At 38.6% G+C, this 144,179-nt stretch overlaps 3 protein-coding genes across 3 annotated transcripts; 2 read left to right on the top strand and 1 right to left on the bottom strand.

The window, feature by feature from the left end:
• Positions 1-26,944: 26,944 nt before the first annotated feature.
• LOC131687175 (uncharacterized protein K02A2.6-like) lies at positions 26,945-28,105 on the top strand. The gene has a single exon (XM_058971228.1). It carries the CDS (start codon positions 26,945-26,947, stop codon positions 28,103-28,105), a length of 1,161 nt encoding a protein of 386 aa, XP_058827211.1.
• A 53,258-nt stretch (positions 28,106-81,363) lies between these two features.
• Positions 81,364-82,555, top strand: LOC131693867 (uncharacterized). Its single transcript, XM_058982091.1, has 2 exons — positions 81,364-82,366; positions 82,426-82,555. Exon 1 carries the CDS (start codon positions 81,670-81,672, stop codon positions 82,342-82,344), a length of 675 nt encoding a protein of 224 aa, XP_058838074.1. The 5' UTR covers positions 81,364-81,669; the 3' UTR covers positions 82,345-82,366; positions 82,426-82,555.
• On the bottom strand, positions 82,398-121,546 carry LOC131693866 (raf homolog serine/threonine-protein kinase Raf-like). The gene is made up of 4 exons (XM_058982088.1): positions 120,817-121,546; positions 119,944-120,588; positions 119,734-119,883; positions 82,398-101,577 (listed from the first exon to the last, which is right to left on the bottom strand). Exons 1-4 carry the CDS (start codon positions 121,336-121,338, stop codon positions 100,621-100,623), a joined length of 2,274 nt encoding a protein of 757 aa, XP_058838071.1. The 5' UTR covers positions 121,339-121,546; the 3' UTR covers positions 82,398-100,620.
• Positions 121,547-144,179: the final 22,633 nt, after the last annotated feature.

Genomic DNA, 144,179 nt, shown 5'->3' with positions numbered 1-144,179 from the left:
AAACAAATTCATTTTGGATGTGCAATGAATGTGTCAAGCTGATGAAATTTGCTTGCTTTCGCGTCACAGTTTCTTCGCTGGGGTGTATTATAGCTGCCATCGCTGGGAAAACGGATGGCGTCTATACTGAAGTAAAGGCCGAGTTATCCAAAAACAACCAGCTGGAAAGGCTTCAACAGCTACCCCAGTCCGGTCAAATACCGGTACCTCTCGACCACCTTATAAACGTGGTTACGAGGGTTGTCCTGATCCGAGCAATATTCTTGAAGGCGGTCGAAAGCTAGTCGATAATAGCAACATTGTCACGGTTACACCTCCCGCGCCGTTGCTCTGGTTGTATCAGGAAAGCGAAGACAGGGCGAAAAACAATGAGCGAGAAAAGAAGAAATCAAACTTAAAGTTTTTGACAAACGGAAGATCCTTTTCATAACATCATAAACCTCTTTGGATCCGCGGGGAACTCTTTTGGGGGCCTGATTTCCCGGGCGCTGTTAGTATATCAACCAAAAGAGAAGAAATAACTAAATTTGGATATTTATCGTGTTTAAAAATATGTATATTGGAAACATATAGGGGAGATCGAGCGTAGCCAGCAAGGTTGTTAATCGATAATTCATCGTCATCGTCGATAACGTTAACCACCCGTCAACATCATGGGAAACTCCGTTAACGATAATATATCGTTGAATTCATCATCATCCTCGATAATTCGTCGGCGGTTATCGCGATACATTTTACGTTACTTTCCCGTTTATTAGAATTGAAGTTGAGCGGTTAACTTTCAATTGTTTAGAAATAACTACCTATAGAAGGACATATTGTTGGCAGTTGACAATCAATAGTTTTAGACATTTCAAATCCACGGGGGGGGGGGGTCCGAAGATGCGTCAATATGCAATTGTTTTCAACTTTTTGGGAAAGTGTTTTATATTGAAAGTGAAATTTGTTGGCGGTAGAAAATCAACAGTTTTGAACAGTTTTAATCCCCAGGAGCTCCGATAATGCGTTAAAATGGATTTTTTCAACTCTTTGGGAAAGTGTTTTATATTGAAGGGAAAGTTGTGGACAGTTGTAAATCAACAGTTGTCAACATGCAATTTTTTTAACTTTTCGGGAAAGCGTTTTATATTGAAGGAAAAGTTGTTCGTAGTTGAAAATCAATAGTTTTGGTCATTTTCAATGCACAGGGAGGGTCCGAGATGATGCGTCAAAATGGATTTTTTTCAACTTTTATAGAAAGTGTTGGCATTTGAAAATGAACATATGCACACTCTTAAGTGCGTATAAAGTTCTTAGCGAACTTCCAGCTTTAAAGCAAGAAACTTATGCGCTTCCCTTATACGAACCTTTGTTTACTTCGATATAGCTCAAAAAAAAAATTCTGGTCAACACTATTTTAATGACCTTTTAGCCACTTTGGAAACACTGTGGATTGCAAATGTCAAAAACTATTGATTGTCAACTGTCAACAATTTTCCCTTCAATATAAAACGCTTTCCCGAAAAATTGAGAAAATCCATTTTGACGTATCGTCGGACCCCCCTGTTCATAGAAAATGTCCAAAACTATTGATTTTCAACTGCCAATAACATGTCCATCAATAAGTATTTATTTCTAAACAATTAAAAGTTAACCGCATCAACTTCAACTCCAATAAACGGGAAAGTAACGCGAAATGTATCGCTATAATCGATGAATTATCGACGATGACGATGAATATGACGATACAATTATCGACGATGACGATGAATGTGACGATACATTATCGTTAACGGAATTTCCGATGACGATATATTGTCGTTAACGAGTAACGCCAATAAATTATTTTGAAAAATCTATCGTATTAACAAACCTGGTAGCCAGCACATCTCCGACTGAAACGATGCTGAAGACACTCATTTAGCAGAGATTAGGTACCGTAAACCGGGGTGACATTGATCACTTTTTGAAGTAATCATTACATATTTTTAGACGCAACACATTTTTTTCAAGTTTAATATTATTAAACTGATGTATGGAGAGCAAGATTGGATGGTTTTTCCTAAAATTCTCCGCTTCCAGCTATTTTTCCAAAAATTATTTCAAATTGAAATCCGTTTTCGTATTCCGGTGTGACTTTGATAACCTGCATGTTCACCCATATTAAGTTATTGGTGTCAATGTTTTTCATTCAAATGTTTGTTTAAACTAATTCTGGAAAGATACTCATTATTAAATAGATGTTAATTGGTAATATACAAAGTGTTTCAATATACTGTAAAATTCGAGTAAGCAAAATTCGTATAATTTGTGTCCAACTAGAATAAAAGATTCTGAAAACCTTTAAAACTGCTAAAATTGTTTAATTCAGTGCCTTTATCATTGTACAAAAAGTTTCATCCATTTTAACACGTTAGACTATTGAACAATAAAAAATATTGCGAATTTTAGCTTGAAACAATTTGAAATAATTGCCAACTAGTTGCAAAAAAATTGTATTTAAATTAAGCAAACTCTTAAAAATAAATTTGGCACATCCCCCTCTAAAGGAAAATAAAAACTCACTTGTAATTTATTACTCTTGCTCAAATCTAGGATTTATTTGTTTTATAAAAAATAGACACTTTACGAAGCTTCATAAAAATAACGTAAAGTCAAATTTCGATTTTTTGTAGTTTTTTTACCCAAAAACCGCACAATATACTCAAGAAGTATAACAAATCAGTATTTTTTAAGTTTAGAGTAAAAATCATTTCAAATTCAAATGATTCTGTAGACTATTCTGGTTTAATAAGCGATCCACGAAAAAAATTTCAAGTGATCAAAGTCACCCCGGTTTACGGTACCAAAATACTAGGCGCACGACCAGACACCATGTTTAATGCCACGGCCCCAATACGTCGGAGATGTGCGTCTAACGTGTAATGATTGGACATGACCCGAGATATCATCCGAATGAAGTCACGACCCTTATTCATCCCCTTGAACGAATGTTCGTTAATGCATTTGGGATTCCTTAATATTCATTATTCCACGAAATTTTCCAATTTTCGAACGTCTTCTGACAAAAAAACTCATTGCAGCTATACAATCGTTCAAAAATACCAATTTCCAATGACATTCTAAACTAAAAAACAGTATTCAATTTTAGGTGCCCGCATCAGTAATAATGAGCTCTGAAATAGGCTTTTTAGACGAAAAGTGTCCATAACTTTTGAAAGAAAAAAGGTAGACCTTCGGTGTCCAAGAGAAAAATACTCGGCTTGAAGTTTTCTATAAGCTGTTTAAAGATTGTACTAACAAAAAGTAAAAGATACGAAAGTTACACTAAAAAAAACATTTTTCAGGAACACCCTAATCCGTTATTTTAAATTTCTTATACAACAAAAACAAAGAAAGATAGAGCTTTGATATATTCAACGAATTTATTCACAATAAACTTCTTTTCAACTTTATGGAAGACCGTGGAGCTCTATCTTTTATCAGTACAAAGTTAATTTTTGTATTTTAGATAAATTAGAACCACTCTAATAACTATCTTAACAAAAAGAAGCATCTTCAGATGTACACAAATTCATCCTAAGATATGATATGGCTAAATTATACAGGTTTGTCAGAATGTTACAATTCCTCTTAAATTAGCGATCTGGACCACTGTGCAATGCATCGAAGGTTATGATCGCTTAAGGAGGGTCATTTAATAAAAAAAAACTGCTTCACTACAATTTTATTTTTATTTATTTCCTTATCTACGGTATACACCGTACAGACGCATTTTAAAACTATATATTTCTCATTAATATCTTATATCTATGATTGGAAACGTTAAAATCATACACTGAAGAAGCTTCGTTAAATCTGCGGCAACATCTTTCCAGTGGATTATTTTGTCCATATGAAGTACGGTGTCTAGGGATCCACAACAGAGTGGGGTTACTGAGAACACGAGGAGGCGCATACAAATTAACGCCCGAGAGAAGATCGGGACTGTCGATATTACCTGACAGCAAGTCGAAAACAAAAACTCTTTGCAGGAAGATACGGCGAGTCGCCAGAGTCTGCAGACCGAGTAGCATACATCTATCGGCATAAGGAGGCAATACAACTGGATCATTCCATGGAAGTTTCCTTAGGGCGAATCGCACAAAACATCTTTGTATACGCTCTAGTCGGTCAATTTGAACGGCATGGTATGGTTCCCACACTTGCACAGCATACTCCAGAACACTTCTGATCAGGGCACAGTAGAGTGCTTTTAGTGCGTAGAAATCATCGAAGTCCGCCGTGTTCCGCTTTAAGAAGCCCAGCATTCCGAAAGCCTTAGCAGTTGTCGCGGTGATATGGTCGGAAAAGCTCAACTTCCTATCGAAGAGCACTCCCAAGTCACGGATCGAGTCGACGCTTTCAATTGTTCTTCCTTTTAGGCTGTATTCATAACGTCCTGGAGTAAGCAAGCGTCCGAAACTGATTACTTTGCATTTATTAACGTTGACTTCCATTCCGTTAAGCGTGCACCATTCTTGAATAGTACAGATATCTTCTTGAAGCACTACGGCGTCAAGTGCAGAAGCGATAGTTCGGAAGATTTTGAGATCGTCCGCGTACAGCAATTTCCCAGACTTGATCCGACTACAGATATCGTTAATAAACAGAATAAAAATAAGCGGGCCCAGATGACTGCCTTGCGGGACACCTGTGGGTGTTCTGAATGTGCTTGAACGCGTGTTTTTTTATACTCACGAATGCCGAGCGATCGGAAAGATTAGTTAGTCAGCCAGGTTGGAAATCCCAAACGCTTTAATTTCAAAATTGCGATGTTGTGCGGTACTTTGTCGAAAGCTTTTGAGAAATCGACGTAAATTGCGTCCACCTGATGACGCTTCTCGACGGCGGGAAACAACTTGTAAGTGTAAGCTATCAGGTTAGAAGTTGTTGATCGTTTTGTGACAAACCCGTGTTGATACTCCGAGATAATGTGGGATGCAGCTGCATACGTAACGTTATAGACCAGCTTTTCGAGAACTTTGGAGAGACAGTTTAATAATGAGATACCTCTGTAATTTTCGACGTTGTGAATATTTCCTGCTTTGTGAATGGGAACGATAGCAGCTTCTCTCCAGGAGATAGGAAAAATGCCTTCAGCGAGAGAGCGATTGAAAATGATACACACCGGAAGAGACAGCACGTGGGCGCAGCTTTTTATAAATTGGGGCGAGAGATGATCGGGGCCAGGCCCTTTCGACGAATCAACAGCAGTCAGAGCCTTCAAGACGTCAGCTCGGCTTACAGTGGGACGGGGGAGATTTATGTTGCACGATGGTAATGTTTCCAAATACTCTTCCGAAGGGACGGTATAGTCACTTCTAAACACTCCGCGAAAGAAATCAGCAAACAAATTTACGGTATCAGCTGGAGATTGCGCGCTTGCGTTTCCAAGGAAAACGTCAATGGGAGTACTACCAGATCGTTTCAAATGCGTGCTGTCCAAAAGTGTCCACAATATTAGATATTTTCATCTGTGCAATACTAAATTAAATGTTTGGCACTTTAGGTTTTTTAAGTCCCATGTAGAAATTCCCGCTACTTTCTTAGATTTCCGAGACCAAGAGTCACTTACTTCGGTTTTGTAACAGTATTTTTTCCAATATTTGGAGACCACCAAGGAACACCCTCAAGCCTTTATGAGGAAGCTTAGGAGAGAAAATGAGCTTAGAAATTAGTCGTGGATGGTGGCGAAGCCCTCTTTAGCATTTCATCTCGGGGCCTTTCTTTGTACTCAGAATATGTCAAGAGATCAAGAGAAGTCTCCACACAGTATGAAGAATTTTCAGTATCTCTATTGCAAGAATCATTTTCATGTTTTTCTTTGCATATTCCATGCCTTGTCTTGTTTTTCCAATTGGTAGCTGCATGGCCCAATTGTGATGGCAGTTCATGCATCGCAGCACAAAAAGGCGAACTGGTGGATGAACCCACCAGTTTGGAAGAGTAGAACGGGCGAAAGGCCCGAAATAAGGCAAATGGAAAATAAGTTGTTTTCCTATATTCCTCGATTTTTGCCAAACGCAATTGCTAGTAATTTAGAATTTTCACTGACTGAAGCAAGGGGTTCTTGAAGGAGCCATTCCCATATTTCAGCAGATCTTCGCAATGAAAACTTATGTCAGAGGCTACACCACCAATCTCTACTTCTCGGACGGGTACGTGGACAAAATACTTCTTCGTAAAAAAAACTCGCAGTGAGCAATCACGTTTACCTGTTCAAGGCCGGTCACAGATAACAGATAATGTTCATCTGGTCGAACCATGGCGATATCGGTCACGACCGAGTATTGTTTAGTTAGATCACGTGATAGTTCGATCATGTTAAATGGCTTATCTTTGGTCCGGAAGTAGACCATCCAGAGGCTTGAAGTAATAGATGGGTATAATAGTACGAACCCCAGCAACACAAAAATTGGGTCTTCTCCGTAGAAATCTAACACGGTTATGACGATTTCATCCGAACAAACAAATTTCTAATAATACATAGACCCACCCTATACTTTTCTTATTACCCACTCACGCTTAAAGTGTTACACCGTCCTTGCTTAGGCTGACACCACCCCTGGCTCTTTCTTCAACGGACATATAGATACTATATCTTCCGAATGTTTAGAACCACCTGAATTGACCTATCTTGTTTTTTTTTTATTATAATGGTCAAACAAAAGTTATCTGTTAATCTTGAAAGCCAAGACATTCGACATACAACTTCGAATAGCTATAACTTGCAATTCCCCGGGGCATTATTTTAAAAGTAACGCAGAAAATTTGTCTTGTTCGGGTTGGATAATATTGCTAACAGAAAATTGATTACTGTTTTCACATTAATACTATGCATCAGAAAAAAGCAAAGATACGCAATCGTTCCCATTTTGAACCATTTAGCGATTTTGTTAATGACACCACTCATCATTATTTTATACTTAAATGTTATACGGAAGAACGTTACGCTATAGATATACGGAAAAAAATCCGAACTTCTCACATAAATGTCATTTATAATCAGCAGTTTTACATTGAACAGTGTCCGTTACTTCATCTTTCAACCATAATTCACCGTGAAATTGATCCCTTCCAAAGTACAACAAGCTTCAACATCCCATCGATCGAAGGATTTATTAATATGCAAAATCCCATTTCATGTAAAGCAACATTGACGAAGCAATTTCTCATCGAGTATCTACGAACAATAATAAACCGACCATTCGCCGGTTGGATTGATGACGGAAACTAGGGTCAGGTTGACCTTTCACCTTAATCTGATTTCATTCCGTTCCGTTCAGTGTCCGTTTTCATGAAGGAAAGCCTACAGTAGCTTTACCGCTTTGCTGATCAAAAGGTGGTAGATCCACTCGCAAGTTAGCCAGTATCGAACCCATCAATCGAAATCAATCAACTGAATAAATATGGAAACGAGAGAGAGAAAACGGAGGGTTTATGCGTACAACTGATCGGAAAAGCTGGTCAGAGTTAATTGACTTTCTGTTTTATCAGATGAGACGAACCGTAATTTAATTTCACCGTTTCTCAGGCTGACTTCCTTCCGCATCTCTTCCTCAAGTGCTTTCTTTAGAAAACCAGTGCCACATGACAAGTAATTATTATCTGACATATAACAGTCACGTTTGGTATTGTACAATGTAAAGGAATTGCATCGATTGAAAATCGATATGTTGGGAAGTAAACCTTTCCATAGAAATTGTTTCTAACAAGTCACGATTCTCGAGAGCGTTCCGTTCTATTCCTATGGAAGGCAAAGCACGAACATGCTTCTGTTCGGTGGTCAAATTTGGACGAAACCTCTTCAGAATCATCATCCCGATACCACACCCTTCTGCAGTTGGGAGTCAAGAGAATGCCAGCATTGCCAGCAGCTGCCGATTGATGTCATCCATCGTCATCCTAGTCGGCGGTCGAACGGTCCCGTTGTTGCTGATCTCATGTGTGTGGCAGTCGTAGATGTCCTTTCATCTCCTACATAATGTCCCGCAAGGATCCGTCCTTTTTGAGGCCTTGTATTTTCGGCACGCCACACATGCAATGCGTCGAAGGCAGTCGAAGTGCATCAATCTATGATCGACTGCAGATGGATGGATACATGAAAGGATGGGCGACGAGGGAGAGCTGAAAGGACACTTCTAAAGAGCGTAGTGCCGGACCTGATGACATAATTCTTTTCCGCATTCAGTGATATCTAAATTTATGGACTTTTTCATTGCTGGTTCGGTTTCATTTGTTGTTGTTTCCCATTTCACTAGCTGCCTACCGGGCAAAAGTTGCATAATCATTGCGATGTCTGGTTGGATTATTGTTTTGAAATGACTTTCGGATTTGTGATCATCAATGTTATTGATTCATTTTTTTTTGTCGAATAAAAAATTCTCATTGTTTGCTATAAGGAAAACTAGACTTAATGGTGCACGTCTATCGCTTTGAAATGCAGAATGTTTTCTATTCAACGCCGCAGTTCACCCATTGTCCTAAAATCTTTTTGATTAACTCCACGTACTGCACTCTCTTCATCAAACAAAACTTAATCCTTTCACTTTGCTGCAAATCATGCTTGCATAATTTTTACCACTCTTGTGCACGTTGCCCATTGTTTTGCGCTTGATTCGTGACAGCATACAAAGCTGTCACCCATGTTAACCCTTTCCTTTCCGGACATGCAACTGACGCAACGCGAAAAAGGAGGACGTCACCCTCTCCTATCCGACGAGTATAGTGACAACAGCAGTTGCTCGCACCAGTTACCCAAACATGTAGGGACCTCTGCGCACGAGTACAAAATTTGCTTATCACTGCATTTGGCAAAGGGTTGCATTGTGCCACCTAAAATCGGTTGGACCAAAACAAAAAAGTCATGTTTACATTTCAATAATTACTGTTTGCTCGAAACGGTACCGGACAGATTGGTATGTGTCATATGCATTTCGGGAGCTACGTATGCACAACCTGGGTGGACAATGAACTCACGCGGAGTGCACGTGGCGCAGTTGTCCAGGGCCAGTATGATACTACATTATCATCTACAGTAAACGTGAGTTTCTTCAGGGCATTTTTAGGTATAAGCAAATAAACAGTATTCTAATAAAGGACAAACATAACAACTGTCCGTCGCGCAGCAGGATGTTTTGATTACACGATTGTTTGTTGATGTAAATGACGAACCCTCTCGCGAAGCAGCGTGAAATAATAACAATCAAAACTGTCCCAATGGTGATAGTCTTTTTTTGGACAGTTGTCGTCGCCAGAGCTCCGATTAATACACTACAGCCGTTTTAATCATATCTGCCCCATGTTCCAAATCATCCAGTCGAGAAAAACGCGAAAGTTTTAAACATGTTCTTTTGTATCGAGCAAAAGTATAAGGGGACCCGGGGCTATTAAGACAATGGGGGTAATTCGGAACCCCTCGATTTATCAGAAAATAGCAAGACTTTCTGACTATCGTATTTATTCGTGTAACCGCTATTCTGAAACATTAATTTGAATCTTTGTTCTTTGTAGAAAGGAGATAAAACGTGTTTCATGTTTTGCCATCATCAAAACAAAAATCATTATAATGCTAAAACCGTGATTAAAGCAATAAACAAAAGTGAAAAAAATTAAAAGTGTTTTGGAAAGTTTGAGGCTTCTATTTAATGGAAGAATTTTTGTTTGGTTGAAAACACAGATATTTTCGCGACGCTCACCACTTTTGTGCGAAATGAGCGTACGGGGCTATTCGGACCCTCTATTCCGTCAACCACCGTTCAGCGGCTTGCGGCTGCGCACACCATTGCACACGCCACAGCAAAGAAAATACATGGGCCGCCAATCGACAGCTGTGACTTACCAGATTAAGTTTTTTTGCTTCTTAAGGAGAGTTGTACATATTTCATGGGTAAACATAATTACATTGCAAAAAATTAAAGAAAAATGACAGTCTGAATTGCCCCGTAGGGAGGTCCGAATTACTCCTACATTGCAAAAGGATGGAAAAACGTAGAGGTTTGCAAATCGTCGCCTAGCGATGCCATTGAGTGGTGCAAATGAACCTTTAATGGCACCAAAATGTAACCGAGGTTTCAAAATAATAACCTTTGACCGGTATTTTTTTCACATCTATCCACCTAAAAGGTCGATTTGCTTAAGTAGGTCCGAATAGCCCCGGGTTCCCCTACTATCAGCATCCCGTTTGTCATTGCACTTTCATTAATAGGACTTAGTTGATAAGACACATTAGCGTTAGTTTATAGGAGCCAATTTTTGTTTCACATTTTGAATTTCTTAAAATTAGCGGATTACACTTTGATGTTTTTATACTGAAACTAAGGAAATTTTCCTGCTCGTTCTGTTGTGCTATCTATTTACAAGCGCCCTATTGCACATTTCTAGAAAAAAAAAAACTATTTTTAAAGTTTGTGATTGAATATCTTGAAACTTATAAATGATGCTTTCTTCTATTATGTATTAATCTCTCAATTATTACGAAGATCAGTTGACTATATTGAGAGTTTTACCCAAAAATGTAAAAAAGTCGCACTCACACGTGTCATAAGTGTATACTGGAGAGACAGAAAAAAATGACCCCCGTCGGCCCACCCCTGAGTCGATTCCTAGTTCCACCAGGAGTGTGTTCCAAATTTGAGTCAAATCGAGCGAGTCTAGCTACCGGACCAGCGTGCTTGAAGTTTGTATGAGATTTTTCGACAATTTTCATGGGGAAAACCCACTTTCTTACATTTTCGCCGCTAGATGGCACTCTATACACTAGATTATCACCAAAAGTGAAACTTAAGAAGATAATTTTATTATCTACAACTTTGTCGAAGATCACAAAGCGATCCGACTCAAACAGGAAAAGTTATTAAATGTTTAACATTGTGATGTCTGAGTTAGTTTTACACGGGGCCTAACAGCGTTTGATAAACATGGTGGTGGCAGTGGCGGCGCTGAGGGGGGGGCGAAGGGGGCAACCGCCCCGAGCGGCAAAATCAGGGGGCGGCATTTCCTACTCAACAAATTTCTATTTCATTTTTAGTAATTGTTCAAGTTTTCAAGTTTCATTAATCACGATAAAAATCAAGTGCGGAGGAAAAGCTTGAATTTATATTATTTTCGCATCTGTTGACAATTAAAAAGGTAGGAAATCGGGACGACGGATGCGATCGAACAAAACTATGTACTTATAGATCAGTCTCAAAAGATTCAACGGAGATGAGTTTCCGAATGTCGTTGTAGTAGTGTGAGTATTAGACCCGCAACAATTTTAACTTTTTTCGAAACACTGTTAAATCAAACGGTAATTGGCTTTACATACAATGTGTCAAATATGAGCTTTTTTCGAAAACTCTAGTTCACTCACAAGAATTTTCAAGTTTGTATGTGAAAATATATTCAAAATGGGCAATCAAAACAATAAGTTTAGTACAAAATGCCAACTTGTGCATCCTAAAATCTGCACATATATAGCTTAAGGTGTAAGGATCAACATTACCGAAGACTGCAAATTGATACGATTTTTCAGTAAAAAGATATTCTCATGTAAAGTTATGTGTTGCCTCTCTTTCTCGCACACGCTTAGAATAGGAAATTTCGAAAAAAAATTGGTTGGTCTTCAAAGTTAAAAAACTTTTTAGGCGAACCTCCAATCAATATGCGATCTTTAACAAAGCTGTTCGTTATAAGATAAGCTACGCGACTGCAAGTTTTGAGGTATGCAGAGTTACTGTGAATTTTTTTATTGGAATTTAAGTTGTTATTTCCGAATTTCCATATATATATATATATATATATATATATATATATATATATATATATATATATATATATATATATATATATATATATATATATATATATATATATATATATATATATATATATATATATATATATATATATATATATATATATATATATATATATATATATATATATATATATATATATATATATATATATATATATATATATATATATATATATATATATATATATATATATATATATATATTACTATAGAAACTTGAAACCTCTTGTGGGTGAACTAGAGCTATCATAAAAAGCTTATATTTTGCATATGATTACCATTATCAATTACCGTTCGAGTTAGCAGTGTTCCGAAAAAATTCAAAATTGTTGCCGGTCTAGTGAGTATGCAGACTAATTTACTGGAATTAAACCAGGCAGCCCTACCATACACAGGGTGTATCAAATTAACTGTTACAAAGTTATTGAACTTTTTTTTGTAATCAATTTGTTTGTTTTTAAATGTCTCTACCGCAAAAAGGATAAGAGAACCGGTCTAATAAGTGTTCTATCGAAGGTTAGTTTCGTGCGGTAGCAAATAACGATTTGACCGAATGTTTTTTTAGGAATGAGTGGATCCGAGAGTTTAAAAACGATAAGGCCGTTGAGAAGGACGGAATCCCGGGTGAACTTCTAAAAGTCTAAAAAGTGACCGGCTGTGAGAAGCAATCCACTCCGTGATCGGGATGATCTGCGTTTTAGAAAGAATGCCTTCGAATTGGTTGAATGGCCTCATATGTCCTATCTTCAAGAAGGACTACAAACTCGAACATAATGTCTTCCGAGACATAACGATCATCAATGCCGCCTACAAGATAGTTTCTCGTGTTCTTTTGAGGAGGCTGCGTCTGTTGGCTGAATCCTTTGTTGATGAATATCAAAGCGGGTTTCGAGAAGCACAATCGACGACGGACCAAATGCGACAAATTCTGGATATATTCAGGGAATACAACTTGCGGACAAGACAAAGTACATGGTAGCTGGCAGAGAACGTAGCAGTCATGTTGGGTTTGAGGTGGAAAACGTTAAACCAATTTATATATCTTAGAACACTAGTAACATATGATAACGATGTTAGCCGCGAAGGAAAAATGCATGTTGCTGCTGCGAATATGGTTTACGTAGTCAGCTAGAGTCCTACAGCCCGAGGATGCGCGCAAAACTTGCTCTATTCAAATCGCTGATACTCCTTGGTGCTCTGTACGGCCATGGATGTTGAACGAAGCAGGGTATCGAGTGCTCAGCTTGTTTGGGGAAGAATTCTGCGTTCAATACTCGGCAGCACAGTAGAAAATGGAGAATGGCGCAGACAGTATCAAGTATACAACCATGCTGACATTGAAAGCCTGATAAAACCCGACAGACTACAGTGAGCTGGGCTTGTAGTGTCGTCAATTTCGAGGCAAACCCCACTCTCGCTGGCTGTGCACAATTGAGGAAGATGCGCATGCGGTGGACGTCTATGGACGGTCCAAGATCGAGTAACCTGGAAATCTAAAATACATTCAGATATGATTTGAATTATCCGGTCACTAGGTTACTAAGACAATGATGACGATTGATAGTTTGTTAAGGCAAATTTGATATTATGATAGATGCACTTGGCCGCCTTTTCACCTAGGGACGTTTGACAAGCAATTACATAAAAAGCTGAGGCACGAGCTGGAAGCTGGCGAACACTGGGAAGTATTCACCATTCGGCGACCTTGTTATTAGTATAATAAATAATTACAAAGTGCCGCAAAATAAAAAAGAATTTACTTTTCAAGTGATCCAGAAAAGGTTGCAGGTGTGGTCAAATACAATACAAACCCACATTCCATTAAATGAATAGACCCTTAAGATACTCATTTGGAGCATAGAACTATTTCTCGGGTCTAAAAAAGCGGTAGCGCGGTCATTTGTTATGTTCTTTTGTTAAAAGTGTTATGCGCTATTTTTCATAACAATCGGTTAATAAATGGCAGTATTATTAATTTTCTCTCTAAAATAGAAACATGCTCGCATGAACTTTTAAGGGAACGGTTTCATATAAAATTTTCAAAAAATCGAATAGATGGTAAAAAATTGAACTCTTTTGAAAATCTATTTATCTATCTATCTATCTATCTATCTATATATATATATATATATATATATATATATATATATATATATATATATATATATATATATATATATATATATATATATATATATATATATATATATATATATATATATATATATATATATATATATATATATATATATATATATATATATATATATAAGTCAATGTTTGTATGTATATGATTTATGGACTACCAAACGGCTTAACCGATTGCCGTAAAAATTTGTACATGGTAACCATTTGTTAAGGAGCGTGTTTCTGTGCTATTGCTTGGGGATTATCTGCCCGCCAGATGGCGCTTCGGAACAAAGTGTGTTTTCCTCCTATTTCGTTGAAAGTCGCAGCAACGCGCGATGGGTATTAGCTAGTTCATTATAAAAGGGGCGGCAAATTTAATGTTTGTCCCCTAACGGCAAATCATCTCGCGCCGCCACTGGGTGGTGGTTCGTATTATGCACAAAAATTAATTCCAAAATTTTAAAAACACACTTATTGTCGTTTGAGCATCTCAATGTTGATTAATAAAATGCTGTCATGCCACCATTGCGATTATTTTCGATGATCTACACGACAACACTGATAGTAGTTTGCGTAGTGCTTCCGATTTTCGATCACAGAGGTACCAGATAACCCACACGGTCGGATTTGCCCCACCTTACCCTAAATTTAACTAAACCTTAAGTCGCCATCTTTGATTTCAAAATGGATTCAAACATTGATTTCCGTCATGTACTCGTCAACCTCATTCCAAAAATATCCATATCACTGAGAATATAGTAAATTTATCTAAACCGGAAGTCACCATCTTGTATTTCCAAATGGTTTCAAACATCGATTTCCGTCATGTACTTGTCAGCCCCATTCCGAAAATACCCATGCCACTAGGGTTATAGTGAGTTTATATAAATCGGAAGTCACCATCTTGGCTTTCAAAATGGCTTCAAACATCGATTTCCGTCATGTAGGGGAACATGGGGAGACTTGACCAAGCGCAAAATTCGGCTATGGCGTCTTCTATTCGATTCTTAATTTTTTTTTTCAAAAATGTTTTTATACTTGTTCCAATCCCTTAAGGTAGTTTTAAAAGTTTGGAGTGAAAAATCCTTTCCTTGCAGAAAATATTACGTGATTCACATTAAATGATGTAATTTTTTATCAAACTTTGTATGGACATATCTACTCGACTACTAATTACTATTAATGTACTAATATACCATCTTAATCCTTGTGAAGCAGTGAATTTACATAAACTGGAACATTGGAATAGTTATTACTAGAATTTGCATGACATTGAACGCAATAACTAATGTTGGGGAGACTTGACCAAGATTTTATGGGGAGACTTGACCAATTGGCGATCAGCTGAAGAAAGATACAAAATTCCTAATATTTATTATGCTTTGGTATCTACTGTTAATGTCAATCACGCCATAAAAAAATCCCACCCCAAACATAAGTCTTTATATTTTAATATTTGTAAACAAAATTAGCAATAGTAGGACTGATTTCGTGACGTGTGAACATACAATGCAAGCAGTACAGTTAATCCTAAAAAAGAAATGCATTAAAAAATCAAAATTTATCAAACGCAACTCTTTTATATTTTTTACTACTACCTAAAGATCTCGACAATAGGGAAAAAAAATAATTACAGTATGTTTTATGTCATTATTTTTTGCTATGATTTTTCAAAATTCTCTTGGTCAAGTCTCCCCACGCCTTGGTCAAGTCTCCCCGCAATGGGGAGACTTGACCAGAAAAAACAATCACAGAAAAACTTTTGTAACTTTTCAAAAATCAAATTAAAAATTCTGCAAAAAATCATGAAGACGCGCAATAACTTTGCGCATTATATCTGAATGACTTTTGAGGGATTGAAGGCTTTTTTAGAGATTTATTCAGTTTTAGCTGAAAACCTGGTCAAGTCTCCCCATGTTCCCCTACTCTTCAACCCCATTCCGGAAATACCAAATTGTTGAGGTTATAGTAAATTTATTTAAACCGGAAGTCGCCATGTTGGATTTCAAAATTGCTTCAAACTTCGATTTCCGTCATGTACTCGTTAACCCTATACTGGAAATACTCAACCTCTATTAACAATAATTGGCTAAGAATATGTTAAATTACTATGTTGTACGCACTGTACGTACTCAAACTTTTATTACGAATTTAGTTCGTAAAAAAGGAGTTCGTTATTTCGAATTTTGTTCGTAAATCGAATATTACGTAAAAAAGAGTTCGTAAATGGAGGTTTCAGTGTATTGGTGACAAAATATGTATGACGTGTCGTAATCGTGCATGGAAAATTTTCTGCGCAAATGAATCAACAATTATTAACTTCAATTCATATTTTTGGCTCAATTTGGTCTAGAAACAAACGATGAAATGGATGAATTATGAAGATTCTGAAGGAAATTAGTCAGGAAATCTAGAAAAATAGAAAGTTTTGGTTGTTGTATTGCCAAATATACTATATTTCCAGTTTAAATGTTCAACTGCATTTTTCTCACGATTCGTGTATTCTAATTTTGAAAATGTTTATGCCATTTTATTTCTCAGATATTTTTGCATAGAATGGAATTATGTTTACCTATGAAAGCGAAATCGTACAAAGAATCAACGAATGGAACCTGGGAGTAGCTATCCATCCTCAATGTGCACGTTGGAAAGCTCGTTACTTTGAAATGCCAATAACGGCGCCGGCCACGTCCTTACAGCCATCAAGGAAGGGAAGGAATGTTTGTGTAACAAACTTTGTAATGGAGACTGTACTTACCTACCTGTTATTTTTTGTTACATTACATTAATCACGTTTTTGCTATTTTAATTTTTTTTTTGAGGTTGGCAAAAAAATGAAACACGTTGTATCTCCTTTCTAAAAAAACTTCAGAATAAGATAATCTGTCAAAATTAATGTTTCAAAATGGCGCTTCCACAAATATGTAGTCAGAAAGTCCTTATTCCTCCTTTCCCGTGCCTTTTGAACCATCATGATCTGTTTTCTGATTATGGATGGGATTTCCTTATTATAAATATTCGCATACAGGCTTACTAATTTTAAAATGTTTTGAAATCGTGTCGGATTCGTAAAACATGACTACCTTAAAAGAAAACCCCAAAACAGCGACACGTGCTATTCAAAACGTCAAGTCGTATTTTTCTCCACATCAATTGCTGCTCGGATGCAACCGAAAAAGGGATCGCCGTTGAATTGCATGTACACTAGACTAGCTACTGTTTTAAAATTGTATCATTTATTATATTTACCTATTGTCCCCGCGCTTGCACTCTATGGATACTCTATGGATAGGATACGCATACGCTCCGACACCGCGCAAAAGGACAAAAGCGTGGCAAAAGCCAACGCCGAACCCTTCACGATACCAACGACGCGGTTCAGTTCGGACGTTCAGTCAGTACGTACAATGCGGAAAGGACGAATGCACACCCAGAAGTAATTAATTTAATAACAGCTAATATGAACTCTCGAAAACGCGTGCACTCTGCAATTATTATCCCATTTTTTACTGTTGCCGATCTGCGTGTGGTGCTCTTCGAAATATGATATTAACCATAATGCTTGGTTTAAAAGGGCATCATTAAAAACTACTTTCGTTTTCAATTTCACTTAATTTCAATCTAACCTCAAAAAATGTGACATATGACACATTTTGCCCACTGACTTGTGACTAATATTACAATGTGTGCATGTTCCGTTTTTTTGCCGGAAGATCACCCCCTCACTCATTATTAGCTACTCATCCGACAGCAATCGAAACCGTAGGCAGAAGCGTTTGAATTAATCGTGTGTATGTAAACAAATTTGCTGTTCCTGCACCCATCTGGTGTTTGGTTTTAATACAGTTTGAAAAAAGCTACCCTCAGTCATAAGTCATACTACCAATTAAACCAATTTTCAACAACCGCCACCCACTGGATATGAATTTTATTGCTTCTTAAGGGTTACAACCCTCAACTTGGTAGCTTTCTTGGGACGAAACCCAAGCGTGATGACATGTCTCGCTAATTTGACGAAAAGTGGCGTGTAAAGAAGGACTTCCTCCTTTTACCGTATGCTGAGCCTGAGGCTTGTCCGTCAATACATTGAACATTAATGACGTATCTGTAAATGAGTACTTGTCACTTGCACTTGGTCCTAGTCGGACGAAATAGCGTTCAATATTAGCACACGACAATAACGTCTACGTTCTGAAGGTCGAACATACAGCTGCACTCAACTTGCGGTTTCTTCCGAATTAAATGCATTACTTTAAACGGTCTACGAAAACAAGGTGCAAGATGAAAATGTCCGAAACACCTGGGCCCATCGAAAGTAAGGTGATACGTGAAAACATAACTATTCAAAGGTACTCTTGTGGTCGTATGATGCTACATTTTTTCGCATTGTAGCTTGTAATTTTGAATTTAATTTAATCTCAGGGTCACACCGAACAATTGTCGGTTTGCCGCTCATCCTGCGAATGGGTTCTGATGGTTGGCTGGAAGCTGATGTAACAATATTTTAACTCGCTTCACTGCACATGGATTAATTGTATAATTCATTTCTGCGCGTCCCTTTTCTGGGCTTGTTAGCCAGCAGAGGGAATGGCAATACAACAGTTAGCACGATGCGCTCGCCTGACGATTCTTTGGTGGACGATTCAGAGGAATAAAATTTTAAATTGCTTCTAAACCCGGTAACCTAATCCGATTTAATATTTCCAACGCATACGAAAACGTAACAATCAGAAAACTTTGAGTTTATTTGAGGGTAAAAACTTAGTTCTAAATACTGGATGGCTTTCCTATTATAGTATTTGACAAGTTTGTATATCCGTTTCTTGCTGGACAATCGGCCCCGTCACTAGCAGTCATCAAGAAGGTTATTGGTTAAACAATATTCTAACCAACATTTTTTTTCGCGTTTATTTTTTTCGATCCCTTATTAGACATGTTTAGTGGAGTTATACGCCCGCCTTCAATAAAAATGGCTATATTTCAACATTGGACACTAAGATATTCGCATAAACTATTCTATTTTTCACTATTAGAAATTAATTTGAATTGAACTTCTTCTGAAAACATTCTAATAAAAGTATTATTATACTTTTTCAGAGATGCTCAAATTTGGGGGCTGTTTTTCTTTTTTGAGTGAATATTTGCTCCTGTCAGATCCGTAGATATTGGTTTTAGAGCCATTTGTGGTCTGGCATAATATAGTTATGTGCTGTTTACGATTATGGTAGGTGGATCTTTCTTAGCTGCTTCTGCATAATATTTTCCGTGGGGCAGTGTCTTTTTACAGAGTTTGCACATAGGAATCTGTTCTGGGTGCATAACCAGTGTTGTCTGAGCAGTGGTGGTGCTAAGGGGGGGGGGGGGGGGGGGGGGTGAAGGGGGCAGCCGCCTCGAGCTGCAAAATTTGGGAGCGGCATATGCTGCTCAAGATAATTTAATTATTTATTAGTGATTATCATTGGTCATTAATCGCGATAAACGTTAGGCGCGTGTGAAACGTTTGAATTCATATTACTTTGGCGCCTGTAGAAGAAAGAGTGTTAACGATCAGAAGTACGACGCATCTGACGGAACAAAACAATATATATCTGAATCTGAACCTCAAACGTAACGATCATAGCAAAAATTTTTTTAGAAAAAATCCTTTATTAATAACTTAACTAATTTTGAGAAAAAACTCTGTAGTGGCACTAAGTTAACAAAAGGAAGAATAAAGGTAAAAGTGCAGTTTATGTCTCACTAATAAGGAACCAAAAAAATAGGCTCTTACTATTGTAATTGAAGGTAAATTTAATCTTAATTTTTTTCTTATGTTTACATTAACACTGTCTAATTGTGGCAAATATATCCCACACATTGTACGGCGTTTTTTTTTATTTCAATAACCTTTTCAAACTTTTGGGAATTTCCAACACACAATTGCAATTGGTTTTTGGCAAATCTCGGCACCAACCCCTCTAAATTACTTGTTACGTACCGTACCAATCTGTCTAATGCCACCATGCCCTTTGCTGTATCAATATGTCGTCTCTTGCTCACTCCTTTCATTGCCGTTTGTAGCCAGCTTCGCAGAGCACGAAGACTCCTCAGGTTCCCTTTATTGTGGTCGACCCACCTTGCTCGTTGTTTGTGCCAGTCGGATTAGTTTTGGGAACCATTTTACCGGGTTGTCGTCCGCCACTATAACGACGTGTCCAATCCATATTTTGCTGCTGCAATTCGTGGTTCATACGTCATCTCTACATGCTGTCTTCCAACTGCATCGGACCAAGGACTGTTCGCAACACCTTACGTTCGAAAACACCAAGGGTACGTTGAGTTCTTCTGGCGCCCTTGGCGGAGTCTCAGGTTTGCGCCCTGAAAACCATTTTGGCTTTCCTTTTCTGTTCGAATTTCGAACAATAATTGAGTGTGTAATTGAAAATGGTAAATTAAGATATCGAAGTATGCAGACTTTTAAAAAAAGAATGATAAAGAAAATCCTACGAAAGTTACGCGGAAAATCGAAACCATCAATATACAATACCAACAGATCGCTAAAGCTTGACGACATTTTGAAAATAATTTCACTTTAGATTTGTTTTTCGAGGTTAGGTGTTTGATGTCGCGTGCAGGAGCATTTTTTCAGAAGACTTTATAATGGACTGACAGCATCTAAATGTCGGTTTACATAGTTGAGATCGGAGGTGTTGTTACCATTTCAATTAGGTGATAAATGTGGTGAAGTGGTTGGTTATTTCGAGGACCACTTTTTCCAGTGAGTGAAGATTTTGAATGGCAATCGCGCAGGACGGGACACACTTGTATGTCCCCTCAAACTCGTATCGGGTAAACTTTAGCAGTATTTCTGTGTCGGACTTGTTATTCAACATGGTTCGTACTGTGCATCATGTTTTGCGCTATATAAAAGCAAATAGGCAATTGTAGTAGTAAAACCGCAAGTGGCAAGTGCGCAAAGAATCAAGATCCATTGAAAGCTGCTCTAAACACTTTTTACAGAAATACGGTTGTCACGGTCAAGGTGCGGAAAACTCGCTCACCGCCATGAACGTACATGAATTTGTTTCCTTATACATCGTCGGGGGTTTACGCTCTCGTTAAAAAGATACAGACCCACACAACTCGTTCCGCATCACACCGTATGCGATTACGAAGAGAGAGAGAATCGGAAATCGCAAAATTTTTTAACGCGTTCTGCTTTGCCGATGCAGTGAGGTAATGAGTGCCATCGAACATATTCGGCAGCGAACATGTTCGTTCGGAAAAATGATCCAAATCTTCGTGCGCAATCCTGAAACTGAACGAATGAATTATATGGCTGGCCTGAACACATTGGTAGGAGTCAGTGTCCGCCTGGACACCGCACGGAGTGGCAATTTTTGCTGTGTAGGTTCAACTCGCAGTCATTTCCTTGCTGCGTGTTAATTTTATCATGCGCTATACATGTTATCGCTCGAGTTGAACTCTACCATTGTATGTACAAATGGTAATGTACATTGGTTTAGATTTGTTTGGATTTAGTTTAATTTTCAATGTTCAGGCGCGTTCGGCTCCTTCCATGCGCTGCATTCGAGAGGAAACTTAGATTTGTCTTCTTTTCTATGCCAATAAATAATCTCGAAAGTTGTGCGTTTTATAGCGTATCATTGCGCGAATATAGCTCACTACTTCCGGTGATATGTGTAGTGTCGCTCTAAGATAAAGCACACCTTTTTATACCAACCTTGAATGTACCACCCCTGAAATCAATACACCTTGGCTAGTTGTACCTATCGCATGAGAAACGTTGACAAATAAAAAAAGATATGATTTGTATTTTTCCATTCACCAACGAGGCGAGTCGTGCGTTCTTATTATTTCCGAAACGACCAGACTCTACATTGGCGACGAGGAGTAAAACCAATCGGTATACCGTAGTTATTTGTGTGTTTTTTTTCGTAACGGGAAATCGTGTGAGTAGTAAGTTTTATTGTGGAATATTTAAATTGTGTTAGGGAGTAAGTATGTAAATTTTTGTCGAAACAAAAATAAAAAGTCTTCGGAAGTGCATTATCTAGTTTTGCATCAAATGATGCTACGAGAAGAATCAAATGTCGTAGTGAATAGTGAAAGCGCTAAAAGATTTGGTGTTCTGAAAAGACGAACGAAAAAGGAATATCAAAATGGCGTTGTTCTGACGAAAACCAAGCGTGAAATTGCACCGGAAGTTGAACTTATTGAAAGAAGAGAAAATCAAAATGGCTGATGCATTTATGTCGAGGAACAGTGGAACAGATTTAGGTTGTGGATGTAGGATCATGACGGGTTGCATACTGTCGCTGATTAGTGAAGTTACATTGGAAGAATGTTGAATGTGAATTGGGGCAAAATTGATATGGAAAGAATTTGACGTTTAAAGAGTATATGTGCAAAAAGAATAGAATAGAACGGAAGTTATAGCAGTTGAATTATTTGGATGCGTACGTATTCTGCAAGTATTAGTGACATGTATTGATTCTAAAGGTAAAATTGATTTTGTATTGATGTCATATTGTTGCATACACGGAAAAACCATCTTTAGAATGAGTGCTATCCGACAACAGACGAACAGGTTGGAATTAATTTGTAACTGATTGAACAGTGGTGCATTAATAAAATGCACTAAATGCATAGATGCATAACCGTAAGTAGGAAAACGAATGCAAGGTCACATTGAGAGGTATGGTAAGTCTATAAAATCAATCCTTACTCATTAAATTCTATCGCATCTTGTTATGTTGAGAAAAAGAACAATAATCTTCAGATTCGCATACATTAGAAAGAACTGATTCTCTGTGTTCGCATTTTTGTGATAATGCTTGTAGAGGTGAAATGGGACGAGCTCCGGATTTGCCTGTTATGACAGTATGAATTAACTGAGTTTAAAGTAAACTAAAGGACCGAGAGTCGGATTCTCAGTGGACGTATTTCTGTGAAAATCATTGTAAAGGTGAAATGGGACGAGCTCCGGATTCACCTGCTGAGAGTAAGAATTGACTGAGCTTAAAAAAATTAAATTTCCTGAGTCAAGGGCCGAGATCCGGATTCTCAGTTGATATCTATCCATGAAAGATGTTGAAGGTGAAGGGGCCGCGTTCCGGATTCACCGGGGATGGACATTTGTTATTTGTTTTATTATTTTATAACAGGAACAAGTTGGAATAATTTTGATAAAACATAAAATGGGTTGCTAACAAGTAAAAATAAGATTGGACTGTAAACAAAGGATAGCATATGGGTGACGATTTCTTTTGGCATAGCAACGATTGCATCATGGGTTGGTTAGATTCGCACTTTTGCATTACTTGGATACTGGATGACATGAGTGATGTGATCATTAATTGAAAAATATGGATTAGAAACATACTGAATTGGTCACAAAGAGAAAGTCGTTGAAAAAAAAACAACAAAATAGTAACGGATAATGGTTTAGTTTGCGGGTATGAGTTTCAGCGTAAGCGTAGAGTGATATGCGTTATTAAGGAAAAAGTTCAGATTTATTTATAATGAAAGTTAAATAGGTTGAAATCAAGGGTAGTATGATTTTTTTGGTTTTCAACGTTTTGATGTAAAATATTATATTGGTTGCCGCAATGCGTACAGCGTGAAATATTGGTAAATAAATAAAATGGTTGACATCGTAAATTAATAAATAATTATTCAAAGTATCAACGTACATTATTATCGGTTAAACATCAAGCTATCAGTGAAAAGTTTTGCTTTAGCAGTTAACAAACAAAAATAATGCATTTTCGAAGGCAAATGATAATGATGACAGTTTTGAACTACATAATTTTTCCAATATTTTTTTATTTTTTTAAAAGGGAAAAGATGGAGACATTCAGACCCGTAAAACAATTTGATACAAAAGTTGATCAGTCGCAATTGGCTACGGAATGGAGAAAGTGGAAGCGCAGTTTAGAGTATTATTTGGCTGCCAGCGGCGTTACAGGCCAAAGTGAGAAGCGGAATCAACTTCTGCATCTGGGAGGACCTGATCTTCAGGATATTTTTGATAATTTGCCAGGAGTTCATGATGTGCCTCAGGTTGCTCCTGATCCACCTTTTTATGATGTTGCTATTCAACAACTGGACTCTCATTTTCAACCATGTCGTAGACGCACGTACGAAAGACATGTTTTCCGTCAAATTTCACAACAAGTAGGGGAACGTTTCAGCGATTTTGTTATGAAGCTGCGCGTTCAAGCAAGTCGCTGTGATTTTGACCAGGATGGAAGTTCAGTTATGGAGAGCATGATCATTGATCAAATAGCAGAGAAATGTCTTTCGTCTGCCCTTCGCAAGAAAATTTTAGAGAAGGATAGGCCGCTTGATGAGGTTGTAGCTATAGGCAAGACAATAGAAGATGTAGAGCAACAATGTAAGGAATTAGTTCAAAAGGGAGGTGATGATAAATTCTTAGCAGCAGTGAATAGGTTGAACCAACAAACACCGCCGCCTTGGAAAGCAACCTTTCCATATGCAGGAAATCGATCGTTTCAACCGCAAAGAAATTTCAGACGTCAGAATTCGCATGATCAATCGCGAATCAGAACGGATTCCAAAAGGAATTGGACTATGCCAGTAAACCAACAAATGTTCGAACAATCTGGAAGTCGTCAATCAAACAATGATAGCAGAATTTGTTTTGGTTGTGGGCGTCGTGGACATCTCAGAGGTAGTCCGTATTGCATTGCTCGGGAAGCACAGTGTCTTAAGTGTAGAACTATGGGACACTTTGCTAAATGGTGTACAAAAAGGGCAATGGAAGATGCCGGTCAATTCACAACCCCATCGAAACAGGTCAAGGCAGTGGTTGAATCTGATGATAAGCAATTAAGATGTGAGAAGCAGGATCTTTCCGGAAAAGCTCAAGAGATTTGTTTCGTTATGGGCGACAACGTATTTCGTTTCAAAGTGGGAGGTATCGAAATCGTTATGACAATCGATTCCGGAGCCGCAGCAAACATCATCGACTTTCGTACATGGCAAACGCTTCAACGACTCGGAGCAAAACTTGAATTTAGTCGCAAAGTTGATCGCTCGTTCAAAGCTTATGGCTCGTCAGTTCCCCTAGAGATTGCCGGGATGTTCAAAGCAGAAATAGAAGCAGCCAACATAAAGTCAGAAGCTATATTCTACATCGCCACAAACGGAATGCAAAGCCTTCTGGGAGACGAGACGGCCAAGAAACTCAATGTACTAAAGATTGGATACAACATTGGATCGGTTCAGGAAATGCCTGTTTCAGTTCCGCCAACCTTTCCGAAGATAAAAGGAGTTCTGGTGGAAATTCCCGTAGATCCTAATGTAAAGCCCATACAACAACCGTACCGACGTGCACCGTTCGCATTGGAAGATAAGATTTCAGAGAAACTTCAATATCTTGTGAATCAAGACATTATCGAGCGTGTTCATCAACCGTCGACTTGGGTGTCGCCTATTGTCCCTATAATAAAAGACAACGGAGAGATTCGCATATGTGTTGATATGCGCAGAGCTAATCAAGCTGTCATCAGGGAAACGCACCCACTGCCAATAATTGAGGAGATTTTCGGTGGTATTAACGGGGCCGTCCGATTCTCAAAGCTGGATATACGAGAAGCGTATCACCAAGTTGAAATTTCTGAGCGATCAAGAGAAATCACAACTTTCATCACAAAACAAGGACTTTATAGGTAAACGCGTTCACAAACCCAATAACTCAAATGTTAATAAAATACTGCTGTTTATGAAATACTTGAAGATTTGTTTTTACTTAAGAATATGTTTTTTTTGATAGATTTAAAAGGTTAATGTTTGGAATTAGCTGCGCCCCAGAGTTGTTCCAAAAGGTGATGGAGTCAATCGTTGCTGGATTGGATGGAGTGGTCGTTTATTTAGACGACATATTGGTCACGGGAAGATCTCAAACAGAACATGACAACAGATTAAAAGCTCTTCTGTCTCGTCCGCAAAACTATGGAATTCTGTTGAATGAATCCAAATGTGTTCTTGATGTTACTCAAATAGAATTCTTGGGTCACGAATTATCCAGTGCAGGTATTCGACCGACAGAGAATCGAATTGCAGCTGTAAAATCATTTAGAGCCCCACGAAATGTTTCAGAGCTGCGTAGTTTTCTGGGTTTAATAACGTATGTTGGACGATTTATACCATCTTTGGCAGACAAAACGGAACCGCTTAGAAGCTTACTTCGCACCGGTGAAAAATTTGATTGGCAAGCAAAACATTCGTGTGTTTGAAGAAATTAAGGCTTCGATAAATGAAACTAACGTTCTTGGCTATTATGACCCAAAAGATCTGTGCATCGTAATAGCCGATGCGAGTCCAACTGGACTAGGCTCAGTATTACTTCAGCAAGATGTTCGCGGAAACAGTAGGGTTATATCTTTCGCTAGCAAAGCTCTAACAGATGTCGAGAGAAAGTATTTTCAAACTGAGAAAGAGGCATTGGCACTCGTTTGGGCCGTCGATAGATTCCAACTATATCTGCTAGGAAAACGATTCAAGCTGGTAACCGACTGCAAACCACTGCATTTCTTGTTCAAAGAACGCTCGAAACCCTGTGCCAGAATAGAACGTTGGGTTTTGCGTTTACAGACGTATAGTTTTGATGTGGTTTACGAAGCAGGGGCAAATAATATGGCTGATGTGCTATCCAGATTGTCGGTGTCCAAACCAGTAGCTTTTGACACATCTGATGAAGGCTGCATCTTACAATTGGCACTAGTGGGATTTCCTAGTGCTGTATCGGTTCAGGAAGTCGGAGAAATGTCCTTAAAAGACAATGTTCTACAAAACGTTCTAAAAAGTTTGGAAACAGGAATATGGAATGAAATTACTAAGGAATTTAAACCGTTTAGTTCAGAATTGTGTAGTGTTCAGAATTTTTTGATGAGAGGTGACAGACTCGTCATTCCGGAACAATTGAGACCACGAATATTGGAAATTGCTCACGAATCGCATCCGGGAATGGTAGCCATGAAACGGAGACTTCGTCAAAAGGTATGGTGGCCACAGATGGATAAGCAAGTTGAAGCATACGTGAAAAAGTGTAAAAATTGCACTCTTGTTTCTACGCCGCACCCACCCGAACCGTTGTGTCGAACCGAACTACCGGAAAAAGCATGGGCGGACCTTGCAATCGATTTCGTTGGGCCACTACCAACTGGACATAACTTACTGGTGATTGTCGACTACTTCAGCCGTTTCACGGAAGTGATCATCATGAGGCAAATTACTGCAAACATGACTGTAAAGGCACTTCACGAAACGTTTTGCCGTTTCGGAATGCCGGAATCTATTAAAACCGATAATGGTCCCCAATTTATTAGTAGCGAACTACATAATTTTTGCAAAGAATTTAACATTGAACACAGGAAAACAACTCCGTATTGGCCTCAAGCCAATGGGGAAGTTGAGCGAATCAACCGATGCATCGGAAAAAGATTGAAAATCAGTCATGAGACAACTGGAGCAGATTGGCAATGGGATCTCAGATCGTTCGTGCTCATGCATAACTCAACACCACATTCTACGACAGGCGTCGCTCCATCAATTCTGATGTTCGGTAGGAAACTTAAGGACAAACTACCAGGACTGTTGATGAAAAATTCTAGTATTCTGGAAGAAATTCAAGACCGCGATCACGTACAGAAAATGAAAGGGGCGGAATATGCCGATAAGAGGCGCATGGCAAAATTGAACGATATATCTCAAGGGGATACGGTAGTAACGAAACGGATTCAAAGGGAGAATAAACTTTCAACTACGTTTGACCCGGAAGAATACATTGTTATCACCCGTAGAGGTTCAGACGTAACTCTGAAATCCACGGAAACCGGTAAGATTATTCATCGAAATGTGGCTCAACTAAAGAAACTTGCCACAGGAAACAATAGCGACACTAAACACAATACAGAGAGCCACACAACATCCATTCAATCCAATACGCAACAATCGTTTCCAAACGAAGCTGAAACAAACCAATCAGTCATGGAAAAGGCTAACCGCAATGAACAGGTATCATCTGACGTTTCCAGCACCAGTAATGGATCGAAGCTTTGCGCTAGGCGAGAAAGTAAACATCCATCATATTTAAAAGATTATAAAGTTAATAGTTTAATCAATTAGAAAAAGGGAGGAATGTAGTGTCGCTCTAAGATAAAGCACACCTTTTTATACCAACCTTGAATGTACCACCCCTGAAATCAATACACCTTGGCTAGTTGTACCTATCGCATGAGAAACGTTGACAAATAAAAAAAGATATGATTTGTATTTTTCCATTCACCAACGAGGCGAGTCGTGCGCTCTTATTATTTCCGAAACGACCAGACTCTACAATATGCATTTACATAGAATTGACAAAATATCGATTGTCGCTATTCAATTTTCTTGTTTTTAACTGTAGTGATAATATCTTTTGCTTCAATCATATGATTATCCACGTTTAGGTGGTTTTGGCTTGAGACGAAGCTGGCCCAGATTATAACTCAAATTGATGTCAAAATAAATTAAGTGATAACAGTTTCGGTTGAAACCTGACTCAGTTCCGGGATCAAACAAAAACGCATTCGTGCTAGGGCATACGAGTGCGGCGCATAAAGTTCATACCTTTTTGTGTGCATGAAATTAGGTGTGAATAAACAGATAGAAAGGGAATTATATGTATCAACTAATATCAATATAATACAATATAATAGATAAATCGAAATTTTAAAAACAGTTTACCAAACGAAATTTTCACTGAAATGCTGTTAAGTTTATTAAGTTTTTTGGAACTAATCATTGCAATGTGGATTGCGTGAAATTTAATAACCAGGATCAGCGTTCTGGCGGAGTAACTATTGGTGTTTGTTTCAGGCAAGATTTGTTCACAAAAATAGATAAGACTAGTAACTAGGACTATAACCATTCATTTATGCGCTCACAGTTGTATTATCTATAGCACTGCAGTTATGCAGTCTGAAACGATTCCGCTGGAGCAGTGCTGCCAGGGACATTTTCAGTTAGCAGTGAAAATGAAATTTGTAGATATTTTCGTTATATTGCATTATTATTGAAAACTGATAAAAACACATAAATGTAGACTATCTTTGTCTATCTTTCCTGTGCTATGGGCTATTGAACAATTGGGCAGGCCATAGCACTGTGATAGAAGCATCACTCTTGATAATCAGAGGTTTTTAGTGTTTCTTGATACAAACAAATCAAAAAAAAGTTTAGCATGAAAGGTTTCGAGTGATCGGTGTGAATGAATTTGTTTATAGACATCATTTAAAAACCGGGGATAGAAAACGTGTGCAACTTTCGTAGCCATATATTTTTCCAATCATAATAACTGGCGATCCGCCTCAAATTGTTTAAAATCACAGTATTTTCAAATCGATTGGAATTTCTGAATCGAACAAGATCGGTTGAGTTTGAATCTAATATTAATAGTAGACCCCATGTTATATAATACTTTCAGAGAAACTTGGTTAAATCTCACAGTATAAAGATACTTTCCTATGATTCAAATTTGAAAAAATGTTACATCGTTAATTTTACGAAAATACGAATTTTAATCCAGGTCGCAATTCTATGATTGTGAGTATTGTGTGAATTATATTAGAATTTAAACTAAACTGTTCTCATTAAGTTCAGATCCAAAAAAAAATGTGGAAAGCCTTCAGGCAGCACAGAAAAGCTGTTAGGAAAACTTGGAGTCTCAAACCGAATTACATCTTTGAGTTATTTAAAAAATTGTATGTTTAATAATGTTCTTATGTGGTGTCAGATGGAAGAAGTGATGACAATCCTGTAAAAGCTTAGCAATCTGCTGAGAATGGTGTTCATTGCGATAACTGGGGCACTTACGACACAGAACTGCGTAGAACTGAAGAACTTATAAATACTATCAATTTGGACAGTCTTCGGCTATCTTTTCCAAGCAACTGGATTTTTGCAAAGATTCTAGGGGAATTCTATTGTGCTTCAGAAAGTAAACATTGAGTAGTAGCTTATTATTGAAAGAGAAGCACATACCACAGAGAACAGACGTCCATCTTTAGCGTTCAACTTGTGTAAAAATAACTAACGTTGTCGAAGCTAATTAGGATATCTCCACCCGGTGCGTTACTGTCGCCATGTTTTTAGTGGCCGAGTTTGATAAATTAAAAATTAACCGTCAGACACCAGTTACACTGTTACCAGTTATATTATACATAAATAATACATTTCTATGCATTGTAATCAATAAATATAACACGTATAGCATAAAATATAGGTAACACTTAAATGCATAACGCTGTTTTGAAGCAATATTACGCAAAACATCTCAAAATTATCACAGTAATGAAAAAAAAATTCACAAAATTTAAAAAAAAATTCTTTGCGCCTTTGAGGGTTAATATGACTCCCATGTTTGGAAAAAAAGAAAAAATGTTATATGAATTGATACAAAAATTATTTATTGCACATTTTTAAAAGACCTATTATGTACAACAATAATGTTGCCAAAAACGGAACCCATTTGTTGCCAAAATCTAAGTGTACCGAAAAGGGAGCATGCAAAAATCGGAACGTACCAAAACGGAATCTTACTGTACTATCATTGAGCAGCCTCCAAGAAACATAAAAAACACATATCAATACTTCCTCTATTCCATTACACGTTGAATAACCTTGTCAATACGCTCCAGTATTAACAAAACAACTGAACGTGTAAGGACCGCTAATATGAAACACAAACAAGATGCTGAATCAAACATTCTTCACAAGTATATATGATGATTGACAGCAGGAAAAACAAAAAGCACCACAAAAAGGATAAGCAATCAAAACATCGGGAAAACAATTTTTAGAACAGATGGATAAATCGTCGTACCCGGAACATCACGTTCCAGATCCATTCTTGACCGCTCATCATTCCGAATTAGATCTACATGACATCATTGTGAACAGTCTAGTGAAAGAAACCGATTCCAGACACCCCGGCTTGGCAACAAAGTCAACTTACTGTACTATCATACTACAAATTATGCAAAACATGCATCAAAAATATTGAACGCGTAAAGTCCGCTATTCATTTATACCTATGTGGAATATCAACGATATACAAAGGGACAATCTGCTCGCTTAGCAAATTACAAACACGCACATGCACTCGACTGACACTACACCACTCCATCGACACAAAACACCGCGGCAGCGTTAATGCAAATAATCGCAAGCACCGCTCCCGTTCGCATGCGGTGGGAATTGAATCGATTTTCGATTTAGGCGAACATAGATCGCGATCCAAATTTTTGAGGAAGAATCGCATTGCCGAACGGATCCGCTCATCATTGTTCGGATACAATTCCGAACAAGTATCGGAAAGAATCTAAATCGCAGCGATCCAAGGTGAGCGTAAGAGAGAAAAAATACGAACATGTGAGATACCATATTCACTTGGCTTTGGCCGATCGGGCGCTCAACAGATTCACACTCATAAACAAGAAAAACAGAATAAAGCATCGGAGGTAGGTGAGTGTGCATGAGCCTTGAGTGAGCGTAAAACGATGCGATTCTTCCTATCCTTGGTCACGGTAAAGATGGACAAGTCTGTCTATGCCAAGATACATGCTGGTGAACTCGGGTGATTCGTAGTTACGTTGCCCAAGCCTGACGCTCATCAGCAGAAGACAAAAGTTGAGCCCGTAAGATATTAAGCCTGTCCTAATGACCCTGCCACTTCTAGATTTCCGATCTGTATACTTCATATCCTTGCTTTCACTTGAGTACTATGGCTCTAATTTTCATAACTTTCCCTACCCAGTAATCTCTAGCTAATCGAATGTCGTTAAAATGTAAAAAAGAAAATGTGACTAACATAGTCGAAATAAAAAAAAGAAGAACTACTAAAGAAAGCTACGCCTCACCACTACAAATCGTTATACTCTCTTGGATCATGAAGAGTATGACTCAGACAATCCCCATCGTGAGACCTCTTTTACTTCTCCAAAAAAACTGTAGTCGAACCAGCTGTAGTTACAGCTCCTGGTCTTGGAAATTTGAGATCAGACAAGGAGCTTCCAGCGTTTCAAGAAACACCAAAAATGGGGGTTTTTTCTCGCTGATAAAGAATCTAACTTTCTTCATGATCTTTGCCACAATTTTAGGAGGTGGCCTGCTTTACTGCCCATGATCAAATATTTGTCCCATTTTTGTTGCTATGCTATGAAAACGTGCGTTAAGTTTGCAACAATTTTCGCTATTTTCAATTGGAAGTCATTGCAGTTCGTTATTTAATCTTCTATCAACTTTAGATTTGAGTTCAACGCTATTTATTGTAAATGAATCTGAATGGGACTGATAGCGCCGCAGCGTACTCTTTTGATTCATTTGGTAAAATTTCAGTTTAGTGCCCCTTTTTTTCAATTCGACTCACCAACAATAAGTAAGCGTGTATAACGCATTTACCTTATTTACTTTAATATGTATCCTTACATATTTTTTTGCAGCAGATTTCAGCGTCCCTCTAAGTTCGGCGCCCTTGGCGGGGGTCAACCTGGCCAACCGCACACTACGGGTCTGCATAGCCCATTGGCCAACTGGTTTAATAAACATTTTGTATTTGGTTTGCTTTGTATCGTATCGTACGTTGTTCGACCGTAAACCCGAGCCCAAAGTACCTGCTGGAATAAATCTCTGAATTTTTCTGCTGGTTTGCTCATTGGCGGTCACCATGCTCACCATAAAATCCTCGGGTAAAATCGTCTAAATCACCCAGTGGAGTGCTCTACCGAATTACCTGTTCTGTCACATGGCATGATCTTCATTATTCTTCAACCATATGATTTCCTTCTGATCCTCAACTAGATTCGGTGTTGGGAATCTGTCGTCAGCCGTGCGTCTACGGGTTGATTAGCGCACTACTATCATCGTCTACTGATTCGCCATTTAGATGTTTGTCATAATACTGCTTCCACCTATCGATCATTTCAAACATATCTCCCGTGACACATAGCCTTCGCGTGAACGATTGGCCATCTCATAGAACTTCCTTGTCTTATTATCGTCGTATAGCTTCATCGCCTCGTTATCTGGATCTACTTTTTTCTGATCCCTGCTGCTTGTCTCTATCGTTTCTCGTTCACCCTCGTACGGTCTCGTCTCTGCCACATACTTCTCCTCATCTCAGTAGTGCTACCTGTGGTGCTTCATAAGTTGTTCCAGCCATCAAGAGCAGTCACGTCGACTCATTCTTCCGTTGGCAGTGCCATCTCCAGCTTCTGTACGTATTTCTGCAGCACGATCATAGCTGCTAGAGGTTGAGTCTCGGCGTCCATGCTCACGAGTGTTGTACTAACATTTCTGTGGCTGTGAAGATCACGCATCGTTGGCCGTTGTCGTTCGTAACAGAGTGCAGACTGTCCTGTTCATTCACCGGTTTGTACCTGCTGACCTACCTGGGCGTTCATGTCGCCGTTAATCAGCTTACTATCCTATCGTGAGCAGCTGTCGTAGAAACGCTCCAGCTCCGCCTAAAATGCATTTTTGTCGTTCACTAGTCTCGCTTTGTGTGGGCAGTAAACATTGATGATACGGTAGTTGAAGAAACGGGCTTTTGCTTCTCACTGCACACATTCTCTCGCTGTTACTTGATCAAGCATGGGCGAATCTTGTTCAGCACTATAAAACCCTGCTCGTTGTTCAGATAGAATGTGGCTGTTCGATGCCCGCTTTTTCACACCTTCTGTCCTGCCGAACAAAGTTTCTGCAATGCGGCGACTCCGAAGTTGCGAGTTTGCAGCTCGTCGTGCAGAATTCGGTCGAACCCCTGGAAGCCAAGCGACTTACGGTTCCAAATTTCCAATAGATTTTTTTTAGTAGCATAACTCAAGTTTCGATCCGTATGCAAAGCTGTGTTTCCGGACGGCTTGTTACACCTGCAAAAGCTTCCCATCTGTTCGGCGGCTTTTCATTTCGCTACAGAAGGCGACGATAGCCCACAGATTATCCGTTGTATGTCCAACAAAAAGAAAACAGGCTGACAGGATACCCTGGTACCTGAAAATTCAGAAGCTTTTAGGTATGTTAATTTTTAATTGATTTAGAACACTTATGGATGTTTCGAATTCATGAATTCATCCATTTTTAGAATCAGTGAAATTGAACCCGTCGGATGCATCTAGTTCCCGCTAATCCGGATTCCCGGAAGGATATTCCAGTACTGAGAAACAATTTGTAAATTCTAATAAAATTCTATAGGTATCAAAATTCTTGGAATTCTCTCGGAAGGTTTCTTCTTATTGTTACGGGATTATATGACGATTTGACCTCGGAAGGTCACTCACGGGGTCCATTATATTATTATACGTTATATATCCCAGTATTGGAACATACTTCCGGAAATTCGAATGATCGGGAACCAGATGCATTTTTACAGATTCTAAAAGTGGTTGAATTTCGGAATTCAAAACATCTAAATGTGTCCAGATTGGATAAAAAATGCAATAGTTATGAGTATTTCGGTTTTGGGTGTACCCGGGCTCCCGGCCAGCCTGTTACGGGATTAAAGAAATCCAAAAGCCGCTCCTTAAGCCCCCGATCACTGTATCATTAGTTTTATTCCCCCAAAAGCTATGTTTGGTATTATTCTAAGTTGACTCTAAGTTGCAATTTTCAATTTGGGAAAGAGTACTGAAATTTCATGAATTAAAATCTGCAAAAAAGTACACAACACAAGTGCGATCTTATGATCAGAGTTGTAACATCACTTTGCTCACCGTGATTAATACGTAACGCTGATGCAAGACTACTTGGCCAAGTTTGAATGCGTTTTATTCTGTTGATTCCAAATTAAAAAAATTACAAAGGGAATTCCGTCCTTTTAATTTGGTCTGGGCTTTTGTACTACCTATATATCCATTTCCTTATTGAAAGTTGAATAAAAAACCCAATGAATTATTTTTAAGAGCAATATATATTTTATCGAGAAAATGGCTGGAGAGGGTTTCATTCCGCAAGATTATAAATTGTTTATAAAAAATCTGCCAAAAAAATGAAATTCGTAGCGACGCTGTTTCGAGCAAATCTAATTTTTGTTTTATTTCATAAAATTAGTGTAAAAAAACTAGATAAATTTCAAAGTAATCCGTGTTGTTAACAATTTTGTAACAATTTTCATCAACATACGCGGAAAATTGTATTATTGATGAGATAGTTTGGTTAGTCAGAAATATGTAAGAGGCGGCAAATTTAACTTTTTGCCTCAAGCGGCAAAAAGCCTAGCGCAGCCACTGTGTCTGATAAAACGTTCCATTTTCGGTTGCCCAGCATAAAATGGTTACGTATGAAGGAATCGATTGATGTGCAAGCAGGTGTTTAATTTGCGTCTGATTACTGCGTTCTGTGTCTATATCGATGTCGGGACCAACATATTCTCGCAACGTATCAAAACCGACTTCTGCGTTAGACGCATAACATTGTTTTTCCAAAGAAAAACCTGCACAAAGGTTATGATTAGAAACGGTATTCTAACGGTATATTAAATATACGATAAAGTTATGTAAATTGTAAATCTTATTGAATTTATATTTTTAAACGAGAATCACGCTACCTTTGCATCTTGTTTACAACAAAAACTGATACCACTACCAGCAACTAAATATACCCGTGTGTTACTTTGTCTACACCGCAGAAGCAAAATTTCGTGTTCCAAATTACTGTGTCAAATATGAACAAAAATGAGATACGATTGCAAGCAGAAAGTGGCCTATTTTGGTCAAACTGTATTCCTGTTTGCTATTCCAGATGTTCCTGGACTTCTTTGGAGACACACTCATTCAGGCTATACTATTCGCGACCCTTGTGGATCAGTCTTCTCGAGATCTAGCACTGCCTTACTTGACGGGATGTCTTTGCTGAATATGTTGAAAATGTCTGCGGTATGAAACCATCGAAATCGTACCCTTGATCTTGTGTTCGTGAATGAGCAATAGACTGCCCAGAAAAATGATGAATTTTTGAAAACTCAATCGGCCCACCCCTGAGTCGATTCCTAGTCCCACCAGGAGTACTTGTACCAAATTTGAAGCAAATCGGACAAGTCTAACTACCGGACCAACGTGCCTGAAGTTTATATGGGATTTTTCAACAATTTACATGGAGAAAACTCACTAGCTCGTATTTTCGCCGCTAGGTGGCACTGTATACATCGTATTATCACTGTAAGTGAAAATAAGAAAGATATTTTAATTGTCTGCAACTTTGTCGAAGACTGCTATGTTAAAAGAAGTTATTAAACTTTTAACGAAGTGATGTCTGAGTCAGTTTTGCATGGGGCCTAGCAGTGCATGGTTGTGTATCAGTACTCGAGCCACGCGAACTATATATTTTTGTGAAATAATGGTTAGATTTAGCTGAATAGTATGTTTGCAAGAATTATAGTAAATAATACGAGTTATGTTTTGGTTAGAAAATTTTAGTTCCATCGTGACCGCATAGAGGGCGCCACTATTAACTTTTCATAGAAGAGAGATAGAGTATCAAGATGTTCAGGAGAAATACTGAAAAATGCCTGTTCTATAACTTTGTAGAAGGCACCAAATTTCTATCTCTCTCCGTTGAAAAGTTAGTGTTGGCACCCTCTATGCGGTAACAGGTGGAACTAAAATTTTCTAATCAAAGCATGACTCGTATTATTTACTATAATTCTTGCAAACATATCATTGAGCTAAATCTAACGATTATTTCACAAAAATGTTTAGTTCGTGTGAATCGAGTACTGATACACAACCATGCACTATTAGGCCCCATGCAAAACTGACTCAGACATCACTTCGTTGAAAGTTTAATAACTTCTTTTAACAAAGTCGGATTTACTTGCAGTCTTCGACTAAGTTGTAGACAATTCAATTATCCTTCTTATTTTCACTTACAGTGATAATACGATGCATACAGTGCCACCTAGCGGCGAAAATGCGTGCTGGTGGGTTTTCTCCATGTAAATTGTTGAGAATTCCCATACAAACTTCAGGCCCGTTGGTCCGGTAGTTAGACTTGTCCGATTTGCTTCAAATTTGGTACAAGTACTCCTGGTGGGACTAGGAATCGACTCAGAGGTGGGCCGATAGGGGTCATTTTTTTTCCTGTCACCCTAATGAGCAAGCTTCAATGAACTGCATTGTCTTGGAAGCATACGAACCGTTAGTTGATATTTAATCCCATCACCCTCTTCTAGTTACTTATTCCTGTCCACAACGAATAGTATTTGACGAGTATACCGAAGACAGAGAGTTCGATTTTTCTAAAGGCGACTTTACTGGACTTTTCAACCCCCCTCTCCACGGACATGCGTAAAGTCCACGTGTACCTCTTACCTTCCAATAAACTGTCCACTTGGTATACATAACAACAAATGAATGACAGAACACCAAATTGTTTAATAACAAACGAAAACGTATAGTGGCACCACAGTCAATCTAATTTCTAATTTCTCATTATTCTGACTTCAAATGCACAATCAGTAACTGGCTAATCTTCAACAATTCTGCCTTCCCTGTTCACATCCGACAGCAGTCAGAAATCACACTTTGAAACCCCCTCGCATAACTATCAGAATGCTGCGCACCAACCATGTAAACTCATTATTTGCATAATTGAAGTGCCAATTCTTCATTAAATGGCAAATCGCTCTTGACTCGCACGACGCACTAATCTGTTTGCCTATAAATAAATGGACAATCGTATCACAAGATCTAATCAGGCTGCAGCAGGCTTTAAAACGGAAATCAAAAAATAACAGGGAAATAATTTAACCATCGTTTGCTTTATGTGCACCATTAAAATTTTGTGCAAGAGGGAAACAAGATTCTTTTCATATTTTTATTTTTCAATCGAATGTAGAACAACGATGAGCAAAAAAATTAATTCCTGCATAAATATATGCAAATACTCTGCTTTGGCTGAAAACGATTAGCATAGGTGCGTGGAGCGATGGAAAGGTGTGGGACTTACAGATTTTTCTGTCTAATCGGTAGTGCAAATTATTTTGGTAGGGTGTAAAATCAAATACCTACATTTAAGGGAGTCAAATAAAAAAACATCTTAACCCATTTAATAGTGTGATTGTGCAGATCTCATTCATTTAAACAACAATTGCCATATCTGGGCTAGTTGGTGGTTGAGGTAAGTTGACGGAGTCCCAATTTCTCCATTTCTTTTAGTCATATGGTGCTGTTTCTCATTTTGAACCTTCAGTAAAGTAGACAAAAATACAGTGAATTTCATAAGAATATCGTATGTTTTTAGCCACAAGTAGGACGTATATAAATTATAAAATTATCTTATGAAACGGCATTTATCTTACCAAATCAATTTGCTACGCTTTGATTTTCCACGAGGCATCTTTGATTATTCATAAGACAATATACATAATACATTTCTCTTATGTTTATGAGAATCAGTGGCGGATCCAGGGGGAGGGTCTTGGGGGTCCAGACTACCTCCGAATTTTGTTTTTACTTATTGAGAAATTTCAAATTAGTTTCAATTTTATATTAGTTTCAAACTCAAAATCATTCCAAACCAAATTTGTCGAACAAATCTTATGTTTATTAAATAAGGTTATTACGTATTACGAATTGAACAAAGCTCATTTTAAAATCGATATTTCAGACCCCTTCCGAATATTTTTTCTGGACCCGCCCCTAATGAGAATCATAAGATACTCGTATGAAATTCAAACGAGTGACACATACAGCCCCTCTAAAAATGTTTGACATAGTTTTGTTACTTTTGCATTCATCATAAGATAATTCTAATGGATTTCGCTATACGTTTGGCCTGAGTGTAGTCATTATTCGACAGACTAGAATCAGAAAAGACTGTTTTAGTTGAACAAACTGTTGAAAAGAAGCTAGGAGCTATCATATTTTAATATTTGGATTCATGATTTAACCTAACTTGCCATTGTTACTTGTCATAGATAAAAAAAAACTTTCAACAGTTATTGAGGTTATAATTTATTTTTTCTCAATTAAAACTAGTGCTTGAAAAGATTTATTTGTATCTTAATCGAAACAGCTCGTTGCTAAAATTCCACGAGCTTGGCATTAAAAACATACTAGCATTATGAATCAACAAGCTCGCATAACCACTTCAATTTTTTCTCTTATTTTCGGTCATATCCTTTATTTCAAAGGATCCAGTATGGCGAGAGCTTGACGAAACCCGAAATATCCCTCGTCGGCTAGCCACGTGCTCACAATTAACCATGTGTCGTTCACTTATCAGTAAAACAATACTTCACTTTCACCAGCACAATTCTAGCCGGTTCTAATCCCGACTCCGGCTGCTCTACTCTACCCTGTTTTTTCTACACCCATCCTTTCGGTAGAAAAACCTGAAACTCAACACAATAAATCGATTCACCGCCCATCACGCGCAGTATGGAGAAAGTTCCATCGTTTAACGCGTCACCGGTAAAGGACAGGCGACAATTGACAATCAGGTTTTTCCCCCGAACCACCGATAGAACTAGCCACAGGAGGTAACAACCCATTCGCTTGTGAATTTCTTTACGATCAACGGTTTTAAAGTGGTTGATGGTTTACGATAATGGTCAATTCAGTGAATTCTCAGTCATAGGATCAAAATAGTATCCTAACAAATAACTACTCATGATTTATGCAATTATCTACTATCGGTGCAGAAAACATTTTTTTCTTTTCTAGCTATTATAGGAAACGTGATAGTACACCTAAATGTACAGTTTAAGCCATCACTAATCAATGCAGAAGGAGAATCCGCTCGCTGCTCTACATGCGAATGAACAGCTTCACTATCCACAACCAGAAAATTGAATCAATAAAGCACGTGCGATTTTCGACTTTCGTTGATGTCCTGCGGTTTTCTATATGCACCACACGCGTGGCAACGAGTTGGCACACCTTCGAAAATTATTGGCAATCGATGGGTGGCGGATGTGGTTCATTATTATGCACCGCCGAGCTAATGGGTTGCTGGAATCATGATTAATCGGTTATTATTATCGTTGTAATCAAAGAGCGTTGCGATGCAGAAATTTCATAATTTTTGCCTACGCTGCGATAAATGGAAGGATAAATAAATGACAATTTGGCGGATTGGGGTTTTGTTTGCATTTTAGAACCTTTCATTATATTAATCATAATGATACATTTATCATTTTTGACATTCATACGAATCTATAATGAGGTTTCGGAAAAGTGCTGCAAAATGTAATAGATTAAAAACTGCACCTTTCGCCACAGACAGGTAATGCTGCCAATGATAAATCGATATACATACTAGATTTACATCTAAATTCAACCAACCAATAAGACCTATTTACCGATAGTTCTAGTTGATCTATTTCCAATTACATTTTCAATTCGGTTGCATGGCAACTGCCTAGAAATTCCACACACCTAACGAGCAGTAGCTGAACTAGCAAAAGATTTGAGAATCCAATTGGAGTCATTTCATATTGCGAGCTTCATTAGATAGAGGGGTGCTAACACTGCCGATCAAAAAGATGAGACATGTCCGATTAAAAATATAATTTTGGGAAAGGTCTGCAATGTATAGAAACGGTATTGAATACAGTTAGTACAGTATTGGAAAACACGTGCACGCAGAAAAAGTAGGTGCACAATATAATATAGATTAAATTCAATAAATAAAATTATTAGTCGGGAGACAATAAATTTATTCATTGAAATCAATGAAATTTATTTATTGTTTCAATAAAAAGATTTATCATTGTTTTTTTAATAATTATTTTATTACAATTAAAACACAATTATTTAAATTAAGACCTTTTTTATTGAAAGCAAATGTTTATTGTTGTTCTAATGAAAAATGATTTCAAACCAATAAATTTGTTGGTTGAAGTAATGAACAATCAATAACACATATTAAAAAACTTTATAAACAAAAATCCCATTGGGAAAGATTTTTCCCCTTTCACATTTTCAGTTCTATTGATCGATAAAGTCTAATATTGTTATATACGTGAAGAAAATTTTATTTACATTAAGTGAACTGGACGCATAAATGTGTAGGAGAAGATGGGGTGAAACGCACCCCCAGGGCAAAATGCACCCTTTGCTTATATCGAAAACTGCTGAAAATTTCTAGAAAAGGGCACCAATCGGAAGCCCGCCATAGTAAACATACACTGTCAAAGTTTGATAACCGTACATCAATAGCAGCTCAAGAAATAAACAATTATATTATATTGTATTGCTATTATATCAGTGCATTCCAGTTCTATTTATACCGCTGTTCATTATTCTGTCGCACTATATATAAAAAATCTACAAAATAATTCACTTTTTGCAAAATTTATAGCTTTGCTTTATCGGGAGCAAAAAGCCCTCTTCTTTAATTATGCTGATTTTTTAATCGAAAACAGAAAAATTGTTCTGAAAACTTACTAATTGCATAATCTAAAGCTATTTAATGGCACACTTTTGTGAAATCCCGTCAGAAAACACAACTACTTTATTGTTCGCCGAGCATGCTGTCCCGTTGTTGCGATGCATTATGCCCCGTTGTTGTGGTGCATTTTGTCCCCGCACAGGTGCGTTTTGCTCCGATTATTTTTCAAAGGTAATTTTTATTGATTTTGAAGAATTGAATATTTTTCAGGTTTTTGATTATACTGCAATGCGTAATCTCGAATGTTCCTCAGATAGGCTCAGAATTGTGTTCTCCTGTCTAAAGCAAGCAAATGACATTACTGGCGACAAGTCTTTTATGAAGGACTACCGGGTCTACATGTCGTTTCACATAGTTGAGACTAACGGTGTGGTTATCGATACCAATGGTCATATGTGGAGTTGGTTGTATCACGGACCCCTTTATCCAGTGAATGAAAATTTGGAAATATTGCATAGAATGGCACAAAATTGTATGCCATTGTTGCAATAAGACCCGGTGTAGCAAGTACGTAAGGAGTCATGAGTATGAAAACCCTTAAAAGACACACTAAGAACTCTTTTGCAGAAATACTGAAGAGAGCTACACCAATCACCACAACAAAATGCTATGCACTCTAGGCTCAGGGAAAGTGTAACTCTGATAATCACCTTGTTAGGACATCTGCTACTGCTCCAAAAAACTATACGCGAGATTCCTAGGAAAGCCCATTTTTTTTTACTTGATGGACCACCGAATATTACAGCTCGAGGAAGCGCTGCCACAAAACCTAAGAAAACAGCTCCTAGCCTTGGGATTTGAGATGGAACAAGAAGTTTACAGGATTTACAGAAACATAAAGTGGCTCGACATTTTAACCAGAAATGCAAGTTAGTGCAGGAACTTCGCGATATTCCGGAACACCTCCCGGCACTGTAGAAACTTTAATTCTCACAGTACGGCATGGAAGGCTCTTCACGATGATAACTGCTGTAACTTCCTTCACGATCTTTGAAACAACTGTAAAACGGTGGCTATTTGCTGAATAATAATACATGATTTACAGAGCATTTCACACCAAAGTTTGACAAAAGCGCACATTCACGTGACATCGCTTGGAAATCTTCGGTGCACTTATTCTTTGGTTTATAAACAATAAGTGCATTAAAGACTCCCAAGCGATCCTACGTAACATCGTAACAATAGAGTGATATTGCAAGTTATTTAACTTGTTGCTGGTTGCAGAAATTTTATTTTTTAACTGAGATAAAATTTAAATCGCGTGTATACTCCATTTGCTGGGAAACTAGTCACTAATCTAATTTGCCTCCCTGGAAGAATCAGGCGAATTATATTTTTTATAGTTACTCCAATTCCTGATAAAATCAGATCAAAAATATCTAAGGGATAAAAAGTGACAGCAATTTAAAGGTCATTCAATTCGATTCCGAACACCCTTTAATGCTGGTGTCTAAGACCGTAAATTAGGATTGGAACAGCCTCATTCGCTGGGTAGATACTTCTCTGTATTCTATGCAGAAAATTTCATCTATATAAAATAGACAGATCTACCAAAAGAGCACCATAAGCTTGCATATAACTTACCTAGTAAACGTTACAAGAACTTGAATAGTCATGTTGCGTTGCGTTGCGTTGCGTTGCGTAAGCACGGTATACTTCGTAGATTGCAGACTGATGACTCTCATTTCCAGCCAGACTACTTGAGGAGCATTGTTTGGGAGTAACATATTTTTTTATTTGCTGGTCTTTGAGTTACTTGTACAGACAGTTCCTTAATTAATATTAATTCTATGTTTAAAGGTAGTCTTAGTAATGCTATAATCATATTTGTCAGCTACATTATTAAAATTACGACAGCATACATTGAACGGATTGTTTTGAGAAAAAAGAGTACGATACATCGGTAACCGAAAGAAATCAGTTCGTCTGGTGGGTCTAGGCGGTACGTTGAATCGGAGTTGGTTCAGCAACTCCGGGCTATCTATATTGTTTCCCAGAAGATCAAACACGAAAAGTCGTTGCAGCATTATCCTCCGACTTGCAAGAATCGGCAAACGTAGAAGATTGCATCGATGTTCATAGGGCGGTAGACGAATAGGATTAGTCCAAGGTAGTAACCGCAGAGCGTAACGAACAAAGTGACGCTGAATTCGTTCGACGCGGTTGATTTGTACAGCATGATAGGGTGCCCACACATGTACACCATACTCGAGAATGCTACGTACAAGTGCTCAGAAGAGCGATTTTAGGCAGTATACATCGTTGAATTGTTGCGTGTTTCTGTTGATGAACCCCAATACGGCATATGCTTTGGCTGTAGACATTGCATTGTGCTGCGCGAAACTCAATTTGTTATCGAGAAGAATGCTTAGATCCTTAACTGTGTTTACACGGTTGATAATGCTTGTTGACATTCTATAATCAAACGTTGTTAAGTGCCTGTTACGACAGAACGAGATCACATTACACTTTTGTACGTTTACTTCCATCCATTGTGTGCACCAATTTAGCAGCGAATCGATATCGGCTTGGATGGCACAGCAATCGACTGCCGAAGCAATTACACGAAAGAATTTCAGATCATCCGCGAACATGTACTTAGGGGTCTGTATAGTGGAGCACAAATCGTTTACGAATAAAATAAACAGTAGCGGGCCTAGATGACTTCCCTGGGGAACACCCGACTCTATCACAAACGGAGATGATCTCATTTCATCAATACGAACGTACGCACAGCGATCATGATCCACATGATCCAGTCCAAGCAAGAATTTCGCCTGAGAGCCACCATTGCGGGCCACGACCATCTTTACCGTAACTTGGGATGAGAAAGGAAGTGTTGATGTGGTACTTACTTAACGGAAGGCCCCGACTCAGTGATACTCCCATAAGTACCACGGATTGGGTAGTGGGTGGGTTGTTAGTCAGGATTCGCTTCAAGCAAGCGATGCGACTGAAAATATACTTTCGTGTATGTTTGAATAGTTTATTGACTGTAGGATACGTAAATCTTCTAGGCGTTTAAACTGTGGCTCATCGTTTATCGAGATTGTTTCATCGAAAACAACTTGAACTCCGGACAGCTGGCTGTCGGGAGTGTTGTTGACAATGTAAAATGGACCGTAAACAATGAGTTTAAAAGTGGTATGGTTGAACATTCAAACATTACAACACACAAAGATTACCCAATACTAACTAACTCTCTGTCATATTATCACGTTATTTTTCCCCTTGGTCTAATACTAATCAAATTCTTTTAGTTTTTCCTTCATTTTGTAGGAGCACTTGTATGCCGCTACTCGCAAAAGTGTTCATGTTCTATGGAATTTCCTATATCCATGGAGCAATCGTGCGTAAAACGGCCGATTGCGTCAAAGCACATGACGTACTCCCCTCCCATTTATGTTACAATTAGTCATATCTCTTCCTCCTAATAGCGTGGCAGCATTTATGAATGGTCTTTATTGGTATAATCACAAGCATATTGAGATCCCGTAACTTGAAATTTTCCACCTCGTTCGAGTAAACGTTCCGATATTACAATGAGGACGCGAAACAGAAAAAATATAAATGCTGCGTTCCTAAACGATATTAACATCATGTACGAATCAAACACCCCCCGTTTCCAAATAATACGTACTTAACATGAACTTGAATAGTCATGTATAACAAAAAGTAAAATTGAACAAATAGTCTAATGAAACAAATTATTATTCAATATTTGTGTTTAATGGCATTAGAAGAAAGTAACTAGGCAATATTCGAATAGCAGAATACGCACCAACCTGCCACAATTACGTTACTTATCACTACAAATTTATTTGTTCCCAATTAGAAATTTGGTGATGTTTAAGTTCTAGTTCTCATGTTTTTATTTTTCAATACTTTAGCACAAGAGAAAAATACCTTCCGTAGCGTTATGTAGATAGATATGCACATCTCATTTTTTTTTTGAATACACATCTCATATTTTTTACATAAACCATTCTTAGGTGATACATTTCACCGTCTTTTCCTGGTGTAACTTTTCCCTGCCTACCATCCCATCAATAAATGCCAACCCGTCTCGTCAATCACACGTATTTTTTATATACTCAGCTAGGGCAAGAAATGTATCAATCCACTGATGATCACACCCCAATTCTTCAAACAAGTCACTATCTGTAACAGAACGAGTCCCGTAAATTTGTGCCAAGATTTATCCCTATAAGGTTGTTGTTCCCTAAATTCTAGCAGCAAGGGAATGGAAAAAAACTACACCCATCACAATTGACAAGGGACATGAGCTCGTCAGAGCATCATGTCAACTATATTCAAATCAAATCACCTTTTCTGCAAAATTTCTTCGGAGAGAGAATTCCAAGGAAAGGTTGATGTTTCGGATTCATCCCAAGAGACGACGAGTCTCACTCGGGACCAGCGATAAAATCTCCCGCGTGCCCGGTCCAGAATCCGTTAGGGGTGATTTTTTGTCTTAGTTCGTATTGTTTTTTTTTTTCTTTGTTTTTTCATACTTCACGAAGACCTTGAATTAATTCGTCGGTTTCCGTTTTCTTTCTTGGCACCCCAAGATTCAATTGAAACGATATCGAAAAGAAATCGCACTAGTGTGGGTTCGGATCCTCCAGCCAGAATCGAAGTCAATGCTTCGAGTATTGCGTAAATCTTCGTTAATTCATACTTTTCCTTTATGGGAGCTCCTTTCTCGATCCGAACACACTTCTGAATAAAATATGAGCGGACAGATGTAGGTAAATCAAATACAGTATTCTTTCATAACTGCTACCATCCTGTTCTGGAATTAAGCCAGAAGCCGCCAGCAGATAGTCCTCAGCAGCTTGTGTATAGGTTTATATCTATACGTAGGTATATCCGTGTGGCGAGAAGGACACAAGGTTGCCCGAAAATTAAATTTCATACCAAATCATCGGATTTCAGGTATGCACCGGGCTGCTGGCTGGCGCGAAAGGTATCATGCAAGAAGGGACTACTAATGGAAGAAAGAGCAGGGCATGCGACACATACATGATCCGTACCGGGAGTCGGCCGGGCGACGGATGCATGAGGTGAAAGAAAAATTCTTCCTGTTTTGGGATTCTTACGCCGACCGGCCGGCACTACCTTAGTCGGAGATTTGCTGCCGCACGAACAACATGGTGCAGTGATTTGATTTTTGGTGCTCAGAAAATCTTTTTTTTATTTCGTTCAAGAAACAAGAAAGACGTAGCCGCCGGGAAAACAGCTGATTTGTTTAAACGATAAATTTATCCGATTTGGTAAGTACTGCAGATTAAGATAAACTTTGAAATTTGTTTTCCTCCTAAAAAGAAAAAAATCCAAGCAAAGTTTTATTCAATTACGGCTGTTTGGTTAGATCCATTGGTTAAGTGGATCGAGATAAGGTGCTGGTTTCATAAGCGAATCGTGCCAGCCTCAGCCAAGAAATATCTATAGGATCGTTACACTAGTCCTGTAGTTACACAGTAGATAGAAGAACTTGGCGGCGAAGTCTGGAGAAACAGAAGGTTGATATTCTGTAAAGCACCAAAGCTCAACCAATAATGTAAAAATGTTCAACTAATTTTCGCAAACTAACCTTCTGTCGTAAATACAATTTCTATTTAAATTAACATTTTCATTGGACAATCACAGAAACTTTTCTGAGAATTTCTTCTAATTTGTTATGAAATCCATGTAAATAATATAGGTCACAAATTTAACAAAGGAATTTTTCACCATTTGGGGCATTTTGATCTAGAGATATCTATCAAAATTATTTAATAAATAGTAGTGTTTGTGTTGAATTTGTGTCAAAAAATTGGATAGTGAAGATTCTGAGCCAGATCTTGAAAATCATAAAATGAATGTAGCACATCGTAGATTATGGAAGTTCCATCACTACGTAATGAAAAAGGTTTAATAAATATTTAAATAAATAAACACGTTTCGTCTTCCTTTAAAATAAGCTTTGACCATAACGTCTTTGCAATAACAAAAAATCATTTCCGGTTAATTCGATTCCTGATTGATCGAAGCAAACCTCACAGACGACGTGCTCATTAGAGTGGGACATGGTTATATGTAAAAAAATAAAATTTGGCTCCGAGTAACTTTTTGGGTCCCATTTAGCTCCCAGAAAAACTCTGCAAATTTTTAACTCGATCGGTAAAACTATATTTTTGCGCCCACGGTTTAAAGTTTACATGGGATTTTGTATGGGAAAATTGTCTTTTGCAAATTAATTCTTCCAAGAGTCGCCCGTTATCTCCTAAAAATAAACAGATGTATGATTTTTTTAAGAAATTTGTCAAGGAAACAAAGTCTAGAAGACTGCAAAACGATCTGATGCTTGTGGAAAAAGTTAGTAAGCAAAAACCGATTGATGCCCTGAAGATTGATGAAAATTTCACTTTTCATAGCATCACTGTTTCTGACGGTTTTATTATATACAAAATTTTTAACTTTCTTTTATTATGTACAAAAGAAGCCTCAATTTATAACTCAAAACCTTGTGAAGTGGCCAAATAGTATAGATAAACGATTTAGATACGTTAAGAGAGGATTAAAACAACATTGCGTATAATTGGACAACTAACAGCAGTGGTGCTAGAAAAAATGAATATTTTTTCAATCGTCAGAGCATCAATTGGTTTTTGCTTAATAACTTTTTCCACAAGCATCAGATCGTTTCGTGGTTTTCGAGACTTTTTTTCTTTGTTAAATTTCCTATACAAGCCATATAACGATTTATTTTTAGGAAGTAATGGGCGACTCCTGGAGGAATTATTTTGTAAAAGTTAACTTTCCCATACAAAATCCCATGTAAACTTTAAACAGTGGGCGCAAAAATATAGTTTCACCGATCGAGCTAAGAATTTGCACAGTTGTTCTAGGACCCAAATGGTACCTAAAAAGTTGATCGGAGCTGGAATCTATTTTTTGTCCCACCCTAGTGCTCATACATAGATTCATCGAGCGCGCAATTGCATTAGTTCCGATTATGACGGACGTCAAAGAAAAACTCAAAAATACCAAATTCCACATCATTTGGGCAATCTTTCCCCCTGCCTACTTCGATTGCAGATTTTACCCTTCATGCTGTGGTTTACTTGGAAGTTTATAACAGTCTATTATCTCTCTCCGGACAAATCCAGCCTAGAGGGCGTGTGGCTTCCGGCGGGTTTAAGTATCTCAACCAACAATTGGTTTACTGGGTCCTGCTTCCATGTCGTAAGAGGCGACTGAAAACAGGAGTTCTCAAATTAGGGTGTTTCATTTTGCCGAAGACTGAATGGTTGGCGGGACTTAAATATGCCAGTCCTGCACGGACTATCATGGGGCTTACCGTTGTTGCGTCCGGCGAATCTTTGACGCAGTGGACTTTTGTTTCTTCGCAAATCGAGGGATCCGAATGGTGGTCATGTCCCTAATACCTATTTCTTGATTCGCTATAGACGATTATAAGCCAACGTGTATCTTCTAGTAGCTGTACAATAAGTGCTGGTGATAAAATGTTTAGTGCTGTGATCGAGTATGGTTAGAGTAGCACAAATTAATCTTCAGCATAAGCGTGCAGCACTGTTAATCTATCCCCCTTTTGGGGACGGGCATAACGTAGTTGGTAAATCGATTGCCTTATACGCAGCTCACGCGCAGGTTAGAGATTTTTCCAAAAGAGATTACTCTAAATCGAACGGAATGACCTTAAGGTTGAAACCTCTGTCACCAAAAAAAAATCTATCCCGCTTTGGTAGGAAGGAAAAGCTTCTAGGGACCATCCATAAATGACGTAGCATTATATGGGGGAGGCGGGAGTTTTGTATTTGGTAATGATGTGTGACGACAGGGGGGGGGGGGGTCATGTCATGCTACTAAGCTTTTTTAAAGGGGAATAACTAACTTTTTTAATTTTTTTTAATTTGCTAGGTCAAGGGGGCGGGGGGGTAGTTACAGTCAAGCTACGTAATTACTAGGGGGTATTTAGAGGTTTGTGACGAAACGCTACGATGAGGGAGGGGGTGTTAAAAATCACTCAAAAAATGCTACGTCATTTATGGATGGTCCACTATAGCTTTGGTTGAAGAACCGTATTTCCGTAAAGGAAACTTCTATGTTGGAAAGCTACTTAACCTCGTCTTCGAAGCTTTCAACAAAAATTGCATGACGTCAAATGCCTCGTGCATGTAAACTTGCGAATAGTGCCATTAACGCATGTCTTATATCCGACCTCACAACTCGCGATATTTGAGCTGTTACAGTCAATATGACTGTTTATACCATGAACAAGAACTACGTCTATTGTTCGGCATATTTACAGCATAATGAACTATCAGCTTCTGATGATTTCAAAGGTGGTGTATCATATTGTGACAGAGGTGGGGTTTCGCCTCATAATCGTCAATGATTCAAATGCCCACCATATAACTTGTGGCAACTCAGATCTTAATTTGAGAGGCACTAAATTGATGAAATACTCCAGCAGTGCAAATTTGCACCTACTTAATGTAAAAAATCGCTAAATATTTTCAAGATCTGATAGAAAAGAGGTGCTAGATGTAACTCTCTGCTCTGACGGTATTTCACGCGAATTGGCAAACTGGCTCGTACCAAACGAGCTCGAACCGTCGTTATCTGATTATAAGTACATCGTCTCTGATCGTTTAAACGCCTCGCTAGATATCGTCACATATCGTAATCCCTAATGTACGAACTCGGACCTCTACCAAAAGGGCTTGGCGACTAGGTTTCAGGGGTATCTTCCGATGATTGAATCTCCAAGTGACGTGGATGAGGTCGTGGATAAAACAAGCTCACTCATAGTAGCAGCATACCAAGAGGCTTGTCCGCTTCGAGTTATGCGTGCTTCTAGAGGAACACCTTGGTGGAATACCGAACTTATTCGACTTAAAAAGTTATGTAGAAGAGCGTGGAATCGCAGACCTACGGACGGATCGGAGACCTTTAAGTTGGCTCGCAAAGCATAAGAAATGCCCTTCGATCCTCTGAGCGAAGTGGTTGGAAAAGCTTCTGCACAAATGTCTCAAGTCTTAACGCAACCAGCAGATTAAATAAGTTACTTTCAAAATCGAAAGACTTTCATGTCAGTTCGATTAAAACTGCTAATAGTGAATACTTGTCCGACGAAGATGTACTGTTTTTCTACATACACTTTCCTGGCTGTACGGAGCCATCACTGACGACTGCCAAGAGTTCTTTTCAGGTAGTTCTGATTCTTGGGTATTTGCTCGTAGAATTGTGACAACCGAATCGATCAAATGGGCGATTGAAAGATTTGCTACGTATAAGTCTCCGGGAGAAGATGGAATCATTCCAATTTTACTACAAAGAGGATATGAAAACTTCAAGCATTTTTTTTCAAAACGTTCTTTACTGGTAGTCTTGCAACAGGATACATTCCATTAGCATTGCGGGAAATAACTGTAAAATTCACTCCCAAAGGTGATCACGTCACATATGAGGAGGCAAAGACATTTAGACCGATCAGTCTGACCTCCTTCCTTCTCAAATCAGTAGAACGTTTAATTTTAGCTCAGGCGAGCATCCGCTACATGCAATGCAACATGCATATCAGCGGGGGAAGTCCACTACCACCCTGTTACACAATGTTGTCAACAACATTGAAAAGGTTTTTTCACAAAAGCAATCTAGCTTAACAGTTATTCTCGATATTAAAGGTGCTTTTGACAACGTGTCTTTCGAATCCATTTTGGAAGCAGCACGAGGTCATGGAGTTCCTTCATATATCACGAACTGGATACACGCAATGCTTAGCAACCGACATCTGTGCTCATCGTTAAGACAAGTAGAGATAAAGAAACTGAGTGTCTGCGGATGCCCTTAAGGTGGTGTGTTGTCGCCGATGACTTGTTGAGGAAACTTAAAGAGCTTGGGTTTCCGACATATGGTTTCCCTGATGATTATCATATAATGATCACCGGTATTTGCATTAACAGACTTTTTAATATGATGCAGCAAGCCTCATGTGTTGTTGAGCAATGGTGTCTTCATGTTGGACTTTCAGTTAATCCCAATAAAACATCAATGGTGCTTTTCACGCAACGAAGGATTACAACTGGAACTCGTCCGTTGCAGTTCTATGACTCTGAATTTTATTTTCGCAGATCAATTTTAGTACGTTGGGGTAATTCTTGACTCAAATTTAATTGGACAGCTCACATCGATTTCAGAATCAAGAAAGCTCTGAAATAAAGACGGGAGCGGCATATTATATACGGGGGACTCAAACTCATTCAGTGGATTCATTCTACATTACAATTGTTAGACTAGCACTGGCATACGGGTGCCTTGTTTGGTAGTAGAAGGGAGAAGTCAAGACAATTCAATCAAAGTTAAAGCATCTTCAGAATATGGTCTTGAAGGCGATAACTGGTGCGTTCTCGATAACACCTACTGCTGCTCTAGAGGCATTGTTGAACATATAACCACTATAAGTGTTTATGAAACAAGAAGCACTTTCATACCGTCTTAAGGTTACTGGACTGTGAAACAGTAACCCAATGTAGTTTTCCTTTTAAAGCTTTCAATGTGAGAATTCTTCCTAGCAAGGAATGGCAGTCTGGCTAGATGGAGCGACAACTTAGAGAATACATAGTTTGTTATACTGACGGTTTTTTGTTGGAGGGCCGAGATGCTGGTGTCTATTGTTGTGAAATGGGATTAAACCAACCTCATTCGCTTGGTAGGTACTGTACCGTTTCCCAAGCGGAAACAAATGTGTTTTTCTGCTCTGACAGTCAGGCTTGCCTAAAGGTACTTAGTTTGGCAGATTCGAGATCGAAATTAGTAATCGCACATCGAACTCAAATCAAAGAATATCCCTTCTATTGGTACCCGATCATTCCGGTATTACTGGAAATGAATGGGCACAAAATTCGCTCTTGAACTGCATCCGAACATGCCAACCCTTGGCGTCGCCATCGACGATGAAATGGTTCGTTCGGCTATCCAGAAGCCAAAAGCATCTTTCGATCCCGGTTCAAATTTTATACCTGCAGCAATATTGAAAAAATGCTCGGACATCTTAGCTGCACAACTTGCGCAACTTTTCAATATGTCACTTTAGCAGCAAACGTTTCCAGTGCACTGGAAGTGTTCGACACTATCCCAGTTTTCAAAAAATGCGCCAAGCGTAATGTTGAAAATTACCATGGAATTACTTCGCTCGGAGTTGAATCAAAACTGATTGGTTAACGAAACACTATTGGCTTCCTTCCGAAACTATATTAGCACCTATCAGCAAGGTTTCTATTCTGGCCGTTCGGTGGAAACCAAATCCGGATTTGACAAAGTAAATCACGATATCGCGTAGTTGCAAAGTTTCCCCTAACAAAAAACTCAACTGTCAATCCGAAGTTCCATCACGACCTTTGCTTTGAACCTTTGAAATCTTGCGATCACGAAACCGCTTGTGAACATCTCCCATGATATAAACGGCAATTTACAACTTTTTTGCGGTTTTCGAATTGATGACGTCGGATTTTCGACGTAGGTCTGCAGGATCAATTTTTCTTGTTTGTGGGGGAGGCATAGCATAGTTGGTAAATCAATTGCCCTGTACGTAACTCACCTTGGTTCGATTCCCAACCCCACACTAACAATAGAGAATTTTCAAGCATATTTGATCATTAAACAATTTCCTTAACAACACATTTTATGACGGTTTTCAATTCTTCCTCATCTAAATCAAACCGTGCTATGCACAGGCTTCACGACAGTCACACTAACTTAATACCCGTCTGTCCCAGATAATCCTTTTTTATTACCGTATATTGCCTGCAGGGATCGCATTGCGAGACCGACACTTTCCCTTCTCGCTGATAGTGATCCATATACGGAACCATTATCGATAGTGAAATAATCCAAACAACTGAATAGACGACAAGCGACCATCTACCGACACACCCCTTCAATCGAATAACTGTACCACATTTTCCTCGCAATCCACGTGGAATAACAAGCGATGACCACCAGGACAAACAAACTTGTTTTCATAGCCACTTTGCACACGGGGTTAAACGAGTGGGGCGTGATTTCATCTGTACCGGAAAAGGCTAGCTCGGGAGGTTCGGATTTGTATGACACGAGCTATCTTATCGGTAAATTCAATCGCGATCCGGTACTCGTCGTGGTCACTCACTTTCGGTTTACCTCGTCGTTGCTTACCAACTAGTAAACATGACAGGAAAAGTGGTCGAACCAGCAGATTAAGCAGGCACTTCTCGAACAAATCAGCCATTATGATGTTGGTCATTATTTCGAGACCGGGAGTATGGCTTTCATATATACGCGAAACGGCCACTTATTCAGCAGATTATATTATGGTAAATCCTTTAATTGATGGTTTGAATGTTTGCCCGAGCTGGCGTTCCGTAGGAATGGTGATTAAATTAATAGGAATGCGTACATATTTAAATTCATTACTATATCCGCATCAGTCGTTGAAAAATTTTATAGGTTTGGAGCGGAGTATGGCCACATGTGGTTGTTTAAAATTGAATGCTCACGTTTTTATATTTCTAAACTCCGTTGCACAATTCTTCATTATGAAATAATAAGCGTACTCGAATATTTTGAGCATTATCTTACAGTGTTTCACATGTCGCTAAACCGCTTTAGTATAAAAAAAGCAATGGACTAAGTAGTAGCATTTTCGTTTTTACGTGGTGCTGCATCGATGTAATGCACTGTCAAATACAAAAATGCTACAACGTTCACTCCACCCGCTGAACTACATTAGCTTTTCTACATCCACTTAGCTCTTTTACTTCGTAGATTTTCGTTTTAATAATAGTCAGTGGCCACTGTACGAATAAGTCTCTTCATGTTTTCCGAAAGGACGTGGACTGTGGGCTCATTTTTTGTGGTATGATCGCATTTTTCTCGGTAATCCCTTTTGCTATGTACCGGAATCTATAATCGTATTCTTTGTGCAAACGGCCAATCTTGCTCTGAAGATTTTTCTTGTTAGCGAAGCTTACTCGAAACGCAAAGATTTATGTGTAACATAATCCAGAGCAGAACTGTGCTGGACGATAGACTCTGTCCGATATAATAGAGCTTCCCTGAGGCGAAAAAGCGCAGTAAAATGCAACCATCGTCCAAAGAAAAGCACTTTCACTATAGGTTTTATTAAAGATGTGAAAAAACGGGTGTCTGAAATTGGATCAGATTATGATATGATGTGTTTGAAAGTATTCTTTTGAGACAAAAAATCTTTCAGCCTAATACACGATACCTGAGCAAATCAAGTAGGGCTCGACAAAGCTGATTTTCCAAAGTTTTTGAAGACATTTAGTTTAATCGTTAATTGCCAACAGTCAGTTTTTTACGAATTTCTGTGGCTGAAGCGATGGTGATTTTGTGTGAAAAAAAAATTAGTAGCACAATGGATCATGGAGGTCGAATTTAGCATTTAGTTTGAAGATTGTTTACCTGAATATTAAGGTTCAACTGAGAAAGCTTGGAAAAGCGGCCATCTTGGAAAACGAAAAAAGCAGTTTTTTCTCACACCGTTAGAAAAATCGCCATGAAAATGAATCAGTAATACTCTACCAATGCCCCGAACACATTGATTCATTTTCATGAAGATTTTCGCAATGGTACGAGAAAAAACTGCTTTTTTCGTTTACCAAGATGGCCGCTTTTGGAGGCGTTTTCAGTTGAACCTTAAGGACTGAGAAAGTTGTAAACATCTGTTAATATTTTATTTTTTTACTCTCATGCCTCGTGAACTTGTTCAAGATCTTTGGTCACGAATTGCAATTAGTGTTCGTGAAAGAGTAAACAAAATCATAAAATTTTCTTAAAAAACTATTAAAGGGCGAACACGAAATTATTGCGACACCGAAAATGTCATGCCAATTTTCTTATAATGTTTAAAATCAAACCAAAATTTTAGGGTAGTTTTATACATATATTTACTTCAAAAATCAAAAGAAAAGTAAATCGATGGAGCCTTGAGTGTAAAATTGAACGCATTTTCGCTTGATGCCCTCCATCAAAGTCTTTACAGTGTCATCCGGTATCAGTTCCTCAGTTTTTTTCCATTTTCTTAACATGTCCTTCTCGTCTTTGACTGTCTTCTTGCTCTTCCGAAGTTCCCTCTTCATCATTGCCCAGTACTGCTCCACCGGGCGCAGCTCCGGACAGTTTGGCGGATTCATGTCCTTTGGAACAAAATGGACAGAATTGGCCTCATACCACTCCAGGACACTTTTAGAATAGTGGCACGATGCCAAATCTGGCCAAAATAGCGGAGCTTCGTCGTACTGCTGCAAGAACGGCAAAAGGCGCTTCTCGAGGCACTCAGATTTGTAGATCTCGCTATTTACTGTGCCCTTTGTCACGAAAGGCTCACTCCTCAGTCCGCAAGAGCAGATGGTCTGCCAAATGATATATTTGGAGGCGAACTTCGACATTTTCTTCTTCTTAAATTTGTCGTCCACATAGAACTTGCTCTTGCCGGTGAAAAACTCCAACCCCGGAATTTGCTTAAAATCGGCTTTAATATACGTTTCGTCGTCCATCACACAGCAGCCATATTTTGTCAGCATCTTCTCGTAGAGCTTCCGTGCCCAAGTTTTAGCCGTCGATTGTTGCCGCTCATCGCGGTTTGGGAAGTTCTGTTTGGAAAGAATTTGTTCTCTCGACTCGCGTTGGTTCACCTCCATTTTCGTTGAATCGAAAAGCACGACTTCGAGTTTGACAGCATGTAAACAATACACATCAATGAGAAAGTGTGCAAAATTTGGTTGATTTTCACCCAATGGTAAAAAAGTTATGCCCTGTTGAATGTGTCGCAATAATTTCGTGTTCGCCCTTTACTCCACCTCTTGTATATCAAACTGAATTCCTAGTTTTAAAATTTTTAATAAAAAAATCTTTTGCCCCCTCTCTTGTATATCGAATCCTATTTCTAGTATTAAGATAGCTGTAAAAAGTTTCCTCTTTTTAAAAACAAAAAAATATTTCAGCAACCTCCTAGTATTAAGATATCCAAAATGTAAAAACAAAAGAATTTGGCACCGCCAAGCTAAGCGCCTAGCATTTGTACCTATCAAATAAACGAAATGAATAAAAAAAATCAAAAAATATTTCTATTTCCATTATATAGTTCATAAACATTAAATTTGATGCATGATATTATTATTGTAACGTGAACAATTTTACAGATCATAGACAATTATTCAATGCTTTTTTATTTGTTAACTGTCGTGATCCGTGTTCTGCGAGTAACGCTTCTGTAACTATTTGTTTAAGGAAATTTTGAAACTTGGTTTTGATGCCTTTTCCTAAGACTTTGTAAAATGTGTTTCTTTAGGAAATAAAATGTGATTTGAGCGCAAGCGAACCCCACATTCTAGTGACGTAGCCAGAGGAGGGATTTGGGAGTTAAAACTCCTCAAACCAAAATTATTCGAATCGAAAAAAAATCATACTAATTTAATTAAATATTGTGCAAAATATTTTTGCAAGAGTATTGTCTGATCATTACATTGAGAATTATCATGATGACTTTTGGAAAATCATGGGAGGAGAAACTTGTAGCTTAATAAATTAATTGCCTGAATTTTTATGAGCTTTTTTTGGAGAGATATTCCAAAATATGGATCAGGGACAATTTTTCGAATGGGAAGCTAAGTTTGAATAGGTTGATTGTCTATAAAACATAACTTTGCTCACCAAAAACGTGCATACATTTCAATATTTGCTGAAAATGCATTTTTTTGAGATTGCGTAGAGTTGACACAAAAACTCAATATGATTAAGAACAAGAATAACATTTCGCAAAGTAGATGAAAGATGATAAAAAATGACATTTAGAGGTTGTCTCTAGCATGTCAGGTTTATGAGCATTTGATTATTGCTGTATTATCAATTATATGAATAGCCGCTAACAGGATTGGAGTTAAAAAAATTTCAATATATTAGCGCATTTACCCAAAACTCCACGCGGCCTATCCGGATCGAAAGGAACGACCGCGTTTCATGAAACACCGCACTCAGTTGATCTGTCATAATATTGCAAATTTGCATAACGAAGAGCTGAATGAGAACACAAGTTGTTCTAAAAATTAGTCATGCATTTTGCAACATTTTGTGCAGGTTGAGTATGTACACCAGATGCAAGTGGTGCCAATTGTTTTTTTGAATTACAGAATTGATAAATTTGGTTTAATGAGCTACACTTATCATACAAATTCTGTTTTAGAAATTGTCCTTGCGTTTAAACCAAAATGGGAGGCTTATTACTATCGCAAATAGCAAATACTAGTACCAGTACATTAAAAACTTACTGGCAACCTTAGAGCGGTCTTTAGTAAGCAGTTGGTGTGGCGTGTACGTCTCGGTGCATGTCTCAACATTTCAAGCTAATAATGGTGTATATTTAAGTGATGAAATGAATGCCGTAATAAAATTGTGTGCACTAGGTACTAGGACTCGTTGTTAAGTTGTGAGCTTAAATAGTGATAAAAAGCAAAATAAATGTACGCTAACTTTTTTACGGTCACGATCACTTTCATTCGGAGCTGTCATATTTCGATGTGAGGTATCATTGAAGAAGTTTACAAAGTAAAATAGCACACCTTTTGATAAAATTATGTTGGTGGTTGAGCCTTATAGAAGTAATTATAGAGAATGCAATCTTCAAAAAAAAATTAGCTCGAGCTTTTCGAAAATGCTATTTTAAACAACCTTGTTGAAGATATGAATACTTTATATATTCAGTGTATCGAAATATAGTAGACTATATGTAAGATAAAACCTTTTAAACAAGTTATTCTGATATTACTGTATTTGATAAATCTCTTCAGCGGTTTACAAACATTAAAATTCACATTGCATTCAAGGTACGAGTCTCTGAAGCTTAAAAAAAATTAGGCTTTTTTCCTAAATATTGTTTTATATCTCGAAATGCTTCGTTCATGTAGCCTTCATATTTTCAACAAAATTGTTTAAAATGATATTATCAACAACTTTGCGGAAGGCACCAAGTCACTGACCATTTCTGAGGAGATAATTTTCTGCAATTACTTATAGGAGAATTAATCACTAGAATTTGTGTGTGTGTGTTTATACAATCCATCTCCCACCGACTGGCAGTGTTTTTATGGAAGAAACATGTCTTCATCTATCTGTGGACATATTCGTTGATGTAAACATTTTTAGCCCTGGAGATGAAAGGTAAATTTTTCTACTGTAAATCCAACGACCCATTTCAAGAATGTTTGTTCGTACACGTACATTCTGAAGTCGCTTTCATATGCAATAAGTCCCGCGCGAATACATCCATGCATCAAATGGAAACATGCAATACATTCATACTTCTAGAACAAAAGTAGATCGTTTTTGATTCTGGCACGTATATATTATATGCAAAACATTATTGTAATTTATACCCAGACAATAAAAAATAATATGAAACAATTTCCTGCTCTAAATTTTTACTACATTTACGCCAGTAACCATCAATCAAAACGATGATTCAGATAGTCAGGTGCAGATGTCGCTGTAGAGGCTAAGCAGAATTAACGGGAGCATTTGTGGTGGGTCGAGTCACGCATATGCTTGTCAAAACTATTTCAAGTGATAATAAAATCACTACTTAATACCGCACTATTCTCGCTATATTTTCACAGCACTTCACAAGAAAAACGATTTGGTAAACGATTTGTCTTGTATTCCAATCAATATTCACTATATTTCACTGAAAAATTTATAAAAACACGGACGAACTCAAAACCACGCACAAGTGATTCGGCGGTGTTGCCAAAGCCGTCCTTACACTAGAATTTGTATATCAAAAGATGCGCTGTTTTATGTTGGAAAACATCTCCGAAGTTGTTAAACCTTCAAAATTGATGATTTCTAAATTATGTGATCTTAACTGTTGAGAAAGTTTTCGAAAATTTGTCCCACTTTAGAAATTTACATTCTTTGACTTCATTGACATATTACGCAAGACAATAATTATCAAAAAACAAATCAACAATTTTCATCAAAGCCAACCAACAAAAGTTCATTCAAGCATGAATTGTTTTAAATAAAATTGTTAGACAAAGACACCGTGTGGAAGCCAACATTACTCTAGTAATTAGCCAGATACCAACTATGTTGCGACGCCCTTTATGCGCAATTATATGGCAGTGAAACTAACGCTCATTCCCTTGCGCATCTGTCAAAATGGGATAGTTTATTATCGAGTGCAAGAAGTGATATAGGACGAAACAAAGACGGCATAGAAAAATGCCGTAGTTCTCGGAATTAATTGTTGGCGGAACTAGTTGAGGGAACCGAAAGAACACTGAAATGTAATTTACCAAATGAACCTTTAATATGAATTTGTAAATTAATTAATAAAAATATTGCAGCTTTGAAGCCGCTGTATAGCAGGACTATCAAAACGGTGTTTCCTTCCAAAACTACCCGAAACAATGTTCGAACGTGCCTTCAAAACTTAAACCACTTGAATGGACCACCTCAGGCGCTGCTATGGTCAACATTTACAAGAATTTTTTACAAGCAATGAAATTGCAAAAAAGTTCTTTAGAGCAAAAATGAAGATTTCATGATTTAATTCATGTTTTAATGTTTTTCTATTTTGAAAATCTCAACCTGTAGTTAACTGCAGAAAAGTAAATAAGCCACAGTTTTGTATTTACTATTATGTACCAACTCTCTTGACGAGAAAGTACAATCTAAAACCTATACTTCGTACTATCGTACTTCATCTGAATAGAACATAATTTATTTACAGCAGAACATTTCCTAAATTCTTATAATAATCGGTCGTTTGAAGATTGCGGGTGCAACAACGCGAAAATAAAACAGCCGAGATCATGATAAGGCTGTTTTGTGTCAAGTGCTAGATGAAAGGAACGGATATCCTACTTCATAGCAAATAGTCCAACGAACTGGAAAGGACAAACGTACAGCAACAGAACTCACTCGACCATGACATTCGTGTTTGTGTTTCCTTCAACTGATTTATTACTGCTCATTGAGAACCAGAAGAAAACCGGAAGCCATATGTGTTCGTGAGCATTCCGACGCATAGTGTCATCAGTGCGTGGTATGTGTATGCAACAGTGAAACTGATATCATTCACTAATCGTAAGTCCATTTTGTTGTTAAGTTGTCAATTACAAATCATTGCCAAATTATTGAGCAAAGCTAACATAGGCGCTCTTATCTGTTGGGTACGGTATTATGTGAAACATGATAAATATTCAAGCATTTATGCGGATATATAATTAAACGGATGTAAAATGGATACGTACATTCAAAACAACAGAGGAAAGTGAAACCATTCTATATGGTTGATTTGAATACCTTCTACCCAACGACCATTTATGACGATTAATATTCCGCAGTGTATCAGTTTGTATCATTTTCATAACCCATTGTCGTCAAGCATTACAAATAAGTAGATTAGTACGTTTCCATCCCTTACCGTGGTTGTCCCTTGGATGAAAATGATCTGCACCATCATAATTATACATTTTTTATAATGTGTTGCGAGCAATTCTGCACTCTGAATACGGACGGAAATCACCATGGTAGTAGCAGAGCTTCTGTTTTCTGTCCACTCCTCTGGTGGGACCAATTCCCGTTTCGATGCACGGTATGGTATCAGTAGGCGAGGTGTAGCAACAAGCTAATGCACTGGACAGGGATGCATGACTGCTGCTTCTGGGCCCAGTTGCAATTATCCTAATGGGTGGGATTATGTAGGCAGGTATGTATTTTTCGATCAGCAACAGCCGGCGATGGCTCACTTTAAGCGGATCATCGTTTTCGGTTCGATGGGTTCAGAGTATCAGAGGCAAAGATAGCAATAGGACCGTGATGACATCTTTTTTCAGTCCTGTCAACGGACATCGTAGCGGATTGACGGTAGGAAGTGTAATAGCTGCGAGTGATTGTAATTGGAATTAATCAACACTGGATACAGTACTAGTTTGATTAGGAAGTTTTAGGATTGTCAAGGAATTTTTTTTTTTCAGTTATTCCAGGTACATACATTGGAAACTAACTTTAAGTAGGGGAGAAGTAGTTTCAAGAATGTTATTTTGAAACTGAAGTTCCTGTTCCTGAAATTAAATAAAAAGATCCTGATATACTATTCAAGTGAAAACATTGAAAATTTTGCTAAACTTGCATTGGAAGTGCAGTGAATGGCCACTTGAGAGCTCATAAATCTTAAGATCCAAGAAAAATGCATTTTAATAGTTAACTTTGTAGAATCAGTATACTATTGGTCTTTGGCCCTTTTCCACCGGACTATACAGGAATAAAGTTCGTATTCCACATAGTAATGTTATGAGCAAATTATAAATTGCATAACATGTTGTTACTAGTAGTTGCTACATTACTTGAAACCCTTCATACTTCAAGAAAAATAGCTGTCTCAGCTGCTCGTTTAACCTTGTTTGAAAAAAGTATGTATACGAAGTGCTTAGCAAAATGTTTCCAAACGAGTAAAGGGGAAACGCAAACAAGCCAAACAAAGATAAACCTAAAGCACATTTCAAAAGTAGAACGAATCGCTTTTGGGATTTTCGGTGATAACTTCTTATTCAGAAAATAATTTCATCCTTCCCTAACCAGTGGGAAAGTGAAAGCAAGAAAGTTCGCCCGGGGTTGCATCAACAAATCGTAAAAGGACCGGTGCTATATTTGCCAAACGAATTGGAAAAGGTGATTAGGTCTTTTTTCGAAAATAAGAAGGTGTGGAATGACACCTTTCTTTGCCCATAATGTTTCAGGAAGTGAAGAAATTGCCGAGAGAAGGAAACAGATTGCATCATAAATTTCCATTTCCATTGTTGCGGTTTTTGCACCTTTTTTTGTTTTTTTTTTCTTCTTCATGCTGTTGTGAAGATTTTGGAAAATTCGTCCTCGACGAGGACCTTAAGCCTGCAATTTTGGCGCCTTGCGAATATTGATATTTCAAGATACCGTCAGATGTTCGTTGAAAAGCGAGCAAGAAGGGTAGGATTAATTTATCACCGGTATTGCGAAACAGCATTGTCGAAGTTTGAGGTGATGATTAATGGCTTCTGAATTTATTCAGCTTATTGAACGTGCGTCACTACACCGAAGGTCATTCAATTAGAAAAATAAAACTGTTTCTAGTTATGCCAATTTATCAATTTCAATACAAAAATCAAAAAATTAAAAAAATCATTTTTTTTTATATTTTTGATTTTGATTCAAGACACACATCATCCTGAAAAACAGCTAGATAACCAAGCCACAAAGTAGAGACAAAAACTGGATACAAACGGTTAAACCTGAAGTACATAGATGTCCCAGCGTGATACGCTTGTTTCAGCCTGAACACAATCACTTGAATCAGTACACAAATAATTAAAATTCAACTGATCTCATTTTCAATTTTAACTTCAACGTCATTAAAAATAATCCAAAATAAGAAATATTGACATTTTATTTTAATTTGTGTACCACCGAACGTTTAAAGTATTGGCAAACATGTCTGAATCCGCCTATTTCTGATTTAGTATCATAAGATTTAATTTTACAATTTGTTAAAATTACGCACGAATTGTTATTTTTCGTCTCATGAAACTCCAAACTAGATGTGGAATAATTACATAGTTTTTTTTCTAAAATTTTCTGAGAACATAAAACATAAATAAAAATTACATCTTTCACCCGACAACAAATTCACCAATTAACGACAAACAGTCAGTCAGTTTATTTTTAACGATGAATTAGTTTAAATCAACAACGAGATCAGTTGAATTCCAGTTGTTTGTGTACTTGCTGAAAGTATTGTGTTACGGATTATGCGATAATGTTTAGGCTGAAACAAATTTTACAAGCTGAGACATGCGTTTCACGCTGAGACCTGAGCTTCGATATTCGCATCAAAACTGCAGTTGGCAACATCATAACAACAGTGACAGATTATTGTTTTCAAAATTACTCTATTCGCCTAAATATCAACTAATCGGAGTCAACAAATCAACCAATAATTAATTAACTTTCCGCAGGGGAACCCGGGGCTATTAAGACAGTGGGGGTAATTCGGACCCCCTCGATTTCTCAGAAAATTGTAAGACTTTCTGACTGACGTATATATTCGTGGAAACGCTATTCTAAAACATTAATTTTGACATCAAGAATCTAATTATTTGTTTTGCTTAGAAAGGCGATACAGCGTGTTTCATTTTTTTGCAATCCTCAAAACAAAAATCACTATAATGCAAAAACCGTAATTAAAGCAACAAATAAAATTGAAAAAAATGAAAGGTATGTTTTTAAGAAAGCTTGAGGCTCTTATTTTATGGAATGATTTTTTTTTAATGAAAACACAGATATTTTCAAGACGCTAACCACTTTTGTGCGAAATGAGCGTACGGGGCTATTTGAACCCCCTATTCTATCAAACACCGTTTAGCGGCTTCGCAGGCGATTGCACACGGCAAAGCAAAGAAAATACATGATGCGCCGACAGCTGTGACTAACCAAATTAAGTTTTTGCATTGAGTTTTTTTGTTTCTTAAGGAGTTTCTCTAATAAATATTTCATAGGTAAATATAGTTACATTGTAAAAAAAACTAAAAAGAAAATTGACGGTCTGAATTGCTCCGTAGCGAGGTCCGAATTACCCCTACATTGTAAAAGTATGGAAAATGTAGCTCAGGTTTCAAACTAACAATTAGGACTTTTGACCGATTAATATTTTCACATCTATCCACCTAAAAGGGCGATTTGCTTAGGTAGGTCCGAATAGCCCCGGGTTCCCCTATACTAATTTGTCATCTGTTTCAATTACATAAATTTCTCCCATCATATTACTCTCAATAGTAGTTTTGTAGATTATATGAAGTAGGTACGAAAAAACGAAACTATGAAACTAGAAGATTCGGGGCTAGTTGGAGGTAGCGGTAAGCTGATGTAGTTCCTTTTTCTCCGCTCCTATTAGACATATAGACAGTGTTGTCTCTCGCGGTGTACTTCAAGTTATGTGAAATACATTCTTTAATGTTTTTATGTAGCAATTCATTTTAATTTGCTGCCGATATTGTGTTTTCAAAGTGAAAAGAGCCCTTACTATTCGTATAGATATTATACATACTTTTTATAAAATTCAAATCAAGAAGAATTTAAAAAATGTTCTATTAAATTGGAAATAAGCGTAGAAGTCAAAATGCCGGGGGTTGAACCTGCAAAATAATGGTACGTGTCGATTAATATACAGATTTATTAAAAGCAGATCCAATACATTCTATAGAGTAATTTTATTTCCGTTTGATTATTTCCTGGAGTCCAACCAACCTGCCCAGAGTCGAAGTAAGTTTACAGGATTTCCACGTCACAATTTCATATCTCTAAATATGAAAATAATTCATGAAATTCTGTGATGAAAATCAAAGATGTAGCCAGCAGTCTGCTATTTTTTGCAACGTGTATAGAACACGAGCTACCTCGTTTCTGTTGTGCCCTTATTACGTAGACCAACGGACGGAAAAATACACACAGACGGACGGTCTTCTTCTATGGCACATGCCAAATGAGAGATGGAAAAACAATCCTACCAGCAGCAGCAATAATCTTACTCATTCTGCCAACAGAGTAGTCGAGATGAAATTTGTATAGCGCTTACGAGTCTGGAGATGAGGTCTGTGTTAGGGTGAGCCTTTGCAGAACTACGGATTTCTCAATAGTGTATTACAGTAGGATTCCGTTTTCGGCAACAATAATTTTTTTTCAGTTGCCAAAACTGTAACTGTGCCAAAAATGGAACCTTACCTTAAAAGCTTTTATTTTAAATTTGTGACATCATAAATGTTACAAGAACATTAATTATAAAAGAATATGTGAAATGGAATGAAATAATAGAAAAAATCAACAAATTTAACTTTATTCGCTATGCCCGCCCCCATAAAATATAGCAAATATGACTCCTATGTTTGGAAATAAAGTCAAAAGCGAAATCCATTAATACAACAAAATGATTATTGAGCATTTTTCAAAAGATTTACTATGAACAAAAATAATGTTGCCAAAAACGGAACCCATATGTTGCCAAAAACGGAACTTCTTTGTTGCCAAAAATGGAGCATGCCAAAACGGAACTTGCCAATAACGGAATCTTAGTGTACTAAAGTACGCAAAAAAAATTGATATCGATTTTTTATCGGCAACTGTCAAAATCGATTGGTGTTCGAATTATGAAAATCCAACAATTTACTAAACGTAAACGGAAATTTTGTTCTTTTTCATTTTTATGATGTTTTTACAATAATACAGATTTTTCAATAGTGTACAGTTGAAATACAAAAATAAAGCTGCAAACAGTTTTTAAAAAACGGTAAAATGTCACATAAGCAAAAAAAGTTGTAATTTGGACTTTTATGAATAGATTAATGATTGAATGACGCAAATCCATCAACAATTAACAAGGCTACTGTCGTTTAAAATTATGCCACATTTTCGGGACGCGGATCGCATTTCAAATTTTAATTTTACACCTAACCATGGGTTATTTAAAAGTCACACCGCATACTATAGTAGATTTTCATATGTTAGCTTCATGTTGGTGATTACTACATCAATTTCAACTGCCTGTACGGGAGTATAGATATGATACTATTTCGAAAAGTGGACGCAGCAAGCAATCTTTTTTTGCCTCCTCATTTGAAATATTTTCCAATATTTATATTATTTATTTATTTAATTATTATTTATTAATATTTATTAATTTATTTATTTATTTATTTACTTATTTATTTATTTATTTATTTATTTATTTATTTATTTATTTATTTATTTATTTATTTATTTATATATTTATTTACTATATTTCAACTGAGCCTCTGGGTCTTATTGAAAACTTAGCTTAGAAAACAATTAACATCATATTTCATCACAAACAATTAAAAATATCGCTAAATTTAAAAAAAAAAAAGAATAACATTATCTAATTACAACAAATATTATCACATGAGCATTCTATCACATTTCAGCTTGCAGTGATCTCGGGTTTCCATGTTTCACGACGAACAAATTCTCTGAACTTTAGATCACCAGGCCAAGATGATGCTTGCAACACTTTAGTTTTCCATCTATCGACCAAAAGGACTTTGAACGATGCGTAATCAAGCGTGTTTCAGTTCTTCCATTTGGGTACGGGTTTGGTCGTTACTATATCACTGGTACAGTTGATGCCGAGAGAATGGGACACCATTAGCGAAATCTCATCTTCATGCTTTCTTTGGTAAAATTATTACCTGCGCTTTATGGATCGTACCATATTAGTCCGCAATTCAGTCAGTTAATGGAATTAGATAGAAAGATGGTATCTACGATGAAGTTATAGGTCAGGTTATAAGTATATCTTCTGAAGATACCAACTTTGCTAGTCCTACAAATTGCGCAATATGGTATATTCTTGAAAACAATCTGAATGTTAATTTTTTACCAAAAAACATGTTTATTTAAATCTAATCGCGTTTAATTGTTCAGCGTATTTCTTCATTTTTTTAATCAACCGTGAGGAGAAAAATAAGTACACGACTGTCGTCAAAAATATAGTACGGTTTATAATAAATTGACAGTATTAAAACGCTTCGCATTTGAGTACCATAAAAGAGTTGCGGCAAATTTTTGCAACTAAATGTACACTACATAGTTGCTAAGAAGTCCCAAAATGATCATCCAGAATAAATCTAAGTTGGAAGAAAGCGGAATAAAAAAATCGAATTTGTTTTGCCTTTCTCCTATAGAATAGGTTATGCAATCACTCTGAACATCGTCAACTTAATCCCGGCCCGGAGGTCCGTCTGTCATAAACCATTCGACTCAGTTCGTCGAATTCGGCAAATGTCTGTGCGTGTGCGTATGTATGTGTGTATGCATGTATGTATGTATGTATGTGACCAAAAATATGCACATCGGTTACTCGGAGATGGCTGAACCGATTTCATCAAGTCTCAAATGAAAGGTACAAAGTTTCTATAGGCTGCTATTGAATTTCCTTTAGTTCCGATTTCCGATTCCGGAGTTACAGGTTGAAGAGTGGGGTCACGCATGAAATTCCCATATAAATCGGAACCAGCATGGTATCTAAAAGATGCAAAACTTCATAAAATGTGTTCAAAAATGTTTGGATTTATAGTTTCAGCTCACTGATGCCCAATCAAACCCACGTTGATCACATTGGACAACTTCGGCGGAACCGGAAGCTTTGGGAAAGTGGTTATGTTCCTGAGTTGAATTCACATCTGCTTCTCAGAAATGTCTGACTCGATTTTCACAAAATCAGTCTCAAATGAAAGCTAGAATATTCCTATTGAATGCTATTTAATTTCCTTTGAATCGGAGTTCCTGTTCCTATGTTGCGGGTTGAAGTATGCGGCCACATGCGAAATTTCCATATAAACCGGTAATCAATATACGTATAAATGATGCAAAAATAATTAAAATGAGATACAAATTGCTTAAAATTGTTGGCCGACACTCTTATACCATTCGACTCACTTCATTGAGTTATTCGTATATGTGTGACCAACAATTGCGCATCGGTTACTCGGAGATGACCGAACCGATTTTCTCAAAACAAGTCTTAAATGGAAGGTATAATATGCAGTTTGGTGTAATATCGCCCCCCACTTACCCTAACACCTCCATCTTTCATCAACCCCCCCCCTCCCCTCCTTGGTCACCCTCCCACCCGCAATAGAGCATTGTAAAAACACACTCATATACCAAATTCCATATCATTTGTACAATTTTAAACCTTCGCCCACTTTGCTTGAAGTTTTTGACATTGATTTGATGGAAAAATACAGTGTGTCCCACATTTATACGTTCACCATAATTTCTCAGAATAACTTTTTTTCTATTCAAGCAAACTGCACCATTTTTTAGCGTTTGTTTTGAAGCTTAATCAACGATGTTTCTCGAAATTTAGAAGCCCTGGTGCGTTTTGTTCGTCTGTTGTTTAAGTGAAAAAAGTGATGTCCCATATTTATAAGTTCACCTTACTTTTTTGCCTTGCTCATATGAATGTTTATGCAATCAATCTGAACATCGTCAACCTAATACCGATCTATCCCCCCATCACACACCATCCTTCCCTAAACCCACCTTCCCTCATCAATTAAACACCACTCTACACCCACCTCCGAAGAAAACTTCCTAGTTACTCCTAACTAAACTTCCCTAGTAGGTCTGTAAAACCAGTGAAAAATTTGGTTTGAAATGATTTTGAGTTTGAAATACTACTTTAAAATTGAAACTAATTTAAAATTTGTTAACAAGTTGAAACTTTTTGGCGAGGTCCGGACCCCCCGAACCCTCCTCCTGGATCCGCTGCTGGGTTCAAGTGTTTAAGCTACGACACATAGCTTCTCAGGTTCTTGGCTGTCGAGCCATTGTGCAAATCATACTGAATATGTAATGGACATTTCCACCATTATATTGAACATAACCAGCCATGGTACACGAAAAAACCTGTTTTAATCCACCTAGCGGTGCAATTGTGCCTTTCTCAATCATGAACACGAGAATGTTTGCGTTGTTTATATTCATTAAAAGCTTTCAAATGCATATATTACATTTTATTAATATACAAGCAATGACAAATATACAAGAAATAAAATTATTATTCGAGTTCTAAAATTTTGTGAAAGAAAAAATTCAGCCACGGTAATATTGAGCTGAAAAAAGGTGCGAAATCGGCAAAGTCCCAAAAGGTCGATTTTTATAAAAAAAAAATTTCGTGATAACATAAAATCTCGACGTTTCATGCATTTTAAAGACGTTTGGCATTAAAAATACGAATTCGATTTCTGAAATTTCATGGGGTCCCCCCCTTGGAGAAAATTTTGAGTTCCGGCTTATATGAGAATTTCATATGTGACCGGACGGTTCAGTCTATATTTGCGGAACCATATAAGCGATCCGTGAGAAATTTTATAAACATCTGTGGGGATAATATAGCTATCATTTGGGACTAAGTTTGTGAAAATCGGCCCAACCATTTCCGAGAAACTGATATGAGCTCGCTAGTTTTGAAAGATGGCCACTTTTCCCGGGCACTTCCGGAACCGTCTATGGTGGTCAATGTAGCCAACGAAAGTTTGTTTGGCCGTCAGTGACCTAGAACTGCAAATTTAAGTTGTTTGAGAGACATTTAGCGAAATTTTTACGTATTTTGCTTTCATCGGAGTATCGGTTTGAATCACAATTTGCTGATCGCACGCCACAACCCGTAACTCCGGAACCAGAAGTCGGTTGGGGATAAAATTTAATAGCCATTTACTGGGACGCAACATCTTTCATTTGAAACTAAGTTTGGTTGATTCGGTCTTGCCATCTCCGAGAAACCGATGCGACTGTTATTCTGAATTTGGATACTTCCGCCGGGGCTTCCGGAACCGATGATGGTGGCCAATGTGACCAAAAAGACTTTGAATGGCTGTTAATGACCTAGTACTACAAATCGAAGCAGTTTCGGTCACATTTTGAAAAAAATTTCACCATTATACATTCATTGCAGAATTTATTAAAATCGACATTTTCTGCGTGATCGTACTCATCACCCTGTAATTCCGGAACCGGAAGTCGGATCCATTAGAAATTCAATAGCAGCCTATGGGAACGTTGCACCTTTCATTTGGGACTAAGTTTGTGAAAATCGGTTCAGCCATCTCTGAGAAAATTCGTATTTTCTGAGAAAATAAGTCTCTGAATAGTGGAATCTGTTCCTTAGCGCCAAAATGCATGCACAAATTCTGGCAGGCAGGTGGTCAATGTTGTGTCGACTCGAAAGTGACCGTATACACCCAGGTTTTTTTTACGCGGTTTTTTTTTGGGCGGTTTTTTTACGAGGTTTTTTTGCGCGGATTTTCCAATTAACGCGGTTTTTTTACGCGTTTTTTTACGCGGTTTTTTTTTTACGCGGTACGTGTCCCCCGCGTAAAAAAAAACCTGGGTGTAATTCGTTCTGAACGCAAAGTGGCTGTTTCAGCAAAACAGGCTCGAATTCAACAGAGAGCGCAAAATGTGCAAAGCCAAGAACATTTTTGTGATAAGGAAGGTGACCTCTGCGGACCCAGTATAGTAGATTATCTAGTAAGTTGCTACTATTGAGTTATACATAGTACTTTATCTTTAAACGCGTTTTCCCGAAAGTAGTATTTTTAAGCGGTCAAGTAAGACTTTTGATAGAAGAAGGTCCGATTTCAATAATTTTTTGTCCACTTGTTCAGAAAACATACCAACATTTATGGCTCCTAGTAGGCCAAAAAATAACGTAAATATTGGAAATTTTCCCAAACCGTTTTATAACTTTTACAATTTATAAAACAAAAGAAATCCCTCTAAAACGGGACCCATGCAGTTTCAATATCAATGTCATCAATGAAGTTTCAAGGTCGTGAGAGATTTTTCTTTTCATCCACAAAAGTAAAAAAAAGTTTCTAAATCCATTGCGTAGATGCTTTACAAATTAATTCCCAAAAAAGTGCTCAATTTTTTTAACTAAAGAGTATTCTACTTCACTCCGATTATATCTCACAACCCATATTTTTCATTTTTTTTAATTTTTTTGTTTGTTTCTTCAATGAAAGTAAAATCTGAAAAAAATGCAAACAGTGATTTCCACACCAACTGAACAGAAATGTGCAAATTTTTGGAAAATCTCCGTTGTTAAAATATTTGTTTATTTTACAACGATAAGTGAAACCAAACCTTCACGTTTTGAATAAACAAAGGGCTAAAAATATCAATAAAACAAATCGTAGAACATTTCCAAGAGATTAGTGTAAACAAGATATAACCAATATAGTATATGTTATGTTATAGAATTAAAAGTAGTTACTTATTTACCTTCTGTGTAAACATTCCAGCCTACCTAGTTAAGCATACGAAAACCTATTACAATGATTCCTGATCGCATACGATAAAAACAATAATAGCGAGCAATAAAAATAAACACACTATAAATAGTGCTCAACATAAAAGCATTTGTGAGTTGAGCCTGCATAAATTAAGATTTTTCTCTAGCGATAACGTCAGTCACCCCAAGCAATCCTTGCTCAGAAGGGGGGAAGAACTCGCCTTGCATTGTTTTTATCTTTCCATAAACCCTGCACCATCTAACTCTTTTTGTCCTTCACTCGAAACATTTGTGGTCTTTCGGCGCCACATGGATTATGTGCGCTACTGATGAGGTTGGTTGAGGGGTAGATACCTACTATTTATCAGTATGGTAACCCCACCAAACCGCACTGCTGGCGCTTCTTCTGTGCTACCGAACAGTTGGATGATATATGGATCAGTCGAATTAACATATTTTTTGCCACGTCCCAGGATATACCGGAAAGGTCACCGTTATTATTGTTATTTAAAATAATTTAAATTTTTATTGTCTCTCAATTGTTTCAGCATGTCGAGATACAAAAAACACGAGCGGTCAACCGGATAGAGGACATTCGGTTCACCGCTGTAGCATATGGCGAACTTTACATAAATGCAACGGTATCTGTTGTGTCATCAATGAAAGTTGTTTCCGTTTTTCGATCAATTAAGATAATATTAATTTAAAATGAAATCACATTTCATTTCCTCTCTACTCGGCTAGCACAAAATAAATACAACCGAATTTTTCGAGTCCGTTTGAACTCACTGTATATAACGAAAATAAATCATTCACTCATTTCGGTTTAGGGTAAATTACTTCTTTCTCATCTACGGTGTAGTATACATGCAGGACACCCACATTCGTGCGTTCGTCAAATTAATGCCAAGGTGTCACTATAGTGGTGCGAATCACCTGAGCGTAGCGTTTCGACAAGTCCTTGCATCAGTATTCTATATCGAACGCAGCTGAGAAGTTGTCACAAATTAACCCCTATTTGTTTCTGGTGAAACATGCGCACCTTATTTGGTAGGGATATATGGCTATCGAAACTGATCTGTTCGTAATTGAGCTTTAATTAACAAAGTTCAGTTACATTTCCTGTCATTTAATAACTATCACGAGCGGCACATGTTCGGGAAACTGATGGCTGATAAAAATTTGTTCTGTGTGCAATATCAGGAAGCCGCGAAATGTATACGTCGGATACGTCAAATTTATTCTAACAATTTAAATTGTCTAAAATTGATCATTTCCCAACTGCTCATTAAAAGCCATTGTGAATATAGCATTGACAAATGCAACATTCTGTTACAAAGAGCAAGCGGATCATCAATCGTTCTGATCCTTTTCAGGAAACCAATTTCCTGTAATTGGCCCCCGCACATATATACTTTTGCAACATCATTTATTCATGTTTGTTCACAACAGTTGTAACGACACGCCTGCTGTGGGCGACACAAATGAATAGCCAATTCACCGACTATCATCTCATCTCAAAGATTCAGAGCTGATATTACATGTCTGGGCCTCAAAGACTAAATTCAACAACGATATCTACTTCTGTTCCACACCTCTTATTCTAGCTTTTCGGCATATAAATCTCTATCATACTGTCTCTACCGGTACCCTTTTTCTCTACCCATTTTTCGACACGGCACTCTTAACAGTCCTTCGCAATATATGTACCAGAAAATTTGGTGCGTTCCTCGAAACGTTTACCTTCGCTTTTTTTGGCGCAGCCTTGATGGCAGTACAGGAAAATACGCAATAAATAAGAACACTCACTCAATTATTCACGCTTGGGAAATAGATCACGATCCGTTGCGAAACCCTTTTTTTCGGCACCTTTACATTCCCAAGAAAGCTGAAATATTCTTTCAATGCGCCGTCCCCATGTCTGCTCCGAAGTGGATATTTTAGCAAATGGGATGAAATCACCAACCTTTTGGTGCTTAAATTGCATTTTATTGCACATTTGCTTCACCTGAATGGGATTGATTTCAAGCGAGCTATGATCATGCATTTAGCGAATCAGTTTCCTTTCATAGATGTGGTAATTCTATGCAAGGGGTTTCTGGAACCTATTTCCTTCATTGTGCGTGATATACATATGATATGCATGCGGCTGTTTTATCTTGAGCAAAGTCGAACAAGGGTTTACCAGAGGGCCACAATGACAGATTTTTTTGATATTAATATTGTAATGAGATCCGGATAAGAATACGTTTTGTAATGGAATGGTATTTCTTATATCTTCACTGAACATGCACCCACAGGTTTGGTCTGATCTTTATAAACAAAGAAATATTTGTCTACTAATTTGGTAGTTAACATTCCAAAGATATAGTATTCAAATATATTCCCAGCAATTTTGCAAAAATATTTCATTGATGGAATCGAAAGTTATAGCGATCTGATTATTTGTATGCGATCATCGTTGGGTGAATCCATGTTTGTCCATTGACCTTTTTTTAATCTATTTCAGCCAAGAATAGAACTACTGGCAACCTGCTCCCATGTCGTAAGAGGCGACTAACATCATGCTAGGATTTTACGAAGCTAAAACTTCGTAAAATCGCTCTCCTGGTCCTTTCTTCAAAATCATCCAGTGCAATACTCTGGGTCACACTTTGGAGTTTGAACTGCTTATATAGTAGTCGGTCTTTGCCAGTATTGCTCTTCTCACATCAATTCTTCTTCTGGACGGCCGATGGATCAAAAGTCCTTGTCATTGTGTTTATTATATGTATTACGCATAATAAACATGTCGTTTGCAATTTGGCATTTAACCCAATTATGGAAACGTGACTGATAGGGAGAGTGGAGATGCCAACGTGTAATTAACATTTCGTAGTGAATTTTTTTATTCATTTGAGATATATTTTATGCTTTTTGTACTGCAAACTCATCATTGAAGTGTTAATAAGTAGCAATACTCCCAATGGCCGGCTGTTGGGGGCTCAAATTTCTCGAATTATCGGAAATTGATCGCGAGCGACTTTCGTACATATTGCTAAGATCATATCATTACCTCTATTATATTCCACGCAGCTTTATCCTGTTATGTAACGCCCCGCGGAATAATAATTCTTTAAATACCTATTCGACATTCATATTTCTACTGGAGGTCACACTCCTGAAAACTTTGATCTAAAATGAAAAGACAAAGCGCGTGAGTACTTAGCTAAATCACAATATCTACCAAGATATATCCTGATTCATTTAGCTACCTACTAACACAAATCCTATCCTGTGACACTTGTGGATGCTGTAGAGAATTCCTCGGTCGTAATAGTCACAAGTGTTGAACTAACATTCCTTCCCATCCCAACATTGACTGCATGGGCGTGGCCATCTACGTTATTGATCATACTATAATCTTAGTCTCTTTAGGTTGCACGTTGAGTATGATGTACTACTCCCAAGTATCAAACAATTGGTTCAATATGCAATTTCAACAGGCTTTGATCAATCATGAGAAACTCACGGGCGGTTAACTAAGCTAAGCTGACCGGTTAGTGTTTATACGTGTTGCGGTTTTAAGCAAAAACCTTGCCATTTCTTTACATAAATACAATGTGCAAAAGGTGTTATTTACATGCAACATTTATAATAATATGAAAATATCTAACTATCTAACTTTACAGAAATAAGAACATCAAGAACAATATAAAACAGAGTTGTCCACCTCAAACAATAGACAACATAGTTATTCTCAACTACATATATTATCATTATTCAGTTAATATCTTTATATTATTTAAACCTATCAATTTCTATACATTAGTTGACTGCAACGAACGCAAAGTATAAATCACGGAAAAATAAAATCATAAATTCATTAGATATATTCAAAAAAATGAAAGCATTTGCCGATTCAGATCAATTTATGTTATGGTACGGTTTTTGTTGAAAATTTGTTGTGATGCGCCTTTTATACTTACGTTTACCATGATGGATGAATAAACGAATATAATTTCAAATGTCAAAAGACTCCAGTGTTCCTATACCGAGTATTCTTAAGGTCCGCACACAATCAATGCAGCACGGTACGTGGCGGCATTTTAATGTAGAATACATCTAAGTTTTCAATAAAGGAGTCCCGTTTCAAAATATTGGCTGTGGCAGCCACGTCAGATTTTGAACGTTAACAACTTCCATTATACTTAACAAAATAATTGGATGTTTGGGCCATTTGTCGAAAATATGTTCAGCAATGTTGTATTAAAATTTGGAGTATGTATAACATGCCTTTATAACGATGTGTTTTAAAAAACCTTTCGAAAACTACTCGGAAATGGCGAAAATTTCCAGCACATCTCGGTCAGAGCCGTCAATATGGTGCACCAACCGAACACTCAAATGATGAAACGATTTAAATATACACACTTAAAGGATCATCCATAAATGACGTAGCATTATATGGGGGAGGGAGGAGTTTTGTATTTTGTTATGATGTGTGACGACAGGGGGGTAGGGGGTCATGTCATGCTACGTAGCTTTTTTAAAGGGGAATAACTAACATCATTGTTCATTTTTTTTAAATTTTACAGGTCAAGGGGGGGGGGGGAGAATTACCGTCAAGCTACGTAATTACCAGGGGGTATTTAGAGGTTTGTGACGATGGGGGAGGGGGGTGTTAAAAATCATTCAAAAAATGCTACGTCATTTATGGATCGTCCCTAATTCGGCTCGGTAATTTCCCAACAGCTGTGTAGTCAGCAAATTTACAAACTGATTTCTCAGTAAAGTGAGATTAGTTTGTGTTGAAATATTTTCCGAGTCTCAGCACTCAAACGTCACATTTACTGAGATCTCAGCAAAAAATTATGTTTGCTGAATCTCAGCAGAGATTTCGGCGAAAGGTGCAAAAAAAAGCTGAGATTCTGAAGAAAAAATTAAGTGTGTAGGTCTGCTCCAGATTTGTTTCTGTTTTCATTCGCATTTAGCTGCTTGGTGCGAACAGAGGGCTGTACAATACCGAGAAGTAAAAAATATGTGAGCTGTGCAAGGCTGGAGGATGAATCAGTTTGGGTCGTTACGTGATACTTACGAAGGCTACCATTTTCATTTCCGATGGATGGAAGATAGCATACACACACGAAATAACCGATTTTATATCATCTGACCGAAGCTCGTTCGTGATTAGTTCCCGCTAATTTCATGCACCGAGCAAATCTTAAGTTTTTGGTCGAAGCTCCTCTTTCTCGATAGAAATGAACTGATTTCATTCGATGGCCGAATTGTGATTTCAGTCAGTTTCAGCAAATTTTGTCAGATGTACGAAGACCGTATGTCAACACCAGGAGAGAAGGTGATTATTAGGATTCATCTTTGTGGATTAATTTGTGCAGCTCCGTGCTGGTAACCAGGACCAATTTGAACAAAAATCTCCCAGCCGGAGAATATTCTGTTTTTATCCAACAAATTAGCTCTTAGTAGAGCTATCAAACCACTCAAAAGAATCAAATTTGAAAATCTTTTCCTTCGCCAACTATTATTTTTATTTCCCATGAGTGGAACAATACATACATATGTAAAACCTGATTATAAAACAACCGACCGAAGCTCGTTCCCGATTAGTTCGCGCTAATTTCATGTACCGAACCACTAATCTTCAGGAAGTATTGATTGGAATGGTCGATTCCTATTAGTTAATCTAGTTGGATGGACTACATGTCAACATTGGGAGAGAAGGTGATTATAAAGATTCAGCGGGCTCCGTGAACTGACCGTAACAATTAGCTTGCGCTAGTAACGAGGGTCAAATGGAACAAAAATCCCCCACCCAGAGAACCATTTCTTTGGAAAACTAGCCCTTATCAGCGCTATCAAACAGTAAACCAAGAGTTAAATCGTTTCTTCGCCAACTATTATTGTTTGTTCCGACGGGTCGAAATTAGCATGCACACAAGAGTGACAAGAAAAAAATGACCCCTAACGGCACACCCCTGAGTCGATTGATAGTGCCACCAGGAGTACTTGCACCAAATTTGAAGCAAATCAGACAAGTCTAGCTATATATACCGGACCAACGTATCTGAAGTTTGCATGGGGTATTGCGACAATTTATATGGAGAAAACCCACTAGCTCGCATTTCGCCGCTAGGTGGCACTATATGTATCGTATTAGCACTGTAAGTAAAAATTAGAAAGATAATTCAATTGTCTACAACTTTGCAGAAGACTGCTAGTCAATCCGACGTTGTTAAAATAAGTTATTAAATTTTTAACGAACTGATGTCTGAGTCAGTTTTGCATGGGGCCTAGCAGTGCATGGTTGGGTATCAGTACTCCATTCTCACGAACTAAACAATTTTGTGAAATAATAGCTCCCATACAAACTTCTGAAACGTTGGTCCGGTAGCTAGACTTGTCCGATTTGCTTCAAAATTAGTGTAAGTACTCCTGGTCGGACTATGAATCGACTCAGGGATGGGCCAATTGAGTTTTCAAAAAATCATTATTTTTCTGAGCAGTCTAATAACACACGGAAAACCCGATTTTTAATCATCTGACTGAAGCCATTCCTTGTTAGTTCCCGCTAATTACAAGAACGAAGCTGCAAATCTTGAGCAGTTTTTGTTCAAAGCTCCTCCTCTTTCTTGGTGCAAGTGAACTGATTTCATTCGTTGGACTGTCCAATTGGCTTCGAACGCAAACTGAACCGATCACAAACACACTGTTTGAAAGGGGTAGTATGCGAGGGACACAAGCGTTGTTTTTTTCTTTTCGATGGCCATCCCCTGGGGCTACGAACACAAACTGAACCAAGTACAAAACCGAGGGTCTTATGCGGCATCATTCGTGTGTTACACCTATACTGGTAGTGGTAACATACGCTCATCTGGTCGCGGTATAGGGAGAAAGGTGCAGGAAAAGCAAAAATCCCGCTAGTTCGTACCGGTCTCCAGTTTCCTGTCCTTCGTTTGCTGAGAAAGGATCACTACGCCGAACGTGCCGGTGCCGGAACACTCGTCTATCAGGCAGCAGTGAATATCTTGCCATCGTATTGGATTTGCGCAACTTAAAAAGCAAACTTTCTTTCCCAAGTATCGAAGAAACAGCCCTGTTCAGGGCGACTATTTTCTTCGCATAAAGAATTAAATTATTTTCACTACGGGCCATAGCACGAATAATTCTTCGTTACTGCTGCTGATGCTAGCTGTTCATAAGACAGTCAAATAAATGGTGAGAAAACAGATTCGTGGGAATACGCACTACTATCACTTTCTCGTTCGTTTTCTTGCCATGTGCCTTTTCATTTCTTTCTGTTAATAATGTTAGCATAACCAAAACAAATATGCGTCTTTTTCCCATCATCCATTTAGTGGCAAGTGTTGCTAAACGCATTTTCAGCTTGTCATAAATAACATTCCTACAATATTTTCAAAAAATGTTGCACATTTGAAAAGTAGAAAAATAGTTGGCGAAGGAATTTTAAATTTTTAACCATAATTATTATAATGAATCAGTTGAATATTTCGCATTCCAATGTGATTCCGTTGCATATCATTAGATTTAAATTAACGTCCTGAAGTGTAGTCATGACACTCCAATTATGTCGTAGACAGTACCTACCCATCTTTTTTATAATGAATAATATGAAATAACCAACGCCCAAATCATACTTTTATCTGAAAATTCTGATAAGTACACACATAATTTTTCTGCCGAATCTCAGCTTTTTTCCATCTTTTGCCAAAATCTCAACACCTGAGATTTCAGTAAACATTTTTTATTACTGAGTGACATTTCATAGCTGAGACTCGGAAAATATTTTACCAAAAACCAGCATACAAATCTCACTATACCGAGATATCAGTTTCTAAATTTGCTGACTACAGGGCTGTCGGGAAATTGCTGAGCCGAATTGAATGTGGATTTTTGACATTTGAAGTGCCGGCTTCTTGACCGGTTCCTTGTGTATTCTGAATCTATCCGGTTATGTCGCAGACATTACCCACCCATCTTTTTAATATCAAAAACTGTTTGATGCAAATCCTATGCAAGCGAACCCATCCGCGTTGAGAAAAGAAAAAAAAACAAGCATCTGATGCGCTTCCTCATTGGTTGTTTTAGCTTAGGCTCACGTATGTTCGCAGCACCAGATTGCTTTGTATCGTTTTCTAAGCAAACAGCATGTATTACAACTGAAGAAAACTTTCTAGTGAATGGCGAACGAACGATTCGTGATGCGATTTTTCCCATGCTTGTTTGCAAGATACAATATTGACAGAGCGAATTGTATCAAAGATCTTTTCTCGCTTACCTCACAGATAACAGATAATTGAGATTTAAAAACAATATGAGTGTGTTCGTAAGGGCATCCGCTATCGATGCATATGAAAAACTGAAGCAGTTTTTTCCAAATTAAAGAAATCTGATTGATGAAATGACTTTTATAAATGATATACATTATAACTTTGTGCTTCTTCGCTATTTAAAGAGTTCAACGCAGGGGCGGGCATAGCGTAGTTAGTAAATCAATTGCCTTGTACGCAGCATGCCTGGGTTTGATCCCCCAGCCCCACACATAGGGTTCGAGATTTTACTAATAAAAATGCGAATGACCCCAAGGGTAAAACCTCCCTAATCAGTTTCTGAGTACAAGCACATTACAGTTGCATTCGTAAAGGCGATGATGCTTGAACAAGATGAAATGGTCGGTGTCAAGTCACACTGGACTAAGTCACAAAATCTCAAGAAGTGAGATAACGATGACAATGGATAAAAAATCTCTTCAGCTAATTTCGACTTTTGCCAGATTTGGCATATGTTACCATAAGCAAGAATTATGACAAAAATTCTTTTTGAATTATAACGTAAAGATTGCTGCACTACACTGTCATTTAGTCCGGTCTGACTAAACACTGACCATAAATGAAGGGCTCAGTGCAAGAACGGCCCAAGTCAAAAAATATCAAAAGTGGGTTAATCACAATTTATTGTATGTAAGTAATTGAATTTTAGAAAAAAATTTCGAATGCTAAACATTATTTTTATTCAAATGAAGTTTTTTGTTCAGAAGTCGGTGTCATTGCATTCATTACATAATAATATACAATAATTTGTGATTTCGATAGTTTTTGACCTGGGCCGTTCTTGCTATGAACCCTTTATATTTAACTTCAATTATCAATATTATCTTTATAGAAAAACAATAAAAACTGAATCGCTTAGTGTGACAACATTCTTTTAAAAAATTAATTGTTTCGAACCAAAAAGAAATTACGAAGTTTTTTACGCTACAATAGTTAGCTTTGCGATGTTTTTGGGCAAAAATAGTATCACATTCCTCTAAAAATTTTATGCGTACCGGGATCAACAGCAGATATTGACAAAAAGTACTTCGCGACTATTCTTTTTTTGTAATCCAGGCTATGCCGCTCGCTCTTCGAAATGTGGTTTCATGAGGAATAACGTAAGATCTTTCGAAAATTATAAAATATGTCCGAATTTATGCCGGCCTGCTAAAGTGATACTAATGCGCCAAAGCTGCAATCACTTTCTAGAGGACTAAAACTTTTTTAACCGGGCGATAGTGGCGACCTCAATACCCCTGTCCTAAAATTACAACTGCATTATTTTTTCAAACTAACGGTTAAAACGACAAAACGATTTAACACCAACGCAGCTGGATAAGACCACATTTTAACAGAAAGCATTGTTTGTTGGGTTACGAACAATAACAGGCTCCGCAAAATCCGTTAACACCCGATATCAATCTATTTGTGCTAATTATAGAACATAACAACCAAGGAAAGCAAATTTCCATTGCAACCGGGGAAGGCGGGGACTCAGAGAACACCGCACCGGAAGTATGAATGTTGCCGAATTTCCTTGAAATCGGCAAACACATGCGATGCCGTACAGGTTCGCTATTGTCACTGTACTTTTAAATACAATGCACAAACGGATAAGTTCGTTGCATGACCTTTTAAATGTTGCAAAACTACGGCACAAGCGGAACCGACACGAGGAACAACTGTCTCGGTTTCGTCGCCGATGGGGTGTGGGAAACGGATAGAAGTTAATTTGCATACAGGTGCCACTGAATGACACTAACACGCACTGCCCGGTTTAAAGGTTGCAAAACGCATTTCAATTATGTAGCTGATCCTTGAAGGGATACTTACTATACGTGCAAAACATGCACCTATATTATGTTACGCTGCCATATGGTGCAGACGGTCGAGCCGACATTGGTAAATGGGTGTTTTATGAGATGCGATGTAGTCGCAAGAAATAACCGTTAAAATGGACATTGGTGGTATTGGTTCGGTATAATAATCAATTGTTTCTCTTTATTACAGATACGATGCTGAAATGGGTTATCACACGTGGTCCCAGCGAAGCTGGTCCACGTGTCCCTCCAACCATCCCGCACCAAAACTGCTTGTGCGATAAAGAAAACCACTGCGAAGAGTACATCGAAATTGAAAACAATAACTCCTACGCTTTCAACGAACTGGGAAATTACTTCAGCCCTAGAAAATGTCGGGTTTCCTCAGGCCCTCTGAAACGAAGCGCCTCCAAGGATTGTACTTGTTCGAAGGATATCTATCAAACCGAATCGACAGACATCAGTTCCCGTAAAAAGCCACTTTCTTCGAGTAAGTCCTCCATCGAACGCACCAGAAAGCTCCGAACTCGTCGAGAACGCAACAAAACTCTAGTCAAACGCCTGTCCAGTGCGAATTTGAGAAACGACTCGTATAGTCTCACAACCACTAGCCCTACGGTGGAGCCTCTCAGTGCAGAGTTACTGCAAGCTTACCTCAACTCGAACAGTTTGTTCAATGAGCGGGAGATCAAAAGCCCCGACGAACCAAGCCCAGTACAATCCGGAAGGTTGTTCCGCCAAAGAGTGGTTCGAAGAAAGCACAGCAAAACGACCAAATCGATCGGTCAACTGCAGCTAGATCCGAACGAAAGTGCCAACATTTTCGACTGTTTCGTTTTCCGAGAACTAGCCCAGGATATGAATGAATAGAAATGAACATGATATGATTAGGGTAAATAAAAAGTACAAATGAAAACGCATACTTTAATTATTTATAATTTTTATTTTAAGATCAAAGGAAAAAGTTATTTTGCATTATAACTGTGTACAGTTAGCTAATTTTTTCGCCGTCCAGCATTTTCAGCCATCACGCCCTTGTTTATATTATGCTTGTTTCAGAATTTCAATGACTTTGTTTTTTATATGTATCCACTTTGCGATTCCATAAATGCGATAGTTTCAGTTGTATTTGTTGAAGTATTTATAATTGTGATAATTTCCTTTCCTTCAGAATTACTTCTGCCATCGCTTCAAAGCGGATTCTATTATACTGTAGCTTTAGTTTGGAAATGTACCCATTCTTCTTATGCAGTGCATTTACTTGAGTCACTCACTTCTGGTCTGCCTGTGAGCATTTATTATGTTGTACAATGTCATAGGTAATGTTCATGATTTCCATCATTAAATCACATTCTTCTTTTTCTTCATCTACACGATTGGATCTATCCTGCCTGGGGTTGCCTATTTTATCCTTCAAATACTTGCGAGCTTAAATATGTACTTAACATTATTTACACATATAAATGTAAATCTCATATTATGTGTTTGTTTTTTTTCTCTTTGCCTTATTCAGTTTTCTTTGCTCATTTAATCAGGTTGCTTTACGTTTCCCCTACACTCGAAATCATCATTCGTCTTGCGTTACGAAATAGTTTTTCTAGAACCTCTGTTGTATTTAGTTCGTAAAATCATTACATTTATTATAAGATACTTCTATGAAATCATACAATTACTTTTTAACAGAAGGTAAAAACGGTGGAGAATTTGGTTGAGGTATTCTTAACTGGAAATTATTCGTTATTGTGTGATCTGGATTATCGCGAAGGTTTAGAGAAGATTCACAGTTTTAATTCTCATCCTGATCGGTACCTATTCTATTTAATAATTTTTATCGCATTTCCCGATCAGTGATGATGAGCACGAATTAGCAAATTTATGTTAAAATAGCTTATGCTGATGATACAGTAATTCTTGAAACATTCCAATTACTGTGAAGGTCAAACGTGAATTTTAGGTCATGAACACCATAAGCATCAGACCGGAAAAATAAGATATTGTTGAGTTTGGAATTACAACATTTTGTTGGCGAGAGAAGTTATTCCAGGAACTCATCTCAGTTTTCCATTCATGTCAGTATATCGGATCTCATTCAAATTTCTGTTATCAATTGAACTGCGTTGAAAATTGCATGCAAATTAGATGGCTGAGTAGTATGGAATAGATAGAATCCTAAATTATAAAATCAGGGGAGCCATTCACACAGTCACGTTACCTAGTGACTAGAAGGAATTTTCCTTCTAGTCACTAAGCGACGTGACTAGGAGAATAGGGCCCAGGTGTATCTCAGGAATGGTTTGATGAAAAAACAATGTTAAATAGTCAAAAGGATGGTACTTATTGTACTTTCATATAAAAATATTTCACAGTTATTGCAAACATGTTTCTTTTTCATACAAAATTGTGAACTTCCCTCGAAATCTTTACCATCTGTCGCACGAGCTGCGTGATGATTCTCAGCGACCAGTTTGTACCAATGTCTGTCCTTTAGACTGCCCAGAAAAATAAAGATTTTTTGAAAACTCAATCAGACCATCCCTGAGTCGATTCCTAGTCCGACCAGGAGTACTTGCACCAAATTTGAAGCAAATCACCAGCAAAGTCTAGCTACCGGACCAAAGTGCATGAAGTTTCTATGGGATTTTTGGACAATTTACAAGGAGAAAACTCATTAGCTCGCATTTTCGCCGCTAGGTGGCACTGTATGCATCGTTCTGTCACTATAAGTGAAAATAAAAAAGAAAATTTATTGGTCTACAAGTTTGTCGAAGACAGCTAGTTAATCCGGCTTTGTTAAAAGAAGTTATTAAACTTTTAACGAAGTGATGTCTGAGTCAGTTTTGCATGGGGCCTAGCAGTGCATGGTAATGGTTGTGTATTAGTACTCCATTTCCACGAACTACACTTTTTTGTGAAATAATCGTTAGGTTTAGCTGAATACTATGTTCAGAAGAATACATAATACTAGTTATGTTTTGGTTAGAAAATTTTAGTTCCATCTGTGACCGCATAGAGGGCGCATACACTAACTTTTTATAGAAGAGATATAAAATATCGAGATGTTTGGAAGAAGTATTGCAAAATGCATGTTCTACAACTTTGTGGAAGACACCTTATTTCTATCTCTTTCCGTTGAAAAGTTAGTATTGGCGCCCTCTATGCGGTAAAATGTAGAACTAAATTGTTCTAACCAAAACATGACTCGTATTATTTGCTATAGTTCTTCTGAACATAGCCTTGAGCTAAACGTAACGATTACTTCACAAAAATGTTAAGTTCGTGCGAAACGAGTACTGATACACAACCATGCACTGCTACGCCCCATGTAAAACTGGCTCGGAGTCACTTCATTAAAAGTTTAATAACTTCTTTTACCAAAGCCAGATTGACTACCAGTTTTCGACAAAGTTGTAGACAGATAAATTATCTTTCTTATTTTCACTTTGTAACCCGTCAGGGTAGCAATTTAGCACTGGGTGGAAATATACCTATTTGTGTGTACTCTCTCCGTAGAGTGTATTGTTATTGCAACATAACTCACCGCTGTTCATTATGCTCGTTCATGTTTTTGATGTAAATTTCGTTTAAATAATAGTCCATGAACGTTGTCATTAGTCTAGATAGGTGTAGTAATTTTTGTTGTGTATTTGTAAATAAATAGCATAGGGTTTAGTTAGGTTACCGCTCTCCTTTCGCTGCAAAAGTGGTCTGACTATGCTGTGCTACAGCGATGACAGCTATGCGGCGGTGCGTTTTTTTGGAGTTTGTTATGGTTTAGTGTGGAAGGCGACCATCGTGGAAAAGAACAGAAAGTGACGGACCACGGTGACAATCACACGTCCAGAAAATTGTAGTGAGTTTTTTCGGGACAGTTTCCCGCCACTGTAAAATCGTGAAGTGCGCGTGTGCGACAGTAGATTCTCGTCGAAAGTGCCGGCCCGTGGTCCGGGTGCTAAAGAAAGTGTGGTGCTGGATCGCCGTCGGGGGAAACTAATTATCAAGGAGCTTTCGCTTCCTCGGCTAACCGTAAAGGATCCAGACGCACCATTCCGCCCTCGCTGGGAAGGATAAGCCGAACGAGCCTTGCTCTCCTTCCCAGCTAATAGCCAAGGAGGGTGAAGCAGGGTGGACAGCGGCTCCCCCTGGGAAGACCACTGCGGTGTCTTCCGGGATTCTTTGCGGGGAGCAAAGAATCCGGTGATTCGTCACCACCGTCGCTAGGGAGGTTCCGACAAAGGAGCAAAGCTCACCTCCCTGGCTAATTGCTAAGGACCGCTGCCGGAGCAACCAACGATACCAGCAGGAGAACTCGGCCGTTGGAGTCCCGGCCGGTCGGAAAAAAAACCGTCGCCTTCCCGCCGTCATCTGCAGCAGACTGTAAGGAACGACCAGCAGAGGAGAGTTTCGGGAGAATAAAGGGTAAAGTTAGAATTTATTTGTTTTTTTTTCTCTTTTTGTTTGTTATTATACGAAAATCCGAAATTCTGTAGAAGCACCTAGGCCGCACTGAAATGAAGGGTTCGCCGGGCAAACAAGAACCCGAGTAGTGGGCTAACCACTACTTACAACCCACAGTGATAATACGATACATACAGTGCCACCTAGAGGCAAAAATGCGAGCTAGTGGGTTTTCTTCATATAAATTGTCGAAAAATCCCATACAAACTTCAGGCACGTTGGTCCGGTAGATAAACTTGTTCGATTTGCTTCAAATTTGGAGAAAGTACTCCTGGCGGGACTAGGAATCGACTCAGGGGTGGGTCGATAGGGGTCATTTTTTCCTATCACTCTACTGTCCAGTCTAGCTGTCTTCTTCACCTTTCGCTCGACATTTGCTCAATATTTCAATACTAGATCCGGGGCAGAAAACTTCTTTGTACTGAACAACATGCAACACTTTGAATATGGCAACGTTAGAATCAAGATCCCCGTATATGTGAACAATCGACACAATCGATGTACGATTGCACGATCTGGAACCGACTGACTAATCCCTAATTAAACCTCACGATGAACGTACCCAGGTCATAACCCTATGTGCCAGTTCTGTAACCAGGTGCCACCCTATGAAAAACGACAAAACTTGTAAGAATAATTGATCAACTGCAACCAAAATACAATAGCTTATGTTGAATCGTAAACGGATACTTAGCCCTTAATCACGACTGCGCCCCGCCAAACTAGGAATTAGGAATTTGGCTGGAGTACGGTTATGGTGTTTGGCTGGAGTCCACTAGGAGGTTGATAACAAACCATTATTTTGCTCCGGACAAAACTATCCTAGAGGCTCGTGTTGCATCCGGCGGATTGAATTTTCTCAACCAAGAATTGATGCACTGTGTTCCTACTCCCATTTCGTAAGAGACAACTTAGAACAGTCTTGAGTCCTCAAGTCAAGTTGTTTCTCCGTGCTGAGGACTGAATGGCTGGCAGAACTAAAATATGCCAGTCGCGCACGGAGTGTCGTGGGTCTTACCCTTACTGTGTTGTTACGCGAATCTCTGACATAGTGAACTTTTGTTTCTACGCAAATCGTGGGATTCAAATGGTGGTCATGTCCCTAATACCCATTTCAGGGTTCGCTATAGGCAACTATAAGCTAACATGTTTAATATCTTCTAGTTGCTGGACAACAAGTGCTGATGATGAAATGTGTAGTACTGTAATCGAGTATGGTTAGAGTACCATAAATTAATCTTCAGGATAGACGTATTTATCCCGTCTTGAAAAACTGAACTGAAGGAAAAACTTCTATAGCCTTGGTTCAAGAACCGTATTTCCGTAAAGGGAACTTCTATGTTGGAAAGATACTTAACCCCATCTTCCTAGCTTTCAAAAAAAATTGTTGGCATAACAAATCCACGTGAAATGCCTCGTGCATGTATACTTGCGAATTGTGCTATTGACGCATGTCTTCTATCCGACCTCACAACTCGCGATATCTGTACGTCTATTGATCGGCATATTTTCCGCATAATAAACCATCACCTTCTGATCATTTCAAAAGGCTTGTATCATGCTGTGTCAGTGATGGGTTTCCCCTCATAATCGGCAGTGATACACACGATCACCACATAATTTGGGACAGCTCAGATATCGATTTGAGTAGCACCGAAATGGTTCAATACTTAAGCTGTACCAATTTGCACATAGTTAGGAGATCGCCCATTTGCACGAGCTGGCAGAGAAGAGATGCCAGATGTAACTCTCTGCTCTGACAGTATTACGCATGAGTTGGCAAACTGGCTGTACCAAGAGAGCTCGAACCGTCGCTATCTGATCATAAGTATATCATCTCTGATCATTTAAACGTCTCGCTGAATATCGTCACATATCATAATTCCAAATCTACGGACTGGGACCTCTACGATGAGGGCTTGATCTGCAGATCTGCTACAAAGAGTATATTATCACTTCAAGCATATTTTGAAAATGGTTCTTACTTGTAGTCTTGCAACAAGATACATTCCACAATACAATACTATACATTTCCATCGTGGCGGGAAATAACTGTGAAACGTGAAACGGGGACGTCTACCACCCCCCCCCCCCTGTTACACAATGTTGTCTACAACATTGAAAAAGCTTTTTCACAAATGCAATCAAGTTTAGGAGTTTTTCTTGATATTGAAGGTGCTTTTGACAATGTGTCTTTCTAATCCATCTTGGAGCAGCACGAGGTCATTGAGTACCTTCATATATCACGAACTGTATACACGCACGCTTAGCAACCGACATCTGTGCTCATCGTTAAGACAAGTAGAGATAAGGAAACTAAGTGGTGTACTGTCACCACTTCTACGGTATTTGCATTAACACACTTTTTGATTTGATGCAACAAGCCTTATGTGTGGTTGAGCTATGGTGTCTTCATGTTGGACTATCAGTTATTCCAAATAAAATATCAATGGTGTTTTTCACGCAGCGAAGGATTACAACCGGAGCTCGTCCGTTGCAGTTCTTTGACACTGAAAATATTGTCACAGATCAAGTTATGTACGTTAGGGTAATTCTCGACTCAAACTTAAATGGACAGCTCACATCGATTTCAGAAATAACTGTATCAACTGGTCATCGGCTAATGTAGACGCGCTTTCGGCAAATCTTGGGGACTCAACCCCAAGTACATTCAGTGCATCTACAAAACAATTGTTAGACCAATACTGGCATACTGGTGTCTTGTTTGGTGGCAAAAGGGAGAAGTTATGACAATCTAATCAAAGTTCAACAATCTTCAGAGGATAGTCTTGATGGCGATGACTGGTGCGTTCTCGACAACACCTACTGCACTCTTGAGCATAAAACCACGATATGTGTTTCTGAAACAAGAAGCAGTTTCTTGTCCATTGCATCTTAAAGTTACTGGAACAGTAACACAATAGATCGTGCAGCTAGCCACACAAGTCTGTGGCCCCAAATGGTTACTTGGGATGAGTTTACACTCGCTCCCAGTGATCTTACACTCACACGTAGTTTTCCTTTTAAAACTTTCAATGTGATAATTCCTCCTCGCGAGGAATGGCTGTCTGGCTGGATGGAAAGACAATATTTCGCCTTTTCTGGCATAATACTGTCTTTATATCCGAATATATGACGGCCAGGCATTGCATTTATCGCTCATATGAGTAAATGCGCCCGGATAGTTTGCTACTGCGACAATAAAAGCTCACATTTTCACACGAAAAGTTATTGGCACTCACACAACTTCTCCGGATAAATACAACGTGTTATTTCTTCGGATAAATAAAACAACCGGAGAATGAATGAATGAGTTTATCACGGTATCCTTTTTGCGATCCCTGCTTTGCTGTCGTTATTCCAAAACACGATAAAACAAGTCTATCATACTTCTTTGCCGCTTTTCTTTATAATTAAGTGTATTTTTTAAGTTTATATTGATTTCCACGAAATTAAAATTTTATCACCTTCTCCGGTGAGAAGGAAAAAGTCAAATAAATTTTGACCGGAAAATTATTCTCACGCTATTTGTGGAGACGGAGAATTTTGCGACTCATCTCGGAAAAGTTGGACATCGGATAAGCTACTTCTCGCGTGAGTGAGAGAGAATTACAATCCCTGATGACAGCTCTTTAAGGAAGGCGTCTGGTGTAGTGGGCAAAAAAATCTTTTTATCCGCTTAATTTTTAGTACAGTCGTGATTCGCTGGTTGGACACTTTTTAACTGGACCGCTTTTTTATTGTCCAACTAAAAAGCATCCGAACCAACAAAATCTCATGTCAAATTTACTTTGACAATCAATCTGACAATATTTAGAGAGGTGAACATATGCATTTTTACTGCCAACATCTTCTTTGGAGAGTTTTTGACATTTGTCAGTCAGTTCAACTAGCGAATCAAATTCGTTAGTTGGACAAGCCTGTGGTCCAACCAACGAATCACGACTGTATTGAACCTAGTCTCCCGCTATCTCGGTGGCCACGCTACACTTCTTTTGTTTTAAACAGCCATGCATTCCTCGTGCATATTTTCTATAACCAGGGCCGCCGAGAGGGGAGGGGGGCGGTGTGTTCCCCCCGGGCCCGGAGTTGTGGATGGGGCCCGGACTTTGAACCGAAGGAATGATTCTGTCAACTATTATTTCAATAACAATTTATTTGAAAATTCGATTAGAGTTTTAATATTGGTATGATTTAATTTCCATCAATTTTTATCATAAAGTTAATCGTAAATTATATTATAAAGTTTATACGCCATGAAGGACTAATCAAAAGAAAACTTTGAAACTTAGACCTCAAAAACGATTTTTACGCACAGTAAAGATCTTTTTTGTAAATTGTGTATTAAAAGACTGAAATTTTCTATTTCATACTTCATTATAATTATTTCATGGATTTTGAAGGACCATTTGAAAAGTTGAGTTAGTTAAAGTTAAAAGTTCCGGGAAATTGATTTTGATTCGTATTTTACTAATTAATTCGAGACTTTGCAATCTGCGGATGGGTTTCAAAAAATTAGCTATAGCCTTACGATTAAAATAGAATCATTAGTCCAATTACGATTTTTGATCTTTTCAGGACGATATGTGACTTCTTTTAGAGTGATCATGATCAATTGGTCAAATAGGATTTGTGAAACGAATTCTGAATAACTCCACAAATCAAGAAAGAACATGAAAATCCACAAAGAAAACGATCCATAGTAATTTTTCGTATTCACTTGGAAAATATTATTTAAATACGAGAACCTAAAAGTGTTTTCATCTTTAACTAAATTTCTCAATTTAAAATAATTTTTCCTTTTTTTTCCATTTCATCCAGATTTTGTATTCTTTCTATTTTCTTCAAATAATCCTATTTAACTTTTTTTTTGTATATTTTGCCCACATTTTTCCTTTTTCTATTTTTTCCATTTTACTTCTTTTTTTAAATTTGTCCCATTTTATGTATTTGTTCCACGTTTTTAATTCGTTTCATCTTTTCATGGTTTTTTTTTCATTTTTTCCATTTTATCTAGCGTTTTGATTGTTTCTTCATTATCCGTTTGTTCAATGTAATCAACATTAAATTTATTGGATTCATTTAACTAAACTTTTATTTCTGTTATTTCTTTGTATTTTTTCATATTTTCCAAGAAACTGAGCTTAGTATTTTTCATATTTTTCATTTTAGGTTTCTCTCATTTGCTTAACAAACATTTTTTAAATGTTTTTTTTTTAAATGTTTGGTTTTTTTTAAATGTTTTAATTTTTCCGTGTTTTGAATTTTTCTATTTTCCATTTATCAATTTTGAAATTTATGCTTTTCCTTTGCATGGATTCTTTTCAATATTCTCCCATTTTTGTTTATTGTTATGTTCCATTACCTGTAGTATTTTTCTTTTTTTTCCCATTTAAAGAATTTTGAATTCCATGTTTTCTATTTTGTAACTTTTTTCATTTGAATATTTTTCTTTTATTTTATTTTGATTATTTTGCGTTTTGTGAATGTTTTCGGTTTCCCACTTCATCAAATTTTATTTAAATTTTCTCTTATTTTTCTTTATGATAATATTCCAATCTTTCCCCATTTCTCCAAAGATTTTCATTTTTATCCTTTTAAACCATTTTGATTTTACATGTTGTCCATGATTTCACTTTTATCTGTTTTTGGGCTATTTCCACTTGTTCCTGTTTTCTATTTTTCCTTCAGTCTATCCCGTCCAATTGTTCCCATTTATTTTTATTGTTATTATTTCTTTAAAAAGAATAACTTGTCCATTTTTTGATTTTTCGTATTTATTTATTTTTTATTCCATTCTTGTACTTTATTATTTCTTCTATTTTGAAACATTATCAACATTTTCTTGTTTTCATGCTTTCCATTTTTTAATTTGGTACTAATATTTATATTTCAAACCTTTTCTATTATTATTATTGTTGTTTTACTCAATGGATCCATTTCGTTAATTTCTATATTTGTTTACTTTATTGTAGTCTTGTTTTTATATTTTTTGTTGTATTACATTTTCTTCTTTTTGCCATTTTTACTGTTTTCCATGTTCATGATGTTTTATTTTCATTTTGTTTTTTACCCATTTTTCATTATTTTAGCCATTATGCAATGTTTCTATTTCTTCAATGTTTGTCTAATTTCCTTTTTCATTTCCTTCGTTTATATTGATTGTTTCAATTATTTAATAAATTTAGTTTTCTATTACTTCTTTTTTGTCAATTTTCTGTTGTTTATCCATTTTGGATTTTTTTTTCTATTTTTGATATTCGTAGGTTTTGGACTATTTGCATTTTAATTCCATTATTTTCAATGGCATTTTTTAGCTTTCTTGTTTTGTTACATTATATCTATTTATTAGTTTTTCCTCGTTTGTTTCTTTTTTTGTTTTTCTCTCTTTACATTCTACCTTCGTTGAATGTTTTTTTTTGTTTTTATTTAAATTTATTACATTCTCATATTGCTACTATTTTCGCAATTTGCGCAAGGTTTTAATTGTGATTTCTTCAATAATATTGTACCAATCAGGAATCAGAATATATTGGCTCAAATGGCACGTTCCCCGTACATAGTCGGGGATTTGTGCCTATAAATATAAATATAAACATATAAATGACTCGCAAAAATCACCTGAATCAGATTCCCTGGAACCAAAGTCAGCTACACTATCGAACAAATGAGATGTTGTATTTTCAGAGGCTGGCAATGTTGTAACGCGCCTACTTGGCCGAATGTGTTGTTTTTTAACGAATTCTAGGTGAAACCAGACAAAGATTCTGGTGTCGGAATTAGGTTTCCATACAATACCGACATCTGAATAAATTTGAAAATATTAATAATTCGGCTACATTCAAAGCCACTAAAAATTTCGTAGAGATATTTAAAAGATTTTACGACCAAAATTTGGTCCACTTGAACATGACGCATTTCTTTACACGATTTTCAACAAATCGAAACCAGAATCCGAACTACTTACCGGGAGAAATAGTGGCCGATATTTTCAAGCATATAAAGCTGTCGAAATATTTGGTTTGGCAGGCTTTCTGTACCTGTGATTTGAAAAGTGAGATTTTCATTGCGACCGAGCCGGTCAACAAGGAAATTTACGTGAAATAGTGCATGAAAAAACGTCTGCTACCTTTCTTGAAGCAACACCATTATTCCACGCTATTTTGGCCGGATTTTGAATCCTGCCATTGCGGAAAAAGGACATATAGTGGTATGATGCTTACAAAGTTCAGGTAGCACCCAAGGACAAGAACCCTCCCAACACACTAGAGCTCGGCACAATCGAGGAATATTGGTTCGTCACCAAGCGGAACCTAAGTAATACCAAAAACTGTTAAAGTAAACTGGCTGTGACGAACAAAGTGGACGAGGTGGCCGTACAAAATTTGAAGGCAGTAATTAAAATACGCTCAACCGAAAGCTTAGCATATTTTTCTGTATTTTATACTAATTGAACTTATGAAAAAACAAGTTTTAATAAAGAAAATTGTCATTGTTGTTTGATTAAATTATGATTATAGACGACGCCAGCGTTTGAATAGTAAGCGTAACCGCCGCTCAGCCCAGTGGGTCTGGGTTCAATCCCAGCTGAGGTCGTTGAGATTTTCTGAGGTGAAAACTCTGTGTCACGTCTTTTTTGCAAGAGAAGTAGAGTCGTTGGTCCCGGTCCATGTGTTGATGAACCGATATCTAGTTGTGGAGTCACCTCTCTGGCGTCAGTGATAGGAACTCAGTGCGGACAATGATCGACGGAAAATAAACGAAAAAAAATGCCGTAACACCCTTTGAAAAGAAAAAAATATTGGAATTAACAGTACTAAGTGTATTCTCCCATAGTTCTCCACAAATTTTCTATGCACCATACATAATAGCAGATAATTATTGTTTCCAATAAATTTCGAGCTTAACGGTTTCTGTGTTCGAAAAATCTACAATGATGGAGGGGGCCCTTACGCTAGACCCCCCGGGCCCGTGATTTCTCTCTACAGCCCTGTCTATAACACACGCAGATTTCAATCTGTCGGCGACAATTTTCGAAGAACTGACAGCGATAAATATACAGTGTAAACAATACACCCTAAACTACTTCTACCCAAATTTTTAAGAGAAAATACCCAATGGGTCATTTTCTACAGCGTTTTTTCCGTGATGCAATTTGATGAGGGACACCCTTTAATAGGGATTTTTCTCGAAACCGTGTTTCTCAAATTAGCGAACACGATAACTCAGAAACTAACTTGATTTTTTTATGAGAATGCACAATATGTGCAGTCTGTCGATGAACCACAGAAAACTGAATGAAAAAAAATATCTTCCTATTATTTTGAAGGTTTTCATGAAGCCATTTTCCGAAACTCAAACTTTTTTCTATTTTTTATGGTTCATCGACTAACTACAAGTCTAAGCTTTACAAAACTTCGTGAATTTTCCGTATCAGACCATTTCATCGAGAACTATCGTGTTCGCCGCGGCGCTCCTCGACGTGGAAATGGTTAGCTGTCTACTCTTGGAACGCTCGTATGTGTGGCTCTGCGCGAGTGAAAATGTTTTTTAGTGCCCAATGAATGTATAAATAAATCTTAACATTATAAAACAGATCCATTGTTACCTTGCTTTCAAAATCGTAAACGATAATAACAGCACTTTAGACCAGGCGCCCCCCTCAAGACTGCCCTATATGTAGATCTAAAGCAGGTGTTAGGCTACGTTACAATTCTTATTGGTTACTTGGGTAGTTTAAGCCGTATTTGAATGACAATATCGCTTTGGGGGTGTTGTCGTTCTGTTATATCAACATCCACTCGGGGGTGTTGATATATCCGCTCACTGTCCAAATAAAATTTTTAAATCCCTCCGAGGGTTAGACGTTTTATTTCTGCTATTGTAGCACCTGCAGATCGTTCAGCATCCTTCCAGGGCAGAAGCTTCTGTTTTATGACAAGGCAGCAAGGCACAAATCTCCGATCAACATGGGGAGCGTGTCATTTAAGCCAGTCGCTACTGATTCCCACCAAACCAACAGCCGATGCAAGCGAAAAAGCGTCTGAGATCAAGAAACATGCGACCGTAGGTGCTACGGCGACAATAGCAATGCCGACATAGACGTATACGACAATGTGAGAGAAGACAAACATAGGATCAACCCTCAAACTATAGTAGGGTAATAGGTGAAAATTTGCATACGCGATTCGAAATGCCCAAAACAGGTATTCGTGCGGTAACCTTCCTGATACGGGCGCAGTAGGCATTTCCTTACTTCCTCGTCGTGCCACGCGTCACAGCAAGTAGCGCACAAAATTGCAATATATAAAGGACCCAGTACTCAATTAAGGGGGCGTCTGGTGTAGTGAATGAAAGAAATCGAAATTTTATTCGATCAATTCCCGACCAACATATGACTACTAACATAACACTAACCCAGTGCTCAATTAAGGGGGCGTGTGATGTAGTGAATAAAAGAAATCGAAATTTTATTCGATCAATTCTCGACAAACATATGACTAATCATAATACATGATACTAATAAGCCAACTGTCATAATTCACTTTTAGTAAACATTTCGTACAAACAGGTAATCGCCAATCCCAGATGTTGGTAGTAAACAAAAGAGAAAAGTTTTCTCTATCATTAAGTGCTATGATCTATTTTCGGCCAGTAACGATAAACAAACAAACAATCTCGGTGGCCATGCTGACCTTCTTTTGTTTAAGGGGTTATATACAAAGTTGCGGCGAAAAAGTGAGCTAAATTTGTGTTTTTTAAGTGTTTTATGCATATTTATTTGAAAAGGCGAAAGACAGTTCATTGGTAGCACTATCTAGGATAGAAAAAACAAGTTGAATTAAGAAAATTATTCAAAGTTGTCGGAGTTATGGCTCATCCCCCCAAGCGTGTTTTTTGGTAGAGGTTTGCGGTGAACGCTCTCCAAGCTGAACCCGAATAGAAATGTACAATAACAAAACCATAATTTTCACTGTGACAGTACAGTAATTTTACAATAATTTACAGTGAATTCTAGTGTTTTGCTACAATACAAAAACAATAAACTTTAACGTTTCTACAGTGAATTTCAATGTAAAATTGACTTTTACAGTAAAAAGGGGGGTGGTTATGTATCTTAACATTAAAAAAAATCGATTTTCCTTCATACATTTCTTTCTCGAAAACAGTAAAATTTAACGTAAATTTACTGTATCAGTTTTTTACTGAACAGTAAAATTGATTGTTACATGAAATTTTGTTGTAAATCTACGGCAAGAACTCTACGTTGAATAATGTTGAAACAGTAATAACTATAATATTTATTGTATCATGATTGTTTGTAGGGTAAATGCTATTGTAAAATTCTATTCGGGAAACGCTCGACTGAAATCCAAAAACTAAAAAGATTATTGAAGAGAAATGTATTGTGGTGTACTTGAACGGATCGGCTACAAAAAAAAAATTTTCTTGCATAAAAAACATGTTGACCAAAATATTTAGTTTTATTGTGTTCAAAATTTTAAACAAAAATTAATTGCAATGATCGAAATTTTTTTGATGAAAAAGGAACCGTTCAAGTACACGAGAAAATAAATTCAAGCAATCAAAAAAAAGTTTTTAGAAATCGGATGACTAGTTTTTGAGATATCACGTTCACCGCAACGGTTAACTTCATTCATAGAAGAACCAGCGCGCTGCAAACGACTGTAATTTAAAATATTGCGCTCCGATCGCACAGATATTTTCAAAAGTATGTACTTTCAGAATATCCAATAAAAAAATTTCGATTTTTTGAGTTTCAACTTTGAATATAACCCCTTAAAACAGTCATGCGTTCCTCGCGCATATTCGCTGTCACAATCGCACGTTTCAATCTATCGGCTACTTTTTCTCGAAACCGAATTTTTCAAATTGGCAGACATGATAGCTCAAAAACTTTTCAATGGATTGAAAAACTGAAAAAATAGGCAACGAGAAAAAAATTTCTTCCTATTATTTTTAAGAAAAATAAGCGAAATTTTCGTAAAAATTTGGGAGTTTTCGATTTTTATGATGGCATTTTCCAAAATTCTAACTTTTTTATTTTTTTTTGGTTCATCCAGTAATTACAAGTAAGTTTTGAGAATCTTATCGAATTTACTGTTACAGACAATCTTATCAAGAGTTAATATGTCCATCGTGGCGCTCCTCGACTTTAAAATGGTCGATCGTCTATTCTTGGAACGCTCGTATATGTGGTTCTGCGTGACTGAAGATTTCTTCGTACACAATGAATGTATAAATAAACCTTAACATTACACAAAAGGTCTATTTATTACCTTGCCTTCAAAATTGGAAACCAAATTTACTTTCGATTCGAGCACTACTTTCAATTCCCTTAAGCTAACGCATTGATCTTACAGGAACATTAATGAAAATATGTGGTAATGTTAGCCTAGGGACAGATCACTTGTGATGCATTTTTAAAGATCAACGAAATTAAATGCAATTTGTTTCCATCGAAATAGAAATTTAGAATGTATTTTGCGTTGCGTGTAAAACGTCAAAGCACTGCATGAAACCAGATCTACATCCATTAAATCCATCGAAGTGGAGCAGCGTAAAACGGTTGTTGAATAGACTTGTCTACTAGGGAATGCAAAAATGATATTATATAGGATATTAAAAGCATTTTTCTTAAATTTGATGCAGATTTGTTAAATATTTCCAGAGTGCCCTAGAATGTAGCTTACCAAAACATCACAATATATTTCTCGATTCACTTAGAATTAGAACGCAAAAGCCAACTGCCGGAATTACTATTTTTCACGATAAAACCCGCCATTTTATGAGTAGAAAGCCTCCTCAATTGAAAAATTATCCCGAAAACTCAACGTAGGGGTTAAGTATTTTTTACATAAAATGTGCATGTAAAGTTTGAAATAAATCGGTTAAACAGTTTTTGAATGACAGTTAACACCGCAAATCGTGTTTTTATCAAGAAACATTCCACGAAAAGCTTTGTCACCGAGTCGCTTGTCGATATTTTTTCATAGAAAAATTACAGAATATTATTGAAATGATGCAGTATAATGTACGAAAGTTCGATCAATTCGCTTCACCCAAATTTCTAAAAAAGTGAGATATGTTTACCAACTTTCTTACAAGTGCGTATATTGAAATTATGTTTTCGCCAAATTGTAGAGTAAGCTTTTGCCAATAACTTTGTCGAAGACACAAAGTTTTATATTTAATATTTTCATCATTATTGCTAGTTATTTGTGGATGATCCCTTTAAAGCCATTATATTAATATAACTTTAAATGTCATTCTGCCAAGTTCAATATGTGCCGTAAAAGGGCTTGAATTATCAAAATGAACAACATTCTATAACACAATCGCTTACTCCGAATATATTTTCGAAATAATTTGGCATTTTTTGAAAAATAAACTGTCTCCAATGGTGATTGGTTGTTAATGTGGAAACGGCTGAATTTACGTCAATAGTGTTTGCAGAGTACTCATCGAAAATAGCAAGGTTTGTTATTTGGTGCTACGATTTTCGTGATTAATCCTCCTATAAGTGAAGTTTTTCAACTATTTTTTTTGTAAAAGAAATTAACTAACATGTTTGGAAAAGTTGTGGTGATTTCTTTCACAGATATCTTTGCTGAATACAGGAAGTCTCTTCTTTCAATGCTTGAGAAGACACAGCTCGTTGTTTTTGGATGACCCTCAAAAATATTTTTTAAAATATCCTTTCAATTATCATTCCTATGGATTTCATACATTCTATGAAGTTATTGCATTTTTATTAACGCATGATTTTTTTATCTTGAGTATTTTCAAAGCTATCGGTCATTTGTTGAAAAACGATAGTTTTTTTTTTTCAAATCATCTATGACTCTACTAGACAACAAGAGACAAGAAAACTCTATTAAGTTTTATAGTGTTGAAGCATTTTTAATTACAACTGGCCGCCCGTTTTTGCCCGCTCAGAAGTTATTACTGTTAAACCTTTTGCTAATTTTACTAACAATTACTTAATAACATTTAAGTCGCTAGAGATAAACCGATGATCTCTTCTGGAACAGTTTTGCAGCTTTATTTACGATATTTCAGAGGCTATGTCGAAAAAAAGATTTTAAGGGATCATTCACAAATAACGGTCAATAATTTCGAGTGTACTATGAATAGATTTTTGGTCTTCAATAAAGTTGTTCGCAAATACAAGTTTTTTAACATTTCTGAAGACTTCATCTTGGTTATCATATTTCGAAAAAAAAGTCCTAGCTAACATCTCAGCTCAAGGGATATTAATCACTATATCATTTAAATGAAGGTCTAGAAACATCATAAAACCCCTCTACAAAGCAAAAAATGATGCGGACAAAAAAAATTCGCGCTATTGGTTTCACAAACCCGTACGACGTACTCGCAGTTGCACTATCAAGAGTTCAGTGTTTTTGATTGAAACATTCTGCGCGTAATACTCAGCGACACAATGGGAAATGGCGCAGACGCCCGAACCACAAGCTGTACCAAGAAACAAACGTGCTGACATCGGGGGACTGAGAAAGGACCACAGACTACAATGAGATTGGCAAGAAGTGCGAGTGTCGGAAGAGATCACAATTAAGGCAGAGAAGCTGGAAAAGGTCATTAACCACGGGACAGACCCCGATTTCGCTGGTTATGTGCAATCGAAGAAGAACGTGTGACAGGTACACAAACAGACTCGAGGATGGCGGCCTACAATCGAGAAACCTGCAAGTCATGATTCGGGATACCCCAGTGGTTTTCAACCGGGCGTGAATTCAATCCCAGGGGTAAATTAGACTAATGTAGGGGGTAAATTAGGCAAGGCAAATAATGTTTTTAGCAAAAGCTTTTCCTTCTGGTCAGTAGACGTTGCTTTATTCGAAGTCAAAATCAATTGATTGCTACTTTCCTCTACTTACGATAGTCATCAAAGAACAACCCCAACCAGTTCTCCACCATTTGCTACATTTTCAACGGCCATTTTCTTCTCAAAAGCAGCCGCATCATGCGCTAAAATAGAATAGCTAGTAAGTTAATATAAATTTAGTGAACCGAAGGAGCGTCAATTTTTTTACGTACGCAACCTGTACTTGGAAGTATTCTGGTAAACAATAACCTAAATGCTTTATACACATTATTTTACGCTGAGATAATGCATTAGAATGAGCTGCAAATTAAAAAAATAAACTAAAACTAATGAAATCGTCGACAGGTTTCTTGTTAAAATAATCTAGATCACTATGGCTAATATCTACAAAAAACATAAACCTAACCTTTTAAAACAACATATAAACATAAAATTTTAACCTAAATTACACAGTAAAAAAGTGATGATGAATTGCACCCTGCATATTAACCATTCTCGTTCCCAAGCTAGTCCAGGCCCATATTCCATTCATCTTCTTCTTCATAGTCATTTTAACGTATTCTGCCTGACTCCCTAAAATGGGGATACCGCTCTATTTACACCAGTCTGAGATAATCATTTTTTAAAATGTCTACTGTTAGCCAACCTATCGCCCCGAGCACGCGCTCCGAAAAGCTTACGATCCAAAACCCACTGTTTCAGTGTTTCATGCATTCCCACGGTGTAAAATATTTGATTAAAATGTCAATAACTAGAACCTTAGAGGGTACAGCGATGGCAACAATCACCAGCAAGTCCACCGGTGCGCGGCAGCGAATGCGCTAAATGATGCCGGTGCCGTTATAGAATTGAAAGTTGTGGAAATTCACTGGTGTTTTTGGGCTCGAGCACAGATACAGAAAGTCGTCGTTCTGGAGCTGTGATTGGGTAAAGTTGGGCTCACTTGCGCTACGATGGAATTTCGGCAACGTCCGGAGCATATTTTCGAGCATGTTCAGTAGCAGTCGGAAAAGCGGTCTCTCCTCGCGGCTAAATTTAATACAATCCTCTACGCAGCGCTTCAACGCTTGCGGGCAGTCGGAGCGTACCTTGGTGAGATCAGGCCGCAGTTTGCCACAACCGACCATAAACAGGATCTGATCCTTGTTGTTGATGTGATTGTAGGGTAGCTGTTCAGTCAGCATCTCATATAGGACGATACCAAATGCGTAAACATCACTCTGAAAAGAATAAGGATTTTGATCCTTCATGCGAATTACCTCCGGTGCCATCCATAGAATACTGCCCGTCGGTTGATTGGACTGTTGCGAACCAGACCACCGAACTTTGGCCGTGGCCAAACCGAAATCGCCAATTTTCACCGAAAAATCGTCATGCAAAAAGATATTGTTCGACTTCAGATCCCGATGGATGATGTTCTTGGCATGCAAGTAGTCCATACCCTGTGCCGCCTGTCGAGCGATGTCGATCAACGTATTCAGTTTAAACTTTGTCTCGTTAACGTGAATATGCTTGTACAGACTGCTGCCCTCGCACCACTGCGTGACGATCGCAAGCGATGGTTTACTTACACAACCCATGAATAACAGTATATTACAGTGACGAGTTTTCTTCAGCATGGCGACCTCGTTCTTGAATGCCTGCAGCTGCGCCGCGCTGGGTGTCTTCACATTCAACGTCTTGACGGCAACCGGACCGTGCCAGTGGGCCTTGTACACAGTCCCGAACGAGCCGGATCCGATGCGTTGACCGATCAGGATCTCCTCCGCTTGGATGTTCTGGAAATGAGAAAAAGGACGATGGTTGAAAATGATCTGTTGCATATATATGGCAATTGTGTCGATCGGAACAACTTTCCTACCCTTTCCTATTCGCTCCGATTGTCTATAGTATCTAACTAATCAAAATACATCATAGAGAGTTTACATATTTGCTACTAGTCATTTTGATGTGTCGTTAATTAGAAAGGTTGTACTACTTTCCCCGTAAATCCTTTATAGAACTCATTCCCCAGAAACACATTAACACTCCTAGGAACAAGCTCAAAAAAGTACGCGAAGCCCCAAGCCTCAAAATTAGTGGGAAAATTTACTTAAAGTTGCTATATCTTCACTAATCTCCAACAGATCCTTAAAAAAATTGGCAGCCCTGAATAAGTCCAAATTTGTATATGTGTTTTTCAGGCCACAAGATTGAAAATCGGTTAATATATAACAATTTGATTTTCCCATGTCGTTTTCTTACCCACAAAATGTCCTGTATGTATGCAATGTATACCGCGCATTTTACCTGCACTGCTGATGCGCCAGCGGACCATGAGATCGGGTCAAGGGTTAATTGAACTATCATGTCGTAAATTAACCGATGTTCAATCTTGCAGTACCTAAACATGTTAAATTTCATACATTTTAACACTGCCATTAAAAAGCCTTTAATCTAGGTGTACCCCATATGGCATAATAGACGATTGGCATAAAGACGTTTGGCATAATGCTTATTGAGAGGCAGGGATATTTCATTTTCATGTGTTTTACAATTGAACCAATTCAAGTGTTTTTCACATTATGTTAACGTGTCTAGTTTTTTCAGTGCAGAAAAGAAGAGCAAAAGTTTTATGAGAGCGATTCAATTTAAAGTATCTGTTCCCATTCTAGAACCATTTATTAATCAGGGAAGAACAATGCCATTATTAATATAATTTATATTTTTATCTATTATACAATGCCTATACACTACATGAAGGTCTTCCACCACGGATCGACAGGCGCAACGAATTATCTAGCGCGAGGATTCAACGCAAGCGCTTGAACGCCGAAAAACATTCTCAGCAGTGTCCAATAGCAACCGATGTCATAGTACGAAAACATGACTATTTGGACAGAACCGACGATGATGCAGAAACGGTGAAACTGACTCTCGAGATCCAGCACAATCACTCGCTTGGAAAATTTCGTAACTGGTTTTCGAACTCAAAACAAGTTCTCACAGGACGGGGATGTCGTCCAGCGACCGAAAAGAGTCTTCAGCTGGACAGGAACACCTGAACGGAATACGTTCTCCGGATGAACTAGAAGCTAATCGAAGATGTGTTCACGTTTTCTACTGCACTGGCTACGAACGCAGAGCATCCAACTAAATGCCAAGCGCTACGAGTGGTCATGAGTGCTTTCGACCTAACCAGGTTGCTATGCTGCTTTTTATTGTTGGAAAAATTTTAATCTAAGGCCTGTGGAGAACTAAGACCGGATGGAATCAGCTGATTCCGGAGTTGTGTGAGACGCGAATGCGGTACACGGAAATGTTTCGCTATCTGGACTAGATAAGAATCCTCGGTGTTACTTCCCTGAACATCCGGTGAGACATTCTGTCATTGCAGCTTCATGTCTACCTAGATGTTAATGAAGAAACCTACGCGTGTGTCGCCTATTTTCAGGCATTGTTTCCGGATGGAATTTTCATAGCGTTAATCGGTGGCAAATCCAAAGAGCCCCATGGCTGGGGCTGATGGCGGCTATAATCGGGGTACGACAGTGACATGGCTGGCCTGCGTAAATTCTGACTATCGAAGATATCGGTAGTTCGTTGCTTGTTGAGTGGGTGAGATTTTATCGAGATCCAAGCCTGAGCAGTGGCGTTGGGTATCAACGAAGAAGAACGTCACTGATGATGCGAAAAAGTTGGGATAAGCCCCTTTCTCCTAATTGTCGTTGGTTTCAGAGTGTTTGCGAATTATACATGCCCGAAGATCACTGGACCACAGGACAGAACCCAGCCAGCGAAACGAACGAGGAAGAGCTAAGGTCGCGTATAGTATACAAGGAGGTTGTTGTACCGCAGCTAATAAAATGGGATCGGTTCTCGCTTGTGTCGGACTGTGGCACGTGTTTATCGCTACCTGGAAAACCTATTGCGAACGATAAAAAGAGAGGAACGCGTAGTGTCGCCTAGCCGAACAAAACCTCAAAATTGTATTTTAGATTTTTCACGATTTAACATATTTCTCTGTTTCTTAACAAGTTGAATAGAGTTTTCTCAAAATATTAAGTCCTGAGGACGAAAGTTCGATTTTTTACAGAACTTCAAAGGTGAAATAGATGATGAAAAGAAGAAAAACTGTTTTCAAACCAAAGTCATTCAAATGAATATATCCTTTTAGTTAAAATTCCGATTAGAGTCGAACTGGTTTCATTAGAAAGGTTGGTCGCTGGAATTATAGTCACCATTCGATTTAATCGATACAAGCCTTTCTTCTCGCTCAGACATGAAGAACAAATAATAAATCGTGCAATAAATTAAAGTTATAATGTTCAAAGTGACTGCACTTTTTTTAAACAGTTCGGAAAGATAGCTTGTTGTTCATAATAGTTGAAAATTAGTGTACTTCCCGAAAATGAATATCTTGTTTTGCCCCTTTCTGCCGCGAGATATGTAAAAAGGGGATTTTTCAAGATATGTCTGAAGGAGACGCATGGTAGTCTTTGATTACCCAGGGTTCGTAATATAATTTCTAGAGAAAATTTTCAATAGGACGTAAGTAACAATGAGAGATTCTCTTTGGGGTCTTTCTCTTCTGTTCATTACTCGGCCATTTCAACATTTACTACTCTACTCTTTGCATAATATTCTAGTAAAAACCGTCGGCTTTCGATATGTACTGGAAAATTAGTGCAAAGTGTTGTAATGACGTCGTAATAAACGAAAGAGAAAGTAAACAAAGAGAGGCTCTCTATGTTACTTACGTGCTATTTTAAAATTTCCTCTAGATTTATAGATGTGTCCTATCATTATCAACAATTGAAAAAATGTGTATTTTGCTAAAAATTCACCACATCTAATTTTTTGAAAATGAATTTTCGGATACAGTGCACTTTATATTCGTAAATACTGAATTTTCGAACCACCCGCCAAAATTTTGAGGTAATAAAAAACAAAAAATGAACATCCAATATGAATTCAGTGTCACAAAATTACCTTAATGTGAAGTTTTCATCAAATTCGGGCCACTTTTGAGGTTTATCAGACTTGGACTGTGGAACGGTTGGGCGGACCACTCATTGAAGAGGAATTAGAAAAGGAAGGAGGAAACTATCTGTTGTTGGATGCAGAGTGAGGAAGATGCAGACGAAGCGGAGGGTGTGATATTAACACTTGGCCCGAAACCAAAATTTCAAGTGCCTCTAGAGAAAACCGTTAAAATTCGCAAGTTGTCTCCTTATTTGGACTAGAAACGAGTTTTACGTTTCGACAGCAGGATCTCTGCAGCGACCATGGTATCTTTCCACACGAAGTTTATCTTACCGAAGGAGCATCCAGTGACTCGATTGCTGGTAGAATGGTACATACGAATGGTGAGACTGCTTTTCCACAAATCGCAGTTGCGCTTGTTCGTACGCAAGGTGGTAAAGGAATGTAAGATGTGCGAACTCAAACGATGTCACGAATGGCCAGGTTGCAGGCGTACGTAGGTCCAATTTCCAACGCAGGAGTCGATGATTTCGGAACAATCGTCGTACAGGTAAACCGAAGCATCGTCACACAGTGGGTAGCGCTGTTCATGTGCATGACCACAGGAAAATCCATCTCGAGGTGGCACACGCACTCTCAACGGAATTTCGCAAGATGGCGATCAGGCATTTCACACCAGTGGAGATTCGCAGTGAAAGGAGTGCGAACTTCATAGAATCGAGTAACGAACTATAGAATCGAGTAAGCAGGAGATGAACAAAATCGATCATCAGCTCGCCGAAACTTTCACAAACGCTAATACGAAGCGGGTGTTCAACTCATCAAGATAACTGGTGCGTGGGAGCGTCATGTGAAAACCGCTGTTGCTGCGATGGAGACTTCCAGAATGTAAAACGAACAAATATTGGTCACAATGCTAATGGAAGCACCTCTAACATATATTTCCCTGGAGAGGGCGTAACGGGACGCTGACTCCGAACTTCCTTCTACTGAGCTCGAGCGGTGTAACGCAGACTTCAAAAACGCTGTAGGATCCAAGACAAGCATGTATGAAGGACTGGAACATATGTCAAACTATGGTAGACAAATTTCAGCGCCGGTGGAGCGGGAATACCTCCAACAAACGTATGTCGTACTGTTATGGGCTTCGCTTTGGCTGATTGGCAAAAGCCTCAGCGGCACCGACTAGCATGGACTGAAAATGCCACCAACAAAATACACAAAGCCAAAATCTATAATCGCATCTCACTTATATTCTTTTCTCCCTCGATTACATCCTTACAATAATATTCTATGCTTGCTCCCTGCTTGTCCTATTGCTACACGCATACAATGGTCACTTTTCCTACTCACGCACACGATCATCATCTTTACCGGCCGAGCATCACACCGTTCACACGTCATTCCGGTTCACCTCGATTCGCTTCGCATCATAGCTTTCGTTCTGGCGGCGATTTCGAGATCGCGGATCTGAATGATCTCGTTCCTTGCTTGGAGTGATCGATATCGGATGCATGACTAAATGTGCACACTCCTTACTCCTGCGCTGGGCGCACCTTAAAAGGAATTTCAAACAAACAAAAAGGCCCCTCTTGGGGGCGATTGTTTGCTAATGACCGTGAACCGAATTGCCCGTACTTCCTCTTGTCCAACCACCGACATAAAGCTCTCGCACCCTTATTATTTCTCGACGTCAGCGCACTTGCATGAATATGTATCGTCGGAAGCTGAGCGACTGCGAGGGAAATTATCAGTTGTTGGATATTGTGCTCGCTGTCGGTAACGCTTACTAGTCTGTCACTCCCAAATGTGTCTTGGTGACAGAAGCACGGAGTGACGTGATCTGAGTATCCTTTTGGACGCTTTCGTTTCCGATCCGATCGGCTCCTTTCAGTTGAGTGTAATTTAAGGTTTGTTGCTTAACCTGTGCAATTAGTGAATCGCCACTATTAGTGTTGATGGCAGAAGTACGTGGTAGCGTGCTCGTTGAATGTCCTTTTCGTTCGTTTGCTGGGCGAACCGATTTATTTATTCGACCTCCGTGTGTTGATTTCGCCGTTACTGCTTTTCTGGAACCGGTCTGCTGTCAGCTTCGGTTTCTAAGCGACGCCGTCGAATAAGGTTCAAATTGGTTTTGCCAATTCCACGACAACAACAACGACGGTCAATACGATTGATGGGACGCAGGTTTTCCCGAGGTGTGCTTGTGCCAAGGACAAAATGTCCACCGTACCAAACGATTTGGCACAACCAAAACTGCACCGGCTACCTTCTACCACCAACACTACCCGAATGACGATTTAAGTTTTCCGGTTCTCTTGCCAACCTTTCTCCAAGGTGTGATGCAGGAATTACATTGCTTGTGTGCGTGATGCTGGCTGCGTGCAGAGATGCCAGGTACTTTTTTCAAATGTCTGCAAAATAATTCTAAAAGTCTGGGAAGAACAAAAAATGTCAGGAAAGCTAGTGTAACCAAAAGCCTTTATATTCAAAAATCTGCAAATATCTGCAACAAAACATAAAAATCTGCAAATATCTGCAACCAAACTAGAAAATCTGCAAATATCTGCGTCATCCAAAAAATCTGCAGCTTAAATTAAAAGTCTGCGAATTTGCAGACTTGTCTGCAAATCTGGCATCTCTGGCTGCGTGCGTTTCATTATTGACGTGTGGCGGGATGCCAGTTTTGCTGATTTTCTGCAGTTTTGAATGTTGCGCTTCTGACTTATTGGACACCAGATGCTATAGATTTTGCTTAATCACTACGTACGTTACAGTACCAAGTGATTCGAGAAGGTGAAATCGATCGAGATAGGGGATTTGGTGATTATGATGGAGGAGAAGATACGACACGGACGGATTCGAGGACGTGTAGTCAAGGTCGTCGTAGATCGAGATCGACGAATTCGCGAAGCCATAGTCCGACAGATGGTACAGATTCTTGTCGGCTGTGATAACGTAATTAATTTTATTGGTGATATTGTTGTTTTGATGAACTGGAAAAGGGCATGACGCAGCTTTGGACAAAGTTCTTTCAGTTAATTCAGCATAATATTCTGCTTGTGGCATCATCATTTGGAACCACCCTGTAGAGAAAAGGAAACTTTTATTCAAGAACGAAGCGTAACCATAAAAGCACGCTCGAAGAATAAAGTATTTTTATTTCGTTATGTTATCGCCGCGGTTTTATTCGTTTAATCGATTTGTCCCCCACTTTTGGTGACCCCGACGCGTTCCTCAAGGCTTTACAGCAAACTGCAAATTTCAAAGCTAAATCCAAATTTGCAAGATTTCCGAAAAGCGCGATATAACCTCAAACATGACTGATAATAGTCGTAAAGGAATTTCTTCCGTGGGGTAGCTGGGCTAACGCATTAGCAAAACAGTTTGATCCTTTTCGGTATGAGCTGGGGTTCATAGGAGATACCATGGTCAGGGGAAAAAACTCGTTATTCCCAAGCGTCTACGACAACGTATCCTACAGCTGGCTCACGAAGGACACGCGAGCGAATCAGTCATGAAAATGCGATTGCGAGATCGTGCGTGACGGCCGTCAATGGATCGGGAGACGTGCAAAATTTTTGCAGAATGTGAAGGATGTCAACAAGTTGGACTTCCCAGTCGACTAACCCCAATGAGTCGCAGGCAATTGCCAAGGGAGTCGTGGGTTGATATTGCTATTGACTTTATGGATCCTGTTCCTTCAGTCGAACACTTACTGGTAGTCATAGACTATTTCAGTAGGTAATAAAGAGGTTGATATTATGACTCGCATAACTATTCATTAAAGCGTTGAGCGCCTTGCAAAATGTTAGAATATCCAAGATCTATCACACTAGACAACGCCACAGTTCATTGGCAAAGAATTTGAAGAGTGCAGCAAAATACACCGTATCGTTCTCCATCACTCGGCAGCATACTGGATACGAAAAAATGGTTTAGTAGAACGCCAAAATCGATCACTTTTGAAGAGATTACAAATCAAAGAGACTGGAAAAGGGGTTGAAAGTATTACTTGATTATGTACTACACGGCTTCGCATTCAACAGCTGGGAAGACACCGTCGGAGTCAAGCTATGGTAGAACAAAAAGGTTCAAGTTGCTCGCTATTGATGGTATTGAAACTATACCTCCATCCTCTGATTATAGTCACTTAAATTTTTTAAGCAAATAAGAAAAATACAGTACTCATGGAAAATCTTACTGCAAGCAATAAACTGTCGATAACCTTCAAGAGAACAAAGTACACTGTTGCAGATCAGATGGGTTCTCGAGCTAGAGTAGAAGATCGAGATTCCGGAAAGACTTACGGAAGGAACATGGCTCATCTGAAAAAAAATACATAATGGTACTTCATCATCAATACAGAATTCTTCTTATAACCCAGATGAATCGAGTTAATCAGTAAAACGGAACACTCAAACGTACAAAGAGGCCTTTGCAGGATATACAGATGAGGAGTGTGAAGATACTGTTCCGTACGGAAAGTAATAAGCGTGTATAAGCAAGCCAACGCTGTTTTAAGCAAGCCAGCGCTGTATCAAAGTGGCGCGAACGCTCACAACAGCGACCGAGACAGAAATTTTTCATTCTTTGTTAGAACACCGAAAAGGCAAGGTTGATGCGAGAACAAAAGTGATCAAAATACATATGATTTGAGGAATTCGACTCCGAATTTTCAAGCCTGAATCCTCCAAAAATCCATTCGACCAGTGTTTTTATCCGAGCTGTATTCCACGCGATACAGTCCTCCCGATGTTTTGTATTCCGTCCGAACAAGTACCTTGCCTGGTTTCGGGACATAAGATATTACGAAATGGACTTAAATTACCAGAGGAATAGGGATGGTTCTATTTTATTTCACTATAAAAATATTAAAAGAAAAGAATTGGGCTATCAATAGTATTTTTTTAGTAGTAGGCATCGCTTGAATACGGCTGGTAAATGGCGGGTAACGCGATTACAGACCTCTCTAATGGTCCTTAGCCTCTGCCCTGCAACTCCTATCCCTACCTCCCCACGGAGCCGGCTGGGGTATGAGCAACCTTAGGGAAGATCGGGTAACCAACACCGGTGGAAACTTTCGTCTGAACGAGCGCCTGTTCTCCAGGCTAGGAGCGGCCCACAGCAGCGTCTGTTCCACATGTTAGAGGCGGCTGATCATGGTCTGATTGCCAGCGAGGGAATCTAAGCAAAATTGTGCACAAACAGCGTCTGTTCTGGTATCCAGCGGCTGAACATGAAATGCTCTCCCCGAAGCTATATCCAAGATGGCAGCAGGCATGGCAAAAGCACCGAACGGTGCTGCACGGTGGGCACTTCTACCAATAAACACGCCACCAAGAGCATTGAAGTTGGCACGCCGTACCGGTGCTCAACAGCAGACACCGGTCGCCGATACCAAGGCACCGGTGTCGCATGATATTTAACCACCGTGCTCGTTGCTTCGGCAAAGCACCGACCTGAGTGTTTCTGACTTCGGTAGGCACCGCAACCGAGGTGTTTCTGACATCGGCAGGCACCGTACCGAGTGTTTTTAAATTCGTAAAACACGGCAGCTTATATTTCGGTAGCGATTATCGCCGCGCTATTGTTGTGGCATGGTTAGTGGCTCAAAGCAATTTGGTGCGTTCATCTGCATGAACGAGCTTGGTACTTTGTGAAAAATCTGTAATGCATTATACAGTAAGGAAGGATTAAGTAGGTATGCAAGTAGGAATTATAAATGAATGAATGATTGGATTTAAATTAGCGTTGGTACTGGAGTCGAATTGTACATCTTAGCCAACTCTTACTTCAAACAATCTATTATTATTATTACGTTTAAAAACCATAACTGACCTTTATTCAGTATCAAAATTAAAAAGATTTATCTGCACTTCGAAATTTTAATATCGTCCGGTCATTTGTATTCTTTAAAAAGAGAAAATTCTCTTCTAAAAACTAAAAAATTTAATATTCAGACTAACTATTTAACGATTAATAGCGATTGGATTGTAACCTCCACATTTGTATTACTAAAAGTATCATTGCAAGACTAAGGTGTCAAAAATTTCCGCTACTTAGTACTAGATAGCTCAGTTTGAAAATTTTATTCAGGTATGGAAATACATATGCGCTCAAATTAAATTGAAAAGCTAATAGGAATGCGTGATAGAAAAGAATGTTGATTTTAAATATTTTTATTTTGTCAATACCTTTTGTATGTTTTGCATAATTTTGAAGACTTTTGACTCCAAATTGTTAAAATATTATTACCGTTGCCAAATTTACATTAACAGAGGAAGTCAGAAGTTTTGCAAGTTCCCAGTTTGACGGTTGTATTTTTCATTTGTCTCGAAATGCTCAAAATAATGTCTTGTCATTATAAAATTAATAAAAATATGTATCCTGTACAGTATTCAGCTTTAGTCGTAACTTCAAAAAGAAATTATATTTCCAGCCATCAGTCTGGAAAGTGAATATGTCACTGATTGAGAAAACATTTGAAGCTGGCTTTTTTATACCTTAAAGCAGAATAGATATTGAAAGGACAAGGTATCGGATCAATTATTAAAAATGCAGAATATAGCAAGACAAAAATCTAGTCTTCAGATTTCAAACTGCATCACTTCAGAATGTGGTTTGGGTGATCACTTACCATTTTGTCAACTAAATTTGTCTTTGTTTTATTGAATTGGCGGAATAATGAATATAGCTTATATAGTATAACTATCGAAGAACTGATATGGACTAGGACACTAGCTAGCGATATTTATGATAACGTAGATTTTTCTAAATTAATGCTCTATAAGTCTATAGTACAGCGAACCAAACGGCACTTCAACACACGGACGCCGTTGGATGTGCCAGAAAAGTAATGAAGTTTGGCTAAAAATCATTTATATGCATTGTGCTGTGTTAGAAGTTTTGTAATGGCACTGGTAATGACGTATAATGCGGAAATAAATCGTATGGGCGCACCTCGATTGTGCCCTAACGCCTTTACATACGATAACGTGTTTCAAATAATTTTGAAAATTGAAGTTCTCTGCAGTAGGTAACTTGCTACAAATGATATGAACAATTCCAGTTCCATTAGAGTAAAGCAAAGCCTCCCTCCCTTTTAACTTACCAGGCCGGGGTGCTTGGAATGAATATAAAATATTTGAGAAACATGATCACCTTATACATGACCTTGTTTTAGCGAAGAGCCACAATTTTATATGAGATTAGCTCCTCTGAAAATACGTTTTATTGACCGCAATGACAAAATAAGTACTGTAGTTTGACATTCTAATTGAAATTATTTTTTTTTTCAAAACAACCTGGTAACCCGTTCACTTTCCCAGAATAATCGACTTACAGGTAGTAGCATCACCGGATAAACTGATTTTTTCAGTGTCTCCATTTTGTCACCCTAAAAAGCACTATGAAGCAGTTCATCGCTATTTTAGCTAAATATTGTAATAGAGTTTGCGACATAAAATGACAATACTTTATTATTACGACCAGCAATAGATAGAATGTCTAAAAATTGATACCAAAGCTTCGTATAATAAAAATTATCCAAATACTGTGAAATACTTGTGATTGATTGATCGAAAATTTGAAACGTGTGCCCAATTCTAACGCCATAATAAGATTGAGTTGTATAGAAATAGCAACTAAATGGCGGAAATAGGAATAGATTCAAATTGAGCTAAGCACCATATGTGCGTTATCCGTATAGAAAAAGATAAATAAAAAGATGTTTATCGATGGCAAAGTTCATATCTTTTGCTTTCAATTAGATACAGCGCAAATTCGTTAGTTGGGTCACGACTGCGCCCCAACTAGCAAATCGTATACGTTAATTGGGGCAACTGACAGCTGACAAAAATTACCCAAGGGAAACGCTGATTTTTTGTTTTCTTTCATAAAAAACAAACAGAAATATTTTACAATTCACAAAAGTTGGCTGTTTCCTTCCAGTTTAAAGTTGTTCTTTTGTGACAAAGTATGTCATTAGTGTTCTTTTTGCCATCAATTATTTTTTGATAAATTCCTTCACATAAAACAGGAAATAGATACACCGTCGGGAAAAAGCCGATAAAGCACAAACATACTACGTTGCCACTAGCTAAAAAGATTGGATAATGTGATTGAATACATCAGAGATGACCTTCAAAAGTTACTAAACTAACGTCACTGCGACACAAACTAATTGATGCTGAAGAAAGCGAAATATTTAACACATTTATTTCACTAAAATCATTCCGAAATATGAATTCAAAAAATAAAATTCCATTGAATTTAAAAGTATGATTTTTTCTGGATCGCCACAGAAATCAACCAATGAACCCCTTGAAATCAATGACATTCAAACGTTAATCAGTTTTTGACTTTCAGTTTTGACATAAGAGTGTCTTTTAGTTGGGGCATGCCCCAACTAGCGAACACCCAACTAACGAACAGCCCAACTAGCGAACACCCAACTAACGAATTTGCGCTGTATACATTTGCAAGAAGATAAAGAAATAGAATTTTCGTTGACTAGTATTTCTAAGACGCAAAATTAAAAAAATCCACTATCCGCGATCTATACTTGCATCGACTTTGGATATTTTATAATTACATATCTAACTAAAAATCAAACTACCGTGATTATAGAAGTATATTTGCTGTTCTCTTTTATTCCGTCGCACCGAAAAATCTTTTTTTCTTTCTTTTTGTGCATATGCTAGCGGGCTTAAACATTCTCGCTTTGATACGGGTGTAAAGTCAAAGAGTTTCCGAGGTGTTATCCGAAGTTGAAAGCGCTCGGCTCCGGTGCTTCAGAAATTTTAAAGCACCCGGCCCGAGTGTTTTCCGAAGTATCCAAGCACCGGGTCGAAAATATTACACCGCCACCGACACAGGTGCTTCGTTTATCGTGTATCGGTGTTTCGCATCGAGCACTGGGAGATTCGAGTGTGTATCTTCGTCGCGAGCGGTTGACTCTCGTAGAGCTCCCTTCGAGTCGGTTAATTTTTATCATTTTCGGCACAGTTTACTGCCTCCCGGTTATCAAAAGTGTTAATAACAGTGCAATTCAATGATTATATAAAGTAAAGTGGCTTATAAAAGCATTTTCGGCATATTTTCGACAGACGCGAGTGGTGACAGTTTGTGAAAATCGAATTCCGGCAAATGAAAAAATATCTGTTCCTCGCATTACGGGCCGTCGATTCCCGATGCAAGGACAATAAAAGTGCACAGAAAACATCTAGAAACACAGTGTACATTGTAAAAATATTGCAAAATGGTTTTTCAGAGAAAAAAATTCGATCCGAAAAGTGAAAAAATATGGCAATAAGAAGAAATGACATATTCAAACAATTGGCGTTTCACCAGCGACTAGCGACTACCAGGTGTCGCCCCAAAATTCTTCGTCCGAAAAATAGGTGGCAAACCAGCCGGTCGGTGCTCAGCTAATTTCGTCCGCGTCCCTTGTCACCTATTTTTTTTATTGGGTGTTTCATCGGCGGTGCTATCTTTGAAAATGAGCCGTCTTGGATATTCAACTGTTTTTTTTTACTTTCTTATTTTATTGCAAATGAGTAGAGGTTTTGATTCTTTTATATTCAGGATTGCAGATATTTTGTCGCATGTAAATTTTGGGTGTTCGTTGATGTGATGGCGCTGTAAGGGAACACGTCTTTGCCGGTCGGCCAACTTTTCTTTGGACTGAGCAAACTAATTTCTATGTTTGTTTAGGCTTTGCTTTACCAACGGGGGAACTGATCCACATAGCATTCAATGTGCTTAGGGAAAACACATGGCCTTATTTGAGTGGAATGATGACTTCAATCGTGTATAAGGTTTGAGAATTTACAATTCGCGAGAGGGATCGGGGACCGGTTGGCAATTGCCTTCAGTTATGTCAGCACGAAGAATAAGCGTTTTGCTGTCATTTTCGTTGGTTAGCTTTCAATTCTATCTCATGCCTCCACGCGAGTCTGTCTATTGATGACATTTGGTCCTTAGACCGGCGACGACTGGGAGCTATCAGCCTTCTACCGATAGTAGCCGAATGAGAGTGTGCGAACAGATCTAGCCGAGAAAATGATACCGTAAAAGTTGTTCGGAAAGCAGCTCCAATAAGACTTTAATTTGACTAGTATCGATGATCGCGGGTCAATACGTACTGAAAATTCGCCGCGTCTGTTTAAATGAATCTAATTTCAAGTTCGGTTATTGGTAACAAGCCCGTGCATCAGATTAACGATCCTCTGTATTTTTCATCAATGTTCGATATAATCGTACGTATACGTGTATTTCACAAACAATCCGATATTAGAAATAGGAAATACTTTCGTTGATTTATAACATCTAGAGCTATCATAACTCTTTGTATAACGTGTTATCACTCGGTAGTGTTCTACCCAATAAATATATCGTCGAGAAGGAATAGTGAAATTTGTCAGAATACTGTCGCAATAAATAGTGATCCGGCCCATTATGCAGATAAGATTGACTTTTCTAGGCAATATTCCCACGATCGGCTGTGTGGATGTGAAATTGCTTTTGTTTAGAAAACATAGGATACTCTCGGTAGCCGGCTACCCCGATTTTAAAAGAACCAAAAACTAAACAAGATCTTATTTTTCGAGCGAACTTCTTGAAAACCAACTGAACTACTACCTAATAAACTATGCTTTACAGGTCGCATCGCTTGCTTGGAGCGAATCCTAGACCCTATTCCCTTCCAAACCACCAACTCCGCGATACCTATGGAAGAGTCTGATGAACATTCTGTATAAGATTCCTCATTTTATTCAAGCGATCGCCGGGTAAAATCAGCACTGACACGATAGAAACCACGAAAAATTCGTCGCGTGATTGAATATTATTAAACAATATAAGCAGTGCTCCTTATAGCCGCTATCCGGAGTTCAAGTTGCTTATTTTGCTAATCGTATTAATACAACAAATGATAAATTTCCCGAATTCTCGGCAGCCGGCTGCCCAGAGCAATTATTACATGATAATGCTATTGGCACACTTACTAACAACTGTCCCCTTCCCGTGATACATGTGGAGATGCAGAGGATTCCTCGGTCTCTAGTAGCAACATGTATCGGACTAACATTCCTTCCTTTCCCAGAAGATCTGCATTCGGACGTGGCCGGCGTCGGTATTGATCAGCATGCAGGGATCAGAATAGATTGTACAATGTGGCTCATCATGTTATTCCCAAGCATGTTGTTCCAATGAACATTTTGCAACCTAATTTGGTTCTGGTCAATAACGGAGTAGCAACTACGGGCGATCTCTTATGCTTATGCTTATGCATCGGTGTTTCGCATCGAGCACTGGCTTGGGGTGCTCATTTCAATACACTCGGTTGCGGTGTTAAAATGCAGCACGCGGTGCCGTGGCGTGTTTGGACATGCCTGGATGGCAGCCCCATCACGGTGTGATAGGGAACCTTAGACTAACCACCTACTGTTCCCCAAAATTCAAAAACCGTTCTAGAAACCGAAAAAGATCGATTGAATACAGGCGTAATTTTTTTTTTCGTCGCCCGTGAGATTTTCAAAGAATGTTACATTTGAGTGAGGAGTTCGCGAAAGCCGCATTTGTTTTTATCACACAGTGGTTTGAAGTATGCCGGAGACGAAGAGATCAGCGCCAGAGACCGCCAGAGACGAAGCATTCAATTAAAGCCCGGTAAAGGCAGGAGTTGACTGAGCGCCCACGAAACCGATTGCTGCTAAATTACTGGTGATAGGGGGAACGATTTAAAGGGTGCGATGTGTTGGTGATGGGCGGGAGAGGAATTTGGAAGAGGAGTAAAGGGATGTAAAAGTGGTCTTGTGATCACATATAATGCGTGACAGAATTTGATGCGAACAAGTGTGTAATATGGAGAAACCGAAAAAAGAGACAAATTGATTGTGTTTAGTTTTCGGAGCAAAGTGGATATTTACACAGCACCTAGAAGAAGTCGATGCGTTCATTTTCTCTATGCTCGAAAAATACAAGTTAGCTGCGAAGGAGGTGGATGCAAATGTGCATTGGCGAAGTGAGGTGAAAATACAGGAGCGATTCGATATTTTTCGTGCGGAATGGTCAACGACCACTAGACAGCGTTAAAAATATTCAAATTCATTGAATGAAAATTGATCATATTCAGCCACATTCATTTTCAATATTCAGTGACGCAGCTGAAAACGTCAAACGAACAAACCGCCCATTCATCCATGCAAATTTTCATTCGTCTCCGATTATTACACTAAGCGGCCGTGCAGTAACGAATCAAACGCATCAAAGTAGGCCCTGGCACAATGTAAGCGATGATGATTGTTGTTTCATATGCTTTACCGGCATTTGAAAACATTTTCCTTGATAATTAGTGAAATGAATATATTGTGCGATATTCAACTGAATGAATAACATGGATATTTGAATGAATATTTTTTCTATTCACCGCGAGTCGCATCAGGTTCATTTTCAGCCGTCAAGATAGAGCTTCGATTATTTGTAACTCTGCCACTAGAGTCAGGAGCAGATTTCGCGGCCATGGTGCATATTGCTGCTTAAGTATGGCGAAAGAAGGATCGATACAGTGATAGCAAAGGGTCGGTGAAAGGCGAGAGGTGGAACATGTAAGAAGAGTAGAATGAAGTTGATCTTATGATCAAAAATATTGCAACTAAGCTAGAATTTGATACGAATAAGGATTGTAGGGTGGAAAAACAGAGAAGGAACTGTATTGTCTAGACTGGCGAGCGCGGTGATGCAGAAACAGTCGGTGATAGTTGATGGTGGCGGATCCAGGATTTAGGAGAAATAGTGGACCATCAAGAAAGAGCTAAAACGCGAGAGTGTGCTGGGCCAAGGAAACGCTACAGAATACTGAATAGCGATTAATGCGAAAGAAGTGTATAGCTGGGGAAAATTACAACTAGTGGTAAATCTAGATATGATACTGATCATGGAAATAGAAATCGATGACACCCTTACAATGGAACCGAATAATGAATGACAGGTTATGTTCACAATAATGAACAGGTGAGTATGGTAAAGAGGTAAGAAAAATCGAGTCACTCAATAGGTTAAATATTTCTAAACGACACCATTATTATCATTGGAAAAGAGGAGGGACCATGGCTTGCTTCATAACTTGAAATAGGATTTTGTCATTGGAAGGTAAATCTTTATAATGCCCGTGGAATGCGCGTAAGTGTATCTGCTTAGGGGTCACCCATTTCCATTTTGGTCTAAGACAGTGACAAACTGAATATGATGAGTATGTGAACGCTTTACCTAATAACCTTACCAGATGACAAAATCCAAAGATTACACCATCAGCAACTACCCGTTGAGAAGAAGAATTCCGGATGAGGTTAAGGTGAAATATGACTTGCTTTGTTCGCCCAAAGTATCTAAATCTGTTCTTATCTAATGTATAGCTTCAAACGGGTCGTCGTTCTATCCCTAATGCGTGTTTCGAATTATTGGGATTATTGAGCATACCAATGTAAATAAATTTAAGCACGCTAATAAAATTTGAACTAATAAAGTTTTACAGCATTTAGCTGATTCACCATTGAACATAATCAAGGTGTTGCTGAAAAACTAATTAGTTCAATCCCTCCCAACACTCACGCTAATATCCCAAATGTAGTGGTCGATTAAACGTTCCACTGATCTTAGAAGGAAGGTCAGACGGATGGGTCTAAAATTGCTTGCCTCATCATAGGTAAAGCGACTACCTTTGGGTATAACTTTTTCATTTATTTTCCGCTACACCAATGGAATGAAATGCAAGACTACAATTCTATTCTATTCTAACCCTTACACAGCCAGTATTTAAAAGCATCCTGGAAAACATAACATTAATTCTGTATTGTTTTTCTTGTCAATAATAATACTTGAAGCATATTTGCATATGTCGCAAATATTAAAGCGGCCAGGCCTACTGTACAGAGTTGGATTTGGAGATGTCACAAAATTAGACGGCAATTAAATAATTTATTCAATGAATAATTTAATTAATGAATTGTTTTGAATCTTAATGGAGGAAGAAACAAGGACAACCGTACCGACCGTTTGAGTTTGAAGGGGATATAATAATTCGTTGGGAGTGACTTGGCTAGGAAAGTTAATGTCACTCCTTTGGCCCTTTGAGATGAGACAGAGGTATTTACTTAATCCTTACCCTGGCTAATAAACATAGGTTAAAGCACCTTTACTCGCACTGAAATGCAAGACTACAAGTAAGAACTTTTTATCAAAATATGCTTGAAGTTTTCATATCCACTGTGAAAATTTTCAAATGTCCATTTGATTAATTCGGTTGTAAAAATTCTATGAGCAAATGCCCAAGAACCAGCCTAGCTGAAAAGAACTGAGGGCAGTCGCCGATGACTGCTCCATACGGCCTGGAAAGTGTGTCAGAACGACAGTTCAATTGTACTGAATTGTAAAAGCCGACATAAATGCAATGCAGTTCGGTTAACAATTCAGTACGCTCATTAGGTACAAACCGTCAACTCATGCGTAATAATGTAGGAGCAGAGTTGCATCTAACACCTTTTCCCTGCCAGATCATGCAAATGTTGAGCGAGTTGCTACATACACATACGCAGATTTGTGCAGCTTACATATTCCATCATTTCAGTGCATCTCACATTGATATCTAAGCGGCCCCAAACTATCTCCGAAATTCACTTGTCACAGAAAGACGAAGAAAGGTAATAGACTGTTATCAACCTCTTAGTGGACCCCAATCAGAGACAATCACATCGAGATCGCCTTAGGTTTTTACTATGTGACAGGTCAGTCCAGTTAGCAAGCGTCACTCGCAAACTGTGCTTTACTCCAACCCAAATCTCCAACTGTATTTGATCCCTCTACGCAGCCAATGAAAGACTACGAAAGGCAGAGAACATGACGCCCGACACTGCAGTTGAGCGTCTGACGGGGACCTTCGAAAAGCTTGTAGGACTATGCTAACTCACCCAATTTTCTTCGGACTGCTTCGAATCCCGCGGCGACAGCAGATTCTTATTGCTTTCATCGGCCGATCGCGCTCTCGGTCGTTTGCTGTGCTTCAACGTGTTTGTTGGTGATGCTTGAGTGGAATGTGAGTGTTCCTGATTCACTTGGGCCTACAAGGAAGTAAAGTTAAACAAAACAAAACCATAGAATAGTTCGAACTGACACATTACCTGCAACGGTCTACAGTTGATCAGCGCCCGACTATCGGCTCCGAATAAGGGTTTCATCACGTTGTTTATACACACATTCGGTGCCGAATTGGATCGATCCTGTTGATTGAGTGAGCGTGGATGTCGCAGACTAGTACCGTATCCTCCGGTACCCGGGTTTATTATCCCAACCGTACTTTCCGGGTTGGCCAACAGATGATGGTAAATGTGGTCCATATGTCGCTTGCTGCAGATCGGAGGAACTTTATCCACACAGCGCTGATGGAACCGGTAGTTGCACTGATTGCAGTAAAATCCGGTAAAAAGCAATCTACGACAGCATTCGCAAAAGGCCAACGAGAAGAACGTCTTCCGAATAAATTGATGCGAGATATACGTGGGAAAACCAATATCTAGAATGCGAACAAATACTTCCTCGCAGTGCAGTGAACAAACATCCGTGTCCCATGGGATCGGGTAGTCACTGATGGCCGATGTCACCTCACATATGTCGCAGGTCAGATTGCGACGTTTTAGGGCCTTCGCGAGAGCATCCTTCAAGCGCATTCCTGGTATTACCTGGACAGAAGTGCGCTGCTGGTTGGGCAGATGCGCCCTTAGCAGCATTTTGGACGTACGACTGAGCGTGCCACACATACTATCGACCTACAAAGGTAGCAAAAGAAATTACCGTTTCATTAAATGTAATTAATAATTCTACACTATTCGCGTAAAAACCAGTACAAAACAAGGGCCACTAAAATCAATAACGTAAAACACCGCAGTGCTAACCTTGTATAAGTTCTGGCAACTCTGAACACGTAAAAGCAAAAGCAACAAAAAATGAACAGCTAGCTTTCATAAGGACCATACATTACACAAAACGGTACTGACCTCAACCCGTTCCTCCGGATCCGGAGGTTCACTAGGTTCACTTGTCGATTCTCGTTCGCACTGGACCTGCATCTGGCTTTTCCGCTCCACCAGCTCCTGCTCCTTGGTTTCGAGGTCGTGTAATTTCGAGGTCAGCTCCTGGTACTCCTCTAGATAGAGGGCCGGGGGCTGCTGAAAGTCCGCGAACTTGGCATTGAGCGCATCGATGTTCTCCCGGGTTACATGAATCACGGATTTAATGTTCCGCAAGTCCTCCTCGAGCTGCGAGTACGGATCGAGAGCCACCTGCTGTTCATCATCTGTATCGTCCGTTTCGGCCGACATTTGATTCGATAGACCCGCGGCGGTCTCGTACAAGGACAGGCTGGGAATTGTAGCCAATTTCGCTGATGGTGCTGAGATAAAAATGTTGCTACTGCCACCGACAACGCTATTACCATTGCTACTTTTCACCTTGCAAATAAAATTACTGCTCCTGCTGTTGCTGCTATCATCGAATACGGCCATTAAATTGCCCACCATACAACTAGCCGTTGCTAATCAGCTTATATTCTCAAACATTGCAGCACTATCACGGTACAAACTACCCGGGAGTCACACGGACAGGATAGCATTTTATTGTTTTAGCTGATCCTGATTTTACGAAAAACACTACAACTTTTTCTGTACTCGCACTTCAGACTACGTTTTCCACTTTTTCACCTTTCGATGAATCCTCGCGTTTTCGTCCTCGACCTCTTCGGCGCGGTTCGAGTGTTGCCAGAGATTATGATATGCTGAATTCATTTGTTGAATAAAATAATTATCCAGGAGCTGGTAAATTACATATAAATAAATCTGTCGATTAGAACCTAAATAACAATTTATAAGCCATATTTAATTAGAATACAACGAATAAGGTTTTAAAGTCACTATTACATTATTTAAAGACCAATACTTTCGATTAAATTTTTTTATTCATTATGATCCTGTAAATCTGGCAGCTCTGTCACGTGACGTCTTGCAAACTTTTTATTCCCAGGTGGCAAAACTTGAGCGTAGCGATGTCAAAACATATGCACGCTACCGGAAAATTACTCAAAATACAGATATACGCGCAACAAAGAATGCTTATATTTAAAGGTGCGCCTAGAATCATGCCAAATCTACAAGCAGAAGAATCAAGCATTTTGAATCAACAAAACCACAGAGAACAGACATCCATGATTGAACAAAAATATTTAAAAAACGTGTGTAAACATTTGAATTAATATACTAAAAACACTAGTGCCGCCACAACAACCTATCCCAACTATCCGTCAAATCGATTCCGGAACCGGTTCGAAATCCTGGATAGATTCTGCATGGAATCTAGCTCAAAGAAAACAACCGATTCCGACTATCGGTTGACGCATTTGAGCTGGAATTCATGCTGGAAGTCCGAATCGGTTCCGGACTAGTTTGACTGGGTAGAGGAATAACCGCTGTCAATTCTGTCGCACTCAGCCACAAAAAAAACATGACGACAGTAGCGCACCTGGTTTAGATATCAAAACTACCTTCGAAACCGTTAGAGATTTTACACAAGTTGAATGCTGAAGATGGACGTCTGTTCTCTGTGACAAAACGTTCAGTTGAATTAAAAACGTGGCGAATGACTGTTTCAATCTGAAATAGGCGTTTTTCGAAAGTATGTATTTGGTTTAGTTCAACAAATACTTCTGTTTACATTTTAAATGGAAACATTGATCCCTTTGTCAAAAACCAACAGAATCTTTATTTAATTTCAACTAAATTTGAGTTGTTCTCTCCTTTGGTTAATACAAACGATTGGTTTTTGTTTCTTCAAACTTGTTTGTTCGGTTAAACTTATCATGATTTTGTTGTTTCAAACGAAATATTTGTTGAAACTACTGAAAAGCCAACAAATAAATAAGTTGGTAATTTCAACCAATAGTATTGATTGAAGCAAACCTGAATCTTGTTTGTCACTATAGAGTAACCAACCTAATTTGGACCCCTACATATTTTGGACCCTGTTAATGTATTTGCCTCCTACACTGCCAAGTTTCTCTGCATTTGTTTGGTTTGATGCAGCAATTACATTCCTTCATCTCTAATTGTTTAAAATTAAACAGAATCCACAGTTTTCAAAAATATCACCGAAAACGTTTCATGTTTCAACGATAGCCTAGAGGAACCAGTGGAAATAATACATTTTCAAATTGGATTAGAATGTACAATTATAATATTTTTTTATCTATTTAATTAGTTTGTCTGATTTGGTATTATGCATGTTGTAACCCGTCAGGGTAACAATTTAGCACTGGGTGGAAATATACCCTTTCGTGCGTACTCTCTCCGTAGAGTGTATTGTTTACGAAAATTTATGCTCACCGCTGTTTCGATATCGTTCACTTTTTCTTGTAAATTTTTATATAGTTTCGCGTTTGTGAACGGTTTTGTGCGTTCAGATAGGTGTAGTAATTTTTGTTTGACAATTGTACATAGTTAACATAGGGCTTAGATAGGCCACCGCTCTCCTACTGCTGAAAAACGTGTACTGGCTATGCTGCACATAGGTGATGACAGCTATGCGGCGGTACGGTTTTTTTGGTGTTGGTGTTTTCGGTCGAGGTGGAAGGCGGCCATCGTGTGAGAAGAGTTAGAAAGTGACGGACCACAGCCAGGAACAGACGTTCCAAATTTATTCCTTTTTTTCGGGACAGTTTCCCGCCACCGTAACAAAAGTTCAGTGCGCGCGTGTGACGGTAAGTGAAATCCGTCAGTGTATCGGTGTGTGGTCCGGGCATACAAAAGTCCTGGTGTAGGGTCGCCGAGACGGGAAGCTAATCGCTAAGGAGCTACTCGCTTCCCCGGCTAAATAAAAAGGACCCAAGTGACACCAGTGCCGTTCTCACTGTGGAGGATCAGTCGAACGAGCCAAGCTCTCCTCCACAGTTAATTGCCAAGGAGAACGAAGCAGGGCGGACAAAGGTTCCCCCTGGGAAGTTTACTGCGGTAACTTCCGGGATCGTTTACGGCGAGTAGACGATCCGGCGATTCGTCGCCAACGTCGCTAGGGAGGTTCCAACAAAGGAGCCAAGCTCACCTCCCTAGCTAAAAGCCAAGGACCGCTGCCGGAGCAGCCAACGACACCAGAAGGAGAACGCGGCCGTTGTGTTCCCGGCCGGTCGGAAAAAAAACCGTCGCCTTCCCGCCGCCATCAGCAGCAGACCGTAAGGAACGACCAGCAGAGGAGAGTTTCGGGAGAATAAACGGTAAAGTTAGAATTTATTTGTTTTTTTTTCTCTTTTTGTTTGTTATTATACGAAAATCCGAAATTCCGGTAGGAGCACCTAGGCCGCCCTGAAAAGAAGGGTTCGCCGGGCAAACAAGAACCCGAGTAGTGGGCAAACCACTACTTATATTTGGCGCACAGCGCAAAACACACTGAAAAAAATAATTTCCTTTTTTGGAAAATATTTTTTTCTTCCGGAGTGTGGGGTGCTTCTACTAAATCTAGGATTTTCGTAGAACAGTCGGTGAGGTTTCTTCCGCAATATTGTTCCGCGGTCGTAATATTTATTTATTTACATTTTTTGGTATATTTATTTGATTTTTTGTATTTTCCTTTTTGTCCAAATTTGTGGATTGAGTTGTTTGTGTATGGTCTGCCGGACGAGTTGTTTGAAAGTTATCGTCATTCATTTGGTCGTGGTGGCTAATTGCCTTGAATACCGTGTCAGTACTTACATGCTTTGTGTCTTGGTGATTTCTTCCAATATAGCGCGAGTTATGATGGCGTTGGAGAAATTCAACCAAGCGTGTGTGTTCATGCGCGTCGATCATTTACATTTCGATGAGCTGGATTTTGAGTTGCTATCTCGAAGCATTTTTATCTCTCCTGATTCGGATCTTTCGGGTGTCCAGCGGCAACGGCGTCTTCGGGGAATTTTGTCGCATGAGCGGTCGTCTCGGAGGGAATTAGTTCGCAATTTCCGGGGTGACGTGGGTGAAGAAAAGGAGATCTGCCTTGGTAAATTACTAACAATCAAGGAAGATCTCCAGTACCGGTGCCCAAACAAGGAGATTTACCGAACACGGTTGCTTCATTTGGGGTCTAGGCTCCAGGTTATCCGAAATTATGCGGCAGGGGAGGTCAACCAGGAAATTTCGGGGTTGCTGGAGGAAGTTCTAGCAGTTTATGCCAGTCATTTCAGTGACGAACAGGCAGCACTTCCTCCCGACAACCAAGAAGGGGAGGATGGAGAAATTTTGGGAGATTTGCTGAGTACAGACGTACCTGCAATTCCACAGGGATCCAATCCTTCCGATAACGAAGGATCTCTTTCCAAACAGCTCGTAGGAGACGACCTGTTGCGTGTCTTGTGCGAGATGAGGGACGAGATTCGACAATTGCGACAGCAATCCGACGATAATAAAGCCCTAGCGTCTCAGGGGTCTGATGCTTTTTCAAAAGCTACCGAAACGCTAATGGGCGGGATTGCTTCACTGACAACAATTTCGTCAGTTTTGAGAAAGACGGTTCAAGAAGTTGTCTCACTTCGTGAATCCGTGAATGAACTTCGGGCACATCAGAAGGAAAGTGCTTCCGAGAAGGATCTGCAGACCGATCTGGAAGATTTGCATTTGATGGACGTACCCGATTCATTTGATGCACCAGAGATTCCTCGCCCAACACTGGCGCCCAGTCCCGATCAATTTGTGTTGAAGCGAGGATTCTCGGGTCAACAAAATCTATGTCCATCACTTCCTATCGAGAAACCGAAACAGAATACTGGATTCACAGCCCCGTACCAAACTCAGAACCAGCCTTACGTTCCTGAATTGACCGAACAGCTGGCGGGACCATCATATCCGAACTTTTCGATATCCACCCATGCGGGAAACGGATCGATGGTGGCCCCCAGGAATTACTCGCGAAACCCGCAACGCGTCGCTGATTGGAAGATTCGGAAGTATGCTGGAACTGATGAAGGAACTGGACTTAATGAGTTTTTGGACACCGTATCAAATTACGCTGCGTGTGAACAAATGTGCGAAGAAGAACTTTTCAATTCTGCGATGCATCTGTTCACTGGCAATGCTTTGACCTGGTATCAGGCTATGCGTGCGCAAAACCGGTTGTTTAACTGGAACCATCTTGTTTGCGAGCTCAAGGTAAATTTCGTACATCCTGAACTTGATGCTACGCTCAAAATGAAGGCTCTCCAGCGCCGGCAGATGCGTAACGAATCTTTCCAAGAATACTTCCTGGAAATGGAAAAAATATTTCGTGCTATGACGGTTCCAATGACACCGAGCGAAAAACTCGACGTACTCAAGCGGAACCTGAAAGCCGATTATAAACAAATGCTGATTCTCAGGCCAGTGAACACGCTTTCAGAATTGATGAGTCTTGGTAAATCGATCGACGCCTCCAAGACGCCGATTTATCAGAAAGTTTTCGGTTCTTCTCGGGAAGTTGCTGCTTATTCTGATAATCCACCACAAAACAAACAAAAACAAAATAATCAAAACCAAAAGGGAGGTGGACAGAATAACGGCAACGCAAAATCCAAAACGTTTTGGAACAAGAATGCCAAACCGGCAGGTCTTGATTCAAGCAAGCCTCCTGACAACCAGAAAAAGAAACAGCAAGGGAATCAGGACGGCAAGAATCTCGAAGGAAACAATCAAAAACCGATCGAACCACCGCAGAAACCTATAATGTGTCTGGAGTATTTGGTGGAAAAGCATCGTCCTCCCGTGCTCGGCGTCTGCTACAATTGTGGAGACAAAGGACATGAATTTGAGGAATGCCGGAAACCAAATCGGGTCTTCTGCCTCGTGTGTGGTTTTAAAGGATTTGATGTTTCTCGTTGCCCTTATTGCCTAAAAAACGGGATCAGAACCAACTGAAGTCGCAGTTGGCAGTAAAGCAGCGCTCCAAAGAACAACTAACAATCCATCCCCAGATTTACGACAGTTTTCGACCGGCTCGTGATGAGGACTATGATAATTCGTTGTCTGTCGAAACCATCGTCCTTGACGACCCGTTCGATAACCGTCCATTTGCAATAGTCGCTGTGTACGGCAAATCCTTCAAAGCCTTGCTCGACAGTGGTAGTAACGCCACAATTATAACTAAAAAGCTATACCGAAAGTTTTCGAAAAGTCCCTTGAAAAGGTTGGAACGACCATTCGAACTACGTTCTGCAAATGGTCAATCCTTACCAATCATTGGACAAGCGTATCTCCCGTATACTTTTCAAAATTTGACAAAGGTCCTATGCACTCTTGTAGTAGAGCATCTGACCGTCAACTCTATTCTAGGTATGGACTTTTGGCGCGCCTTTGGGATTTCTCCTGAGATACAAAACTGTGCTCTGTTGAACTCAGGTCAGGAATCAGAAGACGATGAAGAAGATGAAGTACCGCGTGAGTCGATACTCACTTCGGAACAGTTAGCGCGCGTAGAAGAAGTAAAGAAGTGTTTCCAGGCAGTAAAGCCCGGAAAGCTAAGCCCAACCTCATTCACAGAGCACAGGATTGTCATCAAAGATGAATTCCAAGGTGCGGCACCCGTTTGTCGATATCCTTATCACATGAGCCCAAAGAAACTGTCAAAGGTCTGGGAAGAGGTTGACCGATGGCGGTCTATGGGAATTATCGAGGAGTCTGATTCGGATTGGTCGCTTAATATTGTGGCGGTCACGAAACCAGACGACTCAATCCGCCTTTGTCTAGACGCTAGGCCTCTCAATGAGCGTACTGTACGAGATGCATACCCTCTGCCCCACCCTGGGCGAATATTGGGCGGCTTACCCAAGGCGAAGTACCTGTCTACTATAGACTTGAAGGAGGCCTTTCTCCAGGTACCCCTGGCCAAGGATAGTCGCAAATATACTGCTTTCAGTGTTCCCGGCAGGGGTATGTTCCAATTTACTCGTCTACCATTTGGTCTCGTCAACAGCCCCGCTACTCTGGCGCGACTGATGGACCAGGTTCTAGGACGAGGTAAATGGGAACCTTACGTTTTCGTCTACCTAGATGACATCATCGTGGTAAGCGAAACGTTCGAGCATCACATACAGTTGCTCAAAGCAGTGGCCGATTGTCTAGCAAGAGCCAACCTAACCATCAATTTGGAAAAATCCCGTTTTGGAGTCCCCGAACTAAAGTTTCTTGGTTATTTGTTGAATCGGGATGGACTCAAGGTCAATCCTGACAAAATTCAGCCGATTCTCGACTACGAGAGACCGGTTACCGTGACGAAACTTCGTCGTTTCCTCGGTATGTGCGGTTATTACCGCCGCTTCATTGATCGGTTCAGTGAGGTCACTGCTCCCTTGAGCGATCTGCTCAAAACGAAAATTAAGAGCTTAGTTTGGAACTCCGAGGCAGAACTCGCGTTCCTTAAAATTAAGGAACTTCTAGTCACTCCTCCAGTTTTAGTCCCACCAGACTTCTCCAAAGAGTTTATCCTTCAGACAGACGCTAGTGACGTAGCAGTCGCTGCTGTTCTGGTGCAGGAGTATCCCGAGGGTGAGAAAGTAGTTGCTTACTTTTCGCACAAACTGACCACTCCCCAAAGGAACTATCATGCAACTGAGAAGGAAGGTCTGGCGGTGATAATGGCGGTTGAACACTTCCGAGGTTACTTAGAAGGTTATCATTTTCGACTGGTCACTGATTCGTCAGCGATTACATGGATACTGAAGACTAAATGGAAAACCAGTTCACGTTTGAGTCGTTGGAGTTTAGAATTGCAACTCTACGACATGTCTATTGAGCACCGGAAAGGCAAGGACAATGTCGTTCCAGATGCGTTATCCCGGGCCGTAGCAGCCGTTTCCGCTTTGTCCACCTCAGACTGGTACTGTTCCATGAAGTCCAAAGTTATCCAAAATCCTGACGACTATGCCGACTTCAAAGTAGAAAATGATCAACTTTTCAAGTATGTAAACTCGAAAGTTGTTCCGTGCGACTCGCGGTTCAGTTGGAAACTCGTCCCAGCACCCGAGTTCCGTCAAGATTTGATTCAACGTACCCACGAAAATTTGCTTCACGTGGGATACGATAAAACGATCCACGAAGTGCAGTTACGATATTACTGGCCTCGTATGGGATCTGAAGTACGAAAGTTTATTCGAGAATGTGGGACGTGCAAGGAAATCAAAGCTCCTTTCGTCCCAGTCCAGCCCGAAATGGGTCAGTCACGTGCGACTAATGCACCATGGCGAATGGTTTCTGTGGACTATATTGGTCCTCTTCCAAAAAGCAAACATGGCAATCAACACTTGCTTGTCGTCCTCGACGTCTTCAGCAAGTACGTCATGTTAACCCCCGTTCGCAAAATCGCTAGTACATCACTCTGTACGATACTACGCGAACAGTGGTTCAATCGCCATGGTAGCCCGGAAATTCTGCTAAGCGACAATGCCTCCACTTTCACCTCGAAGGAGTTCAGTCAATTCATAAAAGAAACCAACGTCAAACATTGGCTGAATTCCCGCTATCATTCGCAGGCTAACCCAGTGGAGCGAACAAATCGCTCGATAAACACCGCAATCCGGGCATATGCTCGAACCGAGCAGCGCAATTGGGATGTCCATATCACCGATGTGGAGCGCATCCTAAATACTACCGTTCATTCCTCCACTGGGTTTAGTCCTCATTTCATTATACACGGGTGTGAAATGGCATCTGCCGATGACTTCAGCAGGATTTCCGGTGAGGGTGACCTAGAAACAAGACACCAACAGATAGACAAAATCCGGGAGATTGTGGTCAAAAATTTGGCAAAGGCAAGCGAGGGCATTCGACATCAGTACAACTTGCGTCATCGAAAGTTCTCCAAACCTTTTGAAACGGGACAAATGGTGTACCGTCGAAACATGAAGTTGTCGAATGCACTCGAGTCGTACAATGCTAAACTTGGATCACAATACTTACCAGCTAAAATTGTCTCAAAAAAGGGTGTATCCTCCTACGAGCTGGAGGATTTAGCAGGTAAAAATCTCGGAGTTTGGCCAGCAAATCTCCTTAAACCAGCATAAAAACTTTTCCGTGCCGTCTGTGGACTGACGGTATGCTTTTATATGGATTACCCACTTGGGAGTTTTCCAAAAGCAGCCGTCAGTTCCCGACGGCAACAACACGGACTTTGGTCCGAATAAAAAAAACAATAAACATTTCTCCGTCTTCTCTATTTTTATTGTGGAAGACCAACTCTGCCGCGAGAAGGTTCTTCAACACCTTGCAATTTTTCAGAGCCACACTCTCGCAGTGTGGTAAACAAACACTCGCACGAAATATATGCTCCGGCCCCGATGACGACTACGGTAGGGTGGAATACTTTATTAAAAAAAAACACTAATCTTATACCGTGCCGTTCTCCCGGGCACCGGACGCATCTAAATACACTACCTGCCGTGTTCGGCAAACAAATACAAAAAAAATCTTTTGCGCCCCACTCGCGCAGTGAGGTAACCAAATTATCCACTAATTTGCTTTGCTCCGGCGGTCGAGACGGTTACGGTAAACAAAACTTTCTTACCAAACCAGTACCAGTGTTTGGAAGAAACAAAACGAACCAATCGTACCGTCTTTTCACCGCCGGATGCATACACATCATTCTTCTGCCGTGTTCGGCAACATAAAATTTTTCAAAAACACCTTTCTGTGGGGAACACTCGCACCTACGGGTGCACTAAATTATATAAAATTTCTCCTTATTTGGGTCACTATATAAAAAAAACCACCTTTCCCCTCTTCGCCAGGGACACTTCGTTCGCGTGAGTGGTTCCACTACTCCGAGACCGACCGTAAACGGAATAATAAAAACAGTTTGCGAACCGATTTCGCGAACTGTTTTATTTTTATTTATATTTTGAGGATGATTCATTCATCCATTCAGATGGATGAAAATATCATCATCAATTTTGACAGTTTCCCCGATGTTCGCATCAATGCTCTGCATCATGCAGGTGTAGCCCGATTTGGATCAGAGTAGTATGAGTGGAAGAGCGAATGGGGTAAAACGATACCGCGTCTTCGATTTCGAATCAAATAATAAAATTTTATTTCGCATAATTTTGGGTTTGTGGTTCAACCTGGGGTGGTTCGTTTGATTCCAGCGGGAATCATTTTGATCTGTTTAAATTATGCGAAAGACATTCTTTGGTCCCTCTCAAACGTTTCTTTTGCCATGTCCGAAGCGTTTTGAGGCGAAAAGGGACGAATATACAAACATTTTGTCCGGAATGTCTGCGAGTGGGAGAAATGATGACGTGTTAAGCGGTCTTGTATGTGTGAATGTATGAGTGTGGAATCGAACACAGTGAATGAATGCATGTGTGAATGATAAGATAAAATTGTTTTGGGGTTAATTCGAAGTGCTTATCGGAATGTGAATGATCGAGCAGGCCAGTGATTGAGGATGAATGAATGGGATTGTATGAATGTATTTGGATTAAATCCCCAACACAAGTGTGTAGTACTGGTATCGTAAGGACACGTAAGACATTTCTGGACAGTCGATGAAAAAGAACAATATAATGCCGACAACCGTTCCCCTGCAAGTTGAAACATTGAAAATTGTTAATGCCACTTACAGAATTTCGGGATTTTCGAGTTGTTACCGATCTTGTATTCGGATTGGATTTAGGGTTCAACCCATAACCGAGTAATGACGATGGCTGATAGCCTCTCGCTTCGCGTATGCTGTCAGTATTATCAGACCAAACTTGAGCAAACATTTCACCGATGAGGACACTCGGTCGATTAATTTTTTTGGATGAATTATTTATAAATTGCGGAAGAAATAATTAGGTGTAGTTAGTTTTTCTTTGTTTATTTATTTATTTATTAATTTCGTTCATAATTATTGTATCGGTGTTAGGTGTTAGTTTAGAAAAAAAATGTTGTCAATTTTTTTTCCACCCGGTGTGGGCGAGATTGTAACCCGTCAGGGTAACAATTTAGCACTGGGTGGAAATATACCCTTTCGTGCGTACTCTCTCCGTAGAGTGTATTGTTTACGAAAATTTATGCTCACCGCTGTTTCGATATCGTTCACTTTTTCTTGTAAATTTTTATATAGTTTCGCGTTTGTGAACGGTTTTGTGCGTTCAGATAGGTGTAGTAATTTTTGTTTGACAATTGTACATAGTTAACATAGGGCTTAGATAGGCCACCGCTCTCCTACTGCTGAAATACGTGTACTGGCTATGCTGCACATAGGTGATGACAGCTATGCGGCGGTACGGTTTTTTTGGTGTTAGTGTTTTCGGTCGAGGTGGAAGGCGGCCATCGTGTGAGAAGAGTTAGAAAGTGACGGACCACAGCCAGGAACAGACGTTCCAAATTTATTCCTTTTTTTCGGGACAGTTTCCCGCCACCGTAACAAAAGTTCAGTGCGCGCGTGTGACGGTAAGTGAAATCCGTCAGTGTATCGGTGTGTGGTCCGGGCATACAAAAGTCCTGGTGTAGGGTCGCCGAGACGGGAAGCTAATCGCTAAGGAGCTGCTCGCTTCCCCGGCTAAATAAAAAGGACCCAAGTGACACCAGTGCCGTTCTCACTGTGGAGGATCAGTCGAACGAGCCAAGCTCTCCTCCACAGTTAATTGCCAAGGAGAACGAAGCAGGGCGGACAAAGGTTCCCCCTGGGAAGTTTACTGCGGTAACTTCCGGGATCGTTTACGGCGAGTAGACGATCCGGCGATTCGTCGCCAACGTCGCTAGGGAGGTTCCAACAAAGGAGCCAAGCTCATCTCCCTAGCTAAAAGCCAAGGACCGCTGCCGGAGCAGCCAACGACACCAGAAGGAGAACGCGGCCGTTGTGTTCCCGGCCGGTCGGAAAAAAAACCGTCGCCTTCCCGCCGCCATCAGCAGCAGACCGTAAGGAACGACCAGCAGAGGAGAGTTTCGGGAGAATAAACGGTAAAGTTAGAATTTATTTGTTTTTTTTTCTCTTTTTGTTTGTTATTATACGAAAATCCGAAATTCCGGTAGGAGCACCTAGGCCGCCCTGAAAAGAAGGGTTCGCCGGGCAAACAAGAACCCGAGTAGTGGGCAAACCACTACTTACAATGTTACGTGATTGAAAAGGTTTCTTCGTAATTTTTTATCTAAAAAATCTTAAATAAATGGTGTCCACAATATGTCTTAAAAATTGATATCAACTTATTTTGGACATCCTTCGATTTTCTTTCTTGACAGCTATTTGTTTATCGAGTTAGAATAATCAAAAAGTGAAAAATTTCGTAACGGTAGGTCGCCTGCTCTTTTTGGTCAAATTATTTAAAAATGTTCAAACCAATGGATGTCGAAAATGAAACGATTGAGGAACATTTCATTGAAGACCATAATATGACCAAAGAGGAGACTTCTGAAATCCATGTTGAAGAACATTTGTAGTTCGAGTTTGTTGAATTCGACGAGCTATATGTTGACAAATCTAAGAGACATATCCCAGCTAAATAATGATAATAAGAGTGTGCTTGCTGAATTCCTAGAATCACCTGACACACTCACACGAACAGAAAAATCACGATTCAAGCGACGCAGTCCTGCTGTTTTAATATTGCGCCGAACAGTTGAATACCACAAGGCGAAAACTGAAGAAAAAAGGAAAGTAAAGGAAGAGAAACAAAGAAAAACTGAGCTTAGAAAGAATAACAAGAAACCACCTCGTAAACAAAAGAATTAAAAATTAATATTTAGTATAAGAAGATTCCTGACGAGCTTTGAACCTTAATTTATCATCCACTTGAGCATGTTACTCCATAATACTGATTCAGATGAATTGTTACACGAAATATATTATTGTTAACTCTATTGCATAACATTTAATGCTGCTTTGTTAAGTCTGCAGCACAGAGAACAGACATCCATGATCGAACAAAAATATTTAAAAAACGTGTGTAAACATTTGAATTAATACACGATAAACACTAGCGCTGCAACAACAACCTATCCCAACTATCCGTCAAATCCATTCCGGAACCGGTTCGAAATCCTGAATGGATTCAGTATCGAATCTTGCTCAAAGAAAACAACCGATTCCGACTCTATTGGTCGAGCTGGAGTTCATGCTGAGGTTTGAGCTAGAGTTCATGCTGGAAGTCAGAACCGGTTCCGGACTAGTTTGACTGGGAAGAGGAATAACCGCTGTCAATTCTGTCGAACTCAGCCACAAAAAACATGACGACAGTAGCGCACCTGGTTTGGATATCCCAACTACCTTCGAAACCGTTAGAGATTTTACACAAGTTGAATGCTGAAGATGGACGTCTGTTCTCTGTGTCTGCAGTAACCTAATTGTACCGAAAGTTTTTCTATTTCTCAAAATGATAGAACTAAAAAAAAAACTTCATGCAGTAAGCTTTCCATATAAAGATTAATGTACCATTTTTGATTGGCAGTCACTGACTTGCTTATGTTCTTCTTTCATGCATTAATTATACTGCAAAGAGAACGAGTCAGTAGGTCAGTTTGGTAGAAAAAACTTCACTGTTTCCAAAATATATTCAGTCACATTCAGTGTGTCCAAAATATGCTTGGAACACTGTCCAAATTAGTGTGGAAGGGTCCGAAATGTAAAAAATTCATGCTGTGAATAAATGTCATTTTCGAGTTTATGTCAATGTATAAAACATCCATTGACAGTTTTCTTTCAAGAACAGTAATTTTGGAGCAGACTCGTGTATGTATTGCATTAAAAACATAGGCAAGCAAATATTTTTTGACGTTCACGTAATTTCATTTCCTCTAGGGGTCCAAAATTGGTTGGTTACCTTATCAAACGGGAAAATTATTATTTAAAACCAAATTTTGTTTATTTTTACTAATTTTTTTTCTGCGTGTACTAATCGAATATGTCAGTAATCGGATATCCGATTAGTTCTCGATTAATCGAACTAATCGATTATTATGGAAACTAATTGATTAATTGTTAATCGATTAACGCATTTAATGATTATCGGATAATCGATTAGTTAGCGTCGAATATTGGTCGATTACTTTTTTTAATACGTGTAAAGTATCAATATTGTGCTGCCAATTGTAACTTTTAAATTCACTTCTAGGGGATTTTGAAACACCAAAAATTCACGTTTTGCCTTTCTCATTTAAAGAAAGGCTATGCAATCACTGTAAAAATCGACTTTTTAACCGAGGCCCGGAGGGCCGAGTGTCATACACCATTAGATTCAGTTCGTCGAGATCACCAAATGTCTGTGTGTGTATGTAAGTGTGTGTGTATATGTGTGTATGTGTGTGTCATTTAAACTCACACAATTTTCTCAGAGATGGCTGAACCGATTTTCGCAAACTTAGTTTCATCTGAAAGGTATAACGCTCCCATAAGCTGCTATTGAATATTTAGTTGATCCGACTTCCGGTACCGGAGTTACGGGTTGAAGAGTGTGGTCACACAGCAAATTCCCATATAAACTGGTACCACCATGATGTTCAAATGATGTAAAACATATTAAAATTGATGTAACATTACTCTAGTTTGCGGGTCTGGATCACTAAGGATCAATCAAAGCAGCTTTGAACACATTGGCCACCTATGACGGTTCATGACGCCCCCGGGGAACCCGCCAAGTTCCTAAGCTAATATCACACCCATTCCACAACGAATTCTCTACCGATTTTTACAAACTTGATTTCAAATGAAAGATACAGTAATGCCATTGACTGTTGCTGAATTTCATTCGGTTCTGACTCTTGCTTCCGGAGTTACAGGGGTGTTAGTAAGGATACACTGGAATTTCCCATATAAATCGGTACAATCGTAATACCTCAGAGGCTAAAAACTATTGAAATGGTCACCAAATTACTTTTAATCGCATATCTAGATCACTGATTGCCAATCAAACATTCTTTGAATATATTGTCCGCTATCGACGATTCCGGAAGTCCGGAATTCCGGGCATATTCCACAATTAAAGTCACATCGGTGATGAATGAACCGATTTTCTCAAACCAAGTCTCAAATGGAAGGCAAAATATGCAGTTGAGTATTGCGTCGCCCCCTTCCCCCGCCTTGTCCTTACACCTCCCTCCTTCATCACTCCCCTCCTCTTGGACCACCCTCACGCCCGCATTTCCTGCATCCACCCCGTATACCGAAATAAGATGAAGGATTTCTGACGCATCCTCCACTCCCACTACACTTTCAAACCCATTCCACCAACCTTTCCAAATTATAATCACATGAAGATAACATTGAACTCATGCTTATTAAGCTAATTAAATATTATTCTTTTGCCTTTCTTATATAGAAAGGTTATGCAATTGCTCCAAAAACCGACTTTCTAATCGAGGCCCGGAGGGCCGAGTCTCATATAACATTCGCCTCAGTTCGCCGAGATCGCAAAATATCTGTGTGTATGTATGTATGTATGTATGTATGTATGTATGTGTGTATGTATGTATGTATATATGTATGTATGTATGTATGTATGTATGTATGTATGTATGTATGTATGTATGTATGTATGTATGTATGTATATGTGTATGTGTATATGCGGATTTGTTAACAAAATGTACACATCGGTTTCTCGGAGATGGCTGAACCGATTTTTACAAACTAAAATTCAAATGAAAGGTATAATATTTCCATAGGTTGCTATTGAATTTCATTTTCAACCGACATCTTGTTCCGGATTACGAGTTGAAGAGTATGGTTACAAAACAAAATTTGTTGATTTGTCCACATCGGTTTCTCGAAATTTTCTGAACCGATTTTGACAAACTTAATTTTAAATGAAAGGTCCATCAGCTGCTGTTGAATTTTGTGTGGATCCGAGTTCTGGTTCCTGAATTACAGGGTGATTCGTACGATCACGCAGCAAATCCCGATTCTAACGAATTCTGCGATGAATGTAAAAAGGTGAAATTTTTTCCAAAATGTAAACACAACTGTTGAATTTGTAGATCTAGGTCCCCAACAGTCATTCAAAGTCTCTTTGGCCACACTGGCCACCATCGACGGATCCTAAAGTATCCAAATTCAGAATAACGGTCATATTGGTTTCTTGAAAATGGCTAGATCGATTTGATCAACTTAGTCTCAAATGAAAGGTGTTGCGTCCTCGGAAACTGATATTAAATTCCATCTCCATCCGACTTCCGGCTCCGGAGTTACGGGTTGTGGAGTGCGATCACACAGAAAACTCCGATTCAAACCGATACCGCGATGAATGCAAAAAGGTGCTCTTATATATACTTACCAAGTGTAATAAGAATGAAAGACATTTCCATAATGTTATATTGTACGAACCAGCTATTAAATCATAGTTTGGAGAAATGAGAAAGGCACAATTGCACCTTTAGGTGAATTAAAACAGGTTTTTATAATTACGTTTTACGTTCACGATCATATCTTTGAATAATTTGAACAAATCCGTTGGAAAGATTAGATTAATCGTGGGATTACGAATTGAACGGTGGCTTTCGCGCCGGATTCGCTCTATAATTACTCTTAGGTTGTCTTGAGTTCAAGCAAGGAGGGGGCTTAAAACAGTACCGCCAGCAAACGGTCTGAATAGAAGGAGAGGTTTAGATACACTATATGCGTTTTCCAGCAGACGCTATATCTATGAGCTGTTCTATGAATTCTGGTAAAGGGTTCTTTAAATTAAACTTGGTAGAAGCAGTGCCGTCTTTACGCGTGGGCACACTGGGTCAAGGCCAGGTACCCCGGGATTTTGGGGGCCCCACACCTAGCATGAATGTAAAATCATTCTAAAGACTATATTTAAAAAAATTGTCTTACTCAAATCAGTACAAGTTTCAATTTATTTTTAATAAAAATACAACGTTTGGGACACCACGCATACATGCGCTTCATTACGCCTACAGCGTCGTCTAATTTCAGAAAATAAATTTCCAATGATATCCTGGCTTAAAAAGTTTGTACACATATAATCAAACGAAAATAAATCCAGAAAGATAATTTGGTTTCCTTTGTTTAACCCATTCATGCCCATGTTGTTTGTGGACAACAACGTTTTTAAACAACTATAACTTTTGATTGTGGCGAGATTTACTCACAAAAACAAGTAAGGCTCATTAATGTGATTATTACCTTTAATTTCAGTATTAAAAGTTACAAGGATCAGCTCTAGAACTGAAGTTATTGGAATTAGTTTGATTGAATTCCGATGGAGCAGTGCTGCCATGGACAGTTTACGTTGACGATGGAAAATGGTTTTTTCATATATCTTTGTTATGGTGCAATATTATTGAAAACTGATAAAACTTACCAATTTAGACTGTCGTTGGCTACGTTTTCCACGTAATTGGACTATTGTAATTATTATAGGAGAATTGTATTGAGCATCAGAAGGTAAAAATCGACCAGCTTCTAGCACTGCCATGGAAGCACCTATCTTTATGAAAACAGGCTTTTCGTGTTTCTTGACTCCACCGCTTTCAAAGAAAAATAGTTTTGAAACTCTACATGCACTAGAAAAAAGTTGGGCATGAAAGGGTTAACAGTCAGCAATTTTGCGTTTTGTGCAGCCTGAAGTTATATGAATGTTGAAAATGTTTTTATATAATATATGTTCACTAGTTTTTAATTAGAAGTAGAATATATTATGCGATTTTAAATTATTAAGATAATACCGCTTTGGGATTACAGCAAGTATTTGGCATGTAATACATACTGCTGAGTAGCCTCTTTGCTTCTGTTAGGAACTGCCAATGACACGAGATCTCTGTTATGGCGCTACGAAAGGGCTATGGAATAACCATAATTATTATATAAATATATTCGCATCAGCTTATAAAATACCTTGGAGTTACATTGTGCGATCTTTGAATTGAATGTGTCAAAAAGTTTGTCATGGAATTCCACGAAGGAAGCTGTCCCCTGAACTGAAATTGGCAGGTCTCCGGAGAATACATAATACTCTAAACCCTTAGCAACAGAGTTACTCAAAGTGCGGGTGGCTTGTGCCACATTCATAGCCATGAACGGTCCAAGCGAAATAATTTTGTCTGAAAGCTTGGGTACAAGTCTCGGAACTGATTGCTGATCTTTATAATATAGCTGTCTGACATGATTATATGAAATAAACTTTCCGTTGAAAATAGCGTTGTGCTTCATCAGCATGCTTTTGACGTTTTTTTTTATCTAATGCGGGTTATCATAAATAATCGCCATCTCATCACCATCAATCGTAATGATAGGTTTCTCCATAGAAGCTACAGCTTCTCCTGCCATTTTAACATTCGTTGTACATTGATCCATCGTTAATACCAGAGGTCGCAATTCACGACTTTTGAGAGTACGAACTGCATTTTTAATAATATTGTTTGTGGCACTAAAAACTGGATTCTACCCGCACTGCGCACTTCCCACTCTTTCATTAAATTCTTCTCATAGACTGGTTAGTTCGACTGGTCTGTCTATGAAAGTACCATCTCTATCACTGGAAATACATGTGTTTTGACAGCTCGCAGTTTTGAGATCACTCGCACTTTGAAAGTGCGGAGTCCAGGTTGGTGGGAAGTGCGCAATATCAAGCTGCTTTTCACTTCCTAACGAATGATGCGCCAACAAATAACCAATGGCCGACATGACATTAAAAATATTCAGTCAACAGTTGATTGTTAAATATTACCTGTTTGAATCTACCTGACCGACTACCTTTATGCTGCTTATTGAGTTGAAGGCAATCCTGCTTTAAAGCACATATTCCCGAAACCATTATCACTACTGCTTCTGTGGTAATAGTAATTCTGTCTGTGGTAATAGTAGTATAGTATAGGTATACTAACAATAAGGCATTTCTTTTAATTAAATTAACAAGAGGTTTTCCAAATAAATTTTCTTAATATATTCGTCAGCATTATCCTGAAAAAATTTCGAACCCGCCTATAAACTTCTGATTTTCTGCGAAATATTCCAATCTCCATTGATGATCATCACATATTTTTCGTCGGAGTCTAGAAGATAGAAAAATGCAATAATACAAATTTAGAAATACTTTTTATTGCCATCATTAATTGTTATTTTTCTTACCGATAGTAGATTGTGGGTCAAAAACAAAATAAACAATTCCACTTGATTCGTCTTAATTTCACTATAACAAATCTTAATTTCACTATAAGAAAACAAAACGAGGAAGCTAAAAAACTTGTACTTATTATTTTGTGTGCACGCGAGAATTATTTTTTAACATGGCGTACAGTTTTTGTACAAATACTATCAAACCTCAGAAAATAACCATTTTTGTGGTATTTTCAAAAGTACACCATGTTCAGTTGAAAAACGCTGGAAAATCTTTCATTGTTACCATGTTTGTGGTAAGTTGAAAGAGCTACAGCAAATCGAGCCCAAAAGCATAGTATAATTGGGTCATTAAATGAGAAAAAAAGATGGGTGGGTAATGTCAGAGACATAACCGGAGTGAAGTAGAATACACTTTAGACCGGTAAATTCTGCTCTGGAATAAGCAATTTCTATGCGATTTTGTCGTCTTTTGCAGATTCATAGTTTATTTGGAGTACTTTTGGAATTATCAAGTTGACAATTTGCAACATTCTTCGAAAATATTGTTGAACTTTTATGAATGAAGGCACGAAAACGAGCGTTTGACCTTCGTCCTACTACCAGCATCAGAGAAGTAGCAGATCAGCATTTTTCGCTACATGGCCTGTACCAAACAAACCGCTCGTAAGTCCACCGGAGGAAAGGTTCCCCGCAAGCAGTTGGCAACGAAGACCGTGTGAAAGTGCCCCAGTAACGGTTGGCGTTAAGAAGCCTCATCGCTACCGAACAGAAACTGTCGCCCTGCGAAAAATTCACAGGCTATCTGAAATCGAGTGGGCCTAAATTGTGACCCAAAATAAACCACAAACCAACAAGTTCTTTTCAGGACCAGCCAATTATAAAGTAATATATAAATGAAATTTTCTATTGCCTTACAACCTCCCTCCCCCTTTCCTTCCGGCTTGAATTACTATCAATCTTAATGATGCTGTGCGGCGGGGGCACTAGTTTTTATTATAGTGGAAAATTTAGGTTTGCGCATTTTTCCCAAAAGTTTTTTAGCTGTGCTGTTTTCAAGGAAGTTGTAGTTGAATTCAAAATAAAATAGTTTATTCCTATTGTCGGAGATGAACCTTCCAACGAAAACTAGTCTGGCTCGCTTGGAATCGAATTGTACGGATCAACCACTGCTTTCACAAAATCTGTTATTTTCAGTAATTGTACATTCTACACAACTAGTCACAACTATTTCCAAGGTTTTCATTCAGTACAACAGCAGATTTTCACTTTTAGAAAAACAGGCAACATTCTGGCCGAAAATTTTAAAACGGAGCACCTATGTCGAAACGTTAGAAAACGTTTGATTTTTGTAAATTGAATCATTACACTAACCTGTCTAAAAATCACACAAATAACTTTTTTATTTTGTGCCATTCTACTTGAAAGCGACGATATTGTTCACAAGTGGCTCACTTACCATCCAATGCTCTTGGCAAGCCACTTTCTGATGCTTGTAATAACAAAACTTCAATTCGATTCTTTGTCGATATATTGATGGCCCTGAAAAGGGCCTTTTGTTTGGACAGTGTTCGAAATTTACTTGGAGCTGGTGTATATGGTAACAGTTTTGGTGCCATCTGAGACGGCGTGCTTGGCCCTCTTCTGACAGCAGCAAACGGACGGCGGTTTGAATTTTGCGGGAGATGCTGCAAACGAACTGATCGTGAACAACAGCATGCTGAGCTTTTATACCTGACTACAGCACAATGTATGCTCGTCCTTTTTTGTGTTGTTCTCAATATGTGTTCTTCGAAGCTCCACCCCTTCGATACACATCAAAGCGGGTATAAAAAGACAGGCTTTTTGCGCGGCAGGTAACAGTGTTCGCTCTATTTTAGTGTTACGAACGGAGGTGGCAAAGTTAAGGGAAAGACAAAGTCCGCTCGAATCGCGCCTGTCTTCAATTTGCCGTGGGCCGAATTTACCGTCTACTGTGGAAAGCAAATTACGCTGAACGTGTCCGAGCGCCCGTTCATTTAGCAGCTGTAATGGAAACCTTGCTGCTGAAGTGTTGGAATTGGTAGGAAATGCTACCCGTGACAACAAAAATTATCCCACGCTATCTGCAGCTGGGGATTCGTAACGACGAAGTGTTGAACAAACTGCTTTCCAGAGTGACCATTGCTCAGGGCGGTGTGTTGCCCAATATTCAAGCTGTACTGCTGCCCAAGAAGACCGAAAAGAAAGTATAAATTTAACGCTGAGAAAGAAATGCTCTTGTAAAAACCGTCCTTTTCAGGATGACCACATATTTTTGATAAAGAACAAATTTGAAATTGTGTTTCCAATACGGAGTTTATCAAACACTCAGGGTAAAGAGAGTAATGTAATACGGAACCTTGGTAAAATGTTTGAGAATTGAAACCTTTTTTGAATGCGCCTAGTAAAAATGTTTTCCACTTCACTCCAGTTTGTTTCAGGTTTTATTTGCAATTTGCATACTGAAATACATCATAATTTAGGGTTTAACCCAAAATGCTCTCCAGGGAGAAACAGTCTATGAAACAGAAAATGCAAACTTATTCTTTGAAATGATTTTGGTGGCCCTGAAAAGGGCCTTTTTATAATGATGCAAGTGAGTTCTATCTTTTCAACTTTCAAATCCATACAAAGTGCGTCCCTGCCGCTTCAGAGTATAGACGACATTCATTGCGGTTTTGCGCTTGGCGTGTTCAGTGTAGGTCACGACATCTCGGATGACATTTTCCTGCACACCATCAACATTCGTAGATTAAATCGGCAATGTGTTTTACACCACCATGACGAGCTAAACGCCGAATGGCGGATTCCTTGGATTTTATCACGAAGAACCTTGCGATGATGTTTGGTACGGGAACGCAAACATGATACCGCTCATTGTACCGTCCGGACGAGCATGTTGCTCGTGTGGTAAGCGAGCACCTACTGATGCAAAACAAGCTCGCGTGACCTGTATATATAACATTCCCGTATGTAATGAAACGCTTACATGCTCCTTTTTGACGGCTCTGCGTGGGATATGCTGGCAAATTGCGCTGTTTCCTCGCTGTTTCCGAAGGATTTTCTGAAAATCCTTGTTTTGGTTTATTTATAGTAGTCGCAGTAATTCCGAAATATAATACGAAATACGTGCACAAATTTCCGATCAGATAGTGCAAAAATATTGCGATTTCGTCCAGTAGAACGGAAAATATTCACATTTCAAACCTGGGAAAATTTCTCAACTGAAATTTTTGAAACGGGACCCCATTTGAAGTATTCTACTTCAAAAAGTAGTTTTTTATTACTTACATCGATAAAGCTGATTTTCGTGATTGCAACAATTTTTTTTTTCCAACTCAGGAAACGTGAAAATAATACAGTCGTGATTCGCTGGTTGGGCCCACCCTTGGTCCAACTAACGAATTCGGTTCTTTAGTTGGACCGACTGGCAGATGTCATGACTGACCAAGGGGTGAGAGTAATAGTACACAATGTACTACAGAAGGTGGAAACATTTTTTATACGCGTTCGAATTTTTTGTTACATAGTAATTTGTAATTTTGTAATTTTATTGAGCACGATAACCTGTTAGTACAGACTTTGAATCAGGTCAAGGAAGTTACTTGGATAGCGGTAAATACATAAGATACAAATAAAGTTACAAAAAAAAGGAAAAAAAAAACTAGTTAAAAAAAAAAGAAAAAAAAAACAAACTAAAAGCAAAACAAAAAGGAGTGTAACTAATTGTAAATTGAAATGAAATGGTTAAGCCAGAAGTTTTAGAGCATTTTTGAAGGATGCAACACTGGGTTTTTCTTTAATGTTTAGTGGCAGGGCGTTCCAACAGGATACTCCATACACTAATAAGCTTTTGCCGCTGGATGTACTATGTCGTGGAATAATGAAGCATCGTGTCCGCTCTTGTTGGCCTTGTTGTAGGTGTTGTAAGAGGTAGTTTGGTAACATTCCGTTATGGCCTTGCTTCAGGAAACAGCAAATTCTTTCGTGGTAGTTTGCTGGTAAATCGTGTCCAAGGATCGTGTTTCTGACTGCGGCGGTTGTATCACGACGACGAAGGTTATAGACGAAGCGAACAGCTGATTTGAAGCACCGATGTAGTTGTTGTTTGAGTGATGCTGACAGTCCGGGAAAATAAACTACGTCGCAGTAGGTAAAAATTGGAACTATCACAGATCGTACCAGCTTAAGTCTTGTTGGCAGCGAGAGAACTGGAGCAAATCTTCGGAAAGTTCGAAGGGTGTTGTATACCTTCTGAACCACATCGTTGACCTGGTTGGACCAGGAGAGATTGCTGTCCATCTGTAGACCGAGGTTTATTAC

This window comes from Topomyia yanbarensis, chromosome 3 (genome assembly GCF_030247195.1).
Source record: "Topomyia yanbarensis strain Yona2022 chromosome 3, ASM3024719v1, whole genome shotgun sequence".
Taxonomy (NCBI): Eukaryota; Metazoa; Arthropoda; class Insecta; order Diptera; family Culicidae; genus Topomyia; species Topomyia yanbarensis.
The sequence above is the reverse complement of the archived record's forward strand: the minus strand, read 5'-3'. Positions and strand labels throughout refer to the sequence as shown.

Bases quoted from the DNA above. Each gene is read 5' to 3' on its own strand.
- LOC131687175 (XM_058971228.1), top strand. From the start codon at position 26,945: ATGGTAGCCATGAAACGGAGACTTCGTCAAAAGGTATGGTGGCCACAG.
- LOC131693866 (XM_058982088.1), bottom strand. From the start codon at position 121,338: ATGGTGGGCAATTTAATGGCCGTATTCGATGATAGCAGCAACAGCAGG. The intron at 119,884-119,943 runs GTAATGTGTCAG...ACTTCCTTGTAG, and splicing joins TCAACTGTAGACCGTTGCAG to GCCCAAGTGAATCAGGAACA. The intron at 101,578-119,733 runs GTGAGTTAGCAT...TCTCATTTCCAG, and splicing joins AGCAGTCCGAAGAAAATTGG to AACATCCAAGCGGAGGAGAT.
- LOC131693867 (XM_058982091.1), top strand. From the start codon at position 81,670: ATGCTGAAATGGGTTATCACACGTGGTCCCAGCGAAGCTGGTCCACGT.